Source organism: Pholcus phalangioides, unplaced genomic scaffold (genome assembly GCF_987345545.1).
Source record: "Pholcus phalangioides strain wild (caught in Gottingen) unplaced genomic scaffold, Ppha-v1.0 ptg000017l_1, whole genome shotgun sequence".
Lineage (NCBI taxonomy): Eukaryota > Metazoa > Arthropoda > Arachnida > Araneae > Pholcidae > Pholcus > Pholcus phalangioides.
In genome coordinates, this window is record NW_028301610.1 from 58,308,408 (window position 1) to 58,430,093 (window position 121,686).

The following is a 121,686-nucleotide window of genomic DNA, read 5'->3' on the forward strand; positions in this document are numbered from 1 at the left end:
AGGGTAAACTAGGCAAATAGCATAGGCCGGGGCAAATAGCATTTTGCCGTCCCCGTGCCTCAAAGTACTGGAAGTGCTCGAGCGTCCTCCGGCACTGTATTTATGATTTTTCTGCCTGTAGGCTGTAAAAATTTCGCCACCCTTCTTCCGTTCCACTCTGATATTTTTGAATACGTATTACTGAAATATATGCCGCCCATCCGAACCTTCCCGCTATGTAGATGTAGTATTGAGAAAAAAATATTAAAACTAAAAAAACTTTTTTTACGAGCCGCGATAAGTAATCTCTCTGGCCTATAGTATTTAGGAAAGCCGCTGTGGTGGTCGAGTGGTCATAGTGACGGACTCGCATGGCGGCGATCCGAGTTCGAACCCCACCGTCACCACAGTGGTGGTCGGCTGAAGTTGGTTTTCTGTGGTTCCCAACTTCAAGGCGCGAATGCGAGCCGATCTCCCCGTTAAAAAGTCTCGCCACAGAGAGCGCAGGCCTACAAGCAGTACAAATATTCAGTCACTACACTTCACTTCACTTTACACAATTCAAATCATACACGACACTAGATACGCACTCAGACTGTTAGGTACACGCACACTTCCGGCACAACTCGCTAGGTAGTAAATTGCCCATGGCGATAGACCTGAGTTGTGCTCGGTTAGAAGAAGACGAAGTATTTAGGAAATCTTGGGCTGCTTTTTTCCCCTCTTCATTTTGTACCTATTACTTTGCTTTAAAAGTGGTATGTGTACGAAAATTTGACAAAAAACACAGTTTCGAATTGAATTTGAAATCTAAAATTGTCTGTGTTCGAGTTTTTGTTCTACCTGGACTAGAAATATTTCTACAATACTTTAATATAAACAGCTGAAAGGCATTATATATATGCTAATGTTTTGCATATATAATGTTTTTCGCAAAAAAAAAGTCAGATTTTTTCAAACACCGCTTGTTCAAGTGTCTTTAAACATTGTGTCTCTCTTAGCACTGAGGTGTTACATGCTTTGGCATAATTTAAAAAAAAATTAAAATGCCGAAAATAAATTTTGTGGCACAAGATATGGGTAAATTTTGGTTATTTTTGCAAAAGGTTCCATGTTGAAGTTAATATTCGAAAACAAATAACAACTAAAATTGTAAAAGCTCTCATTCAATTGTATAAATATATCCACAGAATTTGAGGGAAAAAAATCGAGTTCCTAAAGTGAATAGTAAATTTTTAAATGATTTTTGAAAACAGGGATGTGTTTCTCATAGGAAAGCATGGGCAGCCACGGTTTGTTTGGGCTTACTTGGTCCCTTTACTAGAGCGATCACTGGCTTCATCTGGCAACACTGATTCCCCATGCTTTCTCAACGGACGCGCTGGTCACGTCACCTCATGTTATTCTTTTCTCCATGCTTTACACGACATAATAGCAATAAGCTTCCTTCTGATATTCAGCAGTAAGTGAGTATAAAGTAATGGGCATAGAGCAGCTTTTTCAAAGTGTGCATCGCTATTTCTAGGGGCATCGCCAACCTTTATGTAGGGTGTCGCGCGAGCTTGAGATTTTGATTTGTGCACCTATTTATGCTTTTAAGTTGTTCTTTTAAACGGGAAAATATCTATTAATCTATCCTGAAGAGCCGCTGACGAATCATGAATTAGGCAAGGGAGCCGTGGTTGACGAAAGTTTGTGAACCATAGGTATAGGGAAAAGTGTTCCACTGAGAGAGGGATTAACTTTACAAAATATTTGGGCTTGCCAATGCTAAAATAAGAAGGCGAGATATCTTGTCAATGCCACTCAAAGGGTTGAGATCCGTCTGAAATCAGCGATGAAACGTACTGTCTCAAGTGTATTGCTGTGACTATCGTTGTGGTATTCAGATTCTATGATGCTCATTTTATTCTCATGCTTAAATGGATATACAGGGTGTATGGGGAAAGTCCCTTGGACCTGAAATGACTTGCAAACAAAAAGAGCTACAGCTATGCAACTCCTCACAAGGAAAGGGTCCCAAGGATATGTCTTCAAAAATTTTAATTTAGAAAAAAAAGCGCTTTCAGTGCAATATTTGAGCTATGTTCAAATGGTGATTGGTATGATTGGTATTGCTTTAGCAACACGAGCAGACATGTTCCGGCGTTCTAATATTTCTTACAATCCCCAAAGCAGAATATGCCGAAATCTGCGACGTACGCGCAGAACAATTAGTGCTACTGCAGAACAATCTGGAAGAGTTTTAAGAAAAATGTAGAAAATTTTAGCAGCGCCGCAACTAGTGGGGAGCAGTGGGTCTGGTGCCGTGGACTAGAGATTGAACCAATTTAACCTCTTCTTCAACATTACAAAAGTGCGTCAAAATGACTGCTTGCCCCGGCCGACCAAGCATCTAGTTGCAGCCCTGTATGCAACTTTCATTAATCAATTTAACAGTTTGAAATAATTTCGCAGCAAAATCTTAAGTGCAGTGTTTTTCTGTCAGATTTTAGGCAACACCTTTCAAGGTTGAGAAATACCTCAGGTATGAGTGATCACACACATATATTCTGTTTTGAACATTGTTCCGTAACTCAGTGGTTCTTAGCATTTTGTTACCTGCGGCCCAGTCTTGCCCAATTCATGGTTCATCTGCGACTCCCCAGAATAGTTTGGGGTAGATATTTTTACTTATAAAAGAACCACTTCAAAGAATAAATAAGCATACAAATCAATATCTCCAGCTCATTGTGACGCCCCTGACCAGGGCCGGAACTGGGGGGGGGGGCAGAAAGGGCACCTGCCAAAACGGCAAATTTCAGGTGGAAACAAAGAACACCATTTAAACATTATCGAATTTTAAAATGGTGGGGCAACAAAAATCCTAGTTACGACCTTGCCTCTGACAAAATGACTATGCCCCTAGGAGCCACGACGCACACTTTGAGAAACACTGCCGTAACTCATAGTTGTCCCGCTCGTTTTCATCTCAGCAGAACGTAGTTTAGCTGGGGGGGGGGGGGTAAGACAAATATGGAAGAAATTCACGTAAAAAAAAAATGAAAGCACTTGAAAATTATTATAATGTTTTTCAAGGACTGCAACGATTTTTTAAGGACTTTTAAAGACTTGAAAATGAACTTTTTCCCAAGGACTTTCTAGGAGGATATGAACTCTGTCCCTATACGCCAAAGCTTGACAAATCCCAGGCTCCAGGCTATCATGGTGACTAGAAAATCGCTATTGGCACCAAACATTCTCTGCATGTTATTGCTAGATTGGAAAATAACAGGATGACAAAAAGAATTTCTTATTTCACTGCAGTGTGCCTTTCAACATGAGCAGGAGGTGGGTAACACTCCAGTTTCCAAAACTTTTTGTTCCATCCCCAACTTCTGAAATTTTTTTTCTCTCATCACCCCCTGGACCTTTCCATCGCCCCCAAAGGGGCGATATTGCCCACTTTGGGAACACTGATCTAACTGATCATAATAATAACTTCAATAATAATAATACTCTGTTCCCATTCTTCTAATCAGCATCACCGAATAATATTAGCCCAACTCCTTGAGTTGTCTGAGCAATAATTTCATGCTCGGCTCTCTTTCACACCTTCTGTAGTCTTGTAATTTTTGAACTCCGGATAATCCACCCTGGGATAATCAAGGTCCTACTGTACTTTAATTTCCTTAACAATTCTTGTTCCAAACAATGTTTGTTGTAAAAGCTTTTGGATTCAAGAATATCTGTATAAGCCTTTGATGTACTTGCAAAATGCCTCCAAAATTAGAGAAACTGTTAATGAGCTAGTACTTACCAAGAAATACTGATGATCTGCTACAAGTTGAGCCTTGATGAAGGATGAGTAAGGATACAACAATCGGACTTAGGCATAGATGGCGGCAGGCCCGTAGCCAGAAATTTTGTTTGGAGGGGGAAAAATTGGTAGAACAATAGATTTGGTCATCTTTTCTCCCTTTTCAGACATTTTCTCTTATTTTGGGGGTCCCCCCCGCTTCGGATTTGGATGGCAGTATCTATGGCTGAAAATTTCAAGAAAGTTCTCACGCCCCCCCCCCCACTCAATTTCCAATACATCTGGCTGCCCATTCGTGTGCATGTTTGTGTTATATGTGTGTGTTTTTGTGTATACTCCGCCTCGCTCCAGGGCAGTTGTAGATACATCATGCTACTTCAATAGTCAAAGCACCGCTGAAAGGACCCCGCTAAATGACTTCTCTAGAGGGGTGTACTGTACACACAATGAGGAAGGAGATTGTACAGGAAGCGATATATAGACCCGTCCACCAATTCCCACCATCCACCATTTAACAAGTGAAGGAGGTTCAGCGATTCTGTTGAACATTTTTCTCCTTTTTTTTTGAAGCTCATAATAGGTATCTGCCACAGCCGTAGTACAGAGCGTTCAAGAGGATTCATTGATGGCATTTTCTTCTCCTGTCACCAGTCGATCTACAGAGACAGCAAACAATCCTCAGCAAAGAAAAAAAAATTTGATTTTTTTCTGTGATAGCCCTTTTCCGATGCCCTAAGCATGTGCTTTGTTTTCCTCAAATGCTTAATCCTGCCTGTTGCGACCCAATGGCTTTTTTTTTATCACTCCCTACGATAGCCTTTAACCAAGCGCTTTGCCTTGTTCTATCTACCTGGTAAAGCTGGTTGTCTGGAATAACTATTATATGTTCGTACAGGCCTGTGACTAGGCTGGGGCAACCGAGGCATTGCCCTGGGGCCCAAGAAGGCACGCTACGACCCTGTGTTCATGGAAGAAAAATGTCACACTAAACATGGAAAGAAAACCTATCAATACATAATTTTTTAAAATTAATTTTCAATTTAAAATCCTATATAAGGATGACAGCGAGAGTCTTGACAAAGTACAATACAGACCTCGTTGTAACGTCAACACTATTAACGTCATCAAGCACACATTACACCAGTGGTTCTCAACCGGGGGCCATATGGCCCCCTAGTGGTCAGTCTGGGATACTTAAAAAGGGCCACGGAAGAAAAAGAAAATGGAGAAAGGGGCCATGACAGGTGGTTTGGAGGGCTGTAGAGCTGAGAAGAAAAATTAAGGTGGGAAGAAATAAAGCTTTTATATTTTTAGTGACTATACACTTACAGAATCCAACAAAGCCACCCATAAAACCAGGGCCGTCTTTGGGCATGGACCCACTCGGGCCTCACCGCCTACATTTTGCAGCAGGTTCCCTAGGATGGGGTTTTTCGCAGGCCCTCAGCTAGATTTTTCACAGACCCCTCCTCTATATTAAATTTATAGTGTGAAAAACGAAAATGATGAAAACCATATCAGGCTCCGGGCTGCAGCTCTGTCAGTCCCACTCTTGTGAGGGGTAGTGCCAGGGGGTCTCATGTCCATAAGTGACCCCACCTTATATTTTGTATAGTACAATAAATATTGAAAATAAACGGCCCTGAATAGAACTCCGACTAGCGGGGAACTCAATAAATTCTAGTCCACTGGTCTGGAGACCAATCTTATTTGCGAAGTTTTCGTTAAGTATAAATTCACTGAAAAAATCAATTCAATACGTATAAAGAATCTTGCTTCTAGATGAGGGTCGAAAACTCTGGATAAGACAGGGGAGTCACGAATAAAAAAATATGGTTCAAAGGGGGCCACGGGCAAACAAATGTTAAGAAACACTGCATTACACTATAAACATGCCCCTCACCACCCTGGGGAACGGGACGATTCCTCTTTTTTTTCACACAAAAAATTCACTATAGAGTGGCCCGTGAGCCCATCAAAGAACCCAGAATGAGACTCTGCTTTAGGATGGGGGAATGCTTATATCGTCCCTTTTTTTTAGTGCCTGCCAGCCACTTTAATTAGTGAATTGGGACTACTTGTTACCAAGTTATCCCCGCATATGGTCATTTTTATTTGGTCTCCGAGTGACGTTATACCGAGGACTGACTATTTTAAGATTTGTTGAATTCTAAATAGACAGATACATTTTGCGTCACTTATACACCCATATTGTGCATACATTTCACTGTTTATGAAGGGGTGGCGAACCTGCTTCCTTGGGTAATTTTTACTTTTTCACAATTGAAGAAATTCTTTTTAATTTGTGAGTGATATTTTTCATATGAATGAATGAGTCTCTTGTAACCAACTTGTAGGCCACACGCCCCGCACACCGACAATGTCTAGTATGCCTTCTTTACAATGACTGAGTGACAGCTTTTAATTGAATTTGTTTAAGTTTCCGCTAGGGAGGGGGGTTCAGATGTGGCAGTGGTTCCAGTGCTGCCAAGGGGTAGTAGGGGGTATAGGAATAGGATCCACCATTTCAATATAGGCCTGAAGGACATTTGCTCCTCACTTGGGGTCACGTTCTTGGAGCTTCCCGCATTTACCGATAGGTGGCTTCGTTCGGATGGGATCCATCTAAATAAGAGGGGGTCTGGGAGGTTTACGATAGTCTTAGGTCAGATTTTTTACTCCCAGACCACGTAGTCGGGAATGCGGGTTAGTTAATGATAATCACAACAGTGATGGGGAATTACCCACCTCTGACTTGGATGGCTTCTCGATTGACACTAAATCACCGGGAAAACTAAAATGTGTGTTAATAAATGCCAGGAGCTTGGGTAATAAGAAAGATTTTTTAGAAACTATGATAGTTGTGGAGAGCCTGGATCTTATAGCCATTACAGAATCTTGGGCAAACGATGGGGATGAATCTTTCTTACACATCTCAGGATACGATACTTTTTCGAGAAATAGATCCGATAGGAAAGGGGGTGGAGTGTTGATATACGTGAAATCCTGTTTAAATGCTAGAGAGTGTAACGTGCAGCGAAGTGATATTGAAACTGTATGGGTTGAACTTGAGAACAAAAGACGTCATAAACGTATTCTTGGGGTTTGTTACAATCCACCGAATAGGGATCAAAACTACATCGCTAAATTGCATGATGAAATTTCCTACATGTGTAAGCGAAAGAGGGTTCTCATACTAGGGGATTTCAATTACCCAGGTATTGATTGGGAGAATCTTTCATCTGGAAATCAGTATGAAAGAGACTTTCTTAAGTTGGTGCTCGAAAAAGTTTTGTATCAGCATGTATCAGAAGCCACTAGGGGTACTGCTATTTTGGATTTAGTGCTTACTAGTTCTGAGGATCTAGTTGAACATGTTTCGGTGGGGGGAAGAGTTTTCTTCCAGTGATCATCGTATCGTCAGATTTCACTGTAAGTTTTCCTCGTGTAAGGTTGATAACAAAAGACTGGTTCCTTGTTTTCGGAGAACTAACTTTGATGTTTTGACAGGAAGGTTAGCGGAAGTTTTCAAAGACTGGTTGGAATCAGTAGGGGTGGTAAGTCAATGGGAAGAATTTAGTATGAAGCTGTCCTCTGTTTTGCACGACGTCATACCCTTTGTTTGAAAAAAACGTGTTTGTACATCGCACCCTCTATGGTTCACGGATAGCATGCGGAACCTTTATCTTGAAAAGAAAAGAGCATTCAGAGAGTATAAAAGTGGACGAGGTGACCTATCATTGTTTACTGATAAAAGAAGACTGTTGAAGAAAGCGATAAGGGATAGTAAAAAGGAAGTTGAATCTAGGTTGGCAGATAACATTGGCTCTGACCCACAATCATTTTTTCGATACGTCAATAATGGATGTAAGGGGACAGTTGGCCTTCTCTCGATAAGAGGCTCTAGGGTAGATAGCAATGTAGGCATGAGTAGTGCTTTCAATGACTTTTTCGTGTCTGTTTTTAATGGAGATAATGATATTCGATATACGGGTGTTGCATGGGGTAATAAAACCCTCAACGATATTCAAGTAGAAGACGTGGAGGTCCTAAATCTTCCAAGAAAAGTATGTGCAAGCAAAGCACCAGGACCACATCTATCCCAGGGTCCTCAGGGAATGTGCTAATGAATTGTTGGGGCCAGTCACACAGATACACAGGAGTAGTGTTGCTGAGGGATTGGAAACTTGCTAATGTTGTTCTGATATTTAAAAAGGGTAGTAGAGAAGCGGTGTCAAATTATCGTCCAGTGAGTTTGACAAACTCCCTCTCGAAAATTTTGGAAATTATCATCAAAAGGCAGTTTGTGAAGTGGATAGACGAGAATAATGTATTGTCGGATAATCAGCATGGGTTCAGGAAGGGGAAGTCATGTTTAACTAAACTCATTTGCTTCTATGATTACGTGACTATGGCTTTGGGTAAGAGCAAAAATGTTGACGTTGTTTACCTTGATTTCCAGAAGGCATTCGATCGGGTCCAACATGGCAAACTCTTGAAGCGTTTACACTAGATTGGAATTGGGGGCAACTTGCTCAGTTGGATAGAATCATGGTTAAGAGATAGGTCGCAACGAGTTATGGTGAACAGAGAATTCTCTGGTTGGACAGGCATCACAAGTGGAGTTCCTCAAGGAAGTGTCCTTGGCCTCATGCTTTTTTCACTTTTTATCGATAAACTCGATCAGGGTATCGATGGGATTACTAGCAAATTCGCAGATGATGTGAAGCTAATGGGGGTAATCGGGAATGAAAGCAATATGGAGTTGCTCCAGACCAACTTAAACAGGATTGCAGCATGGGCAAATGAATGGAGCATGACATTTAGCGTTGATAAGTGCATGGTCGCTCATTTTGGTTTGAACAACCCACAGTTCTCTTACGTGTTGAATGGTGTCACTATCCTGGATGCAACTAGGGTCACCGATTTGGGAATTCTCATTGACGAACGGCTTAGGTTTTCTGAACATCGTTCAGCGGTGGTCAAAATTCAGCGTTCTGCTTAAGTCATTCTTCTGCTGTTTCGAGGCTTAGTTCGTCCTGGACTGGAGTATGCTGTAAGGTTTTGGAGACCATACCTACAGAGAGACATAGACTTGGTTGAAGGGGTGCAGAGAAGAGCTACGCGTGTCCTTATTGGCACACAGGGCTTGAGTTATGAAGAGAGACTTCATTTCTTGAATATGTTTACATTGGATGAACGCAGGTGTCGAGGAGATATGATCGAAGTGTTAAAAATTTTCAATGGGATGGATAGGATGGACCATGAACTTTTAGTACACCGCCAATCGATTGCTTTTACAAGGGGACACCAGTATCGATTGGTGAGGGACAATGCAAGGCTATGGTGTAGCAGGGAATTTTTCTCTAATAGGGTTGTTAATAAATGGAATAGCTTACCCCCGGAGGTAGTAAATTGTAACACAATTGACATGTTTAAAAATAAATACGACAAACATGTTGGGGTAAATCGAGAAGCTATTCATACTTAGAATAAGACAACCATAAGTATTCTTTATGGGCATTGCATAATATTTTATCATGTGTATATATTGTTTATAATTTGTGTTAATTACATTTTTAATTGGGTTGCTGTATTTTTGAAATATATGACATCTATATTTTTATGGGCATCTTTTTATCAGCCACCTCGTTGGGCATTTTGCCTGTTGTGGCGTTGTATTTGTATAAGTTTCATTTCTCATCTTCAAAACACCCAACCAGACAGGAAGAAAACTTGAAGCCGTGGGGGGGGGGGGAAGTGTAATTAGGATCCTTGCAGCGCGAGGCAGACATTATTTTACCACCCCTACAACTACTTTAAAATTTGATAATTTTATAATGGTGTTCTTTGTTCCCACCTAAAATTGCCACTCCCTAAATTTTGCTGTCGTCCTCTAGTTCCGGCCCTGCCTAGGGACTGGGGCTCCTTTGACCTTTGAAGACTGGACACAACCCGCTTCACATCTCAGAGGGAAGAATACCTGGAGGACGAGTGTTGCCGAAAAAGTCATTTTTTTCACATAATCAACACTTGTCAACGAGTGGATCATTATATACAATAAAAACTCAACTATAAAATCACCATAATCTTCTGAAGTTCTTGAAGAGCCGAGGTTCTGGCCAAAGGGCTTTTGAACCTTTGAAAATTGCTTATTTATTTTTAGTTCCTTTTTTTAAATCAATATTATAATTCACTTGTTTATTTGCTTCTGTGTCTCCGCCAGGACAAGATGACTTTTCTTTCCGAGTTCACTTCAGCATAATATTCAGAAAATGTTTCCTTGATATATCTTGGGCTGAGAAAAAGCCATCTCTCTCTCTAAAAACCGTCCCACCTGGAGGCCAATTCCTGAATTTAACAGAGGTTACTCACATGTCTCTACTTCAGTGCCTCACACCACAGTGAATGAAATATGGAAGGCAGGGTTGTGTCTTCAGTGGTGTAGATGGTAGCATGCTTGCTCGGTATGCAAGAGGGCCTGGGTTCGTGTCCCAGCGGAGACAAGGTGACTTTTCTTTATGAGTCCACCTCAGCATAATATCCAGAAAATAAAATGTTTCCTTGATATATCTTGGGCTGAGAAAAAGCCATCTATCTTTCTATAAACCACTTCTTTAATTTATTTTCCTTCGAGATTTCAATAGTGTCACTGATTTATTGAATTTATCAATCAGGGCATTTTCCAGTACATGGGAGAGAACTGATAAGACTGGTGCATATAGTTTATTGCTGATTCCGAACAACAGCGTTAGACTTTTCATACATTCATCTGCCTCACAGAGAGGTTGGGGAGCTAACTTTTTCGTGGGGAACTTCCTGCAGTAGCAGGCAATTTGATGATCTCATCTTGTTTATTTAATACAGTTGATAGTCGTTTTTACCAACCCGTACGGATGTGAAAGTTAGTTCGTAAATTTGAAAGATGTTTAAAGGAATAGTATATTGATTGTCAAATGTATTTTTACCAGAAAATTTGTTCTTAAAAACATGGCACTTGTAAAACTGAGCATTAACTGTACTTGTAAGTATGACACTTATTCATTTGATCACACCTGATGCTATGTATATTTCTATTTGTAAAAACACCAATGAAGATATTATTCTGGTTGATGATTTAAGGTATGCTGAATGAGAGTATAATATGAATGTAAGCAGTTAAAATTTTGAATAATAAAAATTAATACTTTATTAGTACAATGAAACACAAATGAGAGTTTTTTAGGAACCTTATTAAAAAATAGATACATCATATATACATAATACATGTAATGCATAACATAAATTAAATTTTAAACTTTTTCTTCTTCACTATGCATTGCTTATTATCACCTTCTTCATCCTAAAATATATATACACAGAAACAGAAAGAAATTTTTTTATGTAAGACAGAGGAGAATTTTGAAATCAATTTTTAAAAATTAAAAATGTCTTTTTGTTCTTTATAATACAAATACAAATACAACGCCACAACAGGCAAATTGCCCAACGAGGTGGCTGACTTAAGAACATCATGGATCCCGAGCCATTTTTTGGAGGCCCTACCTACTACTGCTACACCACACATGCACCCCCCCCCCACCGCCGCGGAACCCCCAACGAATCGGTACATGCGTGAATGTGCGTGTACGTGTAGTGAAACCTGACGTGAAGTTATTTGTTTCTCTGTAATGCTTGTTATGTGTAGTGCTGCCATCTGCCACCAGTTTTTCTAACTATGAGTGAAGTGTTATGATTGAATGATTTATCGTTGTAGGACTGTTGCTCTTTGTGGCGAGACTTTTTAACGGGGAGATCGGTTCGCATTTGCGCCTTGAAGTTGGGAACCACAGAAAACCAACTTCAGCCGACCACCACTGTGGGGTTCGAACCCGGATCCTCGCATCGCGAGTCCGTCACTATAACCACTCGACCACCACAGCGGCTTCGCCGTTCTGAAGTGGGGCATAAATTAGTCTATAAATATTTAATATAAATAATCTGAATCTGACTTGACACTACTGTCACTGTTGATATGATTGAAACCTTTAGCACTAAGTTTCTCAAACTTATTTGTTTCACAGCTTATCCTCATAAAAAACGTTTTGTTTTTTCCATCATCCCTGTTGTTAAGCCCTCCAATAAAATCTCATGTTATATCTTTAGCTTTCACCTCCCTCCCCAAAGGGATGATATTGCCTACTTTGAGAAATATTATTTAGCAGAAGACTGGCACAATTCTATTGCTAGCCCAGAGTTGGATTTATCACCATCTGGGCTATCGATGCTGATTCTCAGTGAATTAATACTGTCGTCAATATAAAAATTTAGAATTAAACACCAATTATAATTTCCCACACCATTGGTGCAAAAATAAATGACCAAGTTAATGCTTACATGTTATGGACTTATAGCCTATTTATAAGTATAGGATCAGACTTGGGCAGGTGAGGAGAATGCAGCTGCATCCAGGGCTCAGCATGGATCATGGCCTCAAAACTAGTGAAAATAGTGACCAAATAGTGACCAAAATATTTTTAGAAAGACCAAATGAACAATGAATTTTGACTATCGCCAAATGAATGAATTAAAATCGAATTTCGTTTTTACTAAACTTTGCATTTCAATGGAACTCTTCAAAATTAGTTTTTTTACATAATAGTGTGAAATAATTAAATCAAACCCATTCTGCTAATCGGAAAAGTTTTGAATAACTTTTCAAATTTATCAACAACTATGTGTGAGAGTAATTACATTACGTCATTTATAAGTAACAGTTGCAATGCCTTTCCCCCATGTTGCTTTCCACAACCCACCTTAAAATCAATTTAGGCAGGAAAAATTTCTTAAAACAGGAAAAAGTTTTCATATTCAAAGAAGAAGAAAAAAAAAATAATGAAATAACAAAGTTTGATGAGAGAATTTGTCCCACATTTGTTCTAGTGGATTTTGCATTCATGATATGCTATGAATGACAGTATACAAAATATACTCAAACGTTTTTTTAACCAGAACAAATTTTATTTACATACCTAGGTTTGTATAATATGTTCCGACAGATGTGTTTTTTTTAACTCTTTGAGCCATTACAGCACAATTAAGAGAGAAGCAAGAGCAGCAAATATTTCTTATATTCACTGTTTGATATCTCCGATTCTGTATCCCAAATTGGCTGTACATTCAACAATGACATTAGAATCTATTAATGAACCGTTCAAACCTAATCTGCAAAAAATATTTCACGATTTAAAGTGTTTCAATCCAGACTATCACTGCTAAACCATCTTTTGAAAATGCAGAGATTTGAAGTAAATGTTCAAGACAAAGTGGTAGAAATAAATTGATTTTGTCAAGCAAAGTTTATTGTATCTATGTTAACCACTCAAAAAGTAATGAAGATTGGTAATATCAGCAAAACAGATATATTCAACACTTATTGGCCACATCTCCTGTTGAACATCAAGAATATTTTTATAAGAGCTGCATGTACGACAACAATCTCATTATTTTTTTATTGACCCAACCTATATACAAATACGGGGTGATTATAAAAAAACTATCCCCACATATGGGCCCCTAACTATCATACCATTCACAGAAACTGAATGAAATTTTGGCATAAAGTATTTTGAGGTATGCGCTCAAGAATGATATGGAAAACAACAGTGTCACTCTAACAGTTACGGTTACAGTGAGAAAATTTCGAAAATATCAAATGGCAACACCAAGTTTTTTGTATTGGAATGCAATCTCCATACTGAAAAACACTAAATAGCGTTGGAATGGCACCTGTAGCACGAAAATCCCTGGAGCTAGGCAAGGAAAAAGTAAAAAGGACTTTGCCGTGCAACAGAGCATTAATGTTCGTTTCATTCGTCACACCGTTTCTTCGGCTGAGATCCCAGCCTGATTAGTCCTCCACAAGGTCATGTGGAAAATTTGTGAAACACAATAAAATGCTTTATTTTATGCTGCTTCTCTGTCCTTATTGGTTGTTCTCACTTTTAGCCTATCTACCGCCGGTGATTTTCATGCTACAGTTGCCGTTCGAACACTATTTAGGGTTTTTCACAATGGAGATCACATTCCAATACAAAAATCTTGGTGTTGCCATTTCATATTTTCGAAATTTTCTCACTGTAACCGTAACTGTTAGAGTGACACTGTTGTTTTCCATATCATTCTTGAGCGCATACATCAAAATACCTTATGCCAAAATTTCATTCAGTTTCTGTGAATGGTATGATAGTTAGGGGCCCATATGTCGGGATAGTTTTTTTATAATCACCCTGTATACATAGAAAAATGCTCTCTCTTTTGATCTCAAAGAAACTGCAAGTGGAAGGAGCTACATACAGGGGGTTCTGTTAATGGACCGACAAACTAATAGTGTTGTTAGTAGACATCAAGAGGAACAAAAATTGCATGGAACATGGTGTCCCAAAGCACGTTGAGAGGGTGAAAATCGTGAAAAACGCATGTAGGATCAGAGTCCAGAGAAGACGAAAGGTGGATGTCAGTTGATCACTGAATGCGTTCACGAGTTCTTATGGGGTCACCTTAAATCACTCGTTTATGCGAGGCTTGTGGACACACCGGAGGATCTCATAGCGCAGATTGTCGTCGCTGCAGCAGACATCAAAAGCATACTTGGTATCTTCACGAGTCAGGGATTCATTTTAATGTTGTTGTAGACCGTGCAATGACGTCAGCGGCCACCACTTCCAACAACTTTTGTAATAATTAATCAAATAAATCTTTTTGTAGTTATTGTATTTTTTGTCGTTCCAGCATGACGTCAAAACCTGCATGCGTTTTCCACGATTTTCACCCTCTCAACGTGGTTTGAGACATCATGATCCATTGCAATTTTAGTCCTTCTTGATGTCTACTAATAACCCTCTGAGTTTGTCTGTCCATTAACAGAACACCCTGTATATGAAACTTAGATAACACTGAAGTAAAATGAGATCGAAAAAGTTCTTAATTTAGAAATTAAAAATTCTAAAGAATACTTCATTTTGGTGCGATTTTGAAGAGAATGAGTAAAATGCTTCACTACACAAATGCCTAATTTTGAACACAAAATTGGGAACAGCTTAATACTTAATGGCGATCAATTTTTGGCAAGAAAAAATTTTGTCAAGATTATGTTTTATAAATCGCTGAAACCTTTCATTCCTAGTCAAAAAGTACACGACTGCAGGGGTGAAAAATGAAACTTTGATTTTTGTACCAAGAAAAAGTTTGTTTTTGTAGTACTTTAAAATTTAGGCAGTAAATAAAATGCACAGTTTTTATATACATATATGCAGTATATAGCGTACACAGTATTACTTTTACTTCAGAAAACTGTGCTATCACAGCTCAGAAGAAAAAGGGGTGTGTCCCCCAAGGCACAAAATATGAATAAAACTTTCTATAGAAACATTTAAATTTTTTAAAATTTTTATATATATCATAAAAAAATTTAGAGACACTTCTTGATATAGGCCTATTTGTAGTTTTACATTCCCTATAATAATCAACAAATGTAAACATAAATACTAACATATGGCATTTCGGATTTTAAAAATAGTTAAAAATTACAATAACAAAGTGAGTGTTTTCAGATTAACACTAGGTTTACCAAGAGGTCATTTTGACCCCTCTGAGAAAACTTTTTGTTAATTTTCATCAAGATTGTAAAAAATGCTTCATGATAAAAAATAATTATTATAAATGATGTAATTTTATTGAGGTTAGTTTTTTGTACTTAACTTCATAATAGATAGGTCAATTTATATTTTTTCTAATTAGATACAGAAAGGGGTCAGTTTGACCCCTTTTGGTACCAGTTTGGTAGAAATAGGTATATGTCACTTCATGGTAAACCTAGTGTTAAGATTGGAGGTTTGGTAATCACTAATTAAAAAAAAAAGTGGCCAGAGGAGACTTGAAAAACACTCATTAGAAAAGTAATAATTTTTCTTGTTTTTACCCCTGTGCAAGCCTAAGTTGTGCTTTTGTTCTCTTCAGTTTCAAACATTTTTGAACGTTTGATCTTGCTTCTTTTACCAAAATTTACCCATTTCATAGTTAGCAGCAGTGTTTTTCTGTTGCGAATTTCTAATTAAGCATAAGCTGATGAAATTTGTAATTATCTCCTCATTATTTTCAATGTCTCACTGAACACATCTAATCTACCATCTGAATGTAAAATTAATAAGACAATTCCTATCCATAAAACATGTTCACTGTCCCACCCTCTCAATTTTAGACCTATCGCAATCACCTCCTCTTGCTGCAAGCTTTTTGAACACAGTTTAATTGAAAAGAATATCCGTACCTACCTCGACTCGATTAACTTTTTCTTTTCTAACCAACATGGATTTAGATCATTGTTATCTGTATCTACCCAATTGACACTTTTCATGCATGACTTATCAGACACCATTGACAAAACCTTCAATCAGATATCATTTTCCTAGATTTTTCTAAAGCATTTGACAGGGTGCCCCATAATAAACTTTTACTGAAACTTTCAAACCTTGGTCTAAATGTTCAACTGCTGAAATGGGTGGAGGCCTTCCTTGTTTGCCATAGCCAGTTTGTCTCATACAAGGGCCAGAACTCCCCATTCCTTCATGTCAAGTCTGGCACACCCCAGGGTTCGGTCATCTCACCATTACTATTTCTAATTTATATAAATGATCTACCCGACTCCATAAACTGCAGTATCAGACTCTTCGCTGATGATTGTGTCATCTACAAAACTGGGTCCAATCTTTCCAACCAAGAATCTCTCCAACACAACCTCAACATTATTTCGGAATGGTGCTCAACCTGAGAATTGCCCCTCAACTTCTCAAAAACTGTTTTTATGAAAGTTACCCGTAAAAGAATTCACCACAATTTCCCTTACTCGATAAACAGTTCTTTGTGTGATCTCTGAGGTTTCCCATTTTAAATACCTGAGGATTACAATCTCTTCTGATCTCTGTTGGAAAATCTTCACATTGATTATATTTTTAATAAATGTCTTCAAAAACTCCTTTTCCTTCGCCGTAACCTGAAAAACTCCACCCGTCATGTCCGTCACTTGTGCTACCCGACATATATTCTCCCTGCTCTCTCCTATGCCTGTGAAGCCTGGGATCCCCATACCCAAACCAACATAGGCGGAGATAGACTTGGAAGTCTGGGGGGGGGGGCATGATGATAATGATGTCAATTCGTATATACATTTATACATTAGATCAGTGGACTCCACCTTGCCCCCCCCCCCCGTATCTCTGCCCATGCTATCCAAGTCCACTCGCTTCATTTTTTTAACTGTTGGTCTTCACCTGTCTTCATATCGGAACTCAAGCACCAACTCAATATCCAACCGCTTTCTTCTCTTTGACTTATCTCTCATTTAACAAAATCTTCCATGGGTTTTTAAAATATATTGACACATCTACCATTCTAATTAAACCCTCACATTTTTCTGTTAGACTTGATCATTCCAAAAAACTTCAGCCCATCTTTGCCTCTTCGATTGTCACAAATTTAGCTTCTTCCCAAGAACTATTATCAACTAGAACAACCTACCACCAAATATTGTCGATTGTACTACGATTTCCGAATTTTCCTGTTCCATCAATCGTCATTTTCATCGTACATAACTTCTGCATCCTCTTGTATAGGCCTCCGCCAAACAATATTGAATAAATAAATAAAAAGTGTCTTTTTATGCTCAAAGTCTCTTTGAGTTTGCTCTTGATCATTACCTCAGTTTGATTCAACATACTTTGAGATGGCTTATTTTGCTGGGTCATTCTTAGAATATTTACTAAAACTTTTAAAAAATTTAATACAATGATTAAAAACTATAAAACTAAATTTGTAACAATATTATTTTAAATTATTTAAACTATTAAATTGAATAAAGAATTTAAATTATTAAATTAAATAAATTTTAATTATTATATGTTGAGGGAGGGGCAATCCACCCTCCCCCCATCAATGGCAGAGCCTACTGATGTATATATACAGGGTGATCAGCGAATAAGCCCTTATTTCAAAATTAAATATCTCTACAACAAAGATCAATAGAATTATGCGGTAAACGGTACGTTTATTAGCAAAACTGTAAGAATGTTGTACAGAAATTTCGAAAATGTAATTTTTTTTTTAATTTTTTAAAATTAAAAAAAAAAAAAACTGGAGATTTTGGGGTTCCGAAAATCCTCATTTGTGTGAAGAGAAACCACTGCATTCGCCTAAAGTTACTGCATGGCCTAAAGTTATGCGCCATGTGTGCTGACAAATTGTTCCAAAATTGTAACGTAACGTTCAGTAGTAATCGTTTCTCGCACGAAGAAGGGGCAGATAATGCCTCTGGCGCATACTGCAGCCCATGCAGTAACTTTAGGCGAATGCAGTGGTTTCTCTTTTATTTTTAAAAAAATTTAAAAAAAAACGAAATTTTCGAAATTTTTGTACAACATTCTTACAGTTTTGCTAATAAACGTACCGTTTACCGCATAATTGTATTGATCTTTGTTGTAGAGATATTTAATTTTGAAATAAGGGCTTATTCGCTGATCACCCTGTATGATGTATATCAATATATGAATTGACATACATCATCATCGTGCCACACCCCTAAGACCTTCAAGTCTATTTCCACCTATGGCTGGACTGGGAAGGGTAGTGAATCTACTCTTTTCCTGTTAAAAATTACAGGTGGAGGAGGGGGCACAAAAATAATACTGCCCTAGGGTGAGGGAGAAAATAAACCAGTTTTGAAATTGCTGCTTGGTTTTTGAAATTTGTAAATATATTTTTTCTGCACACAACATACACGCCTGCAAAAAAAAATTTACTCCATCACCTAGAACCAATATAATTTTGGCACCCCCCCCCCATAATTTTTAACAGAAAAGGGGACTCCGTGGCCTTCTCCAATAAATTTCCCATGAACCTTGTAAGCGCCACCATGGCGACTTTTTTCGCACTAAGGAATCACCGTTTCGCGGTGGTCAATTCAAAATGGCTGACAAAGGGCGCATATAAAATTACAAAAATATATAATTTACAATATGAATCAACCTAATATGTGGCAATGTGTGAAAATGAATAGAAATATGGCGGAAAATTAGGATAAAATGAACACAAAAATTGAATCAACGACATATGGGGTTTATAAATGGCGTTGATACATAGTTTACGGATGCTGCTGCCAGGATTACCTATTTGAGCCACGTTAGCACTGACTCCTCCCGTAATTTTGAACGAATAACAACAGTGAATACGCCTCCACCCAGGGCACCCGATTTACCAATGCCGTAATACGTTTTTTTTTCACGACGGAAAACGTAATTTTACTGCCCCTTGACTGTGAAAATCAATAATTTTAGAAAGGAATTTATTGTCTTTTCTTAAATATACCATTCCGTCAAAAATGCCATCCAGGGCACTGCCTCCTCTCCCGGCTTTAGATCTGATCATGATATGTAGCAACCTGGGCGAAAGTATGAACAAAAATTTACTATCATCCGGGACCAGTATCCATTTAACAGAAAAATAGTAAACGGCACCCTTCCTCATTCAGCGCCTGTGGAACCAGACCCCCACCCTCTCCTATTGCGGCCATAGCAGCGACTACTGCAAAACAAAAACGTTTCAATAACTTCTGGGGTCTAAAAGGGGGACTTTTTTACACAACACCAAGGATGGAGCATAAGATGTTGATATTAAGTCAACAATCAGTATCGTGAAGATGCCCCAAATTAAGTTACGGCCAGTAGCGGATAGTCAGTTGACAGCCACGGGCATTAAAAAAATATATATACAGTAGAACATCTAATTTATCTTAATCCTGTGGGTGTGCCTTAATAAAAGAGAGGCAAGGGTCTTCTTGACAACAAAACAGTTCTTATCACGGTTTTGTCGGGGTGGGGGGGGAAATATCTTTCCTAGCTTGCTTAAAACAGATATTTTTCAATCTTTCTTTAGCTTTGCCAGCATCAATACTTTTCGTCTCTCTCAAGTGCAGAATGGCGAAAAAACGAAAACGTGTTGTTTTAAACATAGAAAAAAAAAAGTGTAAATAGTGAAAAAAAGATTGAAAGCGGGTGATGGTGGAAATTTGCAGTTGAATAACGGACTAGGTGTGACAACCCTCAGTGATTTGAAAAAAAAATTGTGATAAAATAGACAATTTTGCAGCCAGTTTGAAAACAGCAGATGGACTAGTCTCTGGCTAAAGTCTCGCAAAGGTTTAGAAAGTTATTCCCATATTTTCATGGTTTTAACATAACCACTGAAGACGATTGAAATTTTCCAGATTCGAAAGAATGCTTAGGTATGCTTCAGGAACTCCCTGTATTCCAGTCCTGTCATGAAAGGATGTGTTGCAGTGGTTGAAAATTAATAGTAACGATCCGGGATATCATTTTTTTGGATGACGGAGAAATAATTATGAAAGTGAACGATCAAGTTGATTAGGACTGTGAAAGTGATGAATATGAACCAACGGCAGATGTAATAATGCACAGTGAGGCAGAATAGTGTTTCACAAAATGTCTCGCATGATTAGAATCGCGGCCTAACCCTAATCCGCTTCAATTTTTAATGTTGAAACTATTATGGGATGGGACGGCAAAATGCCAAAGCAAGTTTTGAAACAATTAAAGATGGATTCATTTTTTTCTTTTGTGATGCTTTTTTTTTCATTTACTTTTCAGAATAAGTCGGTTAATTTTAATTATTTTAAGGTTTTTGTCGCTGAATTTCAATCTATTCATTTGTGTTATTGAATTAGTTTCGAAATCGACTTTCCGAACACCCTTTGGTCCCGATGTGTTCGGATAATCAATATATATATGTTGTACTGTATATATATTAGATCCCTTAAATTACTAAAAAAAGTGTAAAGTAGGGGCCAAGGGCGAGTGATGCTCCAAGAAAGGAATTCAGCCCCTAGGACTAAAACTTTTGAAAATCAAATAAAATAAAGGATGAATTTTAAAATAAGATAAACGAACGAGCGAGCAAATGGGGAAGAAAGAATGGTAGTAGAGGAGGGGAAAAAATTCTTTGTTTTGGTACACCTTTCATATTATGCTATAATATAGTTTGTTTTCAACCAGCTTTTCCATAAAATGACTACTCTTTAACCAAGGAGCTTTCATTCCAAGCGCCTTCAAATCAAGTTATGCTGATGTCACACAGTATGCTCCCGGGAAGGGAGCTAAAGATAGTAGCTCAATGAAGGAAGGGAGAAAATTAGCAACCTTTGAACCGGTAAAGTTCCTCCTTAAAGAAAAGAGAAACACAGACAGCAGAAAAGCGTGAAAGACCACGGTCACAGTTTTTTTTGCTGGAAAAAGTGGCCTGGGCCTGAAAATACATAATAAAAGATAAAAGTGACCAGTTTCTAGTGGAAAAAGTGACCCGTGCTGAGCCCTGTGCATCTGACCACAAAATATTGGGGGGTCATAACTAGAGAAAAATATTTTGACTACATATTTCACAAGAACTGCTTAACAAAGCCTAGCTTAAAATTCTAAAAATTATTGATGAGTCATTATCAACAAACTCTATTATGTCTTTTAAAAACCATATCTGCTGCTTTATTACCCACCCATACAGAAATTGTGGTAGGCTTCAAAATGACTGATACCAGCTTTATTACGCTTATTTCAGTAACTTAGAAGAATAGTCTCTTAACACTTCATTTTAAGTTTCACAATAAAGGGATACTTTAAGAACATTTGCGTCAGGCCTGCGGTTGAAAAAATACATGCCCGGTAAAATTTTTTATATGCACTAGGGCCTGCCTAAGGCAATAGGGTTGTCTAGCTCTAATATTCTATAAAACTAAGATTAAGGGGAAAAAATCATAATTGTCTATATACTCTGCCGCTAAAGTTAGAAAAATATCAAAAAAGAAATGCTTGATACTTTTGGATTGATTAAATTAAATTATACATTTAAATCATTTGGAAACATTGTTTCAAAAAAGATTTTCATTCCACCTTTCTATGTTTCTTTTTTTCCGGCTGTATGTTTGGTGCTTTGCTTTTTAGTTTTTCCATTTGTCCCAATTCATCAAATGAAGTTTCCTAAAGTAGTGATGAGATTACATGAAATCAACATGGCCTAAAAACATTCTGAATATATTTCTGTAAATGAATCGTACAAATTTTACGCATCTATAACATTGAATTTTTTTCTAACCTCTGGATTTGCATGTTCACCAATTAGATCTTTTTTTTTTTCATCCGGCTTGGTCTTGGTTCTTAGACTTTGGCTTGGTTCTTTCACTGCTTCATCAACACGCAAACCAACTGCATTTATGATATTGAAAAAGATTATGAAATGTCACTAATAAATGGTATAGTGGATCCCACTTATAATGTTTTTCAAAAAACTGTCACAAAAACGTTGTAAGTGGTAAACAATTTAAATGGGAAATCGTGATGAGTATTAGTAAAAGTTGGGACCACTAAAATAAGTCATACTGAGAGGGAAAATGTTCTGAGCAGGATCCACTGTACATGGAAACAATTAACAAACAAATACATTTTTAAAATGTAATTAAGTTCACTTATGTCTAAATGAAAACTTAATCACAGTATGTATGGTAGCGAACAATAGGGGCACTTAGTAATAATAATTGGACAAGTAGCACTTACGTGTATAATAAGGTGTATGAATAATAAAAATCACAACAAACAAAAAGCATGATGATTTTATCATGTGAATAAGGATGATTGAACTATAAGCTCACACAAGCTATAAGCAACACAAGACTTCTATTATTGGGGATAAATAAGAACAATAATTATGTGTTGAACATTTAGTCAGGAGTTTGGTCTAGTAAATATGCAAGCTATGCAATGACTGATCATACTCTCAATGAAGGCATTAATGAGCTGTTTAGACCACAAGTTCCATGCTTAGCATATAGCTCTGTTGTCAGCTTTGGTAAGCTTTATGAGAAGGATGAAAATTTGTTTCCCATGAGCATCCCACAAATGCTTTATGGAAATCATTGAAGAGTTTCTATAATAGGGGAAAAAAAGGAGGAAGAGCTTGAATATATTTCTTCCATCTGCTCAAGACAAAATATTTTTTGTATGTAAAAAGGTTAAAAACTGACCTCATAAATAAATAAAAAAGAACCATTACAGGGTTCCTACTAAAGTCTGCTTGATCATTTCCCTGACCAAAACTCTGGAAGAAAGAAATATAATCCAAAATCTTAACCTTCCAAATCGTGTATTTTTGTTTTTAGAGTTTTTTTTCCTTCACAAAACTTTTCCCTGACTTTTATCAAACACAGTAAAACCACTCTTTTACAGCCAAATAATAATTCCCCCCTGTATAATAAAGTATGCATTTCAAACACCTGGTTAACGGTCACCCCTCTTTTACGGACACATTTTTTTGCCCCGCCGGTGGCTGCAAAAGAGAGGTTTTACTGTACTCACATATTTTCCTGACTATTTTTCATTTCCCTGATTTTTTTCCTGACATTCCAGATTGCTGGGAAAACTATATTAATTTTTTTGAATTATTATTTTTTAAATATGAAAGTCAAGCACGACACATAATTCCCTTGAGAATATCAAAATAATCTTTCCAACTTGAACTCAGGGGGGACGGGCCAGATGGTGCTACATCACAAAAGGTCTAATAAGTTAGTCTACCTTCTTGTGATACCCTCGGTAACTTGGCCTTACATTAGTCTGGGCTAGTGATGGTATATAAGCACGCATCACAAAACCTGGATGGAACAAGATAAATTAAGAGGGGTGCTGCCCCCCGAACATGGCTCTGCCCACACTCAATTTAGGGATTTATTTCCTGTCTTGTCCCGCCAGAGCTGAATAGATTGGTGGCATCAATTCAACAAATTTTTTGTATGGTTTCAGGGCTGAGTCAGGCATGTAAGTTCCATGCTTAAACTCATTTTAAGATGATTATTTATTGAGTTATGACTAAAACTAGCTATCCCAAAATATATCAATTTTTAAAATTTTTAGTTCTTATCTGAGAAAAAAGTTTATTCAAGCAGTATTTTTATCCAAAAATTGGGTACTGAAAACAATTACAAAGATTTACCATAAGTTGGCAACATAGATCGCATCCGAAAAAAATCATCAGAGCAGAACACCCTCAATGATTTTTTGTCATCACTATTAGGGAACATAAGCTAGAGGAAAAACAGATAAACAAAAGTTAAAGTTATTCAAATACATTCATATACTTAACAATTAAAAATGAAGATCATACAGTATTATAAACTTGATTTAATTATGAAATTAGATGGCTCTGGTGGACCTTTATTGAAATCTATATTGTTTCTTTTTTCTGATTTAACTACTAAACTTCTTGAGTCAATCATTTTTGTCACACTTCTGCACATGAGGACAAATTAGACTGGGACCACTATACAGTTTATTGCTGATTCTGAATGGCAGTTGATTGGCTTCTTTTTATCATATGTCCCACCGAAAGGTTGGTGCACTAACACTTCAGAGTGTGAACGTCTTGCAGTAGCAATCTTGTCGGCATTTCTGTTGTATCATTCTGTCTGCACCAGGAAAAATTCGACAAGGACTAATCAGATATCAAACTCACATCACCTCTGACAATCTTTTGGTACAGTATAGACAAGTATCTCATCGACCTGGGATACACTACACCAACACTAGATGCAACAGATTGAACTAAAAAGTTTAGTTTCTTAACCCTTTAAAAATTATGATAAATCTGAAAGTCTGAGTTGAAATTAAAATTATATATTATACTCATACCCAGTGGTGGTTTAAAGTTGGTTGGGGCTCTGGACGCAAAAGAAATATTGGACCCCCCAAATTAGAAAAAGTGTGAAGCTTGTGTTTTTGGGGCTCTTTAGAAGTTGGGGTCCCGGGTGCCTGCCTGGTGTGCCCACCATTGAATCTGCCTCTACTCATACTAAAGGAAATATAGAAGGCACCAAAAGTAAAAAATGGGTAAAATATGTCCCAGCATTGAATAAGGAAGCACTAAAAAGCCATTAAGAAAGTAGGACATATAAGGATTGCTGCCATATTAAGGGCTAAACAACATGAAAGAAAATATATCACAATGTTTCTCCAAAGAATATCATCCATAGGATTCCAACAACTGATATTGGAGCCAACCTATGACTCCAACTTTTTCAATTTGCTATTCTGTAATGCCGATGATTTCTCTATAAGTGTCGAACTTCTTGATTTATTCTCAAGAGTGATAATCCACTTCACATTCCAATACAATTCTTGATACACTTGATATTCTTTCTCCTCCTCTTTCTATCTGGCTGTCTAGACTTATCTGCTGCTGATACTGGAGCAATCAATGCAATCCTTGCACAGTGTGAATGTGAAATATCAAGTTCAAATGACTGAGATAACATTATCAAAATATATCACCTGATGATGGACAGATGCTTATCTTCTTACCAATTAAGAATAAAATGGGGACTTTTTGCAAACATCAGCACTCATTAGCACGTAAGAAACTCAGAGCCTGTAGAGCTTATCGAGCCTGTTGATCAAACGAGTTTTGCCTACAATATAACTACACCTTCAATATGTATGGTACATATGTTCAGCACCAGGCTGACAGGCACTGGAGAATATCTGCATTCATCAAAGCAAAACTGCACTATACAGGGACATTTCTAAAAAGTTCAACTCATGTTTCCATATATCCTCTTTGAGAGGAAAAATAGACTTTGGAAAAATCAATTTAAAAAAAAAAACCTTTGCCATTATAGACCAAGAAAAGGCTGGTCTACTTTCTGAGGCATTCTCTTTGGTATTTGAGAGTGATAAATACACTGAACCTATATTAACCATAGTATTGAAGAATCTCTGCTGCACAGTTTCATAACATGTTCACTCAGAGCAAACTTTCTGAAATAATCAAAGAAATGGAACCCAACTTGGCTCCTGGTCCCGACAGTCTAAATGCAAAATTCTTTAAGATGTTCTTTTTGAGGATTAGTGCTATCTTATAACGAGTATTTTCTGCTTGTTTCGAAGCCAGTTGTATGCCAGGAGTCTGGCACCATGTAATTATCTTTCCAGTATACAAAAAAAGGGCAGACCTAAATTGGTTGAAAATTATTGTACAATATCTTTAATGAACGTGGATGCAAAAGTTTTTGAGAGCTGTATACTGCAAGAACTGTTTTTTTTTACTGGAGAGATGTATAATGATGCATCATCAATTTGCTTTTATCCCTGGTGGATCTTCAGTGGTACAGATGCTTCAATGCCTTGTTGACTCGTGCAGGGCAGTAGAAAATAATGTGCCTACAGACATTATTTATACTGATTTTGAAAAGACATTTGACAAAGTGAAAAGGTCAGTATTGCTGAGTAAACTTAGTTATGTTGGCATTCTCTCACATATCGTCAGAGCTATCAGTGGCTTACTGCATGAAAGAACTCAGCAGGTCTGTATTAGAAGCTGTCTGTCGAGCCCTGTGCAAGTTACAAGCGGTATAATTCAGGGCTATGTTCTTGTGCCTGTGTATTATACAAATACAAATACGACGCCACAACAGGCAAATTGCCCAACGAGGTGGCTGACTTAAGAACATCATGGATCCCCGAGCCATTTTTTGGAGGCCCTACCTACTACTGCTACACCACACATGCACCCCCCCCCCCCGCGGAACCCCCCAACGAACCGGTACATGCGGGAATGTGCGTGTATGTGTAGTGCAACCTGACGTAAAGTTTGTTACTTTGTAATGCTTGTTATGTGTAGTGCTGTCATCTGCCCCCAGTTTTTCTAACTATGAGTGAAGTGTTATGGTTGAATGATTTACCGTTGTAGGACTGTTGCTCTCTGTGGCGAGACTTTTTAACGGGGAGATCGGCTCGCATTTGCGCCTTGAAGTTGGGAACCACAGAAAACCAACTTCAGCCGACCACCACTGTGGGGGTTCGAACCCGGATCCTCGCATCACGAGTCCGGCACTATAACCACTCGACCACCACAGCGGCTATATGCCTGTGCTCTTCTCAGTTTTCATTCATGATCTCCCATCCATACCGCGTTTCATACAAGTTTCCATGTGCACAGGTGATGTGAAATTTTACACAAATATTCATGCTTTCAACTCGTGCTTCAACATTCAGGCCACTTATGATGGGCTTTGCATATGGTACCATTCTAATGAACTTCTTATATCACTCTCAAAAACAGTGGTTTTTAACCTTGGGCACAGCAATCCAGGCTACCAGTATTCTATTGATAATGTCTGCCTTCCACCAATCACTGAACACAGTGACCTCTCGGCATTCCCATAATCACATCTCTGAATTTTCAAGCTACTATGGTGAAATCCCAATGCATACTAAGAGACTATATATCTAATTTCTCTTCTGCCATATCGTAAATGTAGCACCTTCACACTTTTTTGAAGCATTTAACACTTTTGTAAGACCTATTCTGGAATATGATTCTACTGTATGGGTCTCTCAACTAGGTGGGAGATATTAAAATGCTTGAACAGCCACAAAAACTATCCCGAAAAAACTTGCCAGGCCTATGTGAAAAATCTTATTGAGAAAGACTGGAATATCTGAATCAACACTCACTCGAATGGCACTGACTCTTCCTCGATCTAATATTGCTCTAAAACATAGAGACAACTAACATTCATATCAATTGATTCCCTTACTTATACAGGGCCATTTCTAGGGCATGGTAGGCCCCTGGGCCACATGATTTTTCTGAGGCCTCCTACCTGTGTAGAAAAATATATGCCTTCCAATTTACATAAATTATTCTCAAAAATTGATACAGGTCTGAATATTATGAGGTCTCTCTGCACTTGAGGCATTAAGATGACACTGTACTTACACCAATTCAACAACAAGAGCTCACAAATTTACCATCAGAATTCCATTCTGATGAAATTATACCAGGTAACATCATTTTTTCATTAGCACAGCTCATGTATGGAACTCATTGCCTGGTAAGATTGTGAGCAAACCAACAGTTCATTAGTTCAAGGCTGCTTTAAAAAATCACGATCTGTCTCCACATCTTCAATGCTATGCCTTTTAACCTTTTTTTTACTTTAACTTATCATTGCATTGTTTCACATAATTTTAGTTTTATACTCCTCTTTTTAATAGTTTTAAAGGAGATGTTTTTATTTTTATTTGATTTTACTTGTGTAGTTTTTAAAATTTTCCCACTTTCTCATATCCTTTATACACATTCACTTGCTTATTTTTATTTATTTGTTTTCTTACATTTCTGAATTTTCTTTGTTATGTAAGTGCTGAATTACCATTCACAAATTTGTAAAAATAAATAAATATTTTTCCAGCAAGAGAACTTCTCTCTCTCCCCTTGTGTTATACTTAAGTAACTTACTTTACTTCCCTTTTAACATTATGAAATTACCATTCAGGAAAACAGGTCTTGAAAAGGGTCTTTTTTTTTTCTTTTTTAATACGAAAAAAAAGGATATACGGATTGTGTTTGAAACTCAAGAATCTTTCTGTTCCTATGTTGTATCATATTTGATTGTACATTTTATGTTTTACATCTTGCTAATGAGTGTGTTGGATTTGAAGATAAAAAAGCTTCAGAAACAGACAGTCAAAATTGAAACATATATAATCTTCACAAAATCACCATCTCCATAAAAAAAACTAAGAAATATGCTATATATCTGTGTTTTTCAACCTTTTACTCCCATGGCCTCCTTTGGACCATATTCTTCACTTTTCCAGCTAGCTACCTATTTTCATCCAAGAGGGAACCCTGTGATCCGCCAAAATGAGACATCAGACCGATTTGAAATTTTAATTGTAATTAAATGAAAATTATTAAATTATATACGAAAAATATTAATGATATTCACATATCAAAAGAAATTAGTCCCCACATTACTGTAATTTAGTGGTCCGTCAAAGTAGTTCAGACATTTTACAGGTCCTCAGATTCAGAAATATGCTGCTTTATAAAGTACATATTGAACTAAATTTTTTTAGTAAACTTATAGAGAGAGAAATTTTATAATCCAGTCTATCCCCATATCGTTGTTAGGGTGCTATGCAGAGCATCTCAAAATCATGAGCTTAAGGCAAAATGATTTTTTGGGAGCTCTGTACTTCGCCGGGAAAAGTAACAACTTACGGATTTACATGGTTACTCTCTAAAATTGTAGTAGCTACCAGATTTCACATGGAACCCCCTATGGATTTAACGCACCAGGCTCCATGCATTAAAACAACCATGGTTCTGCTGTATTCAAAAGGTAGTCATAATTTTTCACCATGTTCAACTTAAAAGCTTAATTTCTTCACATTTGTATTGTTTTCACAGCTTTCTGTAGCCCCATTAGCCACCTGTCATACCCCTCCTTATACTTGATTTTCACAGGTGGTCCCCTTAGAATATCCAAGGACTGCAGTGCTATATATACATTTGTTTTGACAATTCATAACATTTTTAACACCCTTAATATAACAATGCCAAATTCATTTAATGATAACTTTTGCTGGTTAAGTGACAATAGATAAAATGGAGTTTCTCACTGTACCTTTATTTTATCTTTTTTTTTTTAAATACTTATGAGTTAAAAAAATAGACTACACAAACCTCAAAATTTGTCACTGTAAGTTCATCAAAAACCTCATCAGTAAACATTTCGGTCTTGAGAGAAGCTAAAAACAGATTTAAAAAATAATAATATATAGAATTATCTTATTTATTTATTGCAAAACAACACACACAAATACAATGAGTACAGAATACACATAATATACAAAATAAAGACAACAGAATTAAAAAAAAAAACATACATACACTATGCAGCTCTTAGGGACCCACTTGGTTTGTCCTAGAGCTTAAAAAAATTTCTATATACAATAAATGGCATGCTCTTGATTTATTTGTTTTTTTTTTCTTATTTCAAATTTTGCCTTGGTTACCTATTTATTACTATTGGTAAATGTTTCAAAATTCATAATAGAGTTTGAAAATATAAAAATTTCTTTATTGAGATGTTTATTTATTCTAAGGTCTGATAATTTTTTTTTAGAATTTTTTACAAATGGTTGGTCCTAGGTAATTTATACTTTTTTGAACAAGGTATTTATTTGTTTTTGGAGTTGAATACAAGAAATTGTATCTACTTGAGGTTCTGTCATTATTAGTTTTGAGAAATAAATTATGGTTTTTAGTTCATGAAAATTATCATTTTATGTAAATAAATTTGCCTTAGATTAAGTATTAAAATTTCTGATTTTAGTATATCAGGATTATTGAATGTTATTACATAACGTTTTATGTGATTATAGACGTAATTAACGATTATAGATGTTAATTAAGTTCTTGATGTTATCGTGGTAGGTACCTCCCCACACTGTAATAGCGTAAGTTACTCTTGATTGGATCCAAGCACAGAAAACTGTTTTAAGGAGTTTCGGACTTATGTTTTTTAATCTATACAAAGTTACAATTTGTTTTCGTATGGTATTACAGCTATTGTTAAAATGACTATTCCATTTTAGATCGTCTTGTACAACTACAGCTAACAGGGACGCTAGAACATATCTGCTCGTGTTGCGTGAGCAATACCAATCAATTGAATAGTATTGCTGAGCAACACCATTCAAATTCAGCCAATAGATTATTTCTAAATTAAAGTGCCCTTCCAAATGTGACTAAAAAATTTTTAAAATTCTAAATATGGATCCTAATTTATTTGGCATTAGTTTTGCTCCAGAAAAACATAGTTATGTATCTTCTTTCCATTTCCTGGTACCGCCCCCCCTACCCCAAAGTGTCTCTGCGATGGGTTGCTCAAATTCGTTTTGAAGTAAAGTGCTTTTATTAGTCGAAACTAGAGATAGACAAAATCTAACATTGCCTTCCAGTCATGGCAATCACAATTAAGTAGCAGCCCCACTTCTTTGGAATGGCAATTGTCTAGCAATCCAACCTACAGATAAAAACAGATTGGGGTGCACACGAAGGACCAGATTGTAGGGAAGAGGTATCAACTCTCTTCGTAAAAAATATAATGGGGAAAAAAACGAAATTGTGTTGCATTCTGAACACACACACATATGCCCTCTCTTTTATTACTCATCAGTCATTGAGAACACCAGAAATGTTGCTGAAAAACTGTTCTCCAGAACTAAACAATTAAAAGGAAAGACTGGATTGACCTCGCTCCAGGCGTCTTCCAAAAACCTTTTTATTCAACAAGCCTCCTAATTCGGTAGTGACCGAATACGGCAGAAGAAAAACTAGTTCAGAAATTGCTTGTTTTTAAATCCATGTTATCACATGCTCGATAAATTTTAGGCTTCCTGGTGGTCCTTCCCCCCAAATTTTCTCTGTCCAATGACAAGCAGTTTTGAGATAAGTTAGGAAAGGCGATCATATATTTTTACTTGCCTTTGCTTAAGATATGCCCGTTGTCATAACCATATGATACATACATATTCATCTCATCAGTGTTTATTCATCATCAGTGGTAATTGGCTATTACGGAAAGTTCTCAGGCAGAGAAAGGGCCAGATTGGGGAGTGCAAAAGGTGCGGTCGCACTGAGTCGCCAAAATTTCAGGAACCGCAATTCTTCCAAAAGAAATCCTTTTCTTTCTCAGCAGATGTTTTGGAAATTTTTGATTAAATCTAAACTATTATTGATTGTGAAAGGAGGGTTTCAGTTTGAAGCCACTATAATACCATTTTTGGTGTTATTGGTGTTAGAAAAAATTCTGGCCTTTCTTTTTGCCATTAAAGAATAACCAATAAAAAAACCTGCTTAGGGCATCAAACAAAAAGGGACACCACAAAAGGAATCTAGTAATTTTTCGCCCTTGAAAACTTTCTCTCTTGTTTGAGTTACCATCTAGTGTGGAAGTACCAATAGTGAGCATAAGGTGATCCAATGGTGCTCTCTGTTCCATTATTGATAGTACCCTGTATATAGCAGGGACATCTCTAGATGATGACTTCCCTGCAGCAAGGTAACTTCCAATGCCCTTTGGAGTGTTAATTGCATGCCTTCCTGGGAACCTCTGAACAGCCACGTTTCCCTAGGGAGACTTGAGAACTTCTTTGAAATTTTCAAACACCATCATCTGAATCATTCTCATATATTCCGAAAAATGGATAAACTATGTATAAATTCTAAATTTTGACAATTTTTACTACTGAACTTCTGAAAAAAAAGGTAAGATGTATCTCTTTGATTTTTTTCCCTCAATCTAATTACTCATTTAGTACAACACTGACATTAGAGATATTTTGTTTCATGAACAGATAGTTCATGCATAAAAACAATTAAGAGCACAAAGACCTGAAAATTTAAGATACAGGCTACATTGCTTGGTAGTTCATTCTCTGATAAGACAATATGTTTGCCTACTATTAAATAAATCATATCTGAGGTTTAGACTGATTGCAGTTAGTGTTGTTAATATCCAACAACCTATATACAGTCAAACCTCGTAAGTGCGTCACCCGGTTAACACGTCACTCCACTTACCGGGTCACTTTTTGGAAGTCCCAATTGTCCTCAGGCAGGAATTGGCGCAGCTATGGCATACTCTGTTTAACGAGTCACTACGCTTACCAAGTCATATTTTTGCTCTCCCAAGAGTGACTCATTAACGAGGTTTGACTGTATATATATACAAGGGTGTCTTTTCGAATTTGAATATTCAAATAATAAGATTGCAATCTTGGATTTTATTTGTGGCAAGAAACATTAAGAGCTCACATACAACGAGTCCTACGTATAGTGTTTTCCAAAAACTCTTCATGAAAAACTTTTTAAGTTTTAAAAATTTAAGTAACCGGGAAGATGCTTTAAACGGGAAATTTCGATAAGTGTTAGTAAAAGTTAGAATTACGCAAATGAGTCTACTAAAAGAGAAAACTTTGTAATTCTGAATTTAAAATCCTGTGATTTTTTCTTTCGTTAATTCAAAATTTTCATCTATTCAAAATTTTAATTAATTTTTGTGTTAATTTACACATTTGAATATGCCTATATTTTTTTTTTTAGTATTCCTGTATACTTATTCTGTGAAATGCGTGAATCTTTGAATACCCGATTCCCTCCCCCAAATATATAAAATTGGGGTTAAGGAGCCACAAAATAATTTTCACACCATGCTCCGCGTCTGATAAACGCAGCCCTGTGTATAGCACTGCAGTTATTATCCTTTTAGGTCTCGCCAGTAGTGTATTTACAGGGGGGCCATGCAAACTAAAGCCCAGGGCAGCAAATTCGGAGGGGTGGCAAATTTTTTTAGATTACCGAGACGTGTGTAAACTGTAAGTGAGTAAGTCCAGCCCATACAAAAAACCTAGTTGAAAACGTCTCATGATGCTCTTGAGATGGCCTTAGGTACCTCAAAATACATTCTGGTACCACTAAAATTGGTTTTCACCCTCATAGATAGCCAGTTACGTAACAATGATAAATTAGCAATTCAAAATGCATTTATCAATTGCATTCAATTTTACAGTATACTCAAAAATGACTATTTCTGACCGTAATATTATTCTGTGGTGATGGTTTTCAATTTATATTTTGGAGGACATGGCAAATTCAAGGAAAATACAATGCATTTGAATTGATAGGAAAAAAAGTTCTAAAATGCAATTCTAATATAGAAATTATTCGATTTCAGATTACCTATTTAAGCATGAGGATTTAAATTTTGAAAGAATTGAAATTAAGTGGCCCATACCTCCTTCTCATAACAGATCATGGTCCGATGCTCTGTCTCAACAAAAGTGCAGGTGATCAAAGAAGGCCTGGGCCATGCTGGAAAAAATGGCCCATACCAGAACCGCCCTTAAGGGTATGTGACAGGTGTGGTTGCACCGTGCCCCATGCTTTATGGCCCCAAAACCAACACCACCTATAGAAGGTAGGTAATGTTGCCTGAACTCACTGTAAATTATTGGAGACTTTCACCAATTCTGAAATTATTTCTCACATTAATTCTGAGTTGTCATCAATTTTGCAATTTTTTCTACCGTTGATTCTGAATTTACCTCAATTCTCTGGAATATTTCTTTAATTAATTCTTAATTTTCATTGGTGCTGCTGGAATTATTCCTTTAAATTATCACCTACAAATTTCATTAGTTTTGGGGAACTTTTTCTCTCATTATTTAAATTCATCTTCAGTGGTGAATTTTCATCAATTTTTGTGTTAATGTACATTTAATCGTGTGCATGAATTTTTTTATTTTCTCAGTGTTCCTATATATTCTGGAAAAATTGATGCCGATTTATCTTCCCCTATAAAATATATAAAATGGAGGCGAAGGGACTCCTAAACATTTTTGGTGAACTAAAATTGTTGAGTTGAATCTTGCCCCATTATAATTTTCTCACCGGGCCACGCTTCTGGTAATGGCAGTCCTGGCAACACATGGAGAAGGGGTTAGTGATGAGAGGGCTATACCACTAAGATAATTTAAATGAGAATTATCATAAACTTTAATCCTGTTTTACGGTCAAGTGTGACTGTTACTTTATCCTCAGCAACTTGCGACTCGCAAAAAAGGGAATTTTTACTCTATCACTTGAGGACAGCGTCATTTTGGTGTACCGGTCCCCATAATTTTTAACAAAAAAGAGTAAATTCAGCACCTTTTCTGGCCCAGGGCACCAGACTCCCTCAACTGCCTTAGTTGTGACCATGGGTGTGACCACATCTTCTCAAGTCCACCATGTGTGTGCACATGTTACCAATAAAAATACAATCTACCTCTCTGCAAAACATTGCATACACAGAATCCAATCCGAACCCACAATACATGCGCAAAATAAATATAATATGCAACAGATCCGCAATTAGATACCTGGTCATTATTATATATATACGGGGTGATAATAAAAAAACTATCCCGACATATGGGCCCCTAACTATCATACCATTCACAGAAACTGAATGATATGGAAAACAACAGTGTCACTCTAACAGTTACGGTTACAGTGAGAAAATTTCGAAAATATCAAATGGCAGCACCAAGTTTTTTGTATTGGAATGCGATCTCCATACTGAAAAACACTAAATAGCGTTGAAATGGCACCTGTAGCACGGAAATCCCCGGAGCTAGGCAAGGAAAAAGTAAAAAGGACTTTGCTGTGCACCAGAGCATTAATGTTCGTTTCATTCATCACACCGTTTCTTCGGCTGAGATCCCAGCCTGATTAGTCCTCCACAAGGTCATGTGGAAAATTTGTGAAACACAATAAAATGCTTTATTTTATGCTGCTTCTCTGTCCTTATTGGTTGTCCTCACTTTTAGCCTATCTACCGCCGGTGATTTTCATGCTACAGTTGCCGTTCGAACGCTATTTAGGGTTTTTCACAATGGAGATCACATTCCAATACAAAAAACTTGGTGTTGCCATTTCATATTTTCGAAATTTTCTCACTGTAATCGTAACTGTTAGAGTGACACTATTGTTTTCCATATCATTCTTGAGCGCATACATCAAAATACCTTATGCCAAAATTTCATTCAGTTTCTGTGAATGGTATGATAGTTAGGGGCCCATATGTCGGGATAGTTTTTTTTATAATCACCCTGTATATATATAATTATATGAAAAAAACAGGATTATTTTAAGAAAAAGAAAACAAAAATGTTTTAAACAAAAATATTCCTGTAACTTTGTATATATTTTTCAAATATTGTACTTTTTAAGTCATAAATATTGTACTTTTTCATTGTCTTTGTTTTGTCTAACGTGTTTTTGAGATGGCAGGCATCAGGGAACAAGGGTTGCATTTTCAATGCAATTAGGCATAGCCTCCCTTCAGAAACACCTACACTTTTCGAACCATGAATGGGGTACTCCCCGATGACGACCCACTGCATAGGTTCTATTTCACTCTTATAAAATTCATTTTTGTTTTCCTTTTTCTTAAAATAATCCTTTTTTTGTATATATATATTTTTGAAAGAACAAGTGAGCAGCACTAGTGATTTTGTCATTCAAAAAGATACTTTTTCGCTACCTCTTCATTTTATAAATACAAATACAATGCCACAACAGGCAAAATGCCCAATGAGGTGGCTGAGGAAAAGATGCCCATAAAAATATGGATGTCATATATTTCAAAAATACCGCAACCCAATTAAAAGTGCAATTAATAAAAATTATAAACAATATATACACGTGATAAAATATTATACAATGCCCATAAAGAATACTCATGGTTGTCTTATTCTAAGTATGGATAGCTTCTCGATTACGAAACAATATATAGGCTATGCATGATAAAATTTATACAATGAACATAAAAATACTTATACCTCGTAGTTGTCTTATTCTAAGAATGGATAGCTTCTCGATTTACCCCAACATGTTTATCGTATTTCTTTTTAAACGTGTCAATTGTATTACAATTTACTACCTCCGGGGTTAAGCTATTCCATTTATTAACAACCCTATTAGAGAAAAATTCCCTGTGACAATGCACCATAACCTTGCATTGTCCCTCACCAATCGATACTGGTGTCCCCTTGTAAAAGCAGTCGATTGGCGGTGTACTAAAAGTTCATGGTCCATCCTATCCATCCCATTGAAAATTTTGAACACTTCGATCATATCTCCTCGACACCTGCGTTCATCCAATGTAACCATATTAAAAAAATGAAGACTCTCTTCATAACTCAAGCCCTGTGTGCCAATAAGGACACGCGTAGCTCTTTTCTGAACCTCTTCAACCAAGTCTATGTCCCTATGGTCTCCAAAACCTTACAGCATACTCCAGTCCAAGACGAACTAAGCCTCGAAACAGCGGAAGAATGACTTTAGGAGAACGCGAAGAGACCTTTTTGAAAATGAGACCAAGCATTCTATTTGCTTTTTTGACCACCGCTGAACGATGTTCAGAAAACCTAAGCCGCTCGTCAATGAGAATTCCCAAATCGGTGACCGTAGTTGCATCCGGGATAGTGACACTATTCAACTCGTAAGAAAACCGTGGGTTGTTCAAACCAAAATGAGCAACCATGCACTTATCAACGCTAAACGTCAAGCTCCATTCATTTGCCCATGCTGCAATCCTGTTTAAGTTGGTCTGGAGCAACTCCCTATTGCTTTGATTCTCGATTACCCCCATTAGCTTCACATCATCTGCAAATTTGCTAGTAATCCCATCGATACCCTGATCGAGTTTATCGATAAAAAGTGAAAAAGTATGGGGCCAAGGACACTTCCTCGAGGAACTCCACTTGTGACATCTGTCCAACCAGAGAATTCCCTGTTCACCATAACTCGTTGCAACTTATCTCTTAACCACAATTCTATCCAATTCAGCAAGTTGCCCCCAATTCCAATCTCGTGTAAATGCTTCAAGAGTTTACCATGTTGGACCCGATCAAATGCCTTCTGGAAATCAAGGTAAACAACATCTACATTTTTGCTCTTAGCCAAAGCCTTAGTCACGTGATCATAGAAGCAAAGGAGATTAGTTACACATGACTTCCCCTTCCTGAACCCATGCTGATTATCCGACAATACATTATTCTCGTCTATCCAATCTTCATTTATCTTGTATTTTATCCTACTATATATATTATTATATATATACATATCATATTATACTATGGCAGACTCTTGCAGTTGATTCAGTGGCGAAAGAGTGTTTCAGATCCCAACTGGTCCAGTACATCCATCTGGAGCATTACGGGACATTCTATTTGAAAGCGGGACGTATGGTCTCGTGAATTATTGTATTTTATCCAAAGAAATTTATTATTATTATTATTTTGCAAAGCAAGCACACTTTGAGCAACAACAACCAGTTTTGACTACCGGCATTCTTGACACTACGTAGTTACATCCTATTACTCTTTCAATGTGACTGTAAAAACAGCTTTGAGAGAGGTATTTACAAACATGCAATCTTAGTGATATTGGAGTTTCTGGTTTTATATCTCAAATTTTTAGGCACATGAATTGTGTTTTTTATACGTTTAGAAGCAATTTATTTTTTGCTAGCCATGTGTTAATCTGTCTAAGGTCATCTTCAACTTCAGTTATCGAATGAGAAATATTTTTATCTCCAACATATAATACAGTGTCATCCGTGAAAGATACTATTCTACCATGCAATTTTAGAAGGCATAATTCATTTATGTATATCAGAAAAAGAGTGGAGACGAGTACTGTTCACTGAGGTATTCCTTTTTTATTTCAAGATAATTACTTTTTTCATTTTCTATATGGACTGCCTGCATTCGCCCACAACAGTACATTTCGAACCACAGCAATAGTTCACCACGAATTCCAGCTCTATCCATCTTATGTAATAACAGAGTTGGATCTACATAATCAAAAGCACTTTTTAAATCAATAAAAACTGATACTGAATAATTATTGTTGTTGAAGCTTGGTTTAGGTATTCATCCACTTTTGCGATTGTCATTTCAGTGCTTTTTTCTGTTTGAAAACCGTATCCATTCTCTGCGAAGAAGTTTATATGTTTCAAGTAATTAATCAATTTTGTTTTCATACTTTTATTATTTTTGAAAAAACCGGGGAATGCTGAAATAGGTCTACAGTTTGCTAAAAGGTTTTTATCACCTCTTTTAAAAATTTGGTACACAATAGATACTTTGCGTTCAGGATAGAAAATTCCTTCGAGTAGTGAAGTATTTATTAGGTATAGTAACAAGTCATCATGATATTTAGCTATGATTTTGATAATTTTTTACTGTTAATACCATCATATCCTGTCACTTAATTTCTGAACTAAATGAACATAATCTTATGTAAGCCACTGTTTCCAATTCCAGATATCATCATTGAAGATATCAATGCATTTCTGTCACAGTTTGGAGAAGCTCTTATATTGGAATGTTTTCTATCTAAGTTTTCGATTTATAAAATCTGGATTCAAGTTTTGAGCCGATTTTTTGCAGTTTGTTGTAGCTGGCAGGGTAATTTTCTTATTTTTTATTTGTTATAGTTTGGTTCATAAATTGCCATTGTTTACGAACATCGCTGTTACAATTTAAAAATTTTTTCCTGAACTGTTCGTTTTTTTATCTTGATCTCCTGTTTCAGAGCTTTTGGGGTGTGGGCGGGGTGCATGTGTGGTGTAGTAGTAGTAGGTAGGGCCTCCAAAAAATAGCTTGGGGATCCATGATGTTCTTAAGTCAGCCACCTCGTTGGGCAATTCGCCTGTTGTGGCGTTGTATTTGTATCACTACCTGTTGAGCCCTTTACATTTTGAATATTTCTAAAAATGCAAGTTAGCCTAATTAATATTGATTTTTTTGGTGAAAATTTCTTCCTTTCTTATTATTTTTATCAGCTTTATATAATATAATTATGATATCTCTCTAGGTAACATACAAATTGAGAGGGTTACATTTTCCCCACGTTTTGCCTGTGCTGAGGCAAGTGGAACCAAATGTGTTTACACTAACTCTGTACCTATTTGCATTGGCTTTATAAACTGTGGTATGAATGTCGGTGGTCGAGTGGTTATAGTGCCGGACTCGTGATGCGAGGATCCGGGTTCGAACCCCACAGTGGTGGTCGGCTGAAGTTGGTTTTCTGTGGTTCCCAACTTCAAGGCGCAAATGCGAGCCGATCTCCCCGTTAAAAAGTCTCGCCACAGAGAGCAACAGTCCTACAACGGTAAATCATTCAACCATAACACTTCACTCATAGTTAGTAAAACTGGTGGCAGATGACAGCACTACACATAACAAGCATTACACAGAAACAAAATTTACGTCAGGTTGCACTACACGTACACGCACATTCCCGCATGTACAGATTCGTTGGGGGGTTCCGCGGGGGGGGGGGGTGCATGTGTGGTGTAGCAGTAGTAGGTAGGGGCTCGGGGATCCATGATGTTCTTAAGTTAGCCACCTCGTTGGGCAATTTGCCTGTTGTGGCGTTGTATTTGTATTTGTATATTAATGTGAAGAAAGAGATAAAGCTCGTGAGTCAGCACTAGCTGCTTCTATAGACTTGAAAGATGAGTGTCTCGAAATAGATGAAAAATGAAATTTCATAGACTTAATAGCAAAAAACATTTCAGAAGCTAGAGATGTAAAATTCTCGAGAATAATCTTTCTGAGAATATTCTCTGCTAGGACTGCTATTATAAATAACTTCAGAATATTCTTATAAGTTCATGATGAGAATATTCTGTTATTTATAATATAGTTACATATAATATCCTTGAGAATATTCTCTGGAAGGACTACTGTCATAAATTACTGGGGAATATTCTTATAGAAAATAATAAGAATTATTCTGAAGTTATTAATAACAGTCCTTGCAGAGAATATTCTTCAGTTAACGAAATCTTTCCAGAGAGTATTATCAAGAATATATGTAATAATATGTATTACAATAATCTCGATAAATAACGTGAGAATAATAATAATTATTTTTGATAAGAAAATTCTCCAGTAATTTATAATAGTGAGAGAATATTCTCTGACCCTGTCTCTCTTCCCGTCAAGAAGATGGTATATTGAAGTATGTAGACACATAATATTAAAGTTTGAAAGCAAGAAAATTAAACCACCATGGCTGAATTACACAACTTTTAAAGAAATGTGAGTGATAACAGAATATTTAGGTGTATGTGCATTGAAAAAACAACAGTTCTGTATCTTCTTAGAATGAAGGGGATTGTATAATAAATGCTTCCTTTATCAATCAACTTCGATTTAATTTCTTTTGTTGTGAACTTATTTCTGAAAATTTATCTAATTTTAAAATAATTTTTTAAGGTTTTAATCTAATGATTTCTAAAATCTTTATAACCAAACTTTTAAAACCTCTCATCATGACCTGGAGAATATTCTCAGAATATTCTCCAGGTAAAGTAAAAATGTAAAGGGCTCGAACTAGAGTTGTCATTAGGGGGCGATTATACCAAAAATTGTTTTGTTGTAAATACTTCAGGTAATGAAAACTGATTAATATTTCACAATATAAACAAAATTAGTAAAAAAAATTAAATCATTCAAAAGAAAAATGAATATTCTCGATTATTCTCCAATTTTTACATTCAGGAGAATATTCTCGTTCTCCGAGAATATTCTCACCTCACATCTCTATCAAAAGCAAAGGCTGGTCACTAAGTTCTTGACAAATTCACAAATTAAAAGAAAGTAAGGATGTTTTTGGGCAACTAAACCGAATTTGAGACTCATCAGGAAGCAAAATTTGGAACAAGAATCATTACCAAATCCATCTACCTTTCAATGGCCCACCATTGCATGTCAAAGCATGATTAGAAGTGATGGCGTTCTGCTGATTTCTCCACCTCTCAAGTTTGATTTTATAGTCCAAGAAAATTCACATTTACTTTCCTCATTTGCCTCATATAATATCATTTGATATTTATTGGGCGGGGGTATTATTATATTGTGAGTTTTCTACATACCGAAGTTGAACATTGTGAGTTTTCTGCACAGTAAGGTTTCTAATTAGCTTTGTATACCAGAATAATGAAATGTTTGGGTTTAAATGAATTTTATCCCTTTGCTTAAACTTCTTTCATTTATGGATCATCATTTTATGAATGATTTTAAAGCACAACCAGCCTCAGGTTCAACTCGTCTCTTTGAAGGGCAAGTGGAACTAGCACCCCACTAAAAAATAAAATTAATCTTGAAAGAGGGACGCTGAAGTAAATGAGGTTAATTAGACCGGGATCTACAATTTATTGCCGATTCTTGTTTTTCTTGTTTTGGCAAGCTTGTTTTTTATACTCATCGAGAGGTTGGTGTGCTAACCCCTAGATGGGGGACTCCCTGCAGTAGCAATTTTTAGGTCAAGTCACAGGTTTTTTTTGTACCCCTGTGTCAGGAAAGTTTTCTGACAAGGACGAACTGGGTATCGAACTTGCGACACCTCTAAACATCCTTTGGTACTTGGCGAGTATCTTATCAACCGGGCTACCGGGGCCCACACTACCATTGATTTGCATAACATAACATTTGTGTCTAAACTTTTGAAAAATCTTATGACCTCAGTGCAATCAGTTATGATTTTATCTATCTGACATTTATTGTACTTAGTTCTATGCTTTTTTCTATTGATATTAGAAAGATTTTTGTTTTACTTTCAGTAACTTAGTTTTCTAGAGAATAAAATTTTCATATTGTGCCTAAACTTTCAAAACAGATTGTATTAGCATATATTCATTCGATATGTAAATCAAATCAAGTAAGTGCCTTACGCAAAGAAAGAAGTCCTCCATTCTGTCTGTAATCAGAAATTTCTGCATCCTTTTCTTTTATTGTTTCTATCAACATACTTTTTTCAGCTTCTAATCTTTTGACTAGAGCTATCATTGGAAATGTCAGCTCTCTATAAATCTGAAGAGTGCAAAAAAAAGGGAGGGAGAAAAAAGATTAAAGTACCTAAATTCAACCAACCTGTCATTAAACACAACATGCCAAAAGATTATACCCCTTGTGAGTATTGCATTTGTGGTCATTAGAATCTTATTCAATTGAAAAGAGTGGATTGTAATTTCCTGTCAAAAATCCGGAGATGCAAACCTTGCTTTCATCATATCTTGCTTTCACCTATAAATCACTGCGGGTAAAACAATGGACCTTTTTTGTCCATTGTTTTACCCGCAGTGATGTATAATCGATATATATCAACATTTTATTTATCAATAATGAAATATCAAGAAATGAAAAGGTTCTTGGCCATGTTTTTGTTAAAAAAAAGTAAATTTTTCTGCACTCACTATAAATCTTAAAAATTTATATTTCACAAATTATTATTTAAAATATTTAAATTTGTTTTTTCCCCTAGGGGTCATTCAAGTATTACGTCAGCATCGGGGGGGGGGGAGGGTTTCGGATTCGCTGACTTTTGATGACAAGGAGGGGAGGGGGTTTTAAGGTAGCTTACGTCATCAACCATCCCTTTTTGAAGATATGAAATATTCTAAGCTGCTGACGGGAGGGGGGGGGGGTGGTGGTGGTGGTGTGGTCAATGTTTTGCTGACAAGGGGGGGGGGGTCAAAAATGGCTGAAAATCTGCTTACGTAATACTAGAATGGCCTCTTACATGTAAGAAAAAACCTTGCTGATAAAATGCAAAAATGCAGTGGTATATATTGTGCATGAAGATGTTGTTAAGAATATACAGGGTGCTCAAAAAGTCACAAGACTTTTGAAAACTCAATAACTTTTTAAATATGTACAATAGTAAGATGCAGCTTCCACAGATATGCACCTAGAAACACCTAGGATTTTATTTTTCATAAAAAAAATCGGAATAGTTACGTTTTTTTAACAAATGGCGCTATTATATAATGTCAAAAGTACTTAACATGCATTTCATAAGCAGATGAGTTCATTGTGTAACATAAACACAAAGATGTTGCTCATATATATATTTTTTCAGATTAAGATTTTGTTGTAAGAAACATTTCTGTTCAAAAGTTCAATACATCTTGATCTGTAGACATGTTATCTTTGTGAGAAAAGCCTTGTTAGTTAAACTGCAGTGCCATCTGTTGAATAAAAATGTAACTATTCAGATTTTTTTTTATTGTGGGAAATAAAATCCTAGACATTTCTAAGCATATCTGTGAAAACCGCATCTTCTTATTGTACATAGTTGAAACTTATTAAGTTTTCAAAAGTCTTGCAACTTTTGGATCACCCTGTAAATCTGTAGATTATATGTAGGAAAAGATGGTACCAGTTGGAATGAATCCAAGTACAGTACAAAGTTAAATGAGTGAAATAAAACAATTTTTTTTTCTTTATAAAACACTGCAAAATATCTTGACTAATATAAGATTACCCCTTAAAACTGTTCAAAAATAATATCTGATGTTTCTTCCTTAATCTTATTTTTATACTACAATAATTTTATGCACAGTAAAGCCAGTGTAATTTTCTGTGTATAGCCTGCACTAATAGGTTTGCACCATTTGTTCCTAAAACAAATTTGGAGGGAGATGAGAGAAAAAAGGATGAAATATCAGTAAGACATTTATCATATCTTCCAAACCTGTTTCTGGGATAAAGTCAGGAAGAACGAGCAAAAATTAAATCACCATTTTTTGACTGAAATTATTTCTATTGTTTGAAACAATAGGTCCCTAAAGGTTAAATATATCATCCTATATCACCTATTGTATCACCCACAGAGCACAGAAAAAACTTTTTTTCTTGTATAGTATAGCTTGCAACAGGCTAACCACATACACTGCTGGCCACCCAAATTGCAACACCAAGAAAGACAAGAGATATCGCAACAAAATTTATTTTGTAGATAACATGTTGACCAAGCATCAAATGATTAAATTTATAGACTTCTGTGAAGTGTGGTTCCTGCCAAAATCAGTAGCCAGAGTAGCCGCCATTGTTGGAGATCACCGCTGCCACACGCCTCTGCATTGATTCAAAGAGACTTTGGATGTGTTCTTGGGGTACAGCAGACCAAGCAGCTTCCAAAGTTAATCTGGTGTGGCAGCTGGGGATGTAATCTGGGTCAATCGTTGAGCAACCATGGACCACATGTTTTCTATCGGCGAAAGATCCGGAGAGCGAGCTGGCCAGGGAAGCAATTCAATCTGGCGATTGATGAAGAACCTTTGGACAATGCGTGCCACGTGTGGTCACGCATTATCCTGTTGAAATATGGCTGTGGGCAAGCCCTGAAGGTAAGGAAGGACAACTGGCTCCAACACCTCGGAGATGTAGCGCTGGCTTTTTAAAGTACCGGCAATGCGTACTAGAGGAGTGCGAGAGTGATATCCAATACCGCCCCATACCATAATACCCGGTGCAGGACCAGTGTGGCAGTGCATAACGCAGCTGTTCAGCATCCTCTCTCCACGGTGTCTCCAGACTCGAATCCGACCATCGTGGTGTTGCAGACAGAAGCGTGACTCGTCAGTAAAGACAATTTCATTCCATTGTGCTGTCCACATCCTTCTTTCATCGCACCATTGGTGGCGGAGACGTCTGTGATTCTGCGTCAAGGGTAGACGAAGCAATGGACGTCTTGTGGACAGACCACTCTGCTGTAAACAGCGTCGAATGGTACGCGCAGACACTGGATGATGCGGTACAGACTGAATGTGCTGTGCTATGGTTCGTGATGTGGCTGAGCGATCCGTCACTGCCATACGCCTGTCATCACGTGAAGTGGTGCACTGAGGTGGATGCGATCGAACACGTCGGTCCGTCGTACCCTCCTGCATCCAACGATCACATATCCGCATTACAGTTGTTTGGTTTCGTCCAACACGACTACCGATTTCCCTGAAAGATAATCCACAATCTCGCTAGGCCACTATCCTTCCTCTGTCGAAATCGGATACTTGATCAAAAGATGATCGCTGTTTTCTACGAGGCATAATTGATAGTTTTTTTGAAAAAACCACAAGAAAAACACAATTGCCGTACTTCAAATCGTCGAAATCTCCAAGCCTTAAATAGCGCTTTGAAGTGGCGCCACAGGCGCGCGTGATGTGCGTCTGCGCTGAAATTCTAATCATTTGCATATCTCACCTCCGCTAATGCATGTTGTAAATTTCATATTATTTGCATGCTTCCTTCAGGGTGTTGCATTTACGGTGGCCAGCAGTGTAGTTGCCAGGTAATGTTGAAAAATCAAAATAAAGCAATTCAGTTGACATTAAAAAAAACCGGCCATTGATAATCTGGTTCCTTCAGATTTCTGGCATGGATTTCAGAGCACATTCTTAAATTTATCATTTTGGCACACCAGTTTTTTTCATTCAGTTGAACTAAAATCAGGGGAGCCACGAGGAAAAAAATATGGTTCAAAGGGGGCCACGGGCAAAAAAAGGTTAAGAAACACTGTCCTAGACAGACGTACTGTCTACGAACCTCACAGGAGCCTTTACCGTTACTCACCGGGTATCTGAAACAAGATCCATGAAACTCCGAAAAGATGTTCAGTTGTATATATGTACGGTTTGTTAAAATTTTCCACACACACACACACGTTGTACTCAGGGGCGGCTCGAGACAAAATATCTACCCGAGTGGGACCTATATTTGGGCCCCCCTGACCTACCTAATTAAAAAAAAAAAAATTGTTTTGATGCGTTCAAAGGAACAGATAGATTTTATGTCAAAACATATGCCAAATTTCTTTTGGTCTTTTACCTTGGCGCTCCTCCTAGAGCGGACAGAAATCATTATCCCATTTTTTGGCCTTTTACCTCAAACATAACGCCCCTCCTAGAGAGGGCACAAAAAAGTTTTCCTAATTTTTTTTTTTGCGTTTCCACTTCGGATATAACGACCCTTCTAAAGCGAGCGGAAATAACTTTCTGTAATTTCTTTCACTCTTTTACGCCGGATTTGGTGCTCCTACTAGAGGGGGCAGAAATCATTTCCCCTAAATTTTTTTCACTCTGTCTACCTCAGACTTGCCGCCCCTTCTACAGCGGGCACAAATAATTAAAAAAAATTTTTTTTTGCCCTTTCACTTCAGATTTGACGCCCTTCCAGAGCACACCCAAAGCCACCGAGCTGCCCCTGGTAGAACTAATAGGAAAGTCTGGAGAGTCGGAAGACTGGCCAGTGATCGGGGGCGCTAAAAGGCATGGGTTTTCTCGTGTGAGCACATTTTTGTTTCTCCTCGTGTGACAGGTAAGAACGAGACTCAAGTGCAGGGGGTGAACTATCTCTGCAGTCCTTAGTAACTACTAGTCCTAATGAACTACCGGTCGGAGGACTGAAGCTAAGGACCGCTTCGACTACTAGTAGTTAAGAGGTACTATGTACTACCAGTCCTTAAGGTCACGTGACGTGAAACAGTAGTTAGAGGGGGAGAAAATTTTTGGTTTCGAGAGTAACAGATCTCTAACCAATCGGGATGCTGTTTGAAGCCTACAACTACTACTAATTATTTAACAATCGTTTTTCCGCAGTGGGTTGTGGCAGCGATTTCATGTTTACAAACAAACATGTTGTAAACAAACTTTTTCCGAGGGACTCGCCATACATTTTTTTGTCACCCGTGTTTGGCAATTTTTTTTGCTCTAATATCACTGGCTAGTTTAATTATTTTGTAAACGTATGAGGACGTTGCATTTTTCATCTTGCGACTTCTTTTTAGAATAAGATTCAGTATATAATAATAGTCAAAGTATTTTTCTTGTCCGAGCTCATGGACCCCACTTTTAGATGATTGAAGAAGCGAGTATATGGGACCCCAGCTGCATATATGTGGGTCGCATACTGATGAAATCAAAATTTGAAAAAAAAAAAATTCTAACAACAAAACGTAAGATTTTAAATTAAGGTTACCGGCACTAGTTGAGCCTATGGCCGTAATGTGCCTTTTCGGGGCAGACTTTCCCTTTTTTTTTGGGGGGGGGCCCTTCTTCTTGAAAGGGTTATTATGCAAAATAATTATAGAATTTTTGGGCCCCCCCTATTCACCTCGGGAGCCCTACTTGAGGCCCCAGCTGAATACTATTTTTAATATTGAGTGTCACTTTTTTTTAAAGACCAATTTGTTAAATGATTTTTTATTATCCATTTTTGTTCCTTTTAAATTCATTGAAACAACGAATTGCAAATTCTTTCTGGAGCAACTAAAATAATAAATTATTGATAATTTTACAAGATAATTATTTTTAATTTTATAATTAAAAGAATTAACTGCCTTGCTGCGTATTGTAGTTCTGTATTTTAAACTATGGGTTTCTCCTCAGTATTAAAAAATATTATCAGAACATGATTCTCTATGAATGAGCACTTACCTGTCAATGCAAGTGAATACTTCAATATTTAAAAGATATATACTTCTATATTGAAGATTTTTCATCAATTTATCTGTTTCATATTTAGCTTCCAACAAATAACTTCACCTGATAACTTTCATTTGATCGTATATTTCATTTCAGTTCATTAGAAGATGAATGATTGATTGAAGTTGATTAATAGAAACATGAATTGAATAACAACTTGCACACATGATTTGTCATACAAACGCATTTTATTTCAAACATATATTCATAGAAAGTTACCATAATCACAATTTATTTGTTGTACTTTTCTTAGAAATCGCACCTTTCAAGAATATAATTTTTTGAGATTCATAAATTTTCATCTGCATCTTCAAATGTTGATTTACCTGAAATTAGAAAGAGGAAGAAAAAAACACTTTTATTATGCTTATCAATCTTTAAATGTACTGTATATTTTATTTCAAATTATAACAATCTTTAGTTGCATAAGTAGAGATAATTCGTGCACAATAGCACTTTGTCGACTCGCCACCATTTTATCACAGTAGGATCTAAAATACATCAACTGTGTTTTACAAGGGAGGCCTGGCATTGCACACAGATGCACTTGTTCATGTCTAGATGTATTTACCTAGGGCTTCACAAATCTTAGGAGCCAACATTGCAAAAAAGAAAATCATACTGACACCTAAAATTTTTTATGCAGATCGCAAAATATTTGGAGTTTATGTCTGCATCTTCCAATATGTGAAGATCATCACTAAGTGCTGAAAAAGTTGAATATAATTTTTTTTTACTTTGGATTATTTCTCCTAAAAATATGCTTGGCTGCGAAGAAATTTGGCCGGCGCCAAAAATGTTTTTCAATTTTTCGAGCCATGTTTCTACCCTAAAATTTTGGTCAGACAGATGAAGTGAAAAAACCTATTGGCACGCAGCTTACTTAATATTTTCACTCCTTTCAGCTTCGCTCTAGAACACATCCTTAGCAACCTCTTGTAGATCGGAGAACCCCTATTTAAATTAACATACAAATTTTGCAGTGTTGTATGGTCTCGCTAGTTAAAAAGTATAATATTATTTGTCGTCAACTATATTAATTGTTTTAATATTTCCATTCACAAAATTTGCTAATCAGTAAATATGATAATAACATTTTCAAAGAATTAATATTGCTTTTCAGTTAGCAAAGCTTCTAAAGGTTTTTTTTAATGTCCTCCCCTCTCATTTATACGTATAGCCAAGACAAGTTTTTCAGCAGTATATGTTTTTACTTGCACTGGTCAAATTTTGAGTGGTACAGGTAGCCATTAAGAAATCTATCTTAATTTGCTCAATTCAATTATGTCAAAAAGAGTTGTTCTTTCAATAGTATCTGAAAAAATTATGATTATAAAGAAAATTACTCATAGCAAGATATTTCTCGAGAAAAACCAATATGGTATGGACTAAAAACAATGCCACCTCCCCCCCCCTTGCTTATTTTGTTTTTGCACATATAAAATGTGTTGCTGAAATTACAATAATTTCAGAGGGAAGTATGTTTTATATTGAGAAATATTCAAGTGATTTTACAGTTTACAATTTTTATGAATTTTCTCAACTTAAAATTGAATGTGTATAAAATAGGTTATTTTATTCATCATGCAACATAAATGAGACACTGAAATACATTTCTTAATAAACGTGTGAATTTATGTAATACAGCCTCTCCGAAACGCTATTATGTCTGCGATCTGATATAACGGCAAAATTCTTTGGGTGGGATGGTGGCATTAAATCGGGGGTTCGACTGTATTTGTTCCACTAGGGTTGTTGATACAAATGAAATCAGTGAAAATGATGCGACACAATGTTAAAATTTATGTCATTAAATCATGCATGGAAATATTTTATTTTACATGAAAATAATAATGGAAACTGTTGCTCAAAGTCAAATACAAAGAATTAAAATTACCTTTGTTTGCTCTGGTATAATTGTTTGGTAACCTTGAAAACCTTCACATAACTTCGTAGCTACCTACAGCCAAGTTCCTGGGAAACAAAATTTTTCAAGAGTTAGAAAAGTCTCACAAATGTATATACAACATATATATATATATCAGCTGTTTACTAACAACATCGTTAAAAAATAAATGCTTGTTAAAAGTTTAAAGTTTAAATGTTAAAAGTTTCAGTTCCATAACATCTCAAAATGTTATATTTTAAATTTCTTAAGTATTCGACATGGACATTTTTTTTCTGTCGTTACCCATACACACAAAATCAAAAACAATTTTTGGCAAAAAATTCAATTTGAACACACACAGCAAGGCCATAACCCAAATACTGAAGTAGTAATATGTTTCAAACACGAATCTGCTTCCTTTCATTATAATATATATACCTCAGCACTAAAAATTGTGCCTGAAATTAAAACTTTGTTTTTTAGTCCCATTGTACGAATTTCATTTTTTTATCAACAAAAATATATAATGATTCCTTATTAAATATTCATCTCGGAGCGAGTTACAGAGTGCAATTTTTAAAGTAATAGCATATGATTTTTTTCTGAAAATTTAACTTTCACTAATTATTACAATATTGTTCATTTGAACAGTTCAAAATATCAAATCTATATTTTAATCCTTTACACTAAATTTAGTGCATGAGTTTTACAAAATTTAATATTTAACATTACTGCCAATTTTTACCATGCTTTATTTCAATTTCACCATTACTCATCACAAAAAAATTAATTAAAATTTTTGTCATTTAGGTGCTATAATTTATTATCAATGAATTGTATTTGTAATTATTTATTTACGCATGTGCTCAATTCATTTAGACATAATTTTTCATTAAAAAAAATTAATGTAGCAGAAAACATAGAATGTAAAATTTCAATTTGATATTATCGTAATTGAAGATTCATCTTTCATTCGCCATGTAAATATTTTCAATACAACCCAAAATATACATGGGCTATTTGATATTTTTCAGCATTACCAAGTGGGATCCATTGCCCTATTGATTGCGTGACATTATGTCCATTTATATTTTTAAATAACGCATTTACCGAGCAAAAAAATATTAATAATATCTCTAACACTTTTGTTATATAGTTCGATAGCAATAAAATAATTCTTACCTCAGTAATGAACATGCTAGCACTTCGTCGTGGCTTCGATCGCCGATGTCAACATACACGTATGTATACTACAGCAGGTTTTGGAGGATATAACGATGAATCACTTCAACTGTGATGACACCGAAGATATAATCCAAGTTTTATCTGTCATTATTATCGTAAAAAATTTTTTAATTCGAAAAAAAAACAGCATATTTCATCGCTAAATATCACAGCGAGAACTCGCGGCCAGAGACGAAATTTCCTCTTTTCCAAGATGGCCGCCGTGAACTACTTTTCTTGCTGCTTTAGGACTGGTGCTAGGCAGTCCTTAGCAGCGGTCCTAAGTAACTACTAAAAAAAAGTCCTTAGCTTAGAGATAGTACCGAAAAGTCGAACTACTGGCCATCTAAGGACAAATCGGGGCTTAACTACTTTTTTTCGGCTAAGGACCGCAGAGATAGTTCACCCCCAGGATCCCTATTTAAAATGGTCAGCTAATCATAGGTTTTAATTCATTCGTTGTTAAAATTTTTTTTTCGAAATACTGTACTGTATTGGCGATTCGATTCTGCGTTTTTAATAAAACTAGTACAAGTCGGGAAAAAAGGGGAATGAAAGGCCTCTGGTTCAAAATCTTTCCCACATCAGAAGACACCTTCAATTCTTGTAATACTCCCCACAACACAGGAAAGCACTTTTGCTCTCGTTAGTAGAAAAATTGGGTGACTGAGAGAGGGCGATCCTCCATAATTTTTCTTTTACTGCACAACAACAGAGAAAGAAATTGCTTCTCCCCCCCCCCAAATCACCTGCAGGGGTAAACGAAAAGAGCTCGAGACAGAGAGTGTGTATTTTTATCTGTCCAAAATCGCTATGTGCTGTTCGTATATAGGTGCACTGCCCATCGATTATTTTCTTTTCGAAAAATAACCGGAATATTATACACACACACTCTCAAACCTATATTTACCTATTTTATCAAACCTATTTTTTTCTCATCTCGGTCATTTTTCATGTATATTTTATAGTTCATTTTATAAATACATATCTTAAAGATATTTTTCTAGTAATGTATATTTAACGCATGTGTTTCGACGGCCCTTCTCATTTGGCCCCTTTCACTGCCCTAAGACCGCCCCTGTTCCAGAACATTAATATTTTTTTAAATTGACATTGAAAATTCTCTCTCTAAAAAAAACTTTTTATATATAGACATGCTAACATTTCTTAAAGCTTGTCAGTAGTGTTGAATGTTTAGCTTTGCCATGGGACAACATAATTATAGTACAATAAAAAAAATTACTCAAATATTTCGTTTTTCAAAGTTTTAATTGAAAATTAATAAAAATGCAGTACCTCATTGGCTCTGAAACCTAGAAGATTCAGGCCACATGAACGCAACCCACATCCCAAAGCAACTTTCTGAGGTCACTGAGTCAATTAATAATTCATGAATATTCAATGCAATCCCAACCTGCATACGCTGTTGTGGACATATGGATGTCTAGCAACTCTAGACCCCCGCGGCTGTGGTGGTCAAGTAGTCATAGTGACAGACTTGCATCACAGGGACCCGGGTTCGAGCCCCACTGCCTTTGTCACAGTGGTGGTTGGCTGAAGTTGGTTTTCTGTGGTTCCCAACTTCGAGGCGCAAATGCGAGCTGATCTCCCCATTAAAAAGTCTCGCCACAGAGAGCAACAGGCCTACAATGGTAAAAATATTTAATCACTACACAATTTGAAATATAGATGGCAGTACTGAAAAATCACACACAACACTAGATACACACTCAGACTGTTAGGTATACACACTTATACTTACGGCACAACTCACTAGGTAACGCACAACACATTCTCATCTTCGCCGTCGTTAAGAATGGATGTGCTTTTATCGCGCTCCGCTCATCGACCAATACAAGAAGTTTTATCCGAAACCGTTGCCGGGGGATTACCGAAGGATTATCCGTCACGTGAGTGCACCATTTTGTGTCTTTCTTTGTTCTCGTGAGTTTTACTTGGCATGTTGCTTATTTTTGGGTCATATTCTGCGGTGTTCTCTTTTTTTTCTAGCACACTTTGGATTGCGAGATAAATGGTTTTTTTTTTTACTATATTGCTCTCAATTTTTTTAATTTTCGTTGTGTATTTTCGATCGACTTAAATTTTTTTTTCTCGTTCGCAATTCATTTTCATTGAAATTTTGCCAGGTTTGTGTTTTCTCGCTTCTCTGATATAAATTTGTACGTTTTTTGGACGTTAGGGTTAGCAGACAGTGTATACTTTTTCCCAGGTTCTGTCAATAACTTTGTTATTCCTTCCTTTGGGCCTATAGTTGTAGTGTTAGTGTGATTTGAGATAGTTAGCTAATTCTAATAAGTAAAAATTGTACTTTGTAGCTTAATACCTTTTTTAGAGTGTGTTTCTATTCTTTATGTACATACTTATTTTATTCTTCGTGTTGAGCATTCTATTTTACGTAATTTTTTCGTACAATCTCTTACCTATATTTCACATAGTAATGTGTTTTACATTATTTTAATTTCCTGTTAACGTTTTTCATTTTCCTATTTTTAATTAATTATTGTTATCTAGCTTTAGCAATAGTGTTAGTATGCCTCAACCTCGACTAGTGTTGTGTAGAGCTTGCGACGGGAGGTTTCCCTGATCTAGGGGTATAGTAGCTGATAGTTTCAATTGTAAAGGGTGCTTGGATAGGAAAAGGCTGGAACTCGAGGTCGAAGCGTTACGGGAAAAAGTTAGGGTGCTAGAGGGGCCCGGTTATAACGGAGCCTCTGGTCGTTGAGCCACCTGTTGATGAAGAAGCAATCTCCACAAACAACGACAGTTTAGAGGGCGAATGGGTGGTCGTGGATGAGGTAGAGGGGGGATAGTGATAAGGGTTTAATCATCGGCGATTCTATGGTTAGGGAACTTGGGAACCGAGTGTGTAGGGATTTTCAGGGTTTCGAGCGCTGTTGTCTTCCTGGGGGGAAGATTGGCAACGTTTGAGACGTATTTCATCGCCAAAAGTTGCCCTTGCAGGTGATTCTGTGGGTGGGAACAAATCAGGTAGGAGCGAATATTAGTGAGTCTCTGTCAGAGTACTGGGATTTACTATTATCCGCTAGGGAGAGAGGTTCAGATGTGGCAGTGATTCCAGTGCTGCCAAGGGGTAGTAGGGGGTATAGGAATAGGATCCACCATTTCAATATAGGCCTGAAGGACATTTGCTCCTCACTTGGGGTCACGTTCTTGGAGCTTCCAGCATTTACCGATAGGTGGCTTCGTTCGGATGGGATCCATCTAAATAAGAGGGGGGTCTGGGAGGTTTACGATAGTCTTAGGTCAGATTTTTTACTCCCAGACCACGTAGTTGGGAATGCGGGTTAGTTAATGATAATCACAACAGTACTGACGGGGAATTACCCACCTCTGACTTGGATGGCTTCTCGATTGACACTAAATCACCGGGCAAATTAAAATGTGTGTTAAGAAATACCAGGAGCTTGGGTAATAAGAAAGATTTTTTAGAAACTATGATAGTTGTGGAGGGTCTGGATCTTATAGCCATTACAGAATCTTGGGCAAACGATGGGGATGAATCTTTCTTACACATCTCAGGATACGATACTTTTTCGAGAAATAGATCCGATAGGGAAGGGGGTGGAGTGTTGATATACATGAAATCCTGTTTGAATGCTAGAGAGTGTAACGTGCAGCGAAGTGATATTGAAACTGTATGGGTTGAACTTGAGAACAAAAGATGTCATAAGCTTATTGTTGGGGTTTGTTACAATCCACCGAATAGGGATCAAAACTACATCGCCAAATTGCATGATGAAATTTCCTACATCTGTAAGCGAAAGAGGGCTCTAATACTAGGGGATTTCAATTACCCAGGTATTGATTGGGAGAATCTTTCATCTGGAAATCAGTATGAAAGAGACTTTCTTAAGTTGGTGCTTGAAAAAGTTTTGTATCAGCATGTATCAGAAGCCACTAGGGGTACTGCTATTTTGGATTTAGTGCTTACTAGTTCTGAGGATCTAGTTGAACATGTTTCGGTGGGGGAAGAGTTTTCTTCCAGTGATCATCGTATCGTCAGATTTCACTGTAAGTTTTCCTCATGTAAGGTTGATAACAAAAGACTGGTTCCTTGTTTTCGGAGAACTAACAGAAGTTTTCAAAAATGTCGACATTCTTTACCTTGATTTCCAGAAGGCATTCGATCGGGTCCAACATGGCAAACTCTTGAAGCGTTTACACAAGATTGGAATTGGGGGCAACTTGCTGAATTGGATAGAATCATGGTTAAGAGATAGGTCGCAACGAGTTATGGTGAATGGGGAATTCTCTGGTTGGACAGATGTCACAAGTGGAGTTCCTCAGGGAAGTGTCCTTGGTCCCATACTTTTTTCACTTTTTATCGATAAACTCGATCAGGGTATCGATGGGATTACTAGCAAATTCGCAGATGATGTGAAGCTAATGGGGGTAATCGGGAATCAATGCAATAGGGAGTTGCTCCAGACCAACTTAAACAGGATTGCGGCATGGGCAAATGAATGGAGCATGACGTTTAGCGTTGATAAGTGCATGGTCGCTCATTTTGGTTCGAACAACCCACGGTTCTCTTACGAGTTGAATGGTGTCACTATCCCGGATTCAACTAGATTCACCGATTTGGGAATTCTCATTGACGAGCGACTTAAGTTTTCTGAACATTATTCAGCGGTTGTCAAAAAAGCGAATAGAATGCTTGGTCTCATTTTCAAAAAGGTCTCTTCGCGTTCTCCTAAAGTCATTCTTCCACTTTTTCGAGGCTTAGTTCGCCTTGGACTGGAGTATGCTGTAAGGTTTTGGAGACCATACCTACAGAGGGACATAGACTTGGTTGAAGGGGTGCGGAGAAGAGCTACGCCTGTCCTTATTGGCACACAGGGCTTGAGTTATGAAGAGAGACTTCATTTTTTGAATATGTTTACATTGGATGAACGCAGGTGTCGAGGAGATATGACCGAAGTGTTAAAAATTTTCAATGGGATGGATAGGATGGACCATGAACTTTTAGTACACCGCCAATCGACTGCTTTTACAAGGGGACGCCAGTATCGATTGGTGAGGGACAATGCAAGGTTATGGTGTTGCAGGAGAGGTGGACCTAATATATATATATATATATTTCTACTTTTTTACATTGCATTTTATTTATTTCAGAATTTCGAACTGTAAATTTTCAGGAACATTTGCACAAGAACCAAGTGAATTTCAATCTCCTTCTTAAGGACTGCTGTCACAAGGGAAACCAGTATCGATTGGTGAGGGACAATGCAAGGTTATGGTGTTGCAGGGAATTTCTCTCCAATAGGGTTGTTAATAAATGGAATAGCTTACTCCCGGAGGTAGTAAATTGTAACACAACTGACACGCTTAAAAAGAAATACGATAAACATGTTGGGGTAAATCGAGAAGCTATCCATTCTTAGAATAAGACAACCATAAGTATTCTTTATGGGCGTTGTATAATATTTTATCATGTGTATATATTGTTTATAATTTGTGTTAATTGCATTTTTAATTGGGTTGCTGTATTTTTTAAATATATGACGTCCATATTTTTATGGGCATCTTTTTATCAGCCACCTCGTTGGACATTTTGCCTATTGTGGCGTTGTATTTGTATTTCTAATAAATTGCCTGCGGCAATAGACCTGAATTGTGCTTAGTTTGTAAAAAAAACCTAGACCCTTCTCCCCCCATCACTGTTTTCTTCATATTAGAGCTCCTACGGCACCTACAATGAAACATTCTTTCTGACAGAAGTTTCACGAGCTCGACCATGCACTATGCAAATGAAGCCGGGTCTAGACCCACCACGAAACCGCCCACAGCATGAGAGGCAGTTTTGACAGAAAACTGTTTTTGTGCATTTGGGCATTGAGTAGAGTGACAGGTTTAGACGTGGCTTTATAGATTGCCTTCCGTGCTCTGTGTATACAAACAAGTTGTATACTTAAACTCTCTCACATGTGTATACAAATTCATCACTATGGTAAAGATCGATGCAATTAAAAAAAAAAAGTAAAACACTGCAAGAAACTCAATGACCTGATTTTTTAAACTGATTTCAAATAAGAAAAACTGTTACACATTTTTTTTTCTGCAATCTAATCTTTACTTTGGACTTCTATATTATTTTTGATTGTGAGATCAGCAAGGGAACGATTTTTTTGTGTTTAACAAAACAAAAATATTTATATTTTATAAAGTTTTCCATACAGCGATGTTTTATAAAATGAGATTTATAAGTTTTTGTAGAAAGACTGAAAACTTAATGATTAATCAGAGTAATACGAATTAGGGGCGGCTCCAGCTTACCTGCCGCCCAGGTGCAAAGACTCATATGCCGCCCCATGGCGACCCTGGTAGGATGCTGGCAGGGCTTTAGTGAAGGGGACCACGAGATAAACCAGATTTGTTTCAGAAGAAAGCCACACACCATTGTGTACCATGCAAAAATGTGCGTGACCATACTTCCCCCTTTTGAAGTAGATTTTTCTGTTTGTTTTTTTTTGTTCCAGAATTATTTTACTATTGTTAATAATGCCAGATAACTTAATCCTTCAAACAACACTTATTTTTGTGAGCCATCATCACTTATTCTATAAGGATGATGTATAACAAGGTTATTTTTTATTAAGAAAATGTTTTTCAAAGGTTCGTTGGTTTCTTGTACTCCAGGGACAGGACAAGTAAGAAGCAGAATTTTTCCTTTGTTTTCATAGACGTGGCGATTCTGGCTTATAGACGTTATTTAGACGTGGCTTTATAGATTGCTTTCCGTGCACAGTGTATACAAACAAGTTGTATACTCAAACTCTCTCACATGTGTATACAAATTCATCACTATCGTAAAGATAGATGCAATTAGAAAAAAAAGTAAAACACTGCAAGAAACTCAATGACCTGATTTTTTAAACTGATTTTCGTAGTACTGAGAGTATCTCTCGTAGCTTATTGCAGCTGTCCGTAAAAACTATGGACAATCTGTAGCAGTTGGCAACTCTGTATACAACAAATTTTTTTGGTAAAATGAAGTGGTTTTTTTTATATGGAGTCTCAACTGTAAATATTAGAACCAAGAAATGTGATTCTGGTCATATTGTTCATTCTGTAACGTACCATGCGAGGTGTGTCCACTTCAAGACAAAATTTCCATTGTAAAATCACATTGTCCACCAATGACTTAACCTGTAGATTCAATATACCTCCATCTGGCAGAAATTCCATACTATGAACTTCTTCAAAAATGAAAAAATGCTCTAATAACTCAAGCAACTTGGTGGAATCAGGTAGTTCAACTTTAGGGTTCTGTTCCTGTTAAACAAAATATATACAGAAAACATACATGTTGTTTCTCAAACATGATAATGGCTAAATGAACTAAGAATTCTCAGCTATAATAGAAAACACATTTTATATCAGCAAACAAATGTAGGTGATATCTATAACAAAATAAAGGAACATCAAGGAAAGAGACTTCCTGGATATTATTTGCTGAGGTGAACTCTGAAAGAAAAGTCTACTGGTCTCTGCCAAGAAATGAATGTGGTACTCTCACAATCCCGGCAAGTGAGTTAACCAATAAACCAAAAGCGATATGACTTTACTTTCCCTATAACATGCTCAGTAGTTTCCTTATAACACTCCTTCCTGACTAAGACCAGTAGATTTTTTTTCTCTTTGAGTTAACCTCAAAAATAATATCTAGAAAGTCTTTTTCTTGGATGTATAGTGGGTTGAGAAAAAAATCACCTTTCTCTAAAATAAAGAGAGAAAACTTATCCATTAAAAACTCGACAAGCACATGACGCTGTCATAGTTTTCTGTTTTGTGTTTTTTTAAACTTAAGGAAAAAAATATAAATTTAGATCAAAATTTACAAAAATTATAACAAAAAAATTACTGATTTAGTAAAACCAGAACTCCCAAATCATTAAGCATGAAATAAAATAAAAAAAAAACTGATATGAATCACTAAAAATGCTTGAGTTTTTCAGCAATACTTTCTTTTTTTACAAAATACAAGTAGCATGAAACAAATTTGCTTTCTAACCATTAGTTATGAACATAATTACTAATAAATATGGTAGGTTGGACAAAAAAATTTCAAATCAACGTCGGATCGAAAAAATAGTTTTTCTGATAAAATGGAAGCAATATGTATTTGTAACTTTAGCAATATGTAACTTTATAACCCAAATCAATACAGTATAGTAAAACAATCATAAATTATTAATAGTCAAATTTTTATCTCAATTAATATGAAATTATTATAATTATCAATTAATGTATGAATTAGTCGATTCTTCTTAGGTTCTTATATTCTTCTGTTTATTTAAAATGAACAGTATTCACCTTTCTTCATTTGAATGAGAATTAATAAGAAGTATACCAGATCTTGGGCTGTTGAATAGTTTTTACTGGTTAACTAGGAGAAGACCCTTCAATTACTTCATTATGAGGACTACTATTGAACCACACACATACATGCACCTTGCCCACATATTCCTTTGCGGAACCTCTAACGAATTGAACAAATTGGTACATGTTAGAACGTGCGCGTGAGTGTAGTGAAACCTGACGTGAAGTTTGTTTCTGTGTAATGCTTGTTATGTGTTGTGCTGCCATTTGCCACCAGCTTTTCTAACTATGAGTGAAGTGCAATGATTGAATACTTTATCGTTGTAGGCCTGTTGCTCTCTGTGGTGAGACTTTTTAATGGGGAGATCGGCTCGCATTTGCGCCTCATTATGAGGACTTGAAGGAATCGACTAGGAGTAGAGGCTTAAGGTCCAATCCGCACCTTCTCGTGGTGCAACCCATAAGTGCCATGTTTAACATGTAGTGAACGGATGTGGATGGGTTTCCTCCAACCCACACTGGCCAGCGTGGAGGATCATGACCAAAAACCCTCTAAAAAGAAATATGAACTCTGTCTATAAACTAAGGCTCTCGGTCCCCAGCAGTCTGGGTGTCCTTGGTTATGGCGGTGACCAGCAAAACATGAAGACAGGGGGTTTAAGAATCTCTGGATTGGACCAAGCTACCATAAGATGATGGCCTTGGCCACGTATAACGGATGATCTCTTTCATCAGAAAATTGTTTACAGGAATTGGAAGAAGAACTGGAAAGAATAAATTGGGACATATTAGGCATCTGTGAAGTAAAAAGAAAAGGAGAGGAGAAAATCAAACTTGTCAGTGGACATGTATTTTACTACAGAGGAACAGATAATGGAAGAACTAGAGGAGTAGGATTTCTCATAAATAAAAAGTGGAAAAATCATTGAGTTATAGATAGCATATCTGATAGAGTTGCAAAGTTGGTCAAACAAATATCAAGTAGACAGGCCGTAAATAGTGGGTGGGGGGGGGGGGCAACTGCTCTGGATGGCAGTTTTAGGCGGGAACAAAAAACACAGTTACAAAATTATGATTTTTAAAGGTGTGGGGACGGCAAAATAATGTTTGCCCCAGGCGGCAAAAATCCTAGTTATGGCCCAGCAAGAAAATACCGGATACAGATTATACAAGTCTATGCACCAACAACAAGCTATTTTGACAAAGAAGTAGAAGACTTTTATGAAGAATTAGACAAGATGAATAGTAAAGGAAACTATCATATCAAAATAGTAATGGGTGACTTCAATGCTACAATTGGAGAGAGAAGAAATGGTGAAAGCTCAGTTGAAAGTCATGGTTATAGTGTACGAACAGACAGAGGAAACAGACCTGTCGAATTTGCAGAGAGCGAACAGTTATGTATCATAAATTTATTTTTTTAAGAAGAAACCTCAAAGAAAGTGGACTTGGAGAAGCCCAACTGGAACAACAAGCGAGATCAACTACATCCTATCTAATAAGAAGCATATGATCCAAGAGATTGCAGTGTTCTCTAAAAATTCAATACAGGAAGTGATCATCGACTGGTGAGATGTAGAATAATGCTTTACACTAGAATGGAAAGAACTAAGCTTATCAAAAATACAAGAACTGTCATCAATATAGCAAATCTTCAAAAACATCAATATAAATTACAGTTAAAGCTGAAGAACCAATTTGATTTGTTATTTAATTCCACTGAAGATAGACAAGACGTCACCTTGATGAACAGAATTTTAACCACTACCCTAAAAGAAGTAGCAAAAGAAGTCGCCGGAGAAAAAGAAATTGAACCAATGAAGAAAAGAACAGAAGAAAAAAAGAGAAACTGATGAAAGACTAGAGGGAATTTCAGATTAAGAAGAATGACCCTAAATCAAAACACAGGGGTGGGAAGTGACAAAGTCCATTTCGGAGCAGCTTTGGAGCAGCAAAATTCAGGATTTTGAGCAGTTTTGGAGCAGCAAAATATAGGATTTGGAGCAGATATTTATAAATTGGAGCAGGGAAATTAACAAGAATATTTTTGTTAACCCTCACCCCTTTTCAAAATAAAACTGCACTGTCTTTTGTTATCAAACATCTTGCAATCAGCTTGTTTTTTGCTTTTGGTGTGTCAGGCTTTTTACACCTTGTTTGAAAGAGCGGCTGTCATAAAAATTTTCGCACCAGTATTTAAGATGATTTTTTCATACTCGGAAAGAAATTGTTGCAAAATGGGAACAGAATAGTTGAATATAGAATTTCGGAAGAATCAACACGTTTGGCGATTAAGCACTCATTATTTGGCGAGATTGGCGATCCGACACTCGTTATTTGGCGATGTTGGCGATTTAACGCTCGTTATTTGGCGATGTTGGCGATTTAACGCTCGTTATTCGGCAAAGTTTCTAAATTAGCAATCGTAAAATTCGGCGGACATGCACTTCTTACTCCCGGAATGAAAATTTTTTTCACGAAACATCGGGATTTGACGCAATCGGGATCGATTACAGTAATTTCTGCTGCTTCCAGTGGCGACTTTTTTTAAACGGCAACTGACTCGCATTTCGCTTTAAAGCTGAAAGACCATTGCAAACCATCTTCAGTTGCACGATCACGGATATTATCGGGGTTTCACGATGGAAAGGCCGATAGTTTAAATAAGGCGTACAGTGGAATAAAACACGCTCTTAGAAAGAATCGTTTCGCGGCAAGCAGGAACAAAAATTTTTTTGCGTCCTTTCCGAAATTCCGGGCATACTGAAGCAAAATTCGCTATTTGGCGCAGAAAAATACGAAAATACAGTATTGGAGCAGGATGCCGCAAGATGTTAATTTTGGCGCAGAGTTCCCACCCCTGCAAACATGGAATATGCAGAACTTTGTAAGATGGTACGAAAGCAGATTACAGAAGATGTCAGGAAGTTTGATTGTGAAGCACTGGAAGATAACAGGAGCTCAAAATCAGCAAAACGAAAACTGTGTCTTGAGAGAAAGGACATTTTTGCACTAAAAAGGAAAAATGACACCATCACAAAGGATGGAAATGAAATTATTAGTATTGTTGAGAAATTTTATAATACTTTATACAAACATTGAAGAAAGAAACTGGAACAGAGGATAAGGAGCAGGTAGAAAAGAAAATGGAACAGAATTCGTACAAGTAGCACCTGTGCTGAAAGAAGAAGTTTACAAGGCTCTAAGATGCATGAAAAAAGGGAAAGGTGAAGATGGGATTTCAATAGACATTGTTAAATAAGCAGAAGAAGAATTTTGCCAGTATGTTAGTATTCACAACCTGAGTGGCGTAGTGGTAAGATGCTCGTCTTCCACTATGAAGGTTACTACCAAGGCCCATGGGTTCAAATCAGAACATTGAACATAAGAAGCAAGTTCTTTACCAACCGAACCTGGGGCAACCACCAATGGATGGAGCCTTCATTTCCCACCCAGCTCCAATGGTTGGAAATTGCCATATGGCAATATATGATCGAAGTTGGTGTGCAGTAAAGTAGTATGTTAGCTGCTTTGTTCACAAATTGTCTCATAAAATCGGATGTGCTTGAAGATTGGAATAATGCAATGATGGTTCTTCTTTACAAAAAGGGCATAAAAGAGGTTATCAAGAATTATTAACCAATCAGTCTTTTATCAGTAATTTATAAAATCTTCACCAAAGTGCTGACATATAGGCTTGAATCTACATTGGATGAAGTGCAACCAAAAAAACAAGCAGTCTTTGCAAGTGGATTTAGTACAATGGATCACATCCAAACAATCGGGGAACTCATAGAGACACACAAGGAATAGGAATTACCATTGTGTATGGTCTTCATTGATTTTGAGTGTCTTCACATCTGCTGTTGTTAAAGCTCTAGATGTAATTGGGGTAGAGAAGACTTATACATCAATATCATTAAAAAAATATATGACAAAGCACCTACAACGATCCGTTTGGATAAAGAAAAAGCAAAGATTAAACTCGGAAAAGGAGTCAGACAGGGTGATACTATCTCACCAAAACTCTTTACTGTTGTTTAAGAAGAAGTATTCAGAAAACTAGATTGGGATAACAAAGGAATTAAAATAAATGGAGAATTTCTCAACCATTTACGTGAGTTTTGCAGATGACATTGTTGTTATCAGCAGTAATCCAGACTAACTAAAAGAAATGATACAAGAATTGGTGAAGGCAAGTATTCAGGTGGGCTTGAACATGAATCTGCAAAAGACTAAAGTTATGTTCAACCCCTTTGCGCTGAAGAGGACAATCTTGCTCAACAACACAGAGATAGAAGAAGTAGAAAGCTATGTATACCTGGGACAAGAAATTACCATGGACAACAGAATCATTAATGAAATAAACAGAAGGATCAGGATTGGATGAAGCACTTTTGGAAAAAACTAATTCTAAAGAGCCACATGCCATTATGCCTGAAAAGAAAAGTGTTTAACCAGTGCATGCTCCTAGCACTGACTTATGGAGCTAAAACATGGACACTTACAAGCAAGACGATACAAAGGCTACAGACAACACAAAGGAGCATGGAAAGATGTATGCTAGGCATCAAAAGGAGAGACAGAAAACGAATCACTTGGATAAGGAACCACACAAAGGCATATGATATCATGGAAAGAATTAAACGTTTAAAATGGAAATGGGCTGGACATATTGCAAGCAGACAGGACAACAGATGGACCACAAGTATTCTGGGTTGGTACCCCCCCCCCCCCCCGGTGGTGTTAAACGTCCGAGAAGCCGTCCCCACACAAGATGGATCGATGAGATCAGAAAAGTAGCTGGAGTCATCTAGATGGCTAAAGCATCAGGCAGAATAAGAAAAATTTAGAGGAGACTTTCATCCAGCAGTGGGTTGAAAATGGTTGATGATGATGATATCATATCTTAAAAAGAAACAAAACTAAAAAAACAAAACAACTTAAGAATATCAGACGTTATTGATTTGGTGATTACCAAGCAATGCTATAACCAGAAACCCCATAAGGAATACTATATTATACCAGAACAGCATACCATCTTGAACAAAGATGCTGGCTCTTCTGAAAGGATCTATTTTAAAGATGTTTAATTGATGATAGTGAGCTCCAAGTTCTCTCAGAATCAAACAAGGACTTGTACCACTTTGCCAGGTCACCTCAGACTCATCTTTGAAGAGAACATTCTCCCCATTCATCTGCAGTTCAATGAACATGCAGATGTGCCCACTGCAAATTATCCCGTCCGACTGACAAAAAGGAAGTGATACACAACTGATTGGTAACCTTCCATACAGACCACCTTTATAAAGCCTTTTGCATAGCTGCTATGGTGGTCGAGTGGTCATAGTGACGGACTCACACTGCGAGGATTTGGGTTTGAACCCCACCGTCGCCATAGTGGTGGTCAGCTGAAGTTGGTTTTCTGTGACTCTCAACCTTGAGGCATGAATGCAAGTCAATCTTCCTGTTAAAAAGTCTTGCCACAGAGAGTGACAGGCCTACAACAATACAATAATTCAATCATTACACTTTCCTCATAGTTAGAAAAATTGATGTCAGATGGAAGCACTTACACACAACAAGCATTACACAGAAACAAACTTCATGTCAGGTGCACTACACATACACACACATTCAAATACAATGCCACAACAGGTAAAATTTCCAATGAGGTGGCTGAGAAAAAGATGCCCATAACAAATATGGATGTCATATTTCATTCCACCAATTTGATAGAAGTTCCGCAGAGGAATGCATGTGTGGTTCAGTAGTAGTAGCCTTTTGCATACAGTAGCTTATTACAGGCCTAATGTCCTCTCCGAGGTTGTAAAATATTGCACTTTAATTTAATATCATATTTCACTCCGGAGGTTCAAAAAAATCAGTTACTGTCTTTCTTTATTATTTTTTCCAGGATAAAAATTAAATTCTTAAGGCCTTCATAGCACCATAGCTCAGAGGCTAGAGCACTGGTCTTATAAACTAGAGGTCATGAATTCAATCCTCACTGAAGTGTTTTGGAAAATTTTCTCTCACTGCCTGAGATAGGTGAATGATGATGGCAAATCAATTGAGATAGATCAAGGGTGTGGCTCTTGTGTTTTGTTGTTTAGTGCAGTAGTAGCACAATAATACTTTCTCCTTCTCTCTCTCATAGCTGTATCCGATATTAATTTTGTGCTCAATGAAGATTCAATAGAAGCTGGGTTAAGAGAGCTTATTTTTTAAGCAAAATTGAAAAATTAGACATCAAAATGAAAATCTTTGATGCCAAGGTTATGATAACGGTGTAGATACAAAAGAAGTTAATTCAGGAGTGAAAATGTTTTTTGACAGTCACACTACCAGAATTTCCATCTCTACAAGAATTACAGGAGCAATCATTTTGACCACTATTATACAAATAGATGATATAGTTGTAAATGCAGATTTATATTTTGACTGAATACAAGAATTAGGTCCTCCCTGTCAGGTCCATCCTGTTGTATGTGGGGGGGCCTCTCGGGCCTCAACCATGTGAAAAATATTGTATATATATACATATATAGAGAGAGGTGGACCTAATATATATATATATTTCTACTTTTTTACATTGCATTTTATTTATTTCAGAATTTCAAACTGTAAATTTTCAGGAACATTTGCACAAGAACCAAGTGAATTTCGATCTCCTTCTTAAGAACTGCTGTCACAAGGAGACACCAGTATCGATTGGTGAGGGACAATGCAAGGTTATGGTGTTGCAGGGAATTTTTCTCCAATAGGGTTGTTAATAAATGGAATAGCTTACCCCCGGAGGTAGTAAATTGTAACACAATTGACACGTTCAAAAAGAAATACAATAAACATGTTGGGGTAAATCGAGAAGCTATCCATACTTAGAATCAGACAACCATAAGTATTCTTTATGGGCATTGTATAATATTTTGTCATGTGTATATATTTGTTTATAATTTTTGTAATTGCATTTTTAATTGGGTTGCTGTATTTTTGAAATATATGACATCCATATTTTCATGGGCATCTTTTTCTCAGCCACCTCGTTGGGCATTTTGCCTGTTGTGGCGTTGTATTTGTATAAATAAGAAAAACAATGAAGGGATGCTAGGGATACTAGACTTCCCATATGCCGCTGTGGTGGTTGAGTGGTCATAGTGACGGACTCGCATCGCGGGGACCCGGGTTCAAGCCCCACCATCACCACAGTGGGGGTCTTCTGTGGTTCCCAACTTTGAGGTGCAAATGCGAGCCAATCTCCTCGTTAAAAAGTCTCGCCACAGAGAGCAACAGTCCTACAAACAGTACAATTATTCAGTCACTACACATCACTCACTTCACTTCTGAGATATAGATGGCAGCACTGAAAAATCATACACAACACTAGATACGCACTCAGACTGTTACGTACACGCACTTACACTTCCGGCACAATTCACTAGGTAGTAAATTGCCTATGGCAATAGACCTGAGTTGTGCTTGGTTTGAAAAAAAAAAAGACTTCCCATATAGAAATGATTCAATAAAGCAAGCATGGGAACGTATGTGCAAAATAGTAATGTACCAATAGCAGCAGTTTTATCCGAAACTGTTGACGGGAATTACCGAAGGATTATCCGTCACGTAGGTGCGGCATTTTGTGTCTTTCTTTGTGTTTTTCTTCGTTCTCGTGAGTTTTACTTAGCGTGTTTTTTTTTGGGTCATATTCTGCTGTGTTTTTCTTTTTCTAGCACACGTTGGATTTGAGAGATAAATGTTTTTTTTTTAATTGCTCTTAATTTTTTAAATTTTAATTGTGTATTTTCGATCGAATTAAATTTTTCTCTTCGCATTTCATTTTCATTGTATTTTTGTCAGGTTTGTGTTTTCTCCCGCTTCTTTGATATAAATTTGTGGGGTTTTTTAATGTTAGTGTGTTAGCAAACAGTGTATACTTTTTCCCGGGTACTCTCAATAACTTTGTTTTTCTTCCACTTGGGCCTATTGTTATAGTGTTAGTGATTTGAGATAGTTAGCTAATTCTAATAAGTGTAAATTGTACTTTATAGCCTAATACTTTTTTTAGAGCGTGTTGTATTCTTTATATACATATATATTTTCTTCTTCGTGATTTAGTGTTGAGCATTCTATTTTACTTAATTTTTTCGTACAATCTCTTACGTATATTTCGCATTGTAATGTATTTTACATTATTTTAATTTCCTTTCAATGTTTCTCATTTTCCTATTTTTAATTAATTATTATTATCTAGTTTTAGCAATAGTGTTAGTATGCCTCGACCTCGACTAGTGTTGTGTAGAGCTTGCGATGGGTTTCTCTGATCTAAGGGTATAGTAGCTGATAGTTTCAACTGTAAAGGGTGCTTGGATAGGGCAAGGCTGGAACTCGAGGTAGAACTCGTAGGAACTCGCGTTGCAAGAAAAAGTTAGAGTGCTAGAGGGCTCGGTTATAATGGAGCCACTTGTTGTTGAGCCACCTGTTGATGAAGAAGCAATCTCCACGAACAACAACAGTTTAGAGGGCGAATGGGTGGTCGTGGATGAGGTAGAAGGGGATAGTGATAGGGGTTTAATCATAGGCGATTCTATGGTTAGGAAATTGGGAATAGAGTGTGTAGGGATTTTTTGGGGTTTCGAGCGCTGTTGCCTTCCTGGGGGAAAGATTGGCAATGTTCGAGACGTTTTCATCGCCGAAAGTTGCCCTTGTGGGTGATTCTGCCGGTGGGAATTTATCAGGTAGGAGTGAATATTAGTGAATCTCTGTCAGAGTACCGGGATTTACTATTATCCACTAGGGGGGGGGGGGGGTTCAGATGTGGCGGTGATTTCAGTGCTGCCAAGGGGTAGTAGGGGATATAGGAGTAGGATCCACCAATTCAGTATAGGCCTGAAGGACATTTGCTCCTCACTTGGGGTCATGTTCTTGGAGCTCCCCACATTTACAGATAGGTGGCTTCATTCGGATGGGATCCATCTAAATAAGAGGGGGGCCTGTGAGGTTTACGATAGTCTTAGGTCAGGTTTTTACTCCCAGACCACGAAGTCGGGAATGCGGGTTAGTTAATGATAATAACAACAGTACTGACAGAGAATTACCCACCTCTGACTTGGATGGCTTCTCGATTGACACTAAATCACTGGATAAATTAAAATGTGTGCTAATAAATGCCAAGAGCTTGGGTAATCAAGATTTTTTAGAAACCATAATAGTTGTGGAGGGCCTGGATCTTATAGCCATTACAGAATCTTGGACAAACGATGGGGATGAATCTTTCTTACACATCTCAGAATACGATACTTTTTTGAGAAATAGATCTAATAGGAAAGGAGGTCGAGTGTTGATATACGTGAAATCATGTTTGAAGGCTAGAAAGTGTAACTTGCAGAGAAGTGATATTGAAATTATATGCAGGGCCGGACTTAGGGGGGTGCGAAAGGTGCGGTCGCACCGGGCCGCAAAATTTCAAGGGCCGCAATTCTTCTGGAAGAAACCCTTTTCTTTCTCAGCAGATGTTTTGGAAATTTTTGATTAAAATTTTATTTTCCCCCTATCAAACTATTATTGATTGTGAAAGGAGGCTTTCAGTTAGAAGCCCTATAATATCATTTTTAGTGTTATTAGGTATGGCATTAGCTTATTTCAAACAGGAAAAGAGTGTATGCAAGTGGTCACATTCTTTACCCCTGAAAAAAGTCTGGCCTTTCTTTTTTCTGCTATTAAAGATATAACAGGGCTACACCAAGGGAAAAAAACATGCTAAGGACATCAAACAAAAGGGACACCAGAAAAGAAATCTAGTAATTTTTCCCCAATGACAACCTCCCCTCTCATTGGAGTTAGCATCTGGTCTGAAGGTACCAATAGTGCTCACAATGCATAGTTTCATCCGGTGGTGCTTCCATTAGCCATAGTAGCCTGTGACATGGATATTTCTAGATGACGACTGCCTCAGAATGAGGCAACTTCGACTGGCCTACGGAGTGTTAATTGCATACCTTCCTGGGAACTGTCATGCTTTCCTAGGGTGCAAGGCCGTAGTGTGCCTTTGCAGGGCAGACTTTTCGTTGGAGCCCTTCCTGAAAGGGTTTCCTATTAATCAAAATAAATGTAAATTTTTGGGAGTCCCCCCCCCCCCCCATTCGGCTCGGGGCCTCTGGGACAGTGCCCTGGTTGCCCCAGCCTAGTTACTGCCCCGCTAGGGAGGCTTGAAAGCTTCTTCAAAATTTTCCTAACGCCACCATCTGAGAATACAGTAATTCTCTCATATATCCCGGAAGACGGATATACAATGTATGAATTTTAAATTGTGAGAATTTTTAGAACTGAGCTTTCAAAAAAAAGGTAAGACATCTCTTCCTCTGATTTTTTTTCTCAATCTAATTACTCATTTAGTACAGTACCGACATTAGAGATATTTTGTTTCATGAACAGGGAGTCCAAGCATAAAAACATTTAAGATCACAAAGGTCTAAAAATTTAGGATGTAGGCAACGTTGCTTGTAGCCCAGATAGTTCATTCTCTGATAAGAAAATGTGTTTGCCAACTATTAAATAAATTATATGTGAGGTTTAGACTGATTGCAGTAGCGTTGCTAATATTCGACAACTTATACAAGGGCATCTTTTTGAATTTCAAGTTTGAATATTTAAATATTGAGACTGCAATCTTGGATATTATTTGTGGCAAAAAAACTTTTGGTTTTAAACAAGTAATAACATCGGCGTGATCACATATAATGAATCCCACTTGAAGCATTTTTCGAAAACTCGTCTTAAAAAACGTGTGTAGGCGGGAAAACACATTACACGGGAAATTTCAAATGTTAGTAAAAGTTAGAATTATGAAAATAAGTCGTACGCAGCGAGAACTTTCCAAGTGGGAACCTTAAATGGAATACACTTTATTTTTGTGAATCTCAGTACTCGATTCTTTTACTACTATTATTTACATTAGTTGGGCAAAAACAAAATAAGATTCGAAAAATGATCAAAGTTATCGCACTGTAACATATCTTTGATAAAGATGATGAAACATATTAAAAATATGTCAGAAATGCATGTCTGTTCAATATGATTCGAGCCACGGTGAAGTGTAAGCAGGTGGACCACGCTAATTATTATAAGTCATTTATAAATTTTGTCAAATTAATTAAAACGCAATTTCCTCTCAATATACCATGTTTGATTACGATCTCAACTATCAACGCGTTCCTGAAACAGTGGAAAAATAAGCATAATAAAATGAGTTCTTCCTGAACAATTTTTCCCCCTTCAAGATTTAAAAGGGGAAATTTTATTTTATTTTCGGAAGTCTAAAAAGTTGGGGAGCGACTGCATAAATTTTTTTGGAGGGGCCGCAAAATTTTTTTGCGCCGGGCCACGAAATTCCTAAGTCCGGCCCAGACTATATGGGTTGAGCTTGAGAACAAAAGACGTCATAAACTTATTGTAGGGGTTTGCTACAATCCACCAAAAAGGGATCCAAACTCAATCGCCAAATTTCATGATGAAATTTCCTACATGTGTAAGCGTAAGAGGGTTCTCATACTAGGGGATTTCAATTACCCAGGTATTGATTGGGAGAATCTTTCATCTAGAGATCAGTATGAAAGAGACTTTCTTAAGTTGGTGCTCAAAAATTTTTTGTATCAGCATGTATCAGAAGCCACTAAAGGTACTGCTATTATGGATTTAGTTCTTACTAGTTCTGATGATCTTGTTGAACATGTTTTGGTGGGGGAAGAGTTTTCTTCCAGTGATCATCGTATAGTCAGATTTCACTGCAACTTTTCTTCGGGTAAGGTTAATAACAAAAGACTGGTTCCTTGTTTTCGGAGAACTAACTTTGATGTTTTGAGAGGAAGGTTAGTGGAAGTTTTCAAAGACTGGTTGGAATCAGTCGAGGTGGTAAGTCAATGGGAAGAATTAAGTACGAAGCTGTCCTCTGTTTTGCACGACGTCACACCCTTTGTTTTCAAAAAGCATGTTTGTACATCGCACCCTCTGTGGTTCATGGATAGCATGCGTAACTTTTATCTTGAAAAGAAAAGAGCATTCAGAGAGTATAAAAGTGGACAAGGTGACCTATCATTGTTTACTGATAAAAGGAGAGTGTTGAAGAAAGCGATGAGGGATAGTAAAAAGGAAGTTGAATCTAGGTTGGCAGGTAATATTGGCTCTGAACCAAAATAATTTTTTTGATATGTCAATAATGGATGTAAGGGGACAGTTGACCCTCCTCTCTATAGGAGGGTCTATAGTAGAGAGCAATATAGGCATGTGTAGTGCTTTCAATGACTTTTTCGCGTCTAACAATTTGGTTACATGTAAACGATAGAAAAAGTACTGTTTAGACATGATGCATGAGTTTTAATAGGGCGTGTGGTCTCCTCGAACAGCTAAGACTGCTGCACACCTGTTTGCCATGGATGCGATGAGGTTATCGATCAGACTTTGGGGAATACTGTTCCACTCCTCAAGAAGTGCAATCTGCAAGTCTCGGACAGTAACAGGCGGCCTTGGTCGCGCAGCAATGCGTCGTAATTGGATTCAGGTCAGGAGAGCACGCTGGCCATTCCATACGCTGTATTGTTTCAGCTTCAAGCATGTTCTTTACCAGACGAGCTCTATGCGGTCGGGCATTATCATCCTGGAAAACAAAGGAATCTCCAATGGCTCCAGCGTAAGGGATGACATGAGGTCGCAGTATCTCGTCTGCATACCTTCGGGCCGTCAAAGTGCCATTCCGAATGATATGCAGGTCCGTACGTCCGCCTATGCTGATTCCACCCCATACCATCCAACCAGCTCGTCTGTATTGTGACCTTTCACGAACGAATGCGGGGTTATTTCGAGTGCCCCCGTCCCTCCATACCAGAACACGTCGGGTGTCACACTCCAGACTGAATCGAGACTCGTCTGTAAACAGCACTTGGCTCCAATCATGTTGCTCCCAATCTCGATGTTCAGCAGCCCATCTTCTTCGGGCCGCACGGTGGCGTGGGGTCAACGGAATGCACACCATTGGCCTACGTGCATAGAGCCCTCCCTCATGAAGCCGATTACGTACTGTTTGGCTGGACACCCTTCGTCCTGTTGCCAAGAGCAACCGTCTTTGCAGCTGCGTAGCATTCTCTGTTCTGTTTCGACGGGCTGTTAACTGTATATACCGGTCATCAGTTGCTGTAGTGGCGTGTGGCAGACCTTGCCCTGGTCGACGTCTAACATTTCCTGTTTCTTGGAATCGATTCCACAGCCTTGCAACAACACTTCTGGCGACTCCAACAGCGTCCGCGACACTACGTTGTGTTTGCCCGGATTCCAGTCTGCCTATAACACGCCATGCCATGGATTCTGGTAAATCACGTTGTTGAGACATCCTCAAGTCACCTTGTCTCAAAAAAAAAAATACTGCGCAATCGAATTTCACAGTTACGGCAGTAAAACAGACGTTTCTGCAACATCCCGATTTCTGCCCTTATCTCCTTTTTCTGGTTTTTGATGTCATGAACTTTGATTTGCATATGAAGTTTTCTTCTTCCGTTTCCTGCTAGGCTTTAAATTATGGATGATTCATTTTATGTTACTTATCGGTATACATCTTTGCGTAATTTTGTTAAAACCATGTGCTCCCCTAATTGTTTTGAGCAGTGTACATTCATAGTGTATTTAAAAACTGAAAACTTTTGCGAAGTAAAATTTCCAATTGTGGTCAAAAAGGCTGCTCGGTTATTCAAGATAAGCTTAATTTTTGAAAATCAATGATATGACTTAATATTTTTTTCGTTGCTTCAAGCCATTTTTTTTGAGGAATTAAGAAGAGTCACAGAGGGAAATTTTCAAATTTTTAAAAAAGGAAGTTGAAAATGGCAATGAAAGTTTAAAAAGTGATCAAAATGACCCCTCAGTAGTTCGTTCTAGTATTAATTCAAATCTTAAAACTATTTTTGGGACTTGTTAGAGTGTCATTACCTAACTTTAGTTATAAAAGATATTGCAAAATAATCCAAAAATATATGAATGCAGATGTAGAATTAAAATAATTGAGGGGGAATATTTCCCTTTTGTTATTTTAAAGGGTTTTGCCACACACTACAAATAACCATTAATGTGCAATAAAGGAGCATATTTATTGAAACAGCATCAAGCTAACTTTTAATAGTTCAATTAAAAAATAAAACCGTTTTGTGCAAAAACGAAACCTTTTGAAATTGATACATATATATAGATAAAATATATTTACTACAATTAAGTGTTACCTTGAAGCGTTGTTTTACTGCTTTCAAATCAAGCTCTTCACAGAAAACCTGAAAACTTACAACCATCAAGACACAATATCCATCTTTGACTCTGTGTTTAATCAAGCATTCTTCACCGTTGCTGAGAAATGAGCGCCAAGGAATAGCATTCAACTGATACCTAGAGAAAAAATATGTATTACAAGCTGTTACCTGTGGCTTTGCTAGCGTGGATTCTGCAAACTGAATATTATTCAGCGATGAATCCCCCATATAACACTGAACACCTCATGAAAAAAGATGAACTTTCAGAAATCCTGTCTTTGTGCATATCTACATTATAAAAAAATAGTACTGGCTAAATTTCATATTTATGGGTTCAGCGTTTTTGGCTCAGTAATGATTGCTCCATATAAACTTTGAGCAGCCTCCTCCCCACTTAGGGGGGTTGAATTTTGACACATTCCTTTCAGTGAGCATTTACATTACAATACAAAAATGCTGACCAAATTTAATATTTATAGCTTCAGTGTTTTCGACTGCGGGATTTCAACATATGATGCTCTTCCTTATTGAACCCCCTTATGGGTCAAATTTCGAAAAAAAAACTTAGTTTCTGAGTCATGAAATGAAACTTCTAATAAATTTCATGCATTTCATTGGTTTTGACTTGGCATGATTTCTCCAGCTATTTTGGACCCCTCTTATGGGTTGAATTTACAAAAACCTCCTTTTACTTAGTCATCATGCAATAAAACTTCTGACCAAATTTCATAATTTCAGTGGTCTCAGCTCGGCATGATTTCTATGTTACCTTTAAACCCCTGACCTTAAGGGTCGGATTTCAAAAAACAACTTCTTTGTTGATATTTATGCCATGAAACAAAACTTCAGACCAAATTTCATGACTATAGATTCAGCGGTTTCGGCTCCGCGTGATTTCTGTGTGTCACTTTTTAACCTCCTTTTGGTCCCTATATGGGTCGAATTTTGAAAAGCCCTTTCTCAGTGAGTCTTAAGGTAATGAAATAAAACTACTGACCAAATTTTGTACTTTTAGTTTCACCGGTTTTGGGTCGTTGAGATTTCTCTATGTAACCTTTGAACTCCCTTATTAAATCGAGCCCCCTCCCCCTTAGGGGTTGAATTTCATAAAACCATTTCTTAGTAAGTTTTTACGTCATGAAATAGAACCACTGACAAAATTTAATATTTTTTGGCTTCACTGGTTTTGACTTGTTGTGGTTTCTCTATGAAACCTTTAACCCCTTTTGACCCCCATAGGCAGGGCCATAACTAGGCAGGTGCAACAGGTACACCAACACAGGGCCCACTTGGAAGGGGGCCAGAATGGGCTTAAATGGGCCAGAAGGGGCCCATTAAATTCAAATTCTTGCACAAGGCACAGGAATGGCTAGCTATGCCCTGGCCATAGGAGCAGAGATGCCACTGGACTCTAATTCAACTAGGTCCTTTTTGAGTGAAAGTGGGTCCCTCTGAAAAAAAATTTATCTTGAAAAAAATTATGCCCCCCCCCCTCCCCCATAATTCACTGGTATCTCTATGAATTTTATTCCAGCATGTCCCAGGTCTTTGATCACCTGCTTATATTTCTTCGTTGAGATTGAGCGTGGGTTATGTTCTGGGTAGGAGAAGAAGGTATCTGTGAATCAAGTAATTCATTTCTAAAAACATGTTCTATCCAAAGGTTCATTTACTTTCATTGTCTACTAGTGGGGAAAACTTGCAAAGAAGCTCATTAGCACTGAGAATTTAACATATGGAATTCCGTACGTATAATAAATCTAAAACATTTTTAGAATTCCCATTAGTTCTTCCCATTTACAATGTTTTTCCATTTAGTGCAACTTATTTTCGTGGTCCTAACAATAAGTAATTCTCATTAAGATTTCCTGTTTAAAGTGTTTTCCTATTTACAACGTTTTTATGACAGTTTTTTGAAAAACGTTACAAGCAGGATCCACTTTGATTAACAGTTGAAGGCACACATTTATATATTTACTAATAATCAATGTATAAATTCCCTTCTGATTGATTTTATATTTCGTTAAAAAAATCTTAGCACTTTCAATATCTTCTGATCAAATTTAAAGCAAATTAGATTCTCTCTCTCCTCTCTGACACTTATCTTCTCATTCCCTATTCATACTTCGGTTTTCCTGGTAGAATGATTTTACTTTCCTTCCCTGCTGGTCCACCATTCTGATCTGTCACCATTTACCTGCCACCTATTTTAACACCTGAATATGGGAGCTATGTCAGATTTGTGTTGGAGAAACTTAACAGTGTACTTATGTGCGCACGCCAGCATTTGGCGTGTTTTGTGTTCAGTAGGTGGTGCTATCTATCTAGCGCCGCAGCTAGATACTTTCACAAACGGGCAAGTACACATTTTGACACACCCATGTCATGTAGAAGAAGCAGTTATAAACTGTGAATCAGAGCCCAGGACACTAGGGCCACCTGTCCCTCCCAGTTGTGGCCCGGCATCTGGGATCTCCAATCTGGTAATGCGTGCATTTGAAGTTTAATGTATGCATATTTGTGTTGTAGGTCTGTGTGATCGCCGTGGCAACCAGAAGTTTTTTCAAAGGAATAGCCAACTCAAAATTTGAAATCTTTAGAAAATCACATTTTTAGCCGATTACCGCAATCGCAAGTTTCAAACACAGATTTTCACCAAAAGCAAAATTTGGGAGGGACGTGATAAGGGGCCTCATTGCCGTACGCAGGAGGGCGTTTAAAATTTCGGGTATTTGACGCGTTATAGCGCGTCAATGGCATCTCTGCCATAGGAGAGCGAATTTCTGAAATCGCCTTCTTAGTGAGTTTTTTTTACGTCATGAAACAAAACTTCTGATCAAGTTTTATGACTATAGCGGTTTCGGCTAAGAATTTTCTCTCTATGTTACCTTTCAACTCCCTTATGACCCATTAGGGGTCAAATTTCAGAAAACGCCTTTATAGTAAATTTATACGTCATGAAATAAAACTTAGACTAAATTTCATCAATATAGCTTCAGCAGTTTTGGCTTAGCATGATTTCTATATGTTACCATTGAACCACCTTGTCATGGAAGATAAAGAAAATGAATATAAATGATGGATAAAATGATGGTGGTCGATACATAAGGGGTCGATCAAAAATTGCAAAAAATTATGAGATTCATGCCATAGCATGACACACCTTATGACCCCTTGGGGGTTAAATTTCGGAAAACCCCTTCTTACTAAGTTTTTGCGCATAGGCGAAGATAGGCTTGAAAGTCTGGGGGGCACGATGATGATAATGTCAATCCATATATACATTAGATCAGACGAATCCACCTTTGACATTTGAGGGCAATGCTCCCCATGCAGCCCCTTATATATCTCTGCCCAGGTTTTTACGTCATGAAATAAAACTTCTGACTAAATTTCATGATCATAGATTCAGCGGTTTCAGCTCAGCCTGATTTCTCTGTTACTTTCTAACCATTTTTGATGCCCTTAGGGGGTCGAATTTCGAAAATCCCTTCTTAGTAAGTCTTTACGTCATGATGTAAAACTACTGAACAAATTTCATATTTTTTGGCTTCACCAGTTTCGACTCTGTGTGATTTTTCTATATGTAACCTTTGAACCCCCTTATGACCCCCATGGGGGCGAATTTCAGAACAGCCCCTTCTTAGTGAGTTTTCATGTCATGAAATAACACTTCTGGCCAAATTTCATGACTATAGATTCAGCGGTTTTGGCTTGGTGTTACTTTTATATGTTACCTTCTGACCCCCTTAGGGTCAAATTTCAAAATACCCCTTCTTAGTGAGTCTTCACGTCATGAAACAAAACTATGGACCAAATTTGATATTTATAGCTCCAGTGGTTTTGGCTGGGCGATGATGAATCAGTCAGGACATCTTATTTTGTATATACAGATTATTTAATCATTTTCTGTGAACTCAGATATACAGTCGAACCCCGATTTAATGAATCAGAAAAAAATGGACAATTTTTTATTTGTTAAATCGGAGTGAAATTGTCAAATTGATCAGGACCATAAGCACATTTGAAATGGCAATTTTTTAAAGCTACTTACTTTGGGTTTTGACAACAATTGAAAAAAAAGATATAAACCTAAAAAAATAAAAGTCAGGAAATTGGTAGAAGCAGTGGCGTAGCCAGGGGGGGGGGAGCAGAGGGAGCGATTGCTCCCCCAATCAAAATTTTGCCTACATTGGCGCCTATTTTTCTAAATGACTTTTGATCTTCAAAAAAACTTGAAAAATATTGACTTTTTCATTTTATACCTTCATTGACTATAATGTGATGAGTAAGGAACAAAATCTACATTTATATTTGAGCCTCTTACAGTTTCACAGTGATTGGGTTTGTACTAACCCGTAAGAGAAGAAGGAAAAAAAGAAAGAGTAGGTTTTCATTACCATTTTTGACAATTGCTCTCAAGCTCTTCATCTGGAAGCATGTTCAGATCAGCCTCTGTTCTCCCACCTTCATTAAAGGGCAGAATCTTGCCCGCTTCTAGCTCTAACTTTTTCTATTGCTATTGATCGTTCGTAGAGCTCCTTGAAATACCTTTCATAGGTATGAGGATATGCCGTTCATGAAATGTTCATTCTGAAGGGCCATCAAGAGCTTTGACTAAGGCGCTTTTTGAAGAAGTTAAGCATGGGAACCTATTGTGGACAGACCACTGAACCTATGAAGTAATGGTGGCTAGGATTCAAGCTCCAAGAAGTATCGCCTTTTCTTTGGGCGCCTTATGTAGAGCTTGAGGCATAGGCGGGGATAGACTTGGAAGTCTGGGGGGGGGCACGATGATGATGATGTCAATTCATCTTGAAATATATACATTAGATCAGTCGACTCCACCTTTGACGCTGGGGGGGGGGAGACTTAGCTAGATTCATAACGCCTAGAAATGCCTCGCTACCTGCAGGTGCCTTGGCAAGAGCTACTAGCTTGTGTATAGGGTAGTGTCAAAGACTAAGAAAAGGTGGAAAACAGATATGGGCTTTTGAGCCGTAAAAAACCCAAGATTTTGGTGCACAATAGGGGGTTCTGGAAGAGTTTTTCTTAAAGGTGGGTAAATAAAAAATCTATAATCTTGGGTCAATGGCGCTCTGATATGTAGAAAATGGGAGAGGAAGTTAGTCTTCTATGTTTGTACGGCAATATATTGTACTACATTATATACGGTGATAGTGCATAGAATTTTATGTTAAAATGTGATTTTTTCAGAAACATTGTTTTTTTTATGGTGTAGTTTCTCTTTTCTATGTTTGTTTCATAATTATGCATATACAGCAGTGTGCCGAATAGGAGAAATTATTCCCTGGAAAAAGTTATGGCCAGTGTGTTTGCTAACTCATGACACGTATATCTCCTCTCCAATTAATTCAAGTATTTCTTAAACTTTTGGCATCCGTGCTCCCCCCCCCCCGACTTCATCATTTATCCGTGACTGCCCAGAATGGCCTGACGCATCCTGAGATGCCCCTTTCCCCTATTCAATGCTTATCCGCGAGCTCCACCTGCTCCCTAAAGCTGTTTAACAAAAAATATTTTCGAAAAACCTTTGTCAAGGTCACCGCTCCATGTTGCCTCTGACGAAGATTGGTGGCGCACCACGGTGTCGCGGTGCACAGTTTGAGAACCCATTGGTCTAATGTAAGAAAAACCCACTACAAAGAACTGAATAAGCACGCATCAATACACCAACACGTTGAGACGTCCTTAAAAAAAAAGGTGGCGATGAGCCACAAGCGCACACATTGAGAATCCGTTGAATATTTCCGAAATAAAATAATTAAAATTCACTATATATACTCATCGCTTTTTAACGCAGAATTCCGGGCGTTATTTGTTTCTTTATTTCCCACAACAACACATAGGTGGTCTACGCAGGGTCGTCTTACGGGCATCAAAGGGACTTTTCTAAGGCCCTTTACCTTTTCAAAAAGGTCTGCCTAACATACCACTCTCGAAAATTTTAACTGGATCTCATCTTCATGAAGTCCTTTTTGCACTTGAGGCACCTGGACTGGAGCTCGAATTGTCCATGTATTACGAGAAAAGTTTAAAAGTAACTGAAGATACATACGTATACTCTATTTCAGAAAAACAAAAAGTGTCCATGAAACGTTGAGTCTGCTCTTAAAAGATTATCTAGTGTTTTTTCAATTAGCACTTATCCGAGGGCTTATACAATACTTTCTAATATGAACTATGGTGTCGTGAGGTTTGTCAGCACTTACCCGAATGCCCCCTGGTCAAATTACAAGGGGAAAAATCCAAGAACTTATTTGTCCAGGGGATTCTCAAACTGTGCATCACCAACCTTTGTCGAGGGCACCGCGGAGCATCCCGAAGGTTTTTCAGAGATTCTTTGTTAAACTTCTCTGGGGAGCCGCGTACAAGCATTGATTAAAGTAACGGTTCACCGCGGATGGAAAAAGTTTGAGAACCCCTGCGCTAGTCTGTACCATTCATCACTGTACATACTGTATTTCCATTCTTCTCTGATTTGTTATAAAACACATCGCATGAATTTATTTCACTAGAAATAAATATACATATACTATGTGCAATGCCTTTTTAAGTTTTTCAACTTCGAGCTGAACTCCCCTTTATATAGTATGTCCAAAGAAAGCCGGTAGATAATAAAACATAAAAAATATTTCAATCAATTCATACACCTGCCACTTTCACTTCGATTCGGAAGATGAGCAGTTGCATTGCAAACACGGCTCAGAGATACTTAAATAGATTACAGACACATTCCACAATTTCTGGCGCACACTAATTCATTTGAAGCAGTAGTTCCTAAACCTTTCTGGATTCGGACCACCCTCTGCTTGTGCGTCTGCAATCTAGTAGTATGTGATAACCACTGTGATCATGTGGGCATCAAGATGGATTGATTCATCCCGGTTTGAGTTCCACTAGTGGCACAGTGGCGGTTGACTGAAGCGAGTTGAATTTCTAGGTACGAATGCTAACCGATCTTTCGTTTGGAAAGCCTTCCCGCAGAGAGCAGGCACGCTTTCACCGTGGTATTTGCATAACACGAAACTTCAGGCACCTGTTAGTTTTACTTCTAATATGGAAGACGGCAAAACCTCTCGAACTGAAACCATGCATAACTATGACATCATATATACATTATGGTCCCGCATAATACAAGAAAGAACTTTCCGGCATACATTAATTTGTTACAATTCCGGTAAGAGGAATGTCTTTCTACGATTGAGTATAGAAGTAGTGTACATGTGATACGTGCTTACGATAAGAGTGTAACATGATAAAAGCGATTAAATGGAAAAGCATGAAGATTTCTGTGTACTTTCATATCTTGGAATAATTTTAGAGAAAGAGAAAATATATATTTTTTCCTTTGTATTTTATTCTCCTATCATTTTTTATATTTTAATCTAAATTTTTTTCCAACTACCTGTTAGGGTGACTTCCCAGTTGTTTTTGGTGTTTGCATTTGTATAAATACACAAAACATAAAATGAAATTTACATTTTTTTAATTAAAAAATTAAAATACATTAGTCAATTGAAAGGTAATTAAGTTAATTTGAAAAATAACATCAACTGAAAACAAAATAAATTTGATTTTTATAAATCGGGAAATTTAAAGTTCTTTCCACTAATGCATAATTTTAAGTTTGCGCCTTAAGCACGAACAAAAATTAGCGCCTTTCACAATTTCGCTCCCCCACGGACCAAAACCTGGCTACGCCACTGGGTAGAAGGTAATATTTCAATGAAAAAATTGCTTGATGGAAGTTTTTTTTACCTGGTACGTCCAATATTTTTATCAAATTGTGTCAAAATTGTCATATTTTTGCTAATCCAAAAATGTATTCTCTTCAAATGACCCGCTGTTCTTTGCTTGTCAGGACAGAGCACAAACTTGGAAAAAGTAACTTTATTTATTTACTGAAATCTAAACATTCAGACAGCACATTATTTTATGGTATTAATGTATATCCAGAGGCAGATTTAACTGCGGATGGGCCCTGGGCCCTGACTTCTGGAGGGACATGCAAAACCCCATTTTTACACTTTTTGTAGTTTAAGAGGCCCTTCTATGCATGGGGCCTTTAACCGACCTTAATCTGCATCTGTGTATACCAATTGACCACTGAAACTTTTGTATGCATACTCTAAATGACTTTGCTGTCTGCTTTACTCTAAAAGGAACATATTCCTACTCCCCTCCTTTTGTTTGTCTCTAAAGAAGAGCTGAAGGTCACATCCTGGGAAGTCGAATTTTGGGACTGTGGTTTTGGGTATCACAACGAGAAATAAGAAAAAAAATGGATAGTTCAAAAAAATTGTTATATCGAGGGTTTTCATTTGTTAAATAGGGGTATGATCTTTGCTATGTAGGAATTTGAGAAAAAAAATTGTTAAATTGAGGAATTCCATGAATCAGATTTTGTTATATCGGGGTCCAACTATATGTTAACACATTGTGACTAAAACTATAAAAATTTTGTGATGCAGGATAAATATGTCGGTTCACGAAAACTTTGCCCCAGACATCTCGACCCTAGCACATTTCATTCCAGGTACAAAATTTTGCCCCTCACATTTCGCCCGGTACATTTGGCCCCTGGAAATTTCAGACCTGACATTTTGTCTACTCTGATCATATGATCGATCCAGTGAGTGACCAGTTGAGTGACCCTACAGTGATCAAGTGAGTGGGACAATTACCTCTGACATTTCGTCTGCCCTGACCTTATGAGTGAACATATGAATGATGGTACGAGTGACCGTATGAGTGATCAAGTGAGTTGAACATTTACCCATGACATTTTGCCTACCTTGACCGTATGAGTGAATGTATGAATCATGATACGAGTGATCAAGTGAGTTGGACATTTACCAGGGACACATTTTGCCTACCCTTACTGTATGAGTGATGGAGTTGGACGTTTACCCATGACATTTTGCCTACCTTGACCGTATGAATGACCAAGTGAGTGACTCTATGAGTGATCAAATGAATTGGAAATTTACATCAACATTTCGCCTGCCCCAGCCATATGAGCAAGCGTAGGAATGACCGCAGGAGTAACAAAGTGGGTGACCAAGTGAGCAACTACGTGAGTTGGACATTTAGTCCTAGATATTTAATTTCACATCCAACATTTTACCCCTTGTGTAAATGTTAGGTAAGTATGCAGCAAAAATTTGCACAAAGCATATAATGTTTTTAATGTAGTGAAATCATGATATAACAATATTCTGCTGGACAATTAAAGATCTCATCTTAGAAGGAATGTCTTTATACAATTACTCCTTATACGTCATTCATGTTGCAAGGTGTTGTATAGTTATAGTTATTGAAAAAAATAATAATAACAACATTTTGATTAACACCATTCTCTAACTTCTAATAAGAAAGTTGTTACCCTGTCTCTCCTGAGGCAAAAAAATAAAAATAAAATCAACGTTTCTTAGTCTAATATTCCCTGAGATATTTCATTCTATGTAACTGATGTAATTACATTACTAATATCCATATGAGTTCAAATGAAAATTACACCTTCATACTTAGGTTCACCATACCTCATCAAGGAAAATGCGGAAAATTGCAATCCTGAATATGGAATTCACTCAATCAGTACACTGATTGTACCCAAAAGATGTAATTTATGATTAAATTTGCTAATTACTGCAAAAATGGATTAAGGGTTGGGAAATAAAATTGCTACAAATCGCAGTAAACAAAAATGTATTTAGTTAATAAGGTTTTCATGGCCATCATTTGATGAAAATTGTTAGTTCGGGTTTGAAGACCGTTGTCCGTTTGAGTTAGTTCTCAACGTTTCCCCAACACTAGTGGTTGGCATCATGAGGAGAATTAATAAAACTGGATCAAAAGTCAAGAGTTTTCCATTACCATTAAACTTTATGCGAAACTCCGGGTAAAACCCCTATCTTCTTCGTCATTGGTTGATTGTTATCCAATATGACATGGCTATAGTGTTTATGTTGAAGATAATAAACACTTTAATTTAAAAAAATTTTAAGAAAAGAAGAATTTTCTAAAATTTTGACATTAATTGAATTGGGAGAATCATTGAATTTTTGAAAAATTTTGATTTCAAAGTTTTTCTCTTCTATTATAGCTGTTTTTGTGCTTGTATATTTCAATGGCCTCTCTGTAGATTCATGGGAAGAAGTGGTCAACATTAGCTATTACCTGTGTTTTGCTGTTTACCTGTGTTTCCCACGAACTTACAGAGAGGCTATTGAAATATACAAGTACAAAAACAGCTATAATAGAAGAGAAGAAACTTTGAAATTGAGCATACCCTGGACACCATCTCTCAGAAGAATGAGAACCTTCCCCTTCAAGATCCAGCAACAGAATGACGACAACAGCCAATCATATAACTCCACATCTCTCAGTCAATCTGGTTCTCCTGGCATAAGAACTGTTTTGAATTCACTGCCAGCCATAGGATCAACTAACTAATCGCAAAACAATAGTGTATGTCAAGCCACTCATGTACGTAAATACAACCAGAATTTTGCCACTAGACTTATCCTGTTGCCGAGATCTCTTCCAGCCCAACTTCGACGTAAATACAACCTGAGACTCCAGAAAACTTGATCCAGCTTTATCAATTCTCCTGATGATGCCAACTACTAGTGTTGGGGAAACATTGAGAACTAACTGAAATGGACGACAGTCTTTGAACATGAACAAAAAATTTTCATCAAAAAATGTATTTGACAGAAAAAATTCAAATGAAAAGATGATCATATTTCATTGAAGAAAAATAAGGGGAACTGGGGGGGGGGGGGAGGAATCTAAATACTGTAAAATACAGGACGTCGCCAATTGTCATCAAAAACGTTGCCATAAGTCCGCAAAATCCTTAATTGTAGTTAAAGACTGAAAATGTAAGGAAAAAACCCATTAAACTTGACAAATACGCAAAAGATATATTTATAGCCATAATTATAATAATAAAGAAAGACACCTCTTAATGGACACCCTTCAGATGAGGTCACTCCTCTTTTATGGCCAAATAATAAAATTTTCCTGTGTATAATAATAAAAGTATGCATTTCAAACCCCTGATTAACGGTCACTGCTCTTCTACAGAATTTTTTTTTTTGTCTCGCCGGTGTCCGCAAAAGAGAGGTTTTACTGTAATTATGAAAATGCCGTTGTTTCATGATTTTAGTGAGTACTACAAATTTAAATAAGTATCACTGAAAAAAAATGGGACAAATGTATAGAACAATTCCCAACAACTGAAAATACTGGATTGTCCCGTAATACGAGACACAAGTGGTCTGTCAAATTGTTTCAGATATTTTACTGGTCCTTGGGTTTAGAAAGGTTGACAAATGCTGTTGTAGAGGATCCATCTTTGTATCGAGCATCATTGTATCGAGCATCATTGTATCGAGGTTTCACTGTATAATTTTTAGAAGGACTACTATTATAAATAACTTGAAAACATATTTATTATTTCAATTGAGAATATTCTCCAGTTATTTAAAACAGTGCTGTCTTAATGCATGGCCCGGGGCCTCAAGAGATGAGGGGCCTCACAAAAATGAGATATAGTTGTAATTTTCGAGACGTATGCATGTAAATTTGCATGATAGGGCCTCAGAAAAATCACTTGGAGCGGAGACCTATGGTGCTCTTAAGAGGGCCATGATTTAGAATAGCCCTTCCAGAAAATATTGTGAAGAATATTTATAATAATATATATTCTTATAACCTGTATATAACCTGTCAGCACAATGACAGGTTTCCGTCTAATACGTGAGACGGAAACCTGTCTCGAACGGAATAGAAAAATAATCTGTTGGATAACTGTTTTTTCCATTATGGGAAACCTCTTTAAGACGGAAACTGTCTAACGCAGAAACGGAAGGAATATATTTAGTCTATTTTAGATAAAAACCTGCTAAAACGGAAAGAATTGTTGGCAGAGTGCAAGGTTTGTCCTTTGAATGGGAGGAAGTAAAGTAGTTCCAGAGAGGAAAATAGGTGAGGGAGACTCATAATTTAAGTGATATACCAATACCGTGTTGTGGCAGCCCATTGATTGATGAGTGAAGATGCGTCATGTGCAAAATTGCATGGGCGCATAGAAAAAAGAAAAAGCCAGACAGGCGATAAGAAAGAAACTGTTACGTGGGAGTCTTCATGTATTTCACATTTCATTTGGTGTAGAGATGGCCACTAGTCACAAGGAACAGGTCTTGGATTTGAACACAAAAATGGAGGTCATTGATGGAAAAGACAAGCAAAATTTAAGTGCTACAGAGATAACAAAAAAGTTTGTTATTGGAAAAACCCAATCTCATGATATTATCAAAAGAAAACATGAAATTCGAGAAGAATGCTTGAATGGAAATGAAGAAACAAAACGAAAAATGCGCTGGGACTGGGCAAGTTAACAAAATTGTATGGGAATGGTATGTGGCGCCAGATCTAGAAAACTGCGAATATCTGGGCCAATGGTTCAAGCTGAATCGAAAAAAATTGCAGAACAACTTGGGAAGGAAGATTTCCATGCATCCAATGGGTGGCTAGAAAGTTTTCGAAAATGACATTCAATAAAATTCAAGGAAGTATGTGGTGAAGCTGTTGATGTTGACGATGAGACTGTGAATAATTAGGGCGAAAAACTTTTGAATTTAATTGAAGGATATGATGTTAAAGACATAGCAAATGGAGATGAAACCGGATTGTTCTACAGGGCCCTACCAAACAAAACTTTTTGCTTGAAGGGAGAGAGTTGTGCTGGAGGCAAACAGTCAAAGGAACGACTTACTGTGTTTTTGTGTGCTTTCATGACTGGAGAATAGGAAAAACCTCCGGTAAATCCATCAAACCACATTGTTTCAAGAATATAAATCCTAAAAGTACCAGTTGAGTGGAAGAAAAACAAAAATGCGTGGATGACAGATAAAATCATGGAAGAGTGGCTCGTTGTCTTTAATGCCAGAATGAAGAAACAAAAACGACAGGTTCTGCCAGGGCCGCAACTAGATGCTTGGTCACCCAGGGCAAGTGCGCATTTTGGTGCCCCCTTGTAATGTTGAAGGAGAGGTTTGAGAACAAAATTTGCACCCCCTCTGGTCCAGCACCCAGGGCATGAGACCGCCTGCTCCCCCCCCTCCAGTTGCGGCCCTGGGTTCTGCTATTTCTTGACAATGCGACTTGTCATCCTCACATTAAGCTTTATAATGTTAGACTGGTTTTTTTCCCACCTAGCACAACTATCACACAGCCAATGGATCAAGGAGTGATTCACAACGTGAAAACAAATTACTGAAGCTTTGTAATACAATCACTGCTGGCAAAGATGAAAAATGCATCAAGTTTATCGGAATTAACAAACTCTATCCACCTACTTGATGCGATATTGTGGCTTTTGCAAGCATGGAAAAAATTTGATAATGAAACCATACTCTATGTTTTGTGAAAGCAAACATCCCACAAGAGAAAGATCTTGTGATCAACTCGTTCAAACGTGCAGTCCAGTGCCTTATGAATTTACTGGACTTTGTAGGTTATAAAAATGACATGGAACTTTAGAGATAAAGAATGATTTGATAAAGAATATGTAAATGTTTACAGAAAACCGTGTTATAAGAACGGTGCTGGTACAGAAAACTCTGTACTTGATTATTCAGGTATAGATATAAATATGGCCAGAAATGTATAATCTTCCTTTCACAAAGGTTATTGGTTGTTGATCTCATTGTCACTATTTTGAAAAAGGTATGTATAATTTTGCATTTATTTGTTTGTATTTGTATAAGTAATATTTTTTTTCACTTTTGACATAAGTAGGTGTTCATTCTATTGCTATTCAGGAGAGCATTTTATAATGAAGTTTAACTATTTTCACATTAAGTATGAAATTTCAAATGTGTAGTAATTTGAAATAACATGAAAAAATTCAAAATAGAGTAATAATATGCATGTCACTGCTTAATACTCGTTGGTCAATAGTATTTTGGAAGATATTCTCAAAATTAAAGTTTTGCATAATGATAGCAAAAATACTGAATACATTTTTGTGAGCACCTGTATATAACAGAAACTTGTCTGCAATGGAAAATAATTGCAGTTTCTTGACGTTCCATTTTATACAGGTTTCCGCTGTATTATAATAAACATTTTCTATAAATTACTTGACAATTTTTTAATCGAGACTAATAGTTGAGAATATTCTCTGGAAGGACTATTAAAAATTACTTGAGAATAATGCTTATTATTTTGATAAGAATATTCTCCAGTAATTATAACTGTACTGCTTCCTTAAGTAGTCCCCATCAAGAAGACGGGAAAATTTAAGTTTGTAGCCCACAATATTAAACTTTAGCAGCAAGAAAATGAACCACTATGGCTGAATTGCACAAGTTGCAAAGAAATATGAATGATAAAAAATTTAAGCGTGTACATCAATGATTCCCAACGTAGGCATTAATGCCCCCAAGGGACGTTAACGGGATAGAAGCTGCGGGTATAACACAGGATCCTATGGATTAGATTGCGTTCTGGGGTGATGGGGAGAAAAAAATTTCTGAAGAAGGGGGCGATGGGACAAAAAGGTTGGAAAACTATGGTGTACATTGAAGAAAACAGCACACATACAATTCTGAATTTTAGAATAAAGCCAATTTTTTTTTTGAAATATTAGTCTTAATTAAGGTATGATGGACTGCCTATAACACCTGAAGATACTGCACGAAAATTTGCAAGCATAAGTTCATGCATTAAGACTTGGAAACTGATGGATCTTTCAACAGGACAATGATTCACACATGCCTCCTGTACAAGGTACCTAAACAGCTTCGTTCCAGTCACCAGATTTGAATCCCATCGAGCATGTATGGGGATGAACTTGAGAGAAAAATTTCAAAGAACGTTTCCAAAAGAAAATGCTTGTGACAGAACCATTGACGGAAACATGGCGTGAAATAACACCAGATATCACAGAAATTTGATACCGGTCAATGGTTAAGAAATTGCAGATATATGAATTCAATATTTATTTCTTTATATCAGAAAAGTAACTGTAGATGTTGAGTGTTTGATTACAATTTAAACGCACTTTTGAAGGGAGTATGCTCACTTTTGTTATTGACCGTATGCAATTAACAGCCCACAAAACACGAATGATTAATTAGTAATATGTTCACATACCTATTAAAATGTTTTAGTGTCACGGCTTTTGATTCCTCTTCAAGACTTTTCAGTGTTTTGGCCATCGCTGGTGATACAATTCCGAACAACTATCGAGACATGAACATTTAAAGATGATATGAGTGTATATGGAAAGAAAAGTGGAAAATTTTTAAAATCACACACATTCACTTGGCAACTAACGGGATAGTAATTTATAAATGGTGCTGCCACCTATTAGTAACTTTTGAAGCAAACAAAAGTATGTTTAATACAATAATAATTATACACGGCTTTTGGCTACTATGACCACCCCCTAAAAAAAAAAGAGTATGTACAATAATAATTATACAGGGCTTTTGAAAAAAAGTATGTTTAATCTTCAATTTATATTATCCAAAGCCATTAGCTGCTGAAGCTGTACAAGATATGGAAGAGTTGATCAACTTTGCCCAAGAATATTAAGAAGACACCAACGAATAAGGTAAATACACGAAAATAAAAAAAGTCCTAATGCATTTCAACACCAATGGGTGCCGTCTTAAGTGGAAAATTGTAACCACTAGTCATGCTGACCGAGTTTCCCACTTGGGTTGAATACCAAATCTTCACATGACCTGACCTGAATAGAACGATTTTCGACGGTCCCGTCGCACGTACACCGCTCTACCGTACTTAGTTAGCGGGCCAATGGGGTGGCCTAATGTTTGTGTAGTGCATGTCTGACGTTTAAAGTGTGTGTAAGGTGTCTGTGTAGAAAAAGCGTCAAATCCGGGAAAATGTCAACTTCGGGAGAAGTGAAGCCTTTCGTTGGAGTATTTTTGGGGGAAAGGTCAGTTATCTAGGAAAATGCCACCCATGGCCCCCACATGGGCTGACAGGGCTCTAGCCCTGGGGCCCGGGACGGTTATCATCATATTTTTACTTTTTCATGCTATAAATTAACTGCAGAAGGGGCCCGTTAAAAGTCTGACCGAGGGGCCCGCAAAAGATCCCAGCCTAGGGGCCCCGCTACAGGATGTGGGGGCCATGATGCCACCACATCCAGGGGATAGGCAGTCTGCACCTGAAATGAAAAGTCCAGCTGGTGTTGTGCCATTGGCTTAGAGCTTCTTCAACAGGATTGGTCAGCTTCTTGGTTGACGTCATCTGGATACCTATGATAGAGAACCAAATCTTCACGCTCGGTTGCTCAGCGGGAAAAGTACGTCTGTTCACTTCAAACGTCGTGGTAAGAATGAAGCTGTGAGCCCGCGTGAGATACTAATGCGGCATCCTGATTGCACGCTTGCTGAATATTTCTATCCGATTGGTCTATTCGAATTTTCGTGGTGTTGGTGGTTGCGTGGTCTCTCTGTGATATTTTCTACAGTGATTAACCACTTGAGAAAATATTACAGAGAGACCACTCAAAGAAAGTGTAGTCATACCCTACGATCCAATACTCTCACTGAAGATCAAACCGATTCTTAAAAAGTTTAATCTAACAACCATAGATGTGCCCACTAAAAACTTTGGTTTCATGCCCCCTAAAGATGCTATACCACAGAATAAACAATGGGGGCATTTATTATATTTCGTGTGGTGATTGCTCTCTCGGTTATATAGGGCAGACCTATAAGGAGACCCATAAAAGCAAGATTAAATGAACATGCTCGCTGTGTTAAGAATCAGGAATGTGAAAAATCGACCATCGCCGCTCATTGTTGGCAAGAGGGCCATAGATTTAAATTTCAAGAAGCGAGAATTTTACACAAAGTCAAGTCCACAGTTGATTTAGATTTCTATGAAGGCACATACATTCGGGCCTTCAAAAATACACTATAGTCTGTTTCAGGTTAACTTTGCAGTGAAGAGAAAGGTAGAGAGTGTATTCCTTCGCCGAAAAATATAGTTCTCATATATCGGAGGTTTAAGATGAACATTTATACTGAATATTTCAATTTTTTCTATGATTTTGAAAAAAATACTGAAAAAAACATAGTTTTGAGCCGATGTTTACTTGTTTAAAATTGTTGAATTATAAAAAATATTGGTTACCATTATCAAAAATCCATAGCAACGGCAACGACATTCTGGCGCGATATCCTAGAAATTTTCCTCGGCAATATCACTGTCGTGTTTTTTCCGTTACACACAACAAAACTCGATAAGAATCATCCGTAATAACCATGAGCAGCACATCAACCGTAGCAAAAGACTAAAACTGTCGTGAAAACAAGTGGCATCGACGTATACCATTCGGGAAAGGGGGTAAGGTCGAGCGACGGAAATTTCGGCAAGAAAAGTGAGTGGAAAAATTCTAAACTTTTCCGTATCATTATCATTATTTGGTGCTATTCCTGCATTTACACGTGAAAACAGAGTTAATCTGCTTCATCTCAATTTTATTTAACATTCATTTTTTCCATATAAATTGAAGAAAAAATTAAAACTCCCCAAGTTTTTGGGAGTCATGGTTAATATACAGTATTTTAAAATTATACGTTGCTTTCATAATACTGTTTGGATTTTTTTGTAAATAAATTTCAACTAAGGGAAGAGAAATATTGCAGAAAAATATTACTGTTTTTTGAAATTTTTAGTGTTACTTACGGCGCATTAATGAAGAGTAAGTGACACGCTGATAGAAGATAATTATTTTTTCTAAATTTTAAAACACTTTCTAATCAAAAAACAAAACAAATGATTTCAAAAACCTCACTTTAATTTTTGAAAGTATCGGCAATGGTTTTCTTTTAATTCTATAATTATTACTAATTTAACTGTGCAATTACGTTACACGTAAAAAAGATTTTTCTCAGTGAGATTGGCGAGAATCGGCCATACCTTACCGAGGCCGCGCATCGATACATTGGTTAAGAGGCTTTCGTTCCCATAGCAACGAGTGATGCGGTTCCCTCGTAGCTTCCCCTTCACTGCAAAGTTAACCTGAAACGGACTATAGTAAACGACAATAAATCTACACCCCCGATCGCAACACCGTGGCTTAAATTCATTTCGAGCGGGAATTATAAGAAAATTCGAATAGACCAATCGGATAGCACTATTCAGCAAGCGTGCAGTCAGGACGCCGCATTATTATCTCACGCGTCTCACAGCTTCATTCTTCACGACGTTTGAAGTGAACAGACGTACTTTTTCTACTGAGTAACCGAGGGGGAAGATTTGGTATTCAACCCAAGTGGGAAACTCGGTCAGCATGAGTAGTGGTTGAAATTTTCCACTGAAGACGGCACCCATTTGGTGTTGAAATGCATTAGGACTTTTTTTATTTTCGTGTATTTGCCTTATTCGTTGGTGTCTGCTTAATACTGTACAAGACATTTGATACCCACACAACGTGACCATACATCCAGTACTTTCCGGGACACTCCCGTATTTTCACATAATTTCGGCCATCCCAAAATTTTTTGTAAAAATATCTCGTTTTTAAACGAAGACAACTTTAATTTTTGTTGTTTATAAAAATCAAGGATTAAAATTATCCCTCCTAACTCATAAACATATCGAACCTCTCGATAACGGACATCCATGGGACCGGGAAACTTGCCCGCTAACGGGGAGTGTCCGTTAATCATTGCAGCCCGTTCACATTTTTCAAAAGTGTCCGTTATGGGAGGTCCCATAACGTAACCTCCCATGTAACCATGTATTATGGTAATTACGACTATAAATATAAGAATATTCATCTCACATATTTGTCATGTTTTAACTCTTTATATCCTGAATTAATTTGCCAGTAACTTTTTAATTCTATTTTTATATCATTAGACAAGTTTTGGTGCAGTATAAACTTAGGCGTACGCAGGGAAACGCAGGTACGTCTCAACGTCAGTGAAAGAATCCATAGACACACATTACGTATAATATAAACATTTACTACACATAATAAAGTAAAGCGGGATTATAACAAAGATACAAACGTGCGTACGGTACGACGGCCAAATAGCAACTGACAAATAGTCCACATTACCGCATGAGGGCGCTGAGCTCAATACGGAAATTGCATTCCATAACATAAGTAGTACGCAATATCGAATAAAAATACCCTTTATACGCTATATAAACCAATTTCTGTTAATTTAAATGCTTTTTGTAGGGCGGCAACTCACAATTTCTCGAGAAGGAAATTTTTGTACCTCCCTCCAAGCCTTTTGTGCCTGCTCCAAAGGTCTATCCTGCGTACGCCCCTGCGCCTATGATTAACAAGATCCATCATCACATAGGATTTTACGACTATCACGAATACCCTTTCTTATCAGTTTCTTTCACAACCAAAAAATTCCAGATTTAAGCGAAAGAAAATTAATTTACGTGTTTTTTTTTTACTATCATCGTGGCTTGGCCTTCTAGAAATAGTGAGTTTTTGACGTGAATACGTCTTACCGAACATTTTATATCCTGAATTAATTTACCAGTAACTTTTTAATTATATTTTTGCATCATTAGATAAGTTTTGTTGCAGAATAACCTTAGGGAAAAAAAAGAGTAAAATACTTTTTACAGTGTTTTAGTGATTAATTATATGTAGCTGGTACTTAGAAGTACCGACAGGGATATGGGTAATATGTATGGGGGAAAAAAATCAAATAAATACATTTTTATTTACAATACTCGAGATGACACTTCTGAAAACTATTCTTTTTTCATTACAACAGGGAAATGCATTGAAAAATGAACATTTTGAGTGAAGTTTGGACTGTATCTTCCGAATGGAGCACATCTCACTCACATCTTCCCCTCTGCTGAACAAATGTAGACTAATCAGGGCCGGGCTTAGGAATTTCGCGGCCCGGTACAAAAACATTTTTGCGACCCCCTCCAAAAAAATTATGCAGTCGCTCCCCAACTTATAATTTTTTCGACTTACGAACATAAATCTTGAAAGGGAAAAAACTGTTCAGAAAAGGGAACTCATTTCATTAAATTCATTTTTTTCATTATTTCAGGAACGCGTTGATAGTTGAAATCGTAATCAATAGAGCCTTGAAGTTTACGCACTAAAAATGGTCGAAATAGGTACTAAAAAAAGAAATTATTTATGGAAGAAAGGAAAAATAACTAAAAACTAAGTATTAAGGGGGTTCACAAAAACTAGCTGAAAAATTGGTTGCACTTATTCTGTCTACTTTTCAATTCGAGTTTATAATAACTACATTATTATTAGAGTTAAATTGATTTTAAGCCCAAAATAAAGTATTTCAAGGGCCACCATTAACAGACGCAGAGCCCGAAGAGAAAATGATCTGCGCGGCGCCTTCGTATTGCGAATAATTCTCGTTTATTTGATGTATTATTTGAAATAATCACCATCGTTTCTATAGTTTAAACACAGCTACCCTGTTTTATTGTTGTAAAAACACAAAAATCCACTTTATTATATTCCCACATATGAGGGACTCCTCCAAGAGCGGGGCCCTGTGTGGCCGCATCTATCGCACACCCCTGAGGGACACTCTGGTTAATTTAATCGAGCACCAAAAAATATGTATGTAAAATCCCTGGCTGTTTGCAGTGCATTTATGGTGTAAAAACACAAAATCAAAACCAGAGGCGGCTCGAGTTCACCTGCCATCCGGTTGCAAAGCTTCATGTGCACTTATGCCGCCCTTAAATACGACCCTGTTGGGAGGCTAAAAAGGCTCTAGACTTGGGATAAACCTAGGATTTTCAGGCGAGAATTCCCATCTCGCCCGTTCTCGGGAATTTTTTGCGATTTCCCGTTCCCGAAATCCGGAGAAAAATTCCCCAGAAATCGAGAAAATTACTGTTGTGACACACGAATACTGAAAATGAAACATAAGATTAAAAAAAAATCAGTGGGAATATATTTGTTGAAAATTTATTTAATCTTCGTTAGCTATAGCATAGCATTGCTTGAGATGGGGAAGGGGAGAAGAATAGATTGAAAAAAAAAAAAACGTGGATTGTGTGTGAGGGGGAGGCTTCCAGTTTGTATAAACTGTACTAGCAGTACTGCCTACTATGAAATCCTAATAATGTTTTGGGGAAATGGAAACACCAGAGATGAACGAAGTGGATAAGGTCTGAAAAAAGTGCATGGTACTACGATTCCGGGATTGTTGATTGTTGTGATTTCTAAATGTGTTATAGCGTGTCAATAGCTATCCCAATTATTCTATGTGTGGGGTCCGTCCATCTCTGAAAAAGACGGGAACTCTCTCTGTGTGTGCTCTCTCTCTCTCTATTCTAAAGTCAAACATACATAATATCCAATATATTTTCCTCACTCATCAGCATCCTTACTTCATGGCCTTACTTAATAATAATTGCGTAATACCCTCCAATACTTTCTTGCCTTTCCTCTATTCGCAACCTCATTACTTACTCTCTTATCCTTTTTGTCCTTTTCGTCTAACCACCTGCAAGTGATTGAGTTTTATGGCTTTATACTGCCAAATTTTACGCACGGGAGTCCTTTCCTGGAAAAATTTGTCGTCACAACTTACCCCCGGTTTTTAAGCAATCCTACAGGAAAATAAAAGAGCGATTGCGGGAAGGGGGGGGGGTCACTTCATTTTGTTAGTTTTAAGAGGGATGACTACTGACCACAATCGGCCTTTCAATCTGTATGGCTTTAAATGTCAAAACAATAACCGTTATGTACATGGTGGGGGAGAAATCACTTTCTAAGTATTAGTATCTAGTTTTCAGCAATCGTGTTAGTATGCCTCGACATCAAGTAGTGTTGTGCAGAGCTTGCGACGGGAGGTTTCCCTGATCTAGGGAGATAGTAGCCGATAGTTTCAAGTGTAAGGGGTGTTTGGATAAGGCAAGATTGAAACACGAGGTAGAACCGTTAATGGAGAAAGTTGCGGTTTTAGAGGGCCCAGTTATAACGGAGCCATCTGTCGTCGAACCACGTGTCGGTGAAGAAGCAATCTTCACGAACAACGACAATTTAGTTAGAGGGTGAATGGGTGGTCGTGGATGTGGTAGACGGCGATAGTGATAGGGGATCAATCATCGGCGATTCTATGGTTAAGGAACAGAGTGTGTAGGGATTTTCGAGGTTTCGATCACTGCTGTCTTCCTGGGGAGGGGAGGGGGGAGAGATTAGCGACGTTCGAGACGTTTTTCATCGTCAAAAGTTGCCTTTGACATCATAAACGTATTGTGGGGGTTTGCTACAATCCACCGAATAGGGATCCAAATTGCATCGCCAAATTTCATGATGAAATTTCCTACATGCATAAGAGGGTTGTGATTTTAGGGGATTTCAATTACCCGGGTATAGATTGGGAAAACCTTTCAGCTAGAGATCAATATGAAAGAGACTTTCTTAACTTGGTGCTCAATAATTTTTTGTATCAGCATGAATCAGGAACCACTAGGGGTACTGCTATTTTGGATTAAGTTCTCACTAGTTACGAGGATCTTGTTGAACATGTTTCAGTGGGGGACGAGTTTTCTTCCAGTGATCATTGTGTCGTCAGTTTTCTCTGTAAGGCTGATCACATAGTAAGACGGAGAGCAAAGCAACGAGGGGATTGGATTGGGTTTTGAATTTATTGGCGCAAGGACCAATTTGGTCAAACTGCGCCACGCCACGAGGGGAGAAGAGATCGGAGCAGCGAAATCAAACACACTGATTCCAATGTGCCTGCGGATAGTGGCGCGCATCGCAGCAGGGCGGGAACTCGGGGCCGTCTTAAGGGCACCATGGACCCCGGGCCAAGTGATTTTTCTGAGGCCCTACCTGGCCAATTTTCGAAAATTTCAAACGGTTCTTGTTTTTGTGAAGCCCCTTTTCTCTTGAGGCCCCAGGGCCGTGCGCAGGTGGGCCCATGCGTTAAGAAGGCACTGCGGGAACTCCGCAACAAACGATAAGAGCAACGCATTCAAGATATTTGGTTTGCGCTGCTCTGCTCGCTTGTGTGTAGTTTCAAGATGGCTGTCAAAAGGGCTTGTTTTCGCTGTCAAAAAGCGGTAGTGAGGTAAAAAATGTCACCAGAATCGTTGATGTTAAGTTCTCGACGTACTTCAAAATGGTGTGGACGATCAAATGGAAACAGCAAGTACCGAATAATTTTCATGCATTTCCCGTCAAACTTTTTTCGTGCGCACGTGTTTAACCAACTAATTTATATTTTGAGTTTTAAGCTAATTTATCATGCACCGTGTGAGGGAATATATATTTGAGTAGTCTGAACTAAAAATCGTATATGTTTCTGTGGAAAAATTGGCAAGTTTTATTTGTTTATTTTCTGTGTACCGTTAATATTTTCATACTGGAAGCGTACCGAATGTTTTTTTGCTGGATTTTTGTGTGTGAATAATTACGTTTCTTGTGTAAAAAAAATGAAATCAATAAATATTTATACAAATAAAGCTATTCGAGAAGTAGGGGGGATTTTCCACTTCTACCCTTCCGCCTATGCAAATAATACAAATTTAAACGGTAGGAGGGCTTTTTGATAAACTTGATATTTTTCTCAATTTTTTACTCATAAATTTAGTACAAAATATTATTGATCTTTCGAGAAGTGATCGCACTGTAGTGCAACGGGAAAAGATATAGGGAAAGCGACCAAAATATGAGGAATATTTCTGTAGTTATATTTAAAAATAGCGATATTCACACAACACTGTTATTTCTAAACTGTTGTCTGAGCAATGGTTTTTATAATTATTAAATTTTTAACCATTCTTTCATTAAAAATACCAAACTGATTGCGAGTTTCTATTCGATACTCTGCTATATTAAACGCCTTGTGTTATGTTCCTTGCTCGCAGCTATATTCTCATCTCGTTTCTCTTCTTTCTCATTCGTCGCTTTGCTCATCGCTCCCACTATGTTCTTATATGCGTGAGCCCCCCTACGTCCTTCTCTTGCGTATGCCTCTGCCCTAGGATGCCGTGCATAGGGATACTATCTGCAGCTTTTTTCCCCTCTAAGAAGTTGAGATGGAAATAAATGTTCCAAAAATTAATTTGCAATAGCATAATTTTTCACAGATTTATAGATACATATTTAAAGGCAGCAACAGGCAAAATACCTAACGATAGGGCTGAAACAGGATGCCGTAAAAAAGTATGAATGTTAATATATCTGCTATGCAGTAACCTCATATGAGAGCGATGATCACGAGAAAAAAAAAATTATAAAATAATGATACACTGCCCATAAAAAAATTACGGTTGCGTCATCGAGATGTATGGATAACTTCTCGCTTCATCTCATTAACGGTGATATTTTCTTTAGAAAGTATCGAAATTAGCTTCTGCGGATTATAGGCATGTATTTTTATTCAGTGTGTATATCCCGATTGAAGTATAGTTATTTCAATCTTTATACATACTATGCAATAATATTCGAAAAAAAACGGTTTGATACAATAAGTCATTAAAAACATATATCAGGACTTGTACTCTTTCGAGGGTTAACGCGTTTATTGCAGCGGTTCTCAACCTTTTTTGACCCACGGAGCCGTTTCCGGTATGTAATTTCTGTGGTGGAGCCCCGGACGCCTATTTTTTATTTATTCATCAAAGTTTCTGACTTATTTTTATTATTCAAAAATATTAATAGTTATTTTTTTTCAAATTTACTGTTTTTTTTTTATTTTCCTCGAGCCCCTGAAAGTTCTCACGGAGCACCTGTTGAGAACCGCTGGTTTATTGGAATCCTCCAATATTGCCAAACTGATTGATTTGGCATGAACAAGCTGGTAGGGTTACTAGATGGCGAGATGTCACGTTTCCGCTCAAAGGCTTTTCTTCTTTACCCTTCAGAACCCCTGCGGTCATTTTCGCTCTCCTCCGCCTCGTCAGTATGTGAGGGAACCTCGATGTTCATCCCGATGTATTATCTCTTTTGAAGTCGCACTCTTTGTTCGCCTCCCCAGTATGTGTTCGGCCTTAGCCTAAGTTTTCTTCGGGTAAGGTTGATAACAAAAGACTGGTTCCTTGTTTTCGGAGAACTAATTTTGATGTTTTGAGAGAACGGTTAGCAGAAGTTTTCAAAGACCGGTTGGAATTAATCGGGGTGGTAATTCAATGGGAAGAATTTAGTACGAAGCTATCTTCTGTTTCGCGCAACGTCATTCACTTTGTTCGAACAAAGCGTGTTTGTACATCACGCGCCCCGGCTCACGGTTGGCGTGTGCATAACCTTTATCTTGAAAAGAAAAGAGCATTCAGAGAGTATTAAAGGGGACAAGAGGTGACATATCATTGTTTGCTGATAAAAGAAGAGAGCTGAAGAAAGCGATAAAAGGGATAGTAAAAAAGAAGTTGAATCTAGGTTGGCAGCTAACATTGGCTCTGACCCAGAATCATTTTTAGATGTGTCAATAATGAATGTAAGGGGACAGTTGGCCCCCCCTCTCGATGGGGGCGGGTGGCAAGGGTAGAGCGCAATGTAGGTATGTGTAGTGCTTTCAATGACTTTTTCACGTTGGTTTTTAATAGAGAAATAATATTCAAGGTACGGGTGTTGCATGGGGTAATAAAATCCTCAATGATGTTCAAGTGGAAGACGTGGAGGTCCTAAATGTTCTAAAAAATGTATGTGCACCAGGAATAGATGATATCTATCTTAGGGTCCTCGGTGTGCTAATGAATTGTTCTGGCCAGTCGCGCAGATTTACACCAGTAGTGTCGCTGAGGGTATCGTCCCAAGGGATTGGAAACTTGCTAATGTTGTTCCGATATTCAAAAAGGGTAGTGGAAAAGCTGTGCCCAATTATCGTCCGGTGCGTTTGACGAACTCCCTCTCGAAAATGATGGAAATTATTATCGAAAGGCAATCGGTGAAGTGGATAGACGAGAATAATGCATTGTCGGATAATCAGCATGGTTTAAGGAAGGGGAAGTCATGTGTAACTAACCTTCTTTGCTATATGATCACGTGACAAAGGCTTTGGGTAAGGGCAAAAATGTATATGTTGTCTACCTTGATTTCCAGAAGGCATTTGATCGGGTCCAACATGGTAAACTCAGTGCCGTCTTAACACATGGGCCTACTCGGGCACGGCCCGGGGTCCTCAAAGAGGGGCACGGTCTCACAAAAATGAGATTTGGTTGAAACTTTCTATAATTTACCTGTTAGTGCCTCAGAAAAACCACTTGGCCCGGGGGCCAATGGTGCTCTTGAAACGGCCTTGGGTAAACTCTTGAAGCGTTTACACGAAATTGGAATTGGGGACAACTTGCTGAATTGGATAGAATCGTGGTTGAGAGATAGATCACAACGGGTTATGGTTCACGGGGAATTCTCTGATTGGACATGCATCACAAGTAGAGTTCCTCAAGGAACTCTACTTGGGCCCTTGGGTCCATACTTTTTTCACTTTTTATCGATAAACTGGATCAGGGTCTCGATGGGATTGCTAACAAATTCGCAGTTGACGTGAAGCTAATGAGGGTAGTCGGGAATCGAAGCGATAGAGAGTGGCTCCAGACCCACTTAAACAGGATTGGAACATGGGCAAATGAATGGAGCATGAAGTTTAGCGTTGATAAGTGCATGGTTATTCATTTTGGTTCGAACAACTCCCGGTTATCTTACGAGTTAAATAGTGTCACTATCCCGGATGCAACTAGGGTCACCGATTTTTGAATTCTCATTGACGGGCGGCTTAGGTTTTCTGAACATTGTTCAGCGGTGGTCAAAAAAGGAAATAGAATGCTTGGTTTCATTTTCAAAAAGGTCTCTTCTCGTTCTCCTAAAGTCATTTTTCTGCTTTTCCGAGGCTTAGTTCGTCTTGGACTGGAGTATGCTGTAAGGTTTTGGAGACCATACCTGCAGAGGGACATAGACTTGTTTGAAGGGGTGCAGAGAAGAGCTACGGTGTCCTCATTGGCACACGGGGCTTGAGTTATGCAAACACCAAACATGGCCCCCGCTCTGTCCCTTGTGGGATATAAGCAAGCTACCTTGCGGTTGGGCCATGCTGGAAAAAGGGCTTGAGTTATGAAGAGAGACTTCATTTTTTGAATATGTTTACATTGGAATAACGCAGGTGTCGAGGAGATGTGATCGAAGTGTTCAAAATTTTCAATGGGATGGATAGGATGGACCATGAACTTTTAGTACACCGCCAATCGACTGCTTTTACAAGGGGGCACCAGTATCGATTGGTAATGGACAATGGGAGGTCATGGTGTCGCAGGGAATTTTTCTCTAACAGGGTTGTTAATAAATGGAATAGCTTAACCCCCGGAGGTAGTACATTGTAGCACAATTGACACGTTTAAAAAGAATTACGATAACATGTTGGGGTGAATCGAGAAGCTATCCATACTTAGAATAAGACAACCACGAGGTATAAGTATTTTTATGTTCATTGTATACATTTTACCATGCATAGCCTATATATTGTTTCTAGTTTTTGTAATTGTATTTTTAATTGGGTTGCTGTATTTTTGAAATATGACATTCATATTTGTTATGGGTATCTTTTTCTCAGCCACCTCGTCGGGCATTTTGCCTGTTGTTTTAGACGCAGTTTAAAACGCAGAATTCTCCAATGCTTATTTTGTGTTAGTGGGTATAAATTATTATATTTATCAGTAGTGATTAAGAGTAATATGTAAGCATATGATCAGCATAATTGGAATGAAGCCATCTTTGTGCTGCATAGGCAAGTTGGAATTCAAACTGGTAAATTGGTAATGCAAAAGGTAAGGCAGTCTTCTTTTTTTCTTCTTTGCTAAGCGGTCATTAAGTATTACTTCAGCATCGATGGGGGGTTTCGGGTTTCCTGACTTTTGATAGCAGGGGGATTTGAATGATGCTTACGTCATCAACCACCCATGATAAAAATATGAAATATTCTTGATGGCGTCTCTTACTCGGTGTGCCAAAAACTAGAAAAACCTCTCCCTAGTTCAGGGCTCATGGCCTCAAAACTAGTGAAAATAGTGACAAAAATGTTTAAAAAAGTGACGAAAATATTTTTAAAAAGTGACCAAATAGTGACCAAAATATTTTTAGAAAGAGACCAAATGGACAATGAATTTTGATTATCACGAAATTGAATGAATTGAAATTGAATTTAGTTTTTACTAAACTTTGTATTTCAATAGAACTCTTCAAAATTCCTTTTTTTCACATAATAGTGTGAAATAATTAAATCAAACCCATTTCTGCTAATCAGAAAAGTTTTGAATAACTTTTCAAATTTATCAACAACTATGTGTGAGAGATGACGTAAATTATAATTACTTATTATTATAATTACTTATAAATGACGTAATTATATTACGTCATTTATAAGTAACGGTTGCAATGCCTTTCCCCATGTTGCTTTCACCCATCTTAAAATAAATTTAATCAGGAAAAATTTCAAAACAGGAAAAATTTTTCACATTCACAGAAAAAAATAATAATGAAGTAACACAAAGAGTTGGATGAGAGAATTTGTCTCATCCACATTCTAGTGGATTTTTCATTCATGTTATGCCATGAATGACTAAACAAAATATACCCCCAAACTTTTTTTAACTAGTGCAAATGTTATTTACATACCTAAGTTTGTATAATATGTTCCGACAGATGTGTTTTTTTAACTCTTTGAACCGTTAGTAGTATGGGCAGCGCTTTGGCGTAATTTTTCGGCACGCTCCATCTCCGGGGACCTTCCGTCTGACCTCCAGGTCTTATCACTTCCCCCCCCCCCTATTCTTCGTGGGGGAATTTTCGTAGTGATGATAATGTTGCTTTTCTTTTACTTCTGTTGATGGTGCTTTCCATTAGTGTACAAATTATGCAGCTTCACTCTGGGGCTCAGATTAGAACCTTTTATAAACAAATATTTACAAGTTATTTATGAAATGATCCAAAAAACGCTCAATTCCCACCGTCTCAGTGCGATGACGTTACTTTTTCCCTCTTTCCCATTTTTTTGTAGGAGATTAACTACCAAAAAATAGAGACAAATACACACAAAAACACACGTACACAAGTTTTCAATGTCAACGTTTTTATTGTTTCAGATAACAATATACATATTAGTAGCCGTAGGGTAGAGTCGAGAAATCAGGCAGAAGAACCCTCTTATCGTATACAAGGCCGTACTTTTTCTCCTCCGCTCTGGTTATGACCCGTCTTCTTTTCACCTCTCTTGTTATTTTGTACTCGTCTCGAATGATGACCTTCGTGGTAAAATCCATAGATTGGACCAGCGCTTTCATTGAGTCATAGTTTAACTCTAGCGAGTTTTTGAAGTTTAGGGTGAAACCCCGAATTTTACAGAACGTCTTTCCATCAGACCTCCTATAGGCGTAGTTTTTGGCTCCACCTGTTATAATAAAATTAATGAGACTTCATTTAAATTAAAAAAAAGATTTTTGTGAATGAAAAAACAATATTTTTGTTGATAAAAATAATTATAAACGACTAATGTATTGTAATACCTGACACAAATTCGGTGATGTGATGACCGTCGAGCTCATCTGTGAATTGGCCCAAGAAATCGCCCAATAATGGATCATTGGTCCCATTGCTAGCATAGATGATTCTGAAATTTAAAAAAAACATAAAAAACGATACCTAAAAATTAAAAAAAATATGTGTGTATCATCATATTTTTATGTAGAAACTTACGAGTCGGTGTCAAAATACAGCAAAGCATCGCCTAGCTTCTCCATCTCGGAATACAACTTCAAACGGGCCCATGTTGTCGTGAAGGCAGCCAAGAAAACGTTGGTCCGGTCAGTCTGGGGTATAAAATCCGATTTGTACCGCCATTCTATTGCAGCTATATTGTCACTGGGGAGATACAAATCCTTGACCTGAAAAAAATAAATAATTTGGTCACAGATATCATTTTAAATATTAGTTTGACAAAATCAAGTATTAAATGAAATAACATTTTATGAATAATAGAGTAGTATGTAACAGTAGCATGCATAATAATTACCTCAATAGAGGGATCGTTCAACATCTTGTGAAAATCAGATGCTTTAGTCACGTATGACAGTTGCGTCTTGTTCTCCTGCATGCCCCAGCGACCCCAGAAGCTGGAAAAAAAGCGATCATTGAGTATATATGAACGTTTAGTATATACGGTAATTAAAAATTGTTATAGATGGTTTTGAAATTTTTTACCTATTCAGACACAATTTAGCCACCTGACGTCGACCTGGATTGATTTGGATATTTCCAGGCTCCAATTTTATGCCTTCAATTTGCTGATACTGCTTCACGTACGAGTCTTTATCATTATTCGTTACACAGTTTGAAGGCCATCCTGAGGACTCTTGCTTGATCTTGAGGAAGGCGTTGATGTAGGGGGCAAAAAGACCCTCTCGAGATTGATCGAAATGATAAACCTAGAAAAAACAATCCTAATTAAAAAACAAAAATAATCGCAGAAAACATCAAAAATAATTATGGATTAGAAAAAAAAATACCTCGTATATCCTTTTCACCACATATCCTTTTTCAATGGCCTTCTTGAGTTCCTCAGTCACCCAGGTGCCCGTGATGCATCTTTCCTCGTCGTTGTGATGGCATTCTTTTAAACGTGTTTCCACACACGAACGACACAGGGGAAAGGTCAATTTTCCACCGGATCTATAAAAAATGAAATATATGATGATAAAAATAATAAAAAATTTTATGAAAAAAATATGTTAGATTGGGAATATGTGAAAGTTACGTTATAAAAAAATTATAATAATACCTGTATGGGAGAACGGGCAGATATAAGCCCCTTGGTGGTAGTACTTTGCACTTAATGATGCCAAAATATGAATTCAGCTGTCCAAAGTTCTCGGTAATTATCCGGGGATGTCCAATTGGATATCTACAATGAAAGAAAAAAACATGTCAAAAAAAAAGAAAAAAGCAATGGTAGCTATGTTATAAATTTTAAAGTACTCACTTGCAGTATTTGTTGACCCACGGGTACAAAGACGTGAAGTCGATGTATTTTGCGGTGCCTCGATAGAAGAGTTTGGTGGCATTGGTTCGTCCACCATAGAACGCATCCCTGGGTGCCAGCCTGTCGACAAAGTGAAAATCCACCAAGAAATTTTTCAGATCCCCGTTTGTTTTCTTCAGAGCATTGAAATCATGCTCCCACATGACTTCAAGATTGAAGCCGCCTTGACGGAACTTTTGTTCTTGCTCTAGTGTCTTCTTGTGGAGTTCCCACATATACGTATGAGTACAAGGGTTCACCATATCTTTCTCGAAGCACTGTGGACACCCGTGCCAATAACACCCTGAAAAGAAACAAAGCATATCATATATAAATAAAATGAAACACGTAGTAAAGCAAACAAAGTAATAAAATTAATTAATATTACTTACCATGAAACAAAAACACGGTGTTTGTTTCCTCGCAAAACCCGTCTACGCTGAGACCTAGCACTCTTTTTTCTCCCGTCCCGTTTCTGGAATGTTGAATGTTCAACCCTAGGTAGGACAACCATTCAAAGCTAAGACGACTGCTATTGGTATTGTTGACGTAACCATTAATGGGCACCATCCCAATAGTGCCTTCATCGATGTATTTTGACCTATAGGTCGCCATACAGGCCGAGGCAATGGTGAGGTACTGGAATGGGTCGACGCCGGTTAATTCCAAGAACTCCTTACGAAACTGCAAGCAGCATCGACGAAGAATATCAACGTCTGACCTAAAAATTAAGAACATAGTGTTGAAATAATAAAACAATGAATGTTAAAATAATAAATAAAATAAAATAAATCAATATGGAGGAGAAAACAACTTACTTGCAGTATTCATACATTTCGTGTTTAAACACGAATTTTCCGCTCTTTCTTTGCTCATACCAGCTGTCGAATATCGCTTTCGCTTCGACGGCGAAAGCTTCCGGATTGAAGAAGTTCTTGGAAGGAAGGGGTCCACTGTAGTTCTGGTTTTCCGGTCGGTTGAAAAGGTGGGGAAAGTACCCTTTCTTCAGTTCTTCCAAACCGAAAGTTTTCGGCAGTTTGGACAAAGCCATAGGGAGAAAATTGAGGCTGTCGATAACTCGGATGTTGAGAGTGTCCAGTCTCAAAGCCATTATTTTGGATCCACACGGGACAACAGAAGGTTTGACTCCTTGCTCTAGGAGATATCTGTAAAGAAAAAATAACACTTGTGTTATAAAATTTATCACAAAATGTATGCATAATAAAACAGTAACATGCTATTTATGTAAACATTTTCAAAATATTGAAAAAAAACTTACTTGAGCAGGAATTGACCATCGAACCCCTTCATGTTGTGTGCGATAGCGGTGTACCCCTTATGTTCTTTGCGAAAGAGCCAGGCGCAAAATTCGTTGATGCTGTCATATCCGCTGAAGACAGCCTCTTGGCCATCCGCATATTGTGCCACGGCAAAGTTGATCACGTGCTCGCCTGAAGATTGATCCGTCTCGAAATCGAAGAAGACGAGCTTGTCGGAGGGGGCTTTCACCTTCTTCTTCTTGAGGGAGCAGAGGTGTCGTTCGTCATGATGGAAATTCTTGCAGTTGCTGCAATACTTCTCGCCACAAACGTGTTTGCCTCGAGACCGCTCCTTTTCTACAAGAAATTTCTTGCATGTCGGGCATTCGTAGAATTGCTGGCAGTATGTGGTGTTTTTGCCTCCAAGACTCTTGTGTCTTGCAAAGCAGTCAGCGGATCTACATCTCCTGTGGCAGTCTTTGCAGGTTTGAGATGTCCCAACCGTACATGTATCGGCAAAGCAAGTGTTACATCGGACTGTGCATTTGTGTTTCTGAACATGGTCGTAGGCCTTGTCGCAGTCCACACAGTAGAAATTGGAACCGTGGAATCCTTTAGGCGACATGATGAGGTCATAGTGTCCATCACTGAGTAACAAAAATATTTTTCTGTCTTTCTTGGGTGTCTTGTATACCACCTTCATTAAAAAACATAAATACGAAATTATACAAAAAAAAATTCATGAATACATAACATACATATATATATAATGTTCATTGAATAGTACTTTTTAGTAATAAAAATTACCCGATAAAATTCTTCTGACGACTTGACGAATATCTGGACATCTAGAATTTCGGCAAACTTGGCGATGGCATTAAAACCACAAGGACCTATGGGAACTTCGGCTTTTTGATATAGATCAATGGACATTTCTTTCTGTATGTTTATTCTTGAGTCTCTTATGCTCGAAAGTTTAGGATGTTTCTCAAGGTAGGCGTTACCCACGACTATGGCCCTTGCACAACACAGTCCATCTTGTGGTACGCTTATAACGGACTTCTTTGTCAACCGGTCGGTCGATATGTTGACAATCTTACGTCTGCCACCACCTCGTGGTAGTCGGACCGTGATGACGTCAAATCTGAGAGATGGGTCATTTAGAGGGATGGCGTTCTTGCTCTGCAACACTTTCATTATCACAGCCAATAGTGATTCTATCGTGAGCGAGGCCACAGGAATAAGCGAGGTGGAGATAGGTCGATCCAAGCTGTCAGATGTCATAACGATGCTGGAAATAAAGAAAATAATCAATTATTCAAATCAAAAATAACTGATCATATGTCTAGCTAACTATACGTGTAATTTTACAACTAGTAAATATTTACCGAATTTTGTCATCAGGATGCAACCCGTTAGTTGTTTCATCTATCAGTTGCCGCAATAATGCTCGCAAAAATGCCATAGCCGCTATTAATCTGGTTGACGGATCTATCAGAACCTCCGTTCGTATCCGAGCTGTATATGTGATTTGTTCCGCATTAAAACGGATGTTTTTCTTGCGGGATTTTTCTTGCAACACGTATGACTTCGTGTCCTGCAAAAGAAAGGAGATGTGGTAACATAGCAGATAAAAATAAATCACAATACACACAGAAAAAAAAATATATATATATATATATAATCATTCGAAAAACTTACTCTGGATGTACCTTCGCCAGGGTCATAGTCTCTTCCAAGACCTATCTGATCCATGGCTTCCTATTAGAGAAATAGAGCTAATGTTAGAATATATACACATGAGGAAAAAAACTAATGAAATAGAAAAGTTGTGAGGCATAATCAAATCTAACCTTCTCAACTTGACCCCATTCGATTTCTTCTAAGAAAGGGTTTTCAGCCATTATCCACTCTGCTTCGTCTGGTCCAAATAGAACGGTATTCTAGAGAAAATGTAGTATATCTTTAGTCAATACTATGAGGGAATCTTTTAAATGGTGATAAATAAGTAAAATAAAATTATTAGTACCTCTACTTTTCGTTCCCATTTGATATTATCAGGCATTGGATTGTTAGATTCACCATCGAAAACATTCTAAAAAAAACATAGATTTAATACGCTATTTATTATTATTATTACACAAATACACACACGTGCATTAAAAACAAGCATTCTGGTGTTGACTGTAAAGGCTTCCCACCAGACCTAAATGAATTATATATTGAATATTTTCTCTACAGCAGAGAGAGAGAGAGAGCTAACATATTTATTAGATATGCCAGACTGTATACTTATATAGAATGAAGGTCAATATACAATATATTATTAATTTTATTACTAATAGTGTAATCATTGTTTTTGTATCTGCTTACAATATCTTCATCCAAACAGTCTCGTACGAAGTGAAAAATTATTATTTATGTTTTATTAAGTTATTTGTCAATGTGAAAAATGTAGGAAAACCCTCTTTTTATATAATGTTGATATTAGGTTCTGACGCATGATAAATCCTATTATATCTATTTGTATAGTTCTATTTTGATTTTTCGTTAGATATTTTTCATTTATTTGAGAAAGTTCGATAATTCTGTACAAAAAGTTTTGTCTTAAGTGTGTGGCAATGTATTTTAGAATTATTTGAGATCTTATTCTGCTATAAAATCAACACAGAAATAAAGGTAGTTCCGTCAATATATTTAGAATTCATGAATATATATGCTACTTACATTATGATTTTCCATCTTTCTCTTCAGAGTTGAAAGGATGATGAGGTCGATAAGAAAAAAAAAGCGAACGGTTAGACGCAAAGACGACGGGAGAGAGAGAGAAAACTAGCTACCGATAGGTCTGAGAGCTAGTGAGTGAGTGAAGAAATTTCTACCACAGAGAGTGATATAAAGCATTTTCGCCAAGCTCACTAAGGGGGCCTAGATTTGGCGACGGCCAGTAAGGCGTTAACGTCCACTTAGCTAAAATGCTTTATATCACTCTCTGTGGTAGAAATTTCTTCACTCACTCACTAGCTCTCAGACCTATCGGTAGCTAGTTTTCTCTCTCTCTCCCGTCGTCTTTGCGTCTAACCGTTCGCTTTTTTTTTCTTATCGACCTCATCATCCTTTCAACTCTGAAGAGAAAGATGGAAAATCATAATGTAAGTAGCATATATATTCATGAATTCTAAATATATTGACGGAACTACCTTTATTTCTGTGTTGATTTTATAGCAGAATAAGATCTCAAATAATTCTAAAATACATTGCCACACACTTAAGACAAAACTTTTTGTACAGAATTATCGAACTTTCTCAAATAAATGAAAAATATCTAACGAAAAATCAAAATAGAACTATACAAATAGATATAATAGGATTTATCATGCGTCAGAACCTAATATCAACATTATATAAAAAGAGGGTTTTCCTACATTTTTCACATTGACAAATAACTTAATAAAACATAAATAATAATTTTTCACTTCGTACGAGACTGTTTGGATGAAGATATTGTAAGCAGATACAAAAACAATGATTACACTATTAGTAATAAAATTAATAATATATTGTATATTGACCTTCATTCTATATAAGTATACAGTCTGACATATCTAATAAATATGTTAGCTCTCTCTCTCTCTCTGCTGTAGAGAAAATATTCAATATATAATTCATTTAGGTCTGGTGGGAAGCCTTTACAGTCAACACCAGAATGCTTGTTTTTAATGCACGTGTGTGTATTTGTGTAATAATAATAATAAATAGCGTATTAAATCTATGTTTTTTTTAGAATGTTTTCGATGGTGAATCTAACAATCCAATGCCTGATAATATCAAATGGGAACGAAAAGTAGAGGTACTAATAATTTTATTTTACTTATTTATCACCATTTAAAAGATTCCCTCATAGTATTGACTAAAGATATACTACATTTTCTCTAGAATACCGTTCTATTTGGACCAGACGAAGCAGAGTGGATAATGGCTGAAAACCCTTTCTTAGAAGAAATCGAATGGGGTCAAGTTGAGAAGGTTAGATTTGATTATGCCTCACAACTTTTCTATTTCATTAGTTTTTTTCCTCATGTGTATATATTCTAACATTAGCTCTATTTCTCTAATAGGAAGCCATGGATCAGATAGGTCTTGGAAGAGACTATGACCCTGGCGAAGGTACATCCAGAGTAAGTTTTTCGAATGATTATATATATATATATATTTTTTTTTTTCTGTGTGTATTGTGATTTATTTTTATCTGCTATGTTACCACATCTCCTTTCTTTTGCAGGACACGAAGTCATACGTGTTGCAAGAAAAATCCCGCAAGAAAAACATCCGTTTTAATGCGGAACAAATCACATATACAGCTCGGATACGAACGGAGGTTCTGATAGATCCGTCAACCAGATTAATAGCGGCTATGGCATTTTTGCGAGCATTATTGCGGCAACTGATAGATGAAACAACTAACGGGTTGCATCCTGATGACAAAATTCGGTAAATATTTACTAGTTGTAAAATTACACGTATAGTTAGCTAGACATATGATCAGTTATTTTTGATTTGAATAATTGATTATTTTCTTTATTTCCAGCATCGTTATGACATCTGACAGCTTGGATCGACCTATCTCCACCTCGCTTATTCCTGTGGCCTCGCTCACGATAGAATCACTATTGGCTGTGATAATGAAAGTGTTGCAGAGCAAGAACGCCATCCCTCTAAATGACCCATCTCTCAGATTTGACGTCATCACGGTCCGACTACCACGAGGTGGTGGCAGACGTAAGATTGTCAACATATCGACCGACCGGTTGACAAAGAAGTCCGTTATAAGCGTACCACAAGATGGACTGTGTTGTGCAAGGGCCATAGTCGTGGGTAACGCCTACCTTGAGAAACATCCTAAACTTTCGAGCATAAGAGACTCAAGAATAAACATACAGAAAGAAATGTCCATTGATCTATATCAAAAAGCCGAAGTTCCCATAGGTCCTTGTGGTTTTAATGCCATCGCCAAGTTTGCCGAAATTCTAGATGTCCAGATATTCGTCAAGTCGTCAGAAGAATTTTATCGGGTAATTTTTATTACTAAAAAGTACTATTCAATGAACATTATATATATATGTATGTTATGTATTCATGAATTTTTTTTTGTATAATTTCGTATTTATGTTTTTTAATGAAGGTGGTATACAAGACACCCAAGAAAGACAGAAAAATATTTTTGTTACTCAGTGATGGACACTATGACCTCATCATGTCGCCTAAAGGATTCCACGGTTCCAATTTCTACTGTGTGGACTGCGACAAGGCCTACGACCATGTTCAGAAACACAAATGCACAGTCCGATGTAACACTTGCTTTGCCGATACATGTACGGTTGGGACATCTCAAACCTGCAAAGACTGCCACAGGAGATGTAGATCCGCTGACTGCTTTGCAAGACACAAGAGTCTTGGAGGCAAAAACACCACATACTGCCAGCAATTCTACGAATGCCCGACATGCAAGAAATTTCTTGTAGAAAAGGAGCGGTCTCGAGGCAAACACGTTTGTGGCGAGAAGTATTGCAGCAACTGCAAGAATTTCCATCATGACGAACGACACCTCTGCTCCCTCAAGAAGAAGAAGGTGAAAGCCCCCTCCGACAAGCTCGTCTTCTTCGATTTCGAGACGGATCAATCTTCAGGCGAGCACGTGATCAACTTTGCCGTGGCACAATATGCGGATGGCCAAGAGGCTGTCTTCAGCGGATATGACAGCATCAACGAATTTTGCGCCTGGCTCTTTCGCAAAGAACATAAGGGGTACACCGCTATCGCACACAACATGAAGGGGTTCGATGGTCAATTCCTGCTCAAGTAAGTTTTTTTTCAATATTTTGAAAATGTTTACATAAATAGCATGTTACTGTTTTATTATGCATACATTTTGTGATAAATTTTATAACACAAGTGTTATTTTTTCTTTACAGATATCTCCTAGAGCAAGGAGTCAAACCTTCTGTTGTCCCGTGTGGATCCAAAATAATGGCTTTGAGACTGGACACTCTCAACATCCGAGTTATCGACAGCCTCAATTTTCTCCCTATGGCTTTGTCCAAACTGCCGAAAACTTTCGGTTTGGAAGAACTGAAGAAAGGGTACTTTCCCCACCTTTTCAACCGACCGGAAAACCAGGACTACAGTGGACCCCTTCCTTCCAAGAACTTCTTCAATCCGGAAGCTTTCGCCGTCGAAGCGAAAGCGATATTCGACAGCTGGTATGAGCAAAGAAAGAGCGGAAAATTCGTGTTTAAACACGAAATGTATGAATACTGCAAGTAAGTTGTTTTCTCCTCCATATTGATTTATTTTATTTTATTTATTATTTTAACATTCATTGTTTTATTATTTCAACACTATGTTCTTAATTTTTAGGTCAGACGTTGATATTCTTCGTCGATGCTGCTTGCAGTTTCGTAAGGAGTTCTTGGAATTAACCGGCGTCGACCCATTCCAGTACCTCACCATTGCCTCGGCCTGTATGGCGACCTATAGGTCAAAATACATCGATGAAGGCACTATTGGGATGGTGCCCATTAATGGTTACGTCAACAATACCAATAGCAGTCGTCTTAGCTTTGAATGGTTGTCCTACCTAGGGTTGAACATTCAACATTCCAGAAACGGGACGGGAGAAAAAAGAGTGCTAGGTCTCAGCGTAGACGGGTTTTGCGAGGAAACAAACACCGTGTTTTTGTTTCATGGTAAGTAATATTAATTAATTTTATTACTTTGTTTGCTTTACTACGTGTTTCATTTTATTTATATATGATATGCTTTGTTTCTTTTCAGGGTGTTATTGGCACGGGTGTCCACAGTGCTTCGAGAAAGATATGGTGAACCCTTGTACTCATACGTATATGTGGGAACTCCACAAGAAGACACTAGAGCAAGAACAAAAGTTCCGTCAAGGCGGCTTCAATCTTGAAGTCATGTGGGAGCATGATTTCAATGCTCTGAAGAAAACAAACGGGGATCTGAAAAATTTCTTGGTGGATTTTCACTTTGTCGACAGGCTGGCACCCAGGGATGCGTTCTATGGTGGACGAACCAATGCCACCAAACTCTTCTATCGAGGCACCGCAAAATACATCGACTTCACGTCTTTGTACCCGTGGGTCAACAAATACTGCAAGTGAGTACTTTAAAATTTATAACATAGCTACCATTGCTTTTTTCTTTTTTTTTGACATGTTTTTTTCTTTCATTGTAGATATCCAATTGGACATCCCCGGATAATTACCGAGAACTTTGGACAGCTGAATTCATATTTTGGCATCATTAAGTGCAAAGTACTACCACCAAGGGGCTTATATCTGCCCGTTCTCCCATACAGGTATTATTATAATTTTTTTATAACGTAACTTTCACATATTCCCAATCTAACATATTTTTTTCATAAAATTTTTTATTATTTTTATCATCATATATTTCATTTTTTATAGATCCGGTGGAAAATTGACCTTTCCCCTGTGTCGTTCGTGTGTGGAAACACGTTTAAAAGAATGCCATCACAACGACGAGGAAAGATGCATCACGGGCACCTGGGTGACTGAGGAACTCAAGAAGGCCATTGAAAAAGGATATGTGGTGAAAAGGATATACGAGGTATTTTTTTTTCTAATCCATAATTATTTTTGATGTTTTCTGCGATTATTTTTGTTTTTTAATTAGGATTGTTTTTTCTAGGTTTATCATTTCGATCAATCTCGAGAGGGTCTTTTTGCCCCCTACATCAACGCCTTCCTCAAGATCAAGCAAGAGTCCTCAGGATGGCCTTCAAACTGTGTAACGAATAATGATAAAGACTCGTACGTGAAGCAGTATCAGCAAATTGAAGGCATAAAATTGGAGCCTGGAAATATCCAAATCAATCCAGGTCGACGTCAGGTGGCTAAATTGTGTCTGAATAGGTAAAAAATTTCAAAACCATCTATAACAATTTTTAATTACCGTATATACTAAACGTTCATATATACTCAATGATCGCTTTTTTTCCAGCTTCTGGGGTCGCTGGGGCATGCAGGAGAACAAGACGCAACTGTCATACGTGACTAAAGCATCTGATTTTCACAAGATGTTGAACGATCCCTCTATTGAGGTAATTATTATGCATGCTACTGTTACATACTACTCTATTATTCATAAAATGTTATTTCATTTAATACTTGATTTTGTCAAACTAATATTTAAAATGATATCTGTGACCAAATTATTTATTTTTTTCAGGTCAAGGATTTGTATCTCCCCAGTGACAATATAGCTGCAATAGAATGGCGGTACAAATCGGATTTTATACCCCAGACTGACCGGACCAACGTTTTCTTGGCTGCCTTCACGACAACATGGGCCCGTTTGAAGTTGTATTCCGAGATGGAGAAGCTAGGCGATGCTTTGCTGTATTTTGACACCGACTCGTAAGTTTCTACATAAAAATATGATGATACACACATATTTTTTTTAATTTTTAGGTATCGTTTTTTATGTTTTTTTTAAATTTCAGAATCATCTATGCTAGCAATGGGACCAATGATCCATTATTGGGCGATTTCTTGGGCCAATTCACAGATGAGCTCGACGGTCATCACATCACCGAATTTGTGTCAGGTATTACAATACATTAGTCGTTTATAATTATTTTTATCAACAAAAATATTGTTTTTTCATTCACAAAAATCTTTTTTTTAATTTAAATGAAGTCTCATTAATTTTATTATAACAGGTGGAGCCAAAAACTACGCCTATAGGAGGTCTGATGGAAAGACGTTCTGTAAAATTCGGGGTTTCACCCTAAACTTCAAAAACTCGCTAGAGTTAAACTATGACTCAATGAAAGCGCTGGTCCAATCTATGGATTTTACCACGAAGGTCATCATTCGAGACGAGTACAAAATAACAAGAGAGGTGAAAAGAAGACGGGTCATAACCAGAGCGGAGGAGAAAAAGTACGGCCTTGTATACGATAAGAGGGTTCTTCTGCCTGATTTCTCGACTCTACCCTACGGCTACTAATATGTATATTGTTATCTGAAACAATAAAAACGTTGACATTGAAAACTTGTGTACGTGTGTTTTTGTGTGTATTTGTCTCTATTTTTTGGTAGTTAATCTCCTACAAAAAAATGGGAAAGAGGGAAAAAGTAACGTCATCGCACTGAGACGGTGGGAATTGAGCGTTTTTTGGATCATTTCATAAATAACTTGTAAATATTTGTTTATAAAAGGTTCTAATCTGAGCCCCAGAGTGAAGCTGCATAATTTGTACACTAATGGAAAGCACCATCAACAGAAGTAAAAGAAAAGCAACATTATCATCACTACGAAAATTCCCCCACGAAGAATAGGGGGGGGGGAAGTGATAAGACCTGGAGGTCAGACGGAAGGTCCCCGGAGATGGAGCGTACCGAAAAATTACGCCAAAGCGCTGCCCATACTACTACCGTTACAGCACAATTAAGAGAGAAGCAAGAGCAATAAATATTTCTTATATTCACTGTTTGATCATCTACAATTTTGTATCCCAAATTGGCAGTACATTTAACAATGACATTAGAATCTTTTAATGAACTGTTCAAACATAATCCGCAAAAAATATTTCACGATTTAAAGAGTTTCAATCCAGACTATCACTGCTAAACCATCTTTTGAAAATGCAGAGATTTGAAGTAAATGTTCAAGACAAAGTGGTAGAAATAAATTGATTTTGTCAAGCAAAGTTTATTGTATCTATGTTAACCACTCAAAAAGTAATGAAGATTAGTAATATCAGCAAAACAGATATATTCAACACTTATTGGCCACATCTCCTGTTGAACATCAAGAATATTTTTATAAGAGCTGCATGTACGACAACAATCTCATTATTTTTTTATTGATCCAACCCATATACAAATATACATAGAAAAATGCTCTCTCTTTTGATCTCAAATAAACTGCAAGTGGAAGGAGCTACATACAGGGTGTTCTGATAATGGACCGACAAACTAATAGTGTTGTTAGTAGACATCAAGAGGAACAAAAATTGCATGGAACACGGTGTCCCAAAGCACGTTGAGAGGGTGAAAATCGTGAAAAACGCATGCAGGCTCCGAGTTCAGAGAACACGAAAGGCGGATGTCAGTTGATCTCTGAATGCGTTCGTGGGCTCCTGTGGGGCCACCTTAAATAACTCTGTTATGCGACGCCTGTGGACATACCGGAGGATCTCATAGCGCGGATTGTCGTCGCTGCGGCAGACATCAAAAGCATACTTGGCATCTTCGAGCGCGTCTGGGAATCGTTTTTACGTCATTGTAGACTGTACATTGACGTGACTGGCAGCCACTTCAAACAATTCTTATAATAATTAATCAAATAAATCTTTTTGTAGTTATTATTGTACTTTTTGTCGTTCCAGCTTGACATCGAAACCTGCATGCGTGTTTTGCGATGTTCACACTCTCAACGTGGTTTGCGACACCATGTTCCATCGCAATTTTTGTTCCTCTTGATGTCCATTAACAGAACATCCTGTATATGCTGAGGATTTTGAAGGGAATGAGTGAAATGCTTCACTACACAAATGCCTAATTTTGAACACAAAATTGGGAACAGCTTAATACTTAATGGCACTTAATTTTTGGCAAGAAAAAATTTTGTCAAGATTGTTATAAATCGCTGAAGCCTTTCATTCGTAGACAAAAAAGTACACGACTGCAGGGGTGGAAAATGAAAATTTGATTTTTGTAGCAGAAAAAATTGGTTTTTTTGTAGCACTTTTTTTTATTTAAACGAACAAACAAATTTTGACAGTAAATAAAATGCACGGTTTTTATATATTGCCCCTATATAGCGTACACAGTATTAATTTTTACTCAAAAAAAACAACAACAACCAGTGTCCCCTCTCCCAAGGCACAAAGTAGATAAAACTTTCATGAAAACTTAAAAATTTTTTTTAATTTTTATATCATAAGATACTTCTTGATATAGGCCTATTTGTAGTTTTACATTCCCTATAATAACCAATAAATGTAAACATAAATGCTAACATGGCAGTTTTTTTTCAAATCAAATCAAATTTATTGTTATATAACAGTACAAAAAAAGAGAAAAATTTACCAAGGAGTCAATCAAAAAATGACCCATTCTGGTAAATGCTAGTAAAAATTAGTATGAAAAACAGAATAGTGTCAACTAAAAAAATCAAAAAAAAAAAAAAAATTATTCAAATTAATATAAAAATGCATGGCAACAGAGGAGTGCAATTTAAAAACCAGTTCTACATGCTGCAACTAAAAATATAAATTTATTGGATGTTGGAATGAAAGCAAAAACGACTAGATGCGGCATGTAATTAAATTAAACTGTTACATTATTTAAGGATTATACAGGGTGATCAGCAAATAAGCCCTTATTTCAAAATTAAATATCTCTACAACAAAGATCAATAAAATTATGCGGTAAACGGTACGTTTATTAGCAAAACTGTAAGAATGTTGTACAGAAATTTCGAAAATTTAGGTTTTTTTTTAATTTTTTAAAATTTAAAAAGACAAAAACAAAACTGGAGATTTTGGGGTTCCGAAAATCCTCATTTGTGTAAAGAGAAACCACTGCATTCGCCTAAAGTTACTGCATGGGCTGCAGTATGCGCCAGAGGCATTATCGGCCCCTTCTTCGTGCGAGAAACGATTACTACTGAACGTTACGTTAAAATTTTGGAACAATTTGTCAGCACACATGGCGCATACCGCAGCCCATGCAGTAACTTTAGGCGAATGCAGTGATTTCTCTTCACAAAAATGAGGATTTTCTTAACCCCAAAATCTCCAGTTTTGTTTTTGCTTTTTTAAATTTTAAAAAATTAAAAAAAAACCTAAATTTTCAAAATTTCTGTACAACATTCTTACAGTTTTGCTAATAAACGTACCGTTTACCGCATAATTCTATTGATCTTTGTTGGAGAGATTTAATTTTGAAATAAGGGCTTATTCGCTGATCACCCTGTATGTGTGAGCAAGAGAAAAACATTAAAACAAATTTTCTACACCATCAAGTGTGAACGTATTGCTTGACACATTTTTTAAAGGATGATAAATTAGTATTGTGAGTGATTTCTGGTGGTAATGTATTGTAGAATTTTGGGATAAGGTAAGTAAAATGTTTCTTCAACAGTGTTTTATGAGGCAACGGAAGTGAATACATATTATTTAGTCTATTTGAAGATCGAGATGTATTTAAAGGCAAGGAGAATTGACCTTTGAATAGGAGGAGAATAGATTTATAGAAATATAATTGATGTAATGCAAGTATTCCAAGATGTTGATGAAGGTGTAGTAAAATTATTTGTGATGATTCTAATTATTCTCTTATGGAGGCTGATTATGGGGGGGGGGGGTTGTAAGGTAGTCAGAACCCCAGACAGACCATATAGTAGGAGTGAGTGAAACAAGGAGTAATAAAGAGTTAGTAAAAACGACTGATTCAAGTAGGGTTTGAGATAGTAAAATTTATAAATTGCTAGCTGTAGTCTTTTTTGCAAGAAGTTGACATGACTCTTCCATTTAAGATTGTGATCAATGTACACGCCAAGGTATTTAATTGTAGTAACTTGTTCGACACATGAGCAATTACAATCAGAATTAATAGTACAATTGCGATTATGGAAAATTAAATTAGGGTGAAAGTGAATGTTAGATTGGGAAGAGAAATTTATAAACTTAGTTTTCGGATTTCAAAAATAGTTACAACAAAGTGTTTTTAGATTAAGATTAGAGATTTGGTAATCACTAATTTAAAAAAAATGTTCGGAGGAGAGACTTGAAATACTCATTAGAAAAGTAATAATTCTTCTTGTTTTTACACCCCGCTGATGTTGTACATCTAAGTTGTACTTTTGTTCTCTTCAGTTTCAAGAATTTTTGAACGTCAAAATTTACCCATTTCATATTTAGCAGCAGTGTTTTTTTTTCTGCTGCGAATTTCTAATTTAGCATAAGTGCTTCTTTTTGAGTTCGCCCTTGATCATTAACTCGGTTTGATTCTACATACTTTGAGATGACTTCTTTTGCTGGGTCATTCTTAGAATATTTATTAAAATACATTAAGCGTATGTATTTATGTGTTTTTATGTTTGTGCCTATGCGTATGTTTGTATTTGTATATATGTGTCTGTTTTTGTGATTTGTTTACTAAATAAAAAAAAAAATTAAGAAATTTAATATAATGATTAAAAACTATAAAATTAAATTTTTAACAATATTATTTTAAATTATTAAATAAAAATTACTTAAATCATTAAATAAATTATTTAAATTATTAAATTAAATAAATTTTAATTATACGTTGAGGGAGGGGCAATCCACACTTCCCCCAGCGTCAATGGCAGAGCCTACTGATGTATGTATATCAATATGAGTTGGCGTACATCATCATGCCGCACCCCTAAGACTTGAAAGTCTATCTCCACCTAGGGCTGGACTGAAAAGGGTGGTGAGTCTACTCTTTTCCTGTTAAAAATTACGGGGGGGGGGGACACCAAAATAATACTGCCCCAGGGTGAAGGAGAAAATGAACCAGTTTTTAAATTGTTTGGTTTTTGTGAAATTTGTAATTTTATTTATTTCTACATACAACCTACACGTCTGCAAAAAAACAACCACATTTACTCCATCACCTAGAACCAATATAATATTTTGGTAGCCTCCCCACCCCCTATAATTTTCAACAGAAAAGGACTCCACGGTCTTCCTCGGTAAATTTCCCATAAAACTTGTAAGCGCCAACGTGGCGACTTTTTTTCGCGCCAAGGAATAGCCGTTTCGTGGTGGTCAATTCAAGATGGCTGACAAAGGGCGCATAAAAGTACAAAAATATATAATCTATAATATGAATCAACCTAATATGTGGCAATGTGCGAAAATCAATAGAAATATGGCGGGAAATACGGAAAATTAGGATAAAATGAACAGAAAAATATTGAATCAACGACATGTGGGGTTTATAAATGCGGTTGATAGAGTTTACGGATGCTGCTGTCAGGGTTACCTATTTCAGCGAGAAAAAAAGTCGACACGTTAGCGCTGACTCCTGCCGTAATTTTTAACGAACAAAAACAGTTAATTCGCCCCCACCCGTGGCACCCGATTTACCAAGGCCTAATAAGATTTTTTTTTTCTCGGCGGGAAACGTAATTTTACTGCCCCTTCACTGTGAAATTCGATAATTTTACAAAGGAAAATTTATTGCCTTTTCTTAAATATACCATTCCATCAAAAATGCCGTCCGGACCACTGCCCCTCCTCCGGTTTTGAATGTGATCACAATATGCAGAAACCCAGGCCGCACAAGTATGAACGAAAATTTACTATCGCCCGGGGCCAGTATCCATTTCTTTGAACAGAAAAAGCGTAAACTCGGCACCTTTCCCGTTCAGCGTCCTTGGAACCATACCTCCGCCCTCTGCTATTGCGGCAATAGCAACGACTACTGCGAGACAAAAACGTTTTAATAACTTCCGAGGTCTAAAGGAGGATTTTTATCACACAACACCAAGAATGGAGCGCAAGATGTCGGTATTAAGTCAACAATCAGTATCGTGGAGATGCTGCAAATTAAGTTACGGCCAGAAGCGGATAAAGGTCAGTTGACGGCCCCGGGCATAAAAATATTAGGTCCCCTTAAATTAGGAAAAAGTGTAAAGTAGGGGCCAAGGGCGCGCTCGGTTTCCACCTCTATTTACTACTGGAATACACGTAGAGTTTTTATCAGCCAATTCTCATCTCATTTAAAAACCATCGTGTTAAACTAAACGTCGAATTGCAGGATTCTGTGATCTTTTCATAAATAGTTCTCCTTTCGATCATATTTGGGATTACAGTTTCTTGCCGAGATTTAAATCCAGTTAGAAAATATAGCACGAATTTTATTTCTAGATATCATCCGATTGAAAATTGTGATCTATTTTTTTTCATTGTATATATATAAGTAAATTCAAAATACTTGCGCTCTTTAACCTTGGCCAGCTACAAAAGTATTCTCCCACTGCACGCAAGTTTCTACACGGGCCCTCTTAAATCGTCATTTCGAATAACATTGAAAAATGATCTAGGAATGTGTCCGTACTGCTCAAGTGCTCTAGAAATGTGTCGCGAGCCGCTAAGTATTCTGGAATTGTTGCGCGTCACTCAAGTGATCCGTAATTATGCCGTGGATCACTCCAACTGGAGAATCGAACCCACGTCCTCTCACTTGTCGGACCCTAGACAACAAAGACAACGAATCCTCTTTCCTTAGAGCTCGGGCGAGCTGAGCAGCCAGACCTAACTCAGGCCAAAGCTCACAATTTCAGGTCACACAAGCTCTAACGAAAGAATTCGTTGCTTTGTAGTCTAGTCTGCTCTCGCCCGGCAAGTGAGAGAACGCAGGTTCGATTCCCCGCAAGGCTAGTTGAATTTTCTTTCCTGGATTTATCCTCGCATCAACCAGCTGTCGAAACCTTCATACCCCCTTTACCTGTCCTTTGAGGTTTTTCCTAATCGCGGAGTGAAGGAAACCGGATTTTTCATTTCCTATGTAACCGGGACTTAAATCACCCAGATATTTCGACACCCTAAGATACATTAGCATTCGGTCGTCACCCCATATTCGGCAGGAAATGTCCTTTATAGTAACTTAAAGCTTGTGTGAAAGTTTCTATCAATCTTCCATCCAGAAAAAAAAATTAAAAATTGGCAAAATCATATTTTACGTAATAATTTGGGGACATCAAGATATATTTTTTCAAAAAATATTGCGTGCGTACTCTTTTACCCACACTTTTTCTCTGTCTTCATAAATTCACTCATTTGAGTTTAATTTGATTGGTTCTTGTGTACTGTATTACAGTGAGACCTCCCATACCGGACACTCCCCGTTATTATTACACTCCCCTCATTACCTATTTACAAGCACTCCTCGTTAGCGAACGAAATTTTCGGGT

The 121,686-nt window shown here is 37.2% G+C and overlaps 4 protein-coding genes across 4 annotated transcripts; 2 read left to right on the forward strand and 2 right to left on the reverse strand.

The window, feature by feature from the left end:
* Positions 1–10,942: 10,942 nt before the first annotated feature.
* On the reverse strand, positions 10,943–88,751 carry LOC149074171 (non-homologous end-joining factor 1). The gene is made up of 9 exons (XM_089246668.1): positions 88,551–88,751; positions 73,335–73,494; positions 57,835–58,029; positions 42,012–42,150; positions 29,396–29,460; positions 23,858–23,948; positions 21,968–22,077; positions 21,766–21,852; positions 10,943–11,120 (listed from the first exon to the last, which is right to left on the reverse strand). Exons 1-9 carry the CDS (start codon positions 88,613–88,615, stop codon positions 11,064–11,066), a joined length of 969 nt encoding a protein of 322 aa, XP_089102794.1. The 5' UTR covers positions 88,616–88,751; the 3' UTR covers positions 10,943–11,063.
* A 16,054-nt stretch (positions 88,752–104,805) lies between these two features.
* LOC149074172 (uncharacterized) lies at positions 104,806–108,495 on the reverse strand. The gene is made up of 9 exons (XM_089246853.1): positions 108,412–108,495; positions 107,714–107,779; positions 107,538–107,627; positions 107,386–107,445; positions 107,073–107,281; positions 106,492–106,975; positions 105,705–106,381; positions 105,244–105,591; positions 104,806–105,146 (listed from the first exon to the last, which is right to left on the reverse strand). Exons 1-9 carry the CDS (start codon positions 108,424–108,426, stop codon positions 104,810–104,812), a joined length of 2,286 nt encoding a protein of 761 aa, XP_089102979.1. The 5' UTR covers positions 108,427–108,495; the 3' UTR covers positions 104,806–104,809.
* A 257-nt stretch (positions 108,496–108,752) lies between these two features.
* LOC149074173 (uncharacterized) lies at positions 108,753–112,442 on the forward strand. The gene is made up of 9 exons (XM_089246839.1): positions 108,753–108,836; positions 109,469–109,534; positions 109,621–109,710; positions 109,803–109,862; positions 109,967–110,175; positions 110,273–110,756; positions 110,867–111,543; positions 111,657–112,004; positions 112,102–112,442. The coding sequence occupies exons 1-9, from the start codon at positions 108,822–108,824 to the stop codon at positions 112,436–112,438; spliced, it is 2,286 nt and encodes a 761-aa protein (XP_089102965.1). The 5' UTR covers positions 108,753–108,821; the 3' UTR covers positions 112,439–112,442.
* LOC149074174 (uncharacterized) lies at positions 112,442–114,779 on the forward strand. The gene is made up of 8 exons (XM_089246840.1): positions 112,442–112,861; positions 112,940–113,062; positions 113,172–113,334; positions 113,416–113,639; positions 113,728–113,827; positions 113,956–114,143; positions 114,230–114,333; positions 114,449–114,779. Exons 1-8 carry the CDS (start codon positions 112,500–112,502, stop codon positions 114,736–114,738), a joined length of 1,554 nt encoding a protein of 517 aa, XP_089102966.1. The 5' UTR covers positions 112,442–112,499; the 3' UTR covers positions 114,739–114,779.
* The last annotated feature ends 6,907 nt before the right edge of the window (positions 114,780–121,686 follow it).

Bases quoted from the DNA above. Each gene is read 5' to 3' on its own strand.
- LOC149074171 (XM_089246668.1), bottom strand. From the start codon at position 88,615: ATGGCCAAAACACTGAAAAGTCTTGAAGAGGAATCAAAAGCCGTGACA. The intron at 42,151-57,834 runs GTACGTTACAGA...TGCACTCTTCAG, and splicing joins AAGTGGACACACCTCGCATG to ATTTATAGAGAGCTGACATT. The intron at 22,078-23,857 runs GTAAATCTTTGT...TCATAAATGCAG, and splicing joins ATCTATGTTGCCAACTTATG to TTGGTTTGCGTGTTGATGAA.
- LOC149074172 (XM_089246853.1), bottom strand. The intron at 107,628-107,713 runs GTACTAATAATT...CATTTTCTCTAG, and splicing joins AATGGGAACGAAAAGTAGAG to AATACCGTTCTATTTGGACC. The intron at 107,446-107,537 runs GTTAGATTTGAT...TTTCTCTAATAG, and splicing joins AATGGGGTCAAGTTGAGAAG to GAAGCCATGGATCAGATAGG.
- LOC149074173 (XM_089246839.1), top strand. The intron at 109,863-109,966 runs GTAAGTTTTTCG...TTTCTTTTGCAG, and splicing joins CTGGCGAAGGTACATCCAGA to GACACGAAGTCATACGTGTT. The intron at 110,757-110,866 runs GTAATTTTTATT...TTTTTAATGAAG, and splicing joins CGTCAGAAGAATTTTATCGG to GTGGTATACAAGACACCCAA.
- LOC149074174 (XM_089246840.1), top strand. From the start codon at position 112,500: ATGCTTTGTTTCTTTTCAGGGTGTTATTGGCACGGGTGTCCACAGTGC. The intron at 112,862-112,939 runs GTGAGTACTTTA...CTTTCATTGTAG, and splicing joins TGGGTCAACAAATACTGCAA to ATATCCAATTGGACATCCCC. The intron at 113,063-113,171 runs GTATTATTATAA...CATTTTTTATAG, and splicing joins CTGCCCGTTCTCCCATACAG to ATCCGGTGGAAAATTGACCT.